Raw genomic sequence first — 144,179 nt, 5'->3', positions numbered from 1 at the left:
ACGGATCAGTTGAGTTGACGGAAGAGCCACGTCTTCAGCTCGCGACGGAAGGAAAGGAGGTCAGGGGCTGTCCTGAGCTCGGTGGGCAATCCATTCCAGAGGGTCGGGGCTCCCACAGAGAACGCTCTCCTCCTGGGGGCCATCAGCCGACATTGTTTGGCCAATGGCACCCTGAGGAGGCCCAGTCTGTGAGAGCGCACGGGAGGATGGGAGAAAGGGCACGAGATGGTCCTGCAAGTACCCCAGGCCTAAGCCATGAAGGGCTTTATAGGTAAGCACCAGCACCTTGAAACGAATCCGGAACGCCACCGGCAGCCAGTGCAGCTCATGCAGGAGCGGTGATACACGGGAATATCAAGAAGCCCCCATAATTACCCACGCGGCTGCATTCTGGACTAGCTGGAGCCTCTGGACGCATCCCAAGGGCAGCCCCATGTAGAGGGTGTTACAGTAGTCCAACCTAGAGGTAACGAGGGCGTGAGGGACCATGACGAGGGCATCCCGGTCTAGAAAAGGGTGCAACTGGCGCACAAGACGCACCTGTGCGAAGGCCCCCCTGGTTACGGCTGTCAGATGATCATCTAAGGACAGCCGAGAATCCAGGAGGACACCCAAGTTGTGGACCCTATTGGAGGGAGTAAGGGTCTCTCCCCCGATCACTAAAGATGGAACCTCCAGATCCCGGGATGCCGACATCCACAGCCACTCAGTCTTGGAAGGGTTGAGTCTGAGTCTGTTCCTCCCCATCCAAACCCGCACCGCTTCCAGGCAGTGGGACATCACGGAAATGTCTTCCAAAAAGACAAATTAGAGATAATATAAGAATAATTTTGGACACTTTAGAATACTATGAAGCACATCCTAAAAAGCAGATGGCCTTGATATTTTTAGATGCACAAAAAGCCTTTGATAACGTGAACTGTCAATTTATGACACTCCAAATGGAAGAGATGGGCTTTGGCAGGAAATTTATCCAGGCAATTGAAGCCATTTATTCTAAGCAGATGGCAAAGGTAATGATAAATGGAGAGTTGACTGACTTTTTTGAGATAGAAAAAGGCACTAGACAAGGATGTCCATTATCCCCATTGTTGTTTATATTGACATTGGAAGTTTTAAATAGAAATATTAGAGAAGAAAAAGAGATAAAAGGTTTGAAAATTAGAAAAGAAGAGTATAAATTGCAAGCTTTTGCAGATGACCTGGTCTTTATTATTGAAGAGCCATCAACATTAATAAATAAACTTATAGAAAATATTGGAGAGTTTGGGAAAGTTGCTGGCCTGAAAATTAATAAAGACAAGACAAAGATAATGACTAAAAATATGTTGAAAAAACAAAAAGAAAATGATGGAGATTTCAAAGATGCAGGTCACAAATAAGGTAAAATACTTGGGGATACATTTAACAGCAAGGTGTAGTTCATTGAAAGAAAACAATTATAATAAGCTTAAACAACAGATAGGACAAGACCTGGTGAAATGGGGAAACTTGCTGTTATCTTTGATAGGTAGGATTGCAACAATTAAGATGAATATTTTGCCTAGATTGTTATACCTGTTTCAGACAATCCCAATTAAATTAGACAAGAAATTTTTTGCAGATTTGAACAAAATGGTGCTGAAATATATTTGGCAAGGAAAGAAGGCATCTGTTACAAGATGCTAAAACAAGGGGCCGTTTTGGTTTACCCAATTTTGAACTGTATTACCAAGCAGCTAGCTTAAGGGGATTAATGAATGGATAACTCTGAGAAATGCTAGATTGTTGAATTTGGAGGGATATGATTTGTTGATGGGTTGGCATGCCTTTCTATGGTACAAAGGAACTAAAATACAGGGGTATTTTAGAAGACACCAGATTTGTGAAGCCTTATTGTTGAACTGGGAAAAGGTTAAAAAATTCCACTACTTGAACATTCCAGTCTGGGTCTCTACAATTGAAGCTTTTTCTTATTCAGTGATATTTAGAAGGGAACAAATTATTAGATATAGGGAATTGTTGGATGAAAAGGGTGAACTTAAATTAAAGCAAGAAATAGAAGATCAGGGATGTAAGATGGACTGGTTTTCATATATGCAAATATTTACCAGATATCGAGAAGATCTCAAATAAGAAGGTTTTTACAATGTTTTGACTAATTTAGATAAGATTTTAATGGGTCCTGATGACTATGTAATTAAAAAAATATATGGTTATTTGTTAGAGGCAAAATTGGAAGAAGAACAAGTTAAAGAATCAATGATAGAATGGGGGAAGAATTTTGGATATGGTATTGATTTAGAGAAATGGCAAAAATTGTGGTCACATAATTATAAAATGACAATGTCTACAGCATATAAGGAGAATTTCTATAAGATGTTTTACAGGTGGCATCTACCCCCAGCGAGGATAGCTAGAATGTTCCAGAATAAATCGGAGAAGTGTTGGAAGTGTCATCAGACTCCAGGATCTTACTACCACATGTGGCGGACATGCGCAGAAGCAAGGAGATTTTGGACCAAGGTACGCACGTGGTTGGAAAAAATGACTAAGAGACATATTGACTTTAAACCAGAGACATTTTTATTAGGGATTTTACCAGAGACATATAGTAAAGAATTGCAATATTTAATTGTGAATCTTTTAACAGCGGCTAGAATTGTATTTGCTAAAAATTGGAAAGCAGAAAAGATACCTATTGATGAAGAAATTATTAACAAAATGATTGAATGTGCTGAAATGAGTAAACTGACCTTTGAAATTAGAGAACAGGAAGATAAACAATATTATTTGATATGGGACTTATTTTATCAATGGATAGATAATAAATCTTGGAGATAACTATGTAATAAGTGGAAGTTGACATAAATTAAGTGATATAATTTCTAAAAGAAATGAGCTTGGGATGCCTAGTGATAATTACAAGAGGGGAGGAGTACAAAAGAATGTCACAGATCGATATACTGTCTGTGATTGTATAGAATGATGAATGTTTTTATGTTTTGTTGTTTGTTGTTTGTTTTAAAATAAAAAAACTTTTATACAAAAAAAAAAAAAGAAGGTGATCTTGATGGATAGCAAGGAGGTTGGTATACCAGCAGGATCCTACAGGACTTTTGACTTATGGTATGAAGATTGTCTACAGTATTTAGAAGCACCTACACTTTCAGAATTGAAGATCACAATTGAAGAACAGAGACATGTTTTAAGTGCAAATACATCTATTTTCCTTGCAATAGGCAACTACACCCAATGAAGGGAAAGTTTCCATAGCATTTCAGTGCAGTCAGCTGTTCATTAGATCCTAGGGCAGTATCTGTATTTTTACTAAAATATTTCTCAGAAGTTCAGAGGGTTTTTCATGAAACGTAAAACCTGTTTTTCTCATCTATGTGATCAAAGCTGGAGGCTGTGAATTTGTCCTTTTTGCAATCTGTTATCCAGTGGACAATAAATAACATCGCATCATACCCAAATTACTTTCCATTGAATTATCATGCCATTAAAAATACAAGAACCTCTTTGCTGACTGTTCTCAAGGGTCATTTTTGGAATGGTAGCCAAATAGATGTTTTCTGGAAAGTTTTCAGAGTACATTACTCCACGAAAGATCATTCCTGTTGGTTGCCTCCATATTGACCAATACTCAGAAGTATGCTACCTTTCTACACTTCGTTCCATATAGGCATCCAGATTATTTGTAGATAAGAAATTATTTCTACAACACTATTCAATTGCAAGACGCATTGTCTTTCACTCCTATGACTTTGAACCCACAGCACTAGGTAACTCACACTACTTTCATTGTGAAAAAGTCTTGCAGGACACTTCAAGTTCTGTAGCACCAAACCAGAATTTTGTATTTGGAAAGAAAAGAAAAAGGTTCAAACAGATATCAGTGTAAGTTTTTTAGGTTTGTCAGTCTTAGATAAATCCTAGCTAGTTATACTTAAATATTCTTAGTAACTGAAATACCAGCATTCGCCCTGCCAGGAATTTTGCATTTCAATCCTACTCTTTTAATCCACTTTGCTGAATTGTTATTTATACTTGGTATCAGGCTGATTTGCTGCCTCCTGGAGGCTGGTAGATTAATTAAGTAACTCATTAATTATTTAGCTACACTTTGAAGATATGGAGAGCTGTATCATTAGCAACAAAGATAATTTGGTAAACACAGTAGTTTATAGAACTTTAACCTAAGGAGGTTCTAAGATGGAAAAAGGAAATTTCACTAAAAAGTTCCATGCAACCCTAGCCACAGAAATGTTGATTCACCGTACAATAACACAAAGATCAGATTATTCAGATCTAGAGAGAGAGATGTACAATTGCACGAAAGATAAAGTGCTCTTTCTCACAGGCAAGTTAAAGTGTTATTCACTAGTCATCAAGTGAGCAGAAAACTATAATGGTATAAAATGTACTGTATCTATGGAATCACTCTTCTATCATAGCTAGGATGACATCAAATAGCGGTCTCCAATGCATTTCTCAAGGCTTTCAATTTAACTTTAGTTAAATTTTATTATTTAGAGCAGATTCCTGAATTTAAGCATCTGTCAAAACTAACACTCATTTTGTGCATATATGTTGTGTATTCAAAAAGAGCTTAAAAGTTTTTTTTACATTTTTTTTACCAATCCTAGAGAGTATTATTGGGCTCCTTTTAAACATGAACTTAATACTGTTCCAGAAAAGCATTAACCTCCTGTTCAAAAGCAGCCTAGACAATGGTTGACAAGGGCAGGGAATATGGGACAATGAAGCAGCAGAGATCACTTCCCTTGGCAGCTTTCTCTATCCCTATCACCAATTGTGCAGGTGCCGTTTGTGGCTCTTCAAGTCAACAAGTCCCAGAATAGTTCAATTGTTGCGTTCATCCTGGTGGGCTCCTCATGAGAGGTTCAGATTAGAGATAACACAAGGACAGGTGTTTCTCGGGATGAGAGAGCAGAGAACAAAAGTCTGCCATCTCTTTTATTAGTTATCAAAATACAGCGTCATCAGAAGGCGTTATTATGGCTACACATCTCATATTACATACAAGAAATAGAAAAGCATCCATATATTCTCCATATAGGTTTCACATTCTACCAATTACAGTAAATCACGTGAATTCTAGGAAAGCGATACTTAAGGTGCAAAACAAAACTTAACTCTGCTACTGTTATCATATTTGCTGCCAGTTGCTGCCAGCCGAGGGGCCCATCTCCCGTTATCAGATTACTTCAACCCTCAGGAATGTTCTACAAGGAGATGTCTCTGCCTTTGCAAATACAGTCTATGTTCTGAACAAAGAGAGAACGAATAGGGCCCTTCAGAGAGTATCCAGCTGAACCCACTTTTTTCACTCAGATTTCGGTGCCAAGCTCCATACATGTGTCCAACCAGCTAAACTGGTCTATACATGTACTATGGCCACCGCATTCCCACATTTCCTCTGTTTTTTGTTTTTTGCAACAGGGTTCAGCTGTGTTGTTATTATGATGTTCTCTTTATGCCTGGCAAATATGTTTGTCATCATAGCAAACAAAGCAGGAATACATTGGATACTACAACATACAGAAATAAGCAAAGCAATAATCATGAGTACAGTAGGCAATATGTTCTTCAGCCATCCAGTTTCTGCAAATGTTTGTAGCTCACCCATCCTTTTATTACGGTGAACAAAGTTAGTGGAAAAATGGCCAGGAGATGTCAAGCGAGGTAGGCCATCAAGTTTCTGAGTTGTATTCCAGTTATACATTTCCACAAATCGCTCACACAAATTGTAAATCCATCCGGTTTCAGGCACCCAAGAAAACCACATGTCAGGAGTTTGTAACCTCTGAATTATCTTGGAAGCCCTATCTTGCAAGTCCCGAGCACCTTCTCTGACCACACCTGATTTGTTCCTCCAGTTCCAGAAGGGCTTTGGTTTCACTTATCAGGACGTACTTCCTATTGGAGGGAATAAAACCTTTGCACATTTGCAGAAGGGAGGGGAGACATTGGATACAGCAACAAAGCAAAACAAGCAGTACAATTATAGATACAATGGTTGGCATAATTGATTTCAACCAAGAACCATCCGGGAGCCATGACCAAAGACCAGCCCAGATGTCAATGGCGCTAGATCCATTGGATGATAAGGGATTGTTTTTTGATCAAGTTTTCCATATTTTCTATGGTGTGAGTGATGTTATACTGATAATCAGATACATAGGTACAACAATGTGAGTGCATGAGGGCACAATTGCCTCCTTTAACTACCAGCAAGATTACCTCCCTGATTTCAACCAGTTCTTTGTTCATCAGCTTCAGCACCTTGATAGTCTCGTTGAACATATGTACTGTCCAGTTATTTAATAAATGAAGATCCCGATAGTTCTCTGGATATCTGAGTTTTTAATGAGCCACCCAGTGTCAGTGGTGGGTGTGGTTTGGGAAATAGGAGTAGTGGAGTTTGTCCGATTAGCAGCTATTTGAATGTCTTTTATTACTGTCCCATCATGATTGAATGTAGAGGCTGCTGACATGAAGGATCATGAGATGTAGGGGCAATAGATGCAAGATCGTGACTTAATTCCAGAATCTGTGATATATAGTCTCCTTTATGCAATTGTTGCAGAGGCCCATTGTCTTTATCCACTCCCTCCTCAGCTGGAAATGTCAATATGGGAACCTTAGGTGGTGGAGTAGACTTAGGTAGAAAGTAAGAACCTTGTGCATAGACAATGCGTTTGTGGCGGGAGCGTACTTGACTTGAAATGTATGTATGTGGGAATTTGATATTCCTTACATGGTCACTTGAGAGTCCCAAAGCTAACAATGTCCAAGGTCATAAACAAATCATAGTCACTTATACGTGTGAAACAAAATTACTTAGCAAAATTAGAAAAACAATTCTACTAACATTAGTATGTGTAAGAAAGTGTTAAAATGTATATGTACAATGTGAAGGTAGTTTCCTCCTGATGAATCTTCCACTGTGCGCAGGGGACTAGCTTCCGGTGTAGTCCTGCAAAGCTGATGGTCACCACCGTGCGTTAAGAGTCTGTTGCTGGGAGGACTCAGCAAGATGTTTTCTTCTTAAATCTCAGCACCAGGGGTTTCTCCTTCTTTTTGCTGTAAATGAAATGGTCTTACGTGTCTTCTGGGGATCCAAATGATGCGATCATTGTCCTAGACAGCAGCATATCCATGGCCCCAGGTAATAAGGTCAGCAGGCCCTCTCCATGCAGGATCAGGTAGTTGGTGGAAATAGAGGCTGTCCAGTCAGGTTAAGGAAGTTCAAAGTATATAAGCAAAGATTGAGTTTGTTTTGCATGGCTGGGAGGCCGAGGCATTTTTCCTCTTTCAATTTTATAAGCCAATGCTTATAAAAAAGCTAATGCTTTTTTATTTTGATGAAAATAGGCATGACTGTCCCATGGTGTGATGGAAGATATAACTATGAGCGCAGTTGCAGCTTTGTCATTTCCCTCTTCCAATCTCTGTCTCCGCCACCCACAATATCTATAACCTTCCAATAAACAAATCTCCTTATAACACTAAACATTCAAGTCCTTCTCCCACTGCCATTCTGACTTCCAGCCCAAGTCTGTGCAAACCAACTTTCTCTTAAACAATTCAACTCCTTCTCTGCACCAATATCTAATCGTCCTTCTAAATCTCCTTGTAAACTGAGCTTGATTCAAACAAAAAACAAGCATACTTCCAAAAGTCAACTTTCTGCTTTCCTTCACTAACACTCTCTTACATTCCCTGTAACACTGGGTTCTTTGCATACCAGTCTTTTTTCAAAATAGCACAATTATCTATTCACAGCCTACAATATCCAGTCAATCCTAAAAATTTCCTCATCTCTTCAGGTGTTATCTTCTGTCATTAATTAAATGTCCTACGTATTTTATCTCTCTGTCTACATATTGTAATTTCTAACTCATCTCTGTGATAATTCCTAAAAAGGCAGCAGCTTATGCTGCTGACAAACAAACAAACAAATAAACAACAGACAAACAAAGAACAAACATGCCATCTGTTAAGTATGCAAAATGCACGCAGACATAAAAACATAAAAGTAAGAAAAACAGCTTCAAAAATAAAACAAACAATCTAAATGAGGTATTTTGAGTCAATGCTCCAAAACTGCAAAGGCAGGTATCAGATATCACCCTTTCACCCCGCCTTTCTCTGGCTGGTTCTCTGAGAGAAAAAAAATGGTTAAAGTAACAAAGAAACCGTAGCCCGCCCCCCACTCTTTCGTGCCTCTCATCTCCCAGGGAAAAAAAGGAGGGGGTGAGGGAAAGAAATTTTTTTTTAAAACAGACAAGCCTCCCTCCTCCTCGGAAGGCAGAAAGAGAAAAGAAAAAAGGTGCTTATACACAAAATTACATTTCATGCAATCCAATACACACCCATTCACATCTGTACTGCAATCAGACCTTTTGTATAATAAATCCTTCATGCGAATCAGTCATTCAAATTATTTCAATGAACTAGCTTATTCCCAAAACAGTGGAAAAAACACAGGCAGGAGTCATAATCATAAAAGGTGACATTGGGCCCATAACCACTGCCCGGCTCCCTACAGTTTCAAGTTCAAGCCCAGTCAATTTTTGCTGGCCAGCCAAAAATATCATAATTAAAATTATTTCAACCACATTCAATTCCACACACTATCATTATAGATGCACATCGACAAAATATTTTAAACAGAAATCACTTCAAGTTGTTTCAGCCTGTCGAACATACTGAGAGTCAGAGATCAGATTAAAAGCTTGTTGAGAAAAAGTGTGAAAGCTAAGATAGTCGCAGACAATTAGTGTAAGATTCTTTCCAGATGTCGTCATGAGTATCCTTGTAAGCAATGGCTCCTCTGGAGGAAATCATTAAAGCAAGTAAACCTAGGATCTTTAGGCAAATGATATGAAATACAGCCTACATAGTCAGTTAGAGCACACTGAAGAGATGAATTATTCTGAAGATAAAAGTGAAAGTCAGATTTTGAGATAGAAAGAATAATATTTATTAGATCAATTCCATTTCTTCGACAGTCTGGATTACGCCCCAAGGTTATAATTTCAGCAATAGCTTAAATAAAGGGTAAAACATTTTTAGATGGTAATGAGACAAATAAAGCAATGTACTTTTTGCTGTTCTAAAACAGAATTAAATCTCCTTTAGTCAATAACTCAAATAATGGACTAAGTAAATGCATAGGTAAAGAAAAATATGAGCGGACCCAATTAATAGTACCCAGTAATTGTTGCAAATTTAACTTTGGGTAACTTTAAAAGCCGGAGCAGAAAGAGATTGCAATAATTTATGCCCTACATACAGATAAGAAGCGTACAGCTGTATTTTTTCTGGGGCAATGTGCAATTCATTTACACATAAATCATTTTGTATTTCAAAAAGCCAATTAGGTTGTATTTTTTGTGCTCCAATTAAAATGTCATCTATACGATGATAACCAGGGTTTTGAGGGCGAGATGTTACAGACATGCCGCCACTTTTTGGGTTTTTACACTTTTCCTTGAGGTTTGCTGCCTGGTGATAAAGCAGTGCTAACAAATTGATTTTATACGATGTTCCTATATCCTGACACACTTTAATCATATCTGCCAAATCAAGATTTTTTTCCCAGCCCAACAATTGCTTTTCAGAAGAAACGTGCAAAGTTGCAGCCGGTAGACAGACTGAAAGCATTTCAGGAATTTTTTTTCTATATTCCACCCCCTCCTTTTTTCTAACTGTTTCTTTAAATTCTGCTTAGTGGGGGTGTAACTGACTCCTTCAGAAGGAGCTGATGTTTAATTTCATGCCATGCATCTGCGTGGGTGATTTAACGCAAGAGCGCAACTTGCAGTCTCTCAACAAAGTCTGAAAAGGAACTATTAACAGTGTCCTGAAGGCTTTTTTTTTTTTTAATGTATCATTAAACACTCTATAACTAATCTCCAGAGTGCAAAATTTTTTCAGGGCTGGGGAGGTTCATGGAGGCATGTTCCCATCTGTCGCCACGTTTTCACTTTTAAAGAGCCCTTTTCCGGATAAGCCAGATAATCTTGCCAAAAGTATTTTAGAAGGTAAATCAAATTCTTTCACGGGCAGGACTTTCCCGTTATCTTTTTAAAACAATAATATTAGTCTTGGATATCTCACCAAGCTCTTCAGATGCTCCGTCTGTAGCTTGGAAAGACCTTCTCCTTTTCTCACGAAAGATTGTCGTCGTGTTTCAGGCGAAATCGGGTGCGCAGCCTCATTCCAGGTGGTGAGAACAGGAGTTCCAAGAGACGTATAGCCTCAAGGGTTATCATGTCGGGGTACTTGGCAATTCTGCCCCCATACTCACGATTTATGGGAGGGTGCTTCGTCTGCAGACGACCAGCCCTGGTTTGCAGAGGCTTCTTCCAGCCGAATGAGTATCAGGGTGCCAAGAGACATATAGCCATGAGGGTTATCACGTCGGGGTCACCAGATGTTGCGTTCATCCTGGCGGGCTCCTCATGAGAGGTTCAGATTAGAGATAACACAAGGACAGGTGTTTCTCGGGATGAGAGAGCAGAGAACAAAAGCCTGCCATCTCTTTTATTAGTTATCAAAATACAGCGTCATCAGAAGGCGTTATTATGGTTACACATCTCATATTACATACAAGAAATAGAAAAGCATCCATATATTCGCCATATAGGTTTCACATTCTACCAATTACAGTAAATCACGTGAATTCTAGGAAAGCGATACTTAAGGTGCAAAACAAAACTTAACTCTGCTACTGTTATCATATTTGCTGCCAGTTGCTGCCAGCCGAGGGGCCCATCTCCCGTTATCAGATTACTTCAACCCTCAGGAATGTTCTACAAGGAGATGTCTCTGCCTTTGCAAATACAGTCTATGTTCTGAACAAAGAGAGAACGAATAGGGCCCTTCAGAGAGTATCCAGCTGAACCCGCTTTTTCCACTCAGATTATTTCGGTGCCAAGCTCCATACATGTGTCCAACCAGCTAAACTGGTCTATACATGTACTATGGCCACCGCATTCCCACATTCAATGATCAGGAAAGCACAGCAGGACAAACTAACTTGAAAAAACAGACTCTCTTGCTGCCTAGAACTAAACAACACCAAGACAATTAAAGTAGTCAGTAGCACTGATGATCCCACTCTTCCAGGTCACCTGACTGTGACCATCAACTGAATGGACAGTGAAACACATTGGATTGCATCCGTGGGAAATGGATGTGATTTATGGCTGGCAATCAAATCTTTATTACAGTCAAAGACCAGCATACACTAACATCAGAAGCACTAGTCTAACAACCTTACATCTTTCAGATGAAAACAGTTTACCAAAATGTAACTAAAGAGTAGGTATTGACTATAGCTCTGGATGCTATTATTAAATCATTCTATTCTCCTCCATATTTGGGCAATGAGGAGAATAGATCACAGCCACTGACCTTTGATGTTTAGTATATTGAAAAGTTTCACCTACTGAGTTCTGATATACAAGTTTCTGTTGAAGGCATAAAAGCAGGTCAGCATCTTTAAACCCATCCATTGACAATATGTTTTCTAACTTACTGATTTTACTTACTTACAATATTTACAGCCCTCCCTTTGGTTGATAGATCTCATACATGGATGATCATAAAAGAAACTGAACAATCAATGAACTTCTGAAAGCATAAATGCACCAAAGACAAATTCCTTGTGTGTCCAATCACACTTGGCCAATAAAGAATTTTAATCTAATAAGATTTCAGCAGTGAGTAGAAAAATTCCCATGCTAAACTTTTCAGGGACATGAAGTGAATGCTTAGAAACAAATATAGCCCTTCCCTCCACTCATTTTGAGGTGAAGGAAAAGTCCTCTGACCGGGAATTTTTCTTTTCCTTGATCTCTCTGGCAGCAACAGGACAGAGAGGAGGTGATAGCGGAATGCAAATAAAATTCACCATCCACACCATAAAAGTTAGCTCTTTCCTATTTCATAATTATTCTGAAAAAAACTGGTTTGTTTTTAACCTAGTACACAATTGTCCAGGTAAAAGAGTTGGTTTTCTTTTGCAATCTTTAACAGACGTAATGTTAATATTTTGCAGCAGAAGCAAAAGCAGTGGGTGACCTTGGGCGAGTCATTCTCTTTGAGTCCTAGGAAGGAGACAATGGCAGATCACTTCTGAAAAACCTTGCCAAAAAACCTGCAGGGGCTTATCCAGGCAGTCACCAGGTGTCAACACTGACTCAGAGGGAACCCTCCTCTCTCCCTCCAAAAAAACTCAGCATTCCCAAAAGTTATTTTCGGATACATAGATCCAGCTTTCTTGAGACACTTACAATGCTGAGAATGGTAGAAAGAAAGAAAAGAAGAGGATGACGGACTTGATTACAGCAACAATGGGTGCCCCATTGGAAGATCTGAAAGGACAGGGCGGGGACGGATCATCTTAGAGAAGTCACGTTTATGTGCTCCCTAACAAGCAAAACCAACTTGATGGCACACCATCAATGAAGGTTAAAAATCCTCCTGAGATAAGTGAGCCTCTGCTGCTAGGATATGTAACAAGGACTCTCTTATGGATATACGAACATATGATGTTTAAGGCAATAATGGCTTTAAAGCAGGGGTGAAATGCTCCCAGTTCAGACCAGATCGCCCGATCTGGTAGCGATGGAGGCGGGTGGTTCAGAGAACCGGTAACAAAAATCCCTGCCCCCTCCCCATTGCCCAGCTGAGCCGCGCAATCATCAGAGGCTTTTTATTTTTAAAAGCATTTTTTCTACAACCTCTTTGGCCAAAAAATGCTTTTAAACGTTTTTTTAAAAAGCCTCTGATGATCGCACGGCTCAGCTGGGATCATCAGAGGCTTTTAAAAGCATTTTTTCTACAACCTCTTCGGCTGAAGAGGTTATAGAAAAAATGTTTTTAAAAGGAAAAAAAGCCTCTGCTGATCAGGCAAGTCAGCTGGGATCATCAGAGGCTTTAAAAGCATTTTTTTTACAACCTCTTCAACCGAAGAGGTGGTAGAAAAAATGCTTTTAAAAGTACAAAAAAAAAAAGTTGGCCATGCCCACTCAGTCATATTACCACCACCCCCACCAAGCCATGCCCACAGAAGCGGTAGTAAAAAATTTTACATTTCACCACTGCTTTAAAGGTGATAGACAGTGTTTCAATTGGGGTCTGGACGAGCCTGGAAGTTGCTAAGGCTGTTTCATAACTGTGGCATGTAATATTGTGATTATTGGCCCTAGCTTGCTTTTTCAATTTGATAAGTAAAAAAGGAATGCAGAATACAAATTCTGCAGCAGAGAGAAGGAGAGGACTCAGATAAGGCTTTTGTTGTGCAATCACTTGTCTCATTCATGAATTCTTTTCTTTTGAAACGCCTGTGCATTCTTTGGCTTCATCTATTTTTATCTTACCAGAGAAACTCCATTAAGGAAGGAAAGGCAGAATAGTTGTGCAATACCTATTGATCGATCATATTAAGAGCCCACTGTCTGGAAACAGGGGAGAGGATGCCAAGGGCAAGAGTGATCATGGATAAAAATATGATCAGATGCAGATATGTGCCTTAAATTTTGTTTCCTTCAGAGGTTTCTAATGAAATTGTTCAACACTATTCATCTTCTGTCCAACTACTATTTTTCAGGGCTTTCCTCTCCTGTAATGATTACATTCATGACCTTTTTGGCAAGAAAAGAGTACTGGATCCTGCCACAGTTTTTCTTTTTACAAGTCCTGTTCTTTTTTTATGCAATGCATAGAGAAAACTCATATTGTTACTGTGAAATGTCAGATTCGGAATAATAACTGGTGTTTTTTTAATGGGGATTTGCAGCTAAAAAAGAATTGTTGGTGTTTGATATCTCTTTAGTACATTTTGCTTGCTAAGGTGAAGCAAGGGAGAGGCAACTGTGCTCAACCAGAAGCACTTTTGCAGGGGAAACGTCATCCTTTTGAGGAACTGAATGCTGCAGACCCCAACAAGATTTTATCTGGGTGTTTGTTTTCACTCTGTACATTTATGATATCCACAACACACAGCATAATGTGAACTTTGTCTCAATAATCCAATGCAACCGTCTGGTTAAATAACATCTTCCAAAAAGGCAATGGTATCAGAATTCCTGTTGTTAGTTGTTTACCAATTTATCCATGCCACGTCTCACAAATTGGCAATGAAGATATCAAAGTGTGTGAATACGGTCTGCCTTTCAGGATCAACCATGAACAATAAAGGACAGTCAAAGACCAAGAAGTCATCGTAGTCTCGCACTTGGTCATACAGCCATGAAAGCCTTGGAAAAGATAGTCAAATGCCATGATATGTTTATGTTGTACATACAAAGATTTATTTATTTATTTATTTTGTCGCATTTCTATGCCGCCCAACTCCCAAGGGACTCTGTGCAAGCCATGGTATTCTTCATAGTACCCTACAGAAATGAAAGTTGGACTTTGAAGAAATAGGATAGGAAACTTATTCATGCCTTTGAACTCTGGTGCTGGAGACATTTGTGAATATCATGGCCAACCAAGAAAACAAATAAATGGATCATTGAATAAATCAGCCCCAAATTCTGACTTGAGACACAAATGACCAGGCTTAAATTACCCTAATTCGTGCACAATACTTGAAGACCCAGCTCTCTGGAAAAGGCTCTAATTCTGGGAAGGGTGGAAGGAAAGAGAAAAAGAGGATGTCTAGCAGCAAGGTTTGAATCCCGAGTACAGGTCTCCTGCGTGAGCAGGGGGTTGGACTAGATGACCTCCAAGGTCCCTTCCAACTCTGTTACTATTAACATAAGGTGGATGGACTTAGTTACAGTTGTAATGAGTGCACCATTGGGAATCTTGAAATAACAGGTTAGGGCAGGAGTAGGCAACTATGGGAACTTTATGATCTGTGAAATCCCAGAATTCCTGAATGAGCATGGATGACTCAGGAATTTGGAGAGTTTAAGGCCACAGGTCATAAAGTTGCCATAGTTGTCCATCCCGGGGTTAAGGACAGATCAACATGGAGAAAATATGTCTATGTGATCAATAAGGATTGAAAAGGATTTGATGGCACATAATCAAAATGAGCTTTGTGGAGTCCCATTCCACATCATCAAAAGTAGGATCAAGTCGACTGTACTCTGGGAAATTGAGGTACTAAAAAATTGGTTTACAAGGTTACAACACTGTTTAGTTGCTCTTCTAGGTGATCTAAGTGATTTAGGCAACTTTAACGGTACAAATAGGAAGCCAATCTGCAGGTGGCACAATATGGGAGAACTGGATTGCTCAAAACGCCTTTTTTAAAAGAAAAACAAAAGCAAGCAAACTCGACTCTAAAAGCAAAACCAACTTTCCAAATAGAGACGGCAGGTGCGGAAGAAGGAAGACGCTGCAGAATAACAGAGGGAGGGAAAATCCACTCAGTTCCCCTTCTTTTTCCCTAGGGGACCCATGTGCCAGTTCTCCATCATTAATCCATAAACGTAGTTAACCGAAAATGTGATCCTAGAGGGGCAAGATTAAAAGCAGCCTCAAAGACCGATTGCCCGGGCGGGCTGCTACCCGGTCACCGTCTGCACGGCTGCGTTCCTGAAAGTGGCTTTCTTTGAAAGGTAGGTAATCAAGGAGGCTGCAAAACGTTGAGGTAATGGTATATTTTTGTCCCTGCCGGCAGTCCTTCTGTCCCACTCCCCCACCCGGACCACCCCGCCCCCGCCGGCCTCGCAGACTGCAGTAGATCGTGCGATCCACACTAATCAGCCTCTGCTCTGCTTGCCTTTCTCCGGGAGACGGCGGGTTACGTCATTCCGTAACACAGGCAGCAGCTGTTAAATCAGCGGGATCTGCAGAGCTCCGGCGCTTTTTTTTCTTCCCCCGCCTCCCTCTTATTTCAGGTTTAGGCTCTGTTCCCTGGAGAAAACACGGCTGTGGATTTTGGGGAGTCTGAAATCTTATGGGACGGCCCCTTCGGAACCAGGCATCTTTTTAAAGAACTGGGTTATGGTTACAAGCTTTGGACTGCAAAACTCCATCGACGCTTGGCGGCAGTAAAGCGGCCGTTCGGATTTCTGCAGTCTTAAGATCTGGTAACATAACTACGTAGCCAGAAGGACTTGGTTAACTGGCCTCTTTCATTTGCTGCGCTCCTCGCCAGAGACATGGTTTTCCCCCAGGGGCTTTTCCGCACACGTGTTCACAATAGTGCAGTTTGTTAAGATATGTAGCCAAGGATGTTTGTTCCTGCTTACAAATCGAACTCTGAGAAATAGAACTGCAGGGGTTATAAAATTGAAAATCCCAGTCCCTGCTTGCATAAGCAACCTCAAGTGCTTCTAGAGCAGAGGTCTTCAAACTTGGCAGCTTTAAGACTTGTGGACTTCAACTCCCAGAATTCTGGGAGTTGAAGTCCACAAGTCTTAAAGATGCCAAATTTGAAGACCTCTGTTCTAGAGTAAAGGAGGTTTTCTACTTAACCCTTTAGTTATATGCAGTTCTTCCATCTTTCTCTCCTTAAGCCTGTGTTTTTATTTTTGCTTTTGTGGCAGGTGATGGTAATGGAGCTAGCAAAATATAGGAGAATAATGTATTTCAGTATGATAACATGCCCGCTTTCCCTATAAAATTCCACAAACAGGCAAGGCAAATACAGAGAAAATGTTCGTTTGGAATCCTTCCTGTCTTAGAATTTTTAATATTGCTCACATGGGGATCAGAATATGAAACCGCCTGCTGGTACTACCTTACCTTTAATATGATGAATGCATCTAAATGCAAATACCAAAGCCCTCTGAAACTTGAATATGCCAGCTATTGCAGACACTGGGCTGCTCTTGGTGTGGATGGAAACTTTTGTTTGCCAGTTTGTATATGGCTGTTTACTCAGAAGTAAGGACAACTGGGTTGTTACTCCTAGGCATACATAGGCCTGGTCTGGGGCAGGCAACAGTGTTGGGTTATACATGTTTGTTTTCCAGGCCACTGCATAGCAGTTTGAACTTTAACTATACATATCACCCATTTTATTTTTACCCTTTCCTTCAGCCAAGAAATTACTAGTCACTATGAACAATGCAAAACTGACAGAGTAGGTGTCTGTCTGAAAAAAGGATCTTGAAACTCATTGCTCCAACATATAGAAATTCCTGTAACAACCTTTGTTTCCTTGTAAAGAAAGAATATTTGAGATCCCAGGGTTTTAAAAGTGATTGTGATCTTTTTCTTTTGCCTAAGCTCTCTAGGTAGCTCTCAGCAAGCCACAATCTCTTTGCACCAAACCACTGAAGACGTCTTTGAAGATATCAGTTTCCATCCTGGCCTAATAATAGCATTGGAAGCTTGGGCATTTCAACAAGGGAAACTATATAAGAAGAAACACCAAGCTACAGCACCAAGTGAGATAAATTTCAGAAGGAATATGGAAAGGGTAATCACAGGTCACTCGTTTTCTGTAGACAGATGCTTATGGCTCACCTGCAACAAGGAAAATATATTCGTGACCTAGAGAAAATTATTGGTGTTAAGCATTATTGAGAGAATTCTGTAAAGTGCTAAATACACATTTTATAAGCTAAACACGAGATACCTTATATAGCAATAACACTTACTTATATACCGCTTCATAGTGCTTTACAACCCTCTCTAAGCGGTTTTACAGAGTCAGCATATTGCCCCCAACAATCTGAGTCGACCTTCAACCTGGTGAGATTCGATCTGCTAAACTGCTGGCAGCCAATGATCAGCAGAAGTAGCCTGCAGTATTGTACTCTAACCATTGCGCCACCGCAGCTCTATATGTATCCCAACTGAATAGCACACAACTGAATTCTCCCATTCTTGGTCCTTTTCCATTGTTTCTACTTGACCCAATCTAATGGGATATGCTCATTAATTAGTAGATACCTGCCATTGAGAATAGTTTAAGAAAGCCTCTTCTAGCTACTATGAAATACATTTCTACCTATTCTTAGAATGAGATTTCAATTAGGTGAAAGAAAGTAACTTCCTTAATTGAGCAAAACAAAATTATTTTAAAAAAACTTTCAAATTGCAGAGCTATATTTTCTTAAAATAAGGACGTTACACAGTAAGTGAAGGGGATGCATATTGTATTATATTGCATTCATTTCAAACCTACCTTTTGTTTAGCCTTCCTGTCACAATAAGCTGTGGTGGAAAAGGAGAGCAACTGACAATATGGTAGAAATCAGGAATTATATTCAGTGTTAACCCAAAAGTGCTTTTTCAAGAGGCAACTGGACTTTCTGATTTTTCTTTGAAGACATTTTGCTTCTCATCCAAGAATCTCTGAGAACTGAAGAAGCTTCTTGGATGAGAAACAAAATGTCTTCAAAGAAAAACCAGAAAGTCCAATTGCCTTTTGAAAAAGCACCTTTGGGACAACCATGACCTGGATGACTGAGAATCTCCATAGACATGTAGTGTTAACATCTGCTTGCTGAATGACACAGGTGAGCAAAACAGATTCCCCTTTCTTTGAAGTTTCTTAACACAGATATGTTCCAGAGGTCTAGTGGATTGCCTATCAAACAACACTGGCATCAGTAGCTAATACATTCTAAACTCTTGCTCCAGGTAAGTATATTTGGGTAAAAGGACTCCACATTAAATCAGATTTCTTCCCATCTTTTTGTATAGGTATTAAAGCACAAGATTTACAGGGCCCTTCTATAAAAAAGGAGTCTGGAAGTTCCTTTTTTTTGACTAACAATTTATAATAAGGAAGCAACACTTTCATGAGCTAGAGGAAACATCAAATGGATAGAGTAGCTAGGCCAATGTATGATTTAAATTGGGGTGAAGTTGGGAGGAGGGAGGGGAAGACAGGGTGGCTATGCAGATGCAGGTTACATAAGAGTCAGATTATAAGTGTTTTATCGATTAATAATTGTACAGCAGTGTATTAAAACCTATTGTTGAAACGTTCAGAGGTTAAATGAAACACTTTGATTTTAAGTGAGTTCAGCAATTTCTTGCTCAGTGGTGCTTTTTCCCAAAACACACATTTTGAAGTCTGCCAGAGAGAGTTCTGGTTAGAATGCTCTGATAATACTTCATCCTTTTTTTGAGTCCTGATGTTAAATTTGTGGTTACTAGTTTTTGTGAAAAAAAAGTTCCATTTCTAATCCAAAGGGAAATTGTTGATAGATGATCACATTAGAACAGGGATGTCAAACTCAATTTTATTGAGGGACACATCAGGGATGTGTTTGACCTCAGAGAGCTGGGGGGGTGGCCGGAGTTGGGCGTGGTCATGGTGGGCGTGGTCGGGTGGACATGGCCATGGTGGGTATTTGAGACAGGCTCAAGATGCATTTTTCCTCTTCTTTCTTTCCATAGTTCTTTACTATAAGCATTTCCCCATCTCTTCTACCAGATATTACTGGCAAACATTTATTACTTATTCTTCATATTCCACTAAACTTTTAATTTCTAAACTTATACCCGATTGTTTAATAGTAAATTGCTTTTCCAGGCAGAAAAGCTATTTATACTATTGTATTTTTATTATTCAACTAATAATAAAAATACAATACCATAAATAACATGATAATACAAGATCTAACAGCAGAGGTAAATTTCCAGGATAGTAAATGAAATGGCTGTGAATTATAGATAGCGACTTGCTGTTGATGCAAATGTGAGGGCAAAATAAACATCTGGGTTTGTTGTAGGGTCTAGTTTCCATGTGAACATTATTATCCTGTTTTGACCCCTTGAGAGAATCTGCTTCAGGTTGGGTTGCTGACTGTATGCAAATATGGATCTTCCAGCTAGTGCAATATGGATTGGAGCTTATTAATGATGCATTTGCCTGTGCATCAACTATGAGTTATACTTAACAACCAATCATGTTCTGTTTCTGTGGTACATCTTTTAATAGATCTTCCTACTAAGAGTGCTTTTTCTAAGGAATTCCTTATATCATTCCATTATTTTCTTGGAATGTAAATATTTGGATGTTTTACCGTGCTATATATAGTCCTGCAGAGACATACATACTTGGGAGACTCAATTATACATTGTAGCACTTGCTAAGGACACAGATATTTTTGAATAAAATAAAGTATATCAAGGAGAAAATGTATGTGGTTGCTGAGAATTGACAGTATCTTCATAATAATATTTTATCTTATTCTTAGAGGAGGCACAGACTGTAGATGCGTGCATGTAACTGTTGTGGTTTGGTCTGTCATTTGTCTCCAGTGCTGAAAATACTGTGCCAGAAAAACAAGAGCATTCGTATGTCAGCAATCACACATTTGTCCTTGACTTTTTCTTTTTCTTTTTTTTTTTTAACCACAAGGAAGAAGTCATCTCTGCCAGCATAACTGGCTGGCACAGTTACTGCCATCTTCTGGAGATGATCTGGTTTTACAAGCCTCAAGTCTTTGTCATTTCTGGTGAATGGAAAGGAAGTGGGTTAATCACGTTTTGTGTCCTCAACAGTGATGGTTGAGGGTGCTTGGAAAAAAGATTTTGTTAAAGTTCAGAGATTAAAGCCAAAAAATGAACACTTATGTAAAAACTCTGAAACCATAATCATATGGCCACCCTCATCAGTCAGAAATAGATTGCTCTTCAATTCTTTTGTACCACTGTAGTCCAAAGATACGAAGGCACATTATTCTCATTGCTGGAGCAATACCCTTCCTTCTGCCAGTTGAAACTGCTGGCTGAATTCTTATGCTGGTAGGAGAGTTCTAGTGCAAAACAAAAGAGAAGGGTCATTGTCACCCTTTTGGGAGGATGGCCACTTACATGCTTACCTGTTATACCTAAAGAGGGCAAGCCACAAGCTGCTGCAACCTAACTTTGGAAGAACAGAGTCTCAAGTTGCCAGTCCTTCACCCAACCCTGGTTGAAGATAGAGAGGAGGTAGATGTAGTCTTCCTTAGGAAACAAATTAAGTCCTTGCTTACTGTTTTGTTTTCCTTCCCATTTCTTTTTATCTTTCACCTTCCCCCAAGCACCCTCAAAGAATCAGAGGCACACTAGCTGTGCCTTTTAGATCCTGCCTTGCTCCCATAACACAGATAGCAAACAACACGATAAGAATGAACAGCTCCAGAAACAGATTTCTATATCAGAGGTTTCTGAGTCATAATAGCCATATGTTATTCCTCTACTGTCACTCCTATTTTCTGATGAACCCATTACTGTTGTTATTTTTGCATGCCTAACTCTACCATCCCACCTATGACTGAATAATTCAACAGTCATCACAGTGAACAGTTTTGCTGGAATATTGGCAATTGCAGCATCAAATCAGTCTCAACTGTTGGAAACTTCATGGTTGCATCCATGGAGATTTAAGATAAAATACAAAAATGATTTGCTACGGTCTTTTAATTTTTAAAAATGTCCTAGTTAGTTTAACAGCCCTGCATTTACTGCTGGTCTCCCTTCCAAGTACTAACCACACCACACCTTGAGTTTAGGAGAGTCTGACACGAACAATATGACTATTTCTTTTTTGTAAGTCAAATTCTACTATGCACATGCTTGCATTCCCATGAAATAAGGTATTCTATTCTACCTACTGTTAAGCTTTAAATTGTGTCTTAGAGGTATTTTACATGTAAGAGATTAGAACTGGTACCAATAGAAGAGAATGTATTTACCTCAGGTTTGAACTGTGGAATCCTTGGTGCTGAGACTGGTTCTTGCTTGCAGCATTTTGTTACCTGACTAGGTAACATCTTTAATGCTAGAAGCGAGTGGGGTTTGCTTTCTGTTTATATACAGAAAGTCCTGTCAGTGTTGGTGGAGATATTGTTTTCTCCTTGGTAGGTCCTTGACTAGGCTTTTGTTTACTACTTGTTAGTCTGCAAGAAAACAACCAAGCTCAGTGACACCACGGACTCCACAGATTAGAAATGTTTGTTATATTTTGCCTTTCAGTTTAAATAATAATCAATGTGCCTTACAATATTAAGATTAAAACTTTTGTATCTTTTGTATCTTATCTATTAAAACTTTTCTAACTTTTGTATCTATGTATCTATGTATTTTATTCTGTGCCTGTTCACCGCCCTGAGTCCTTCGGGAGTAGGGCAGTATATAAATTTAATTAAAAAAAAAAAAAAAGTATCTGTCTCCCACATGTGTTAGCCACAGAGACAGCAGATCACATGGCTATTGAATTTTTTTTTTTTATTTCTCCCAGTTGGGATTCTCCATCAAAGAGAATGGAGGGTAGGACAGAAAGATTTCAGGCACCTATGGCAGCTGTTAAAGGAGAGCTTGTGGGGCAGTTTAATCATTCAGAGACAAATGGAAATGTCAAGGTAATCAGCTGAGTGATCAATTACTCCTGAAACAGATCGGAAGCCAGTGAAGCTGTGACAAAAATAAGAATATGCTTCCAAATAAAAGGGGTGCATTCAGGAGAAACATGTTGCTACTACTATATTAAAGTCTTACAATAATTAAATTATAAGCCATCTGAAGCAAAACTTCTCTTTCTCTAAGGACAATGTAGCTGGTAAACCCACAAAAACATAGTTTGCTGGAACTCCTGCTGAGTAAAGCTCAGTTCAGGGTCATTCCTGATCTAAAAATTGGACAGGAAAATATAACCCATTTGACACTTGGTAAAAATCCCTATTGCCAGATCAGCAGTTCCATTAACTAGGAATCTGTTCTCTGAACGGTTGATTTTTGTCCATCAAATTTCCCTGCTTCTGTCTTTAATCACCAGTTCAGAGCCTTGATACCCTTCGACCTGCGGTAGAGATATAGATGGGTCACCAACATACCCCCAATCTTCAGACAATCATTTCAAGTATTTTGATGATGCTATGGGAACCCTGAAGGACACCCTCAATTGCCTCAGCCAATTCCCTAACGTCCTATCTAGGGTTGCCCTAAAATATTGGTTGTAGGACTATTTGGGATGGCAGCACTGTTTGGAATTGTGGCAGGATTGAAGGAAGTGGAGGGATGTGGGTTTCTCAGAGACACAGCACATACTCTGCAGTTCATGTTGGAAGAATTCCTGAAAAACCAGGTGGAGAAAAGGCCATCACTGGTCTTCTACTCACTCATGGCCCTACCTTCCTCCTGCAAAGCCTTGCAAAGCACCAGCAGCTTCCGATGCACTGAAGCCCACAGACCAGTTCTCTAGGGATGCTTCTAGTACGTATCCCACACCTTGCACCCTGTGTCATCATCAGAAAGAAAATGGCAAAAGTTAGCTGCCAGTAGTATGGGGTGGCAGGGATAGGTGGCAGAGTCAGGACAGCCAAAAGGACAGAGTTGGAGTGGGAAATAAGGATGGCATTGTCCTGGTCTAACACCTGCAACAAGGACCATTGGGACTCTATCACTAAGCAGTGCAGTTCCATGATATTTTACCTAATGACTGCATCACTTAGTGATGGAAACTCCAACCCCAATTGCCATTTTAAATTGAGGGCTACCTGTATACATATTCAACAAACAACCAATAATGTACCATAGGAAGATGAGGGTTAGGGATTCTCCTTCCATCTTCATGATAGATCTACAACTTTAGGGGGCTGGGAGTTTGAAATCTACATGCAACCCTCTGCTGGGGTTGCATACCAGCTCAAGATTCACCCTTTCAGCTCCAGCGGTGAGGAGACTGATCCCCTAACCAGCAGACCTGTTGATGCAATACAGGTAGTCCTCAACTTACAACAGTTCACTTAGTGACCATTCAAAGTTACAGTGGCACTGAAAAAAGTGACTTATGACCATTTTTGAGTCGTGGTGGCACAGTGGTTATAGTGCAATACTACAGGCTACTTCTGCTACCTGCCGGCTGCCTGCAATTTGGCACTTCAAATCTCACCAGGCTCAAGGTTGACTCTGCCTTCCATCCTTCCGAGGTGGGTAAAATGAGGACCCAGATTGTTGGGGGCAATATGCTGACTCTGTAAACCACTTAGAGAGGGCTGTAGAGCACTGTAAAGCGGTATATAATTGCTATTGCTATTTTTCATATGACTGTTGACCATGGTCATACAATTTACATTTGGATGCTTGACAACTGTTTCATATTTATGATGGTTACAGTGTCCCGGGTCATTTGACCATCTTTTATGACTTCCTGACAAGCAAAGTCAATGGGAACATCAGATTCACTTAACAACTGTGTTACTAATTTAACAACTGCAGTGATTCACTTAAGAAATGTCAGAAGAAAAGTCACAAAATGGGACAAAACTCATTTAACAAATATCTCACTCAGCAGCATAAATTCTGGGCTCTATTGTGGTCATAAGTTGAGGATTACCTGTAATGCAGTCGATACCGTAGCAGTGGGACAGGAAGTATGGACATGAATTTCCAGCTACTAAAAAACTGAAGCACGTTGTGTGGCTGGATAACATGTAGAGGGCTGTGCAGGTGCCAGGTATTTTGAGGTCAGCATCTGAGTTTTTATTGTATTGCCCTATTAAGTCTTGGAGGAACTCAAGCCCATTGCATTTTATATTGAGCTACAGCAGGGCTGTCAAACTCCTGGTCCATAGGTCAGATGTGTCACACACTGGCCACACCCAGTTTAGCGAAGGGCAAAAAAGGCCTGATACGTCACGTGACAACGCCGTGGTGCTGTGAGTTTGACACCTCTGAGCTACAGCTTTGCACAGAATCATTTCCATTCTTGTCTACCCCAGGATAGAGACAAGAGAAAGACAGTAGCTATTGCTGTGTTGTCTCTGTTTTTTAGCTACTCTTGCAGTCGTTGCTGCTGTTGTGTGGGAGCACAACCAGACAATGATGGAATCCATTTCGACAGAACCGCCTTGAAGAGTCAGTGTTCTAATAAACTGAGCAGAAAAGCAGCCTCACCACATTCTTTAGAATATCTAATGTTGAGCAATAAAACCTAAAGTAATCCATTAAATACCAGATGGAATATTAAGTTATGCAAGAGATGGAACAACTGGAGAGCATTGTTGACCTGCTCAGCGCAATCTGAAAGAGATCAGCATCTGCTTGAGCTGGGCAAGTTCGCTATTAAGCATAAAGAGCTGGCTGCCTTGGGCAGAAAATTCTGGTAGGTATGACAGAATAAAAACTGAATTTCCATCTTCTTGAGTCAATGTTTCTCTCCCCCAGATTGCCTAATGTTAATCTGAGTTACCTTTTCATCTCACCTAGAGCCCAAGCTGCCAGGCACAAAGCAGTTTAGAAAGGCTACAGACTGAGTAAACATGCTAAGCAGCCCTAACCTGAAAAACAACTTCAATCTAGATGAATGAATTTCAACTCCCAGAATTCTCATTAATGGCCATGCTAGCTAACTGGGAGGATTCTGGGACTTGTCTAGCAGATAGCATGGGCATTCTTGCACTGCAGCATTTGTCAGCAAACATGATACGCAATGTGCTGGGCTATTAAACCCAAATTTCCACAAGATGGCAGCCAAGAGATACAGTAAACCCTAGAACAGAGGCAAGGGTGCAGCAGTTACCTGAAGGAGGACTGCTTGTGCTATGGGCCCACCCACCAATTCCTAAACTGACCTCAGGCAGCAAAGGAGACTGCTTGTCCTGAGGCAGTGAGGGGTGGGGGGATCTGGCTAATTTCTGTACACAACAAGGGGTTGGAGTGGGGAGAAACTTTTCTCCCAATGGAGCAAAACGTCTTGGATGGCCCTCTCTATGCTAATAGTTGCATTTGTTATATCTGGCCCAGAGATTCATACATGGCTTTCTTTTATGTGCATGAAACTCCCTTCAGATATAAGAGCTCAGCTGCACCGCTGAAAAGTTCCTCTAGTTGGCTTTCTATAATACTGTAGGAGAAGCATAATCCAGGCCACAAATTGCTTCTGGCAGTTTCTCTCTGGAAATTAAATATGATCAATAGCAATTGATAGCCAGACGTTGTTTGCTACAAATCCATTTCATGAAGAGATGAGTTTGCAGGTATTTCAGTGCAGGAGCCAGACCAGATCTGAACATTAGATAGATTAGATAGGTGCTTAAGCCTATCTGTGGTCACACCAGAAGAAGAGACCAATTTAAGGAGTAAAGAAAGACGAATTCTTCCACTTGAGCAAGGCAAAAAGAGGAGAAAGGGCTACTGAAAAGCAGAGCCACAGAAGGAAGAAGCCCCCTCTATCAATGTGCTTCTTGGGATCCTTAAAACAAACCCCATCCCCAGAGAACATCTGAAATCATAAAACCAAATCTGCTGCTATCAAGTCTTACTTGGTCCCTAAATTCTAAGGTTTAGGTTCCTATATACACATAAGAGTCATGATCGCCATTTTTTTTTCCCTATCATGAACTGAGCTGCTTTTTCTCCCAGCTCTCTATGGTTTGGTTTAACCTTAGAATAGAATTCCACTTTCATCCTATCAACTCAAGGATGGGGCAGCAAGAGGCCCTGGTCATCCATTGTGCAGCCTCCACCCTTTGTGTGTGTGTGTGTCTTCAAATCAGTGTTGATTCTGATGAATGCTCTAGACAAATTCCTGCATTTTTTTTTTTTGTCAAAATTTCAAAAGTGGTTTGCCACTGCCTGCTTCCTAAGGTTGAGAAAGAAAGACTGACCCAAGTTTACCCAGCTGACTTTATGCTTAAGATAAGACTAGAAGTCACAATCTATCAAGTTTCTAGTCTGGTATCTGAATCACTACACCAAACTGTCTGCCTCTCCCTCACTTTTCCTAGGATTCTTGAAAAATGAAAGGCTAGTTTTCTGCCATTTTCAAGTGGGAAACAAATAAAGACTGTTGTCATCCCTCAAATAAGTATAAGATCAGTGGTGGGTTGCTCCCAGTTCGCCCCAGTTTGGGTGAACCGGTAGTGGCGGCAGTGGGAGGCTCCGCCCACCCATCATCAAAAATGCTCTGCGCATGCATTGAAGCGCCATGCGCTCGCAAAGTGCATGCCCGCGCCTGCGCACTACCAATAGCAAACTGGTAGCGCTGGGATTTGAATCCCACTACTGTATAGGATGTCATGTCTTAAAAATTAATACAAATTTAAATTTCCCTACAATCAAGCCCATTTATTGAGTGATTTGATCCCACCCACTCATTTCCCTTTCTCCCCCAATTCTGAAGTTATCTACTCCTTTGCTATTTAATAGAAGCTATGATTAATTTCAGATGGTGACTTCAGAATGAATTATGGAAGTTCCTGAAAAGAGAGGGGAATTTGCATTTGCTAAAAGGAGGAAGATAGCAGGTGAACTTACTTGAGGATATTCCCCAAAGATCGTAAGTGGGAATGATCAATACTTTTGAGACACAGATGGGCTTATACATTGTTCTGAGTAAAAATGGGATGGCCTTTGATTTAGTGGATGTGCAAACCCAGCCCATTATGGTTTGCATCACAGTACCTAGTTCAGCATTTTGTGTGAAACTTACTACAAAAAACATGGTTAAAACAATCACAGCCTAACACAGCACACAGACTTAGCCAATGTTTGTTTTTCTCTCCATGATAAGAGCTCAGGCCAGCCGAAGTCCCATCCCAAACCATGAAATTTCCCAGCATAAATTGAACCACTTTTTTTCTAGATTATTTTTTACAGTAACAGGAATTAATCTGCATGTGAATTGAAACTTCTCTCTCCCATCCACTTTGAAAAAGGGGAAATTAACAGAAAATCTTTAATGAAACCAAACACTGAGATATTGATCACCACTTCTCCTCCTCACTGAAGATTTCTATTTAGCTTCCTGCTTCTACAGGGACAGGTTGCTATTTGCAAGCTTGGAAAATGTACAGCCAAGGTCACACAAGACTTTGGGTTCTCGTGTTTCATTGTGTGGTTTAGCAATAGAAAAAACCACGGGACTTTCTCCAAAGATGGTGAACTGGTGGAATCTGGCTTCAAGGAAGCACAGACAGGATCAGACTGACGACACCCCTGCTGATTGTCTGGACTGAGACAAACTATGTTAGACAGCTTTTGCTTTCTTCACCACCATCTCATACACACGTTAAAGTAAAAAAAAAAAATACCCCAAATCCTACTCAGATTGGGCCGCCGTTCAGACATCACGAGCCTGATTTTGAGAGAGTTCAAGACATTAATTTAAAACCAGCAAAATTGCTAGTTCGGGGGAAACAGAAAACTGCCCTGGCTGTTGTAACTGGCCCCAGATTATCGCCGCGTCCCTCATCTCCTTCCTGGGGAGCAGAATCGGGAGGGGGCTCTGAGCTGCATCTCCTCGAGAGGGCACAGCCAACCAGCCCGCCCTCCCGGTGTCCCCGCGCCCCTTTCCCCTTCTCCGCCAAATCGCCCTCAGCTGAAGAGCGGCTGCCGTCTGCAGGTGGAGTCGCGGCAGCGGAAGGGGAGGAGAAAAGGACGCCGCAACCTACTTGAATAATTGATAGGCTGGGCTGCGAAGGGGAGAACTAGCAAATGCGGAGGAGCAGCCGGGCGCCGGGCTCCCTGCGTCGTTGCCGCCGTCCGCTTGCCTGCTCGCCGGCGATGAGAGAATTGCGCGCAGGTAGGGGAGCTCGGCCGCCGCGTGGCGCCTCTCCTGCCAGGCTAATTAAGGAGGCGCGGGAAAAGGGAAGGAGGCATGGAGGAGGAGGAGGAAGAGGGAGAGCCGGCTATGACTCTTAACCGTGACAGATAAGTCGAGCCTCCATCTTCAGAAGCAGTGTACCCCTTCGTGACCATTTAATGAGAAGGGCTGAGACATTCGGACTCCTCTCTAAAAAATAAATAAATAAATGAGTGACTGAATACCTGGACTGAGAGATGGGCTGGGCTGAGCACTAAGTTGAGCGCAAATCACATCCCTCCCCAGGTGGAGTTGGTAGAGGGGAAGGAAGAGGAGGAGAGAGAGGTGGTTCAGAAGAGTTACCACTTCTCCCATACCCTTTCTTCTGGGGCAGTTTAAAACATTGCAGGCAGAAAATGCTGCAAGAGTTGGTCCTTGGGACTGCAACTTGATGCCCCTCTTGAACTGCTGCCTGTCATTGCTATTGTTGAAGGGACAGTATTAGAAGAAACGGCGCAGGCATCTCTGCAATCCTTGGCTAATAAAAGATCTTGATTTCTTGCACCAATAATTATGATCTTTGTATGTGCAGGAACGCAGTAGTGTTTAGATCCAGCATATGCTTTCATTGGTAAGGCTTATCTGTGAAATATAACAAGGATTTTGTTGTTAAGAATGTTGCTGACCAGGTATAAAATAAGAGAGGAATTTATATTTAGGCAAAAACTATCCCAAAACTCATCAGCCTGACAAGAAATGCAATTCAGGATTGCTTGCTATTTGTGTCTGTGCCTACTGGTCAGCTGCATTGGTCTTTGAGGTATTTAGGAAGCAATGGTGAACCAAAAGGGGCTCTGATTCCTCCAACTGCATCTTGTCTAGGAGGCATTATTGTATGTTTGGTATGAATGAAGAGGTCTTGCTTCCATTTTCTTGTATTAAAAAGAGGTGATCATATTCATGTCTTGATTCTGCTGTTCTGCATGGAGCAGATGTTTGCATTTGTGTTTGAGACATACTGATCTGTTGCAGCAAAAGCAGAAGAGTGTGTGTGTGTGTGTTCTGTGGCATTTTAAGGACTAACAGATTCATTGTGGCATAAGTTTTTGTCAAGAGGATTCTATTTCATCAAACATCACTGTTACCTTGACTTGGAAAATGTATTCTCTGGGTGATAAAGAAAGCTTTAAGCTGGAATCTCAGTGACTATGGCTCTGTCCTGTTTTCTTCTGTTTCACATCAGGCTTGTACAGTCTTGATGTCATTTATTTTACTGATGGATGGCACATCAGTTTGTTTGATCTACTCATGCAGCCTAAATCGTGCCCTTTCATCAAAGATAGGAAAATCTACTCTGACATATTTGAAGATAGCCTGGTAAAAGATATGGAGTGTTTTCTCTTATCTTTACTGTACATACAAATTAAAAATATTGTAACAACCACCAGGAACAAAAGAGGATACTTCTTGGAACACTGACAATGAAAAAACTGTTTTCCATGAAAACCTAGACAAGTGAATTTAAGAACAACTGTGCTAAAACTTTAGGTTTATATCAAGCTGCTTTTTAAATGTTTGCTTATAAATCACTGCACCAAAAATAAAAATCTCCCAGTATGCACTTAAATTCCAATTTGGCAGCAGAATAAATTCTACTTTATTTCAACTGAATGTTGACAAGTGATTTTAAAGGGGAAACATGATTGGATTAGTAAATCTGAGTCCAGTTAGCCAATCTGAAGGAGTTTGTAATTGCTTTTGGAAAACTAACATCTGATGCCAGAGATGCTAGCATCTGACATATGCTAAACCAAAAAGTGTCATTGCTGTATTTTCCTTTCAGCTTTGAGTATTTCCATTTCCATTTTTAATGAAACTAAGGGAAATCTAAAATAGGTCTTATTCTTTTATGCTGAGAGTGTTCCAAAACAGAGTTCCACAAATTTTCCCTTGTAGTAATGTAGTCCTACTTTTTTTGCCTTTAAATGTCCTAATTATAAAGATGAATTATTGCATGTTCAGATGTGCAAGATCGAGATTTATTTTTCACTTAGCCCAATTAAGGAATAGGGACATAGTTTTTTCCCCAGCATATTCAGCATATATTTATTTGTTTTGCATAATATCACAACCTGCACACACTCCTGATGGGTGACATCAGTAAAATAGCACATAAATGCAGATGAAAGCAATACCCAGTAATCCAGACAGCACTAATCTATTATTTTTCAGATGTTCTCTGGAAGACCTATTTTCACTACCTTCCAGAAAACCTTCCTTAAAGCAGGTATAAAAGAATCTACTGTCTATGAGCTCCTGCTCTCTTAATCTCGCAAAAGTGGGGAAGTATTAATATGAGTTGTTGGAGAAGATACACTATTGGTCAATTCTATATGAAGAAGTTGGTCCTGAAGATACTTGGGAGCAAATTCATATAGGGCTGTATTGGTTAAAATTGGCACTTTGACTTGTACTCAGAATATGAACAGCCAATGCAGGCTGTTACATTTTGCATCAACAGTCATTTTTTAGTAGTCTTCAAGGGCAGTCCTAAGTAGAATGCAATGCACTAACCCCAGAATTTGGAGTTGCATACAGGCCAGAAAGAGAGTGAACATCTTCAACTTAAACATGTTCTAATGAATCAATATGGACCTGATACTTTGGCATCTTCAGAGGCATCTGAGTTGTTTTCTTACATGGACTCAATGAGAAAAGTAAAACCTATAACATATCTCCATCAGAAGCTCAATAATATTTTTAAAGTGGACATTTTTAGTATATTTTAAACATGGACTAAAGAACTAAAGTCTCAAGTAATACATCATCAATGGCTTCATGTCCCTTAAATGGTATCTACAGATTTGAGATTCAAGTTGATTCATCACAAATTGTATTCAGGGTATATTTGACACCCCAAAGGATGTATTTGAAAGGATGGATATCAGATTTTCTACATTGGTGACTTAAAACACTGAAGATTCATTAACACATATTATATGGGCAGGTAATCTGGATTTTTTTTTGGAATAGTATTTTAATGTACATAAGTGGATTCAAAGGAAAATATTTAAATTTTAGGAAGTTAACGATGTTGAATTATATACCAAAGCTTTGACTGTTTATTGGAAATTATGATTCTATCAAGCATGGGGGATGATTAAAATAATTATATTGAGAAACTGGAAATTTCATTTTTATTCCAGAGATTAAGGAAAGGCTTATTTGTTATAAAAAAAAGGAAATTTTTTTTACTAATCAAAAAATGAAAAAATATATTTTACTATAGCAGAGATTTTGTGGTATTTTGCAATATTTTACATTAATTATATTATAGTAGTGTATTAGTAAATTAGTAACTATTGCTAAGTTTAATATATAAGATATTATTGATGTAGTTTGAGTTTTTAAAAGTCTTTTTTGTTTTGTTTCATTAAGTTTGCATAGCGTCTCATTTAACTGTGTATTCTTTTTCAGTATGTTTAGGTGTTTTGCCACTTTTTTTAAAAAAAATGAATAATTAAAAGCAAAACAAAAAATCAGGAAGAAGAGAACTCTGAGGCACCTTGCAAGTGAGCTCCCACTAGACCAACCTGTCTTCCCCACCCACCCACTGTGAAATAGCACCTCCAACTCCCAACTTTTGTAGATGGTCCAGAAGGAAATTGTGATAAGTGATACCAATTAACCATGAGAAGTCTAATAAGGGAAGGGTGTGAATGGGGAAATAATTATTTTGAAATAGTTGGATCCAGGAAAGATAGTATTTTGAGGAGATGGCATACTAATGTCTATTTCAAGGACTAGCATCATCTCCATTGATTATCTCCTGGACCATCTTCTCTCTCTCTGAGAATTAATCAGTGGAACGGCTTGTCTTTAGAAGTTGTGGATGTTCCATTACTGGAAGTTTTCAAGAAAAGACTGGATAGCCAGATACACACGGAGAGAAACTTGATGGATGTGGATGGCAGATGACAGAAGTCATATCAGAGAACATTCTAGCCACTTCATTGGCATCTACAGGCAGGAAGGCATCCCAGATAATTGCATGACACTGCCCCAGGCACCACTATGATTCTGCCCACAGTCAAGAACAAAATGAACAGTAAACAGTTTAATTATTATAACTTTTTGCTACCAAGTGGCAGATTTTTACAATGTCAATAAACTCCTGAGATGATTAACCATCTGATCACAGAAGAGGAAGATCCTGTTTTTTTATTTACACAAAAGCCAGTTTGAGATATATATATATTGGGCTAAATTTGGAAGCTTAGTAGGTGACTTTGTCCTAATTACCTTCTCTTAGCTCAGCCTACTTTACAAGATTGTTTTGTGAAGATCAAATTGCAAAAGCATATATAGTGCCTGATGCCTTAAACTTCTAAAGCAGAAGAGCAGGTCATTTTGAGGACCACACAAAGTTTTGTTGAGGGCTGCACAATGGGCAAATCTGTGAACCAGTGTGGAGGTTTAGAAGTTTTAAAGGCTGATATGAATGCCTTAAGTATTTGGAAGATATACAACTGTTCCATAAGCTCCCCACTTTGCAAGATATGTGCCACCTATCCTCGGTGTGAGCTGGAAAGAACAAGAAATGCTGTAGGTATGATGTGTCCCATGGACTTCATTTTTTCTATCAGTTTGAGAAGGAAGACAGGATATAAATCTAAAAACCTAAAATGACTGTTGGAGAGGAGAGGAGAGGAGGGAGAATAGATTCATATATCTTTTGAAGAAGTAACTGAAAGATTTAATAACTTCTGAAGTTATTAACTTCAGTTATTAGCTATGAAGAACATAGTTATGTACTGTGATGGTTCTCTTATGGATATAAGATATTTAACACATTCATTTTGTTTTGGGGAACATGCAGACATATATAAATACTGGTGTTCTTTTGAATTATATAACAATGGTTTGGAAACCAACAGGAGAAGAATGAAAATGGATACTGCACGTATTTATAATAGTGAAAACTTAATATTACAAAATTGAAAAGACATCCATTTCTTTTCAGTTATATAGTGGTCTGAAAGATATACCTCTCTATTTTTAAACAAGGGTTTTATTGGTAAGAGTCTTAATTTGAAGACTGTTTAGACATTTGATCTGTACATTCTAGTTTATTATTTTGATTCCCATCTTTTTATATTACACAAAACTATTGTATCTGAACAATTGTATTGTATTGTATGATGTGATATAAGGTATTTTTGTCTCTTTCCTTTTTTGCATGTAAAATAAAATTTGGAAACGCCATTGAAGTGAAGAAGAGAAAAACTTCTTTTATCAAAATCACTTATGAACAATGAAGAATAATTTTATTATCTAAGTCAGGGTGATTCTATTTGTTAATAGCCAAAAATCATTCTCATTCTTATTAAAAGCATCACTTGAGACTTGAAACTTCTTCCATTATATTTTTGCGTGGAAGCTGCCTTACAGTCCATAAACATTGTAATACCTAATGTTTGTATACAGAAAAGTGACTTGATCTGAAACTTGCCTTCTTTTCTGAAAGGTAATATACATCTTATACATCTGTGACCTCCAATCTGGAAATATACTGCTCAAAAAAATAAAGGGAACACAAGCAGAAGACATCCGAGATCTGAATGAATGAAATAGCCTTATTAAATACTTTGTTCTTTACATACAGTAGTTTATACACTGCTCAAACAACTAAAGGGAACACAAAACTACTGTATGTAACGAACAAAGTATTTAATAAGGCTATTTCATTCATTCAGATCTCGGATGTCTTCTGCTTGTGTTCCCTTTATTTTTTTGAGCAGTGTATATATGTTGCTTATTTTGCAAGGAATCAGCCAAGCTAAATGGTTTTTACAGTCTTCTCCAGTCTGACATTCTCTAGTTTAGTTGAATTTCAATTCCCATATAGGAAATTGTAAGGATTGTTATCCACTTTGGGGGGCGGGGGGGGGGAGGAAAGGTGTGTGGGAGGGAAAATCGTCTATAATTCAACGTTATAATATAATAGCACTTCTTCTCCAAAGAATAGAGGGGAACACTATTCTTGCAGAATTAGTATACATAAAGACTTGAAACAAAATTTGGAATACAGTTCTAGCCCCTTGCTACTTTTACTACTTTTACTACTATTTATTGCTCAGAATGGAGGCTTGTCTGTTCTTCCCCCAATTCCACACCTACAACTTTTGGTCCATATGTGCTTTATAGCATTAAAATGTTCAGAATTAGAAATGGAGGGGATGGAAATCCACAGCAAAGGCAGCAAAGTTCACATTTTGGATAGAGAAGATCATTGGTTTGAGAGAGGGGTAAAAGAGGCTGTTTATGTTAATATTGAGCAGCCCTCTCTCAACAGAGGGGGAGGAAAAAGACACCACCTATCTCCTGTCTACAACATAGCCTCTTGCAGCAGTTCCAAGAAGATTTCACAACCAATTGTACTTTGATTCAGGTGACACTTAGGTCAAAGATAAACCTCCATGTGGCTCGAGCTCTCAGGGAGAGTGCTAATTTTATTTTATTTTATTTTTATTTTATTTTGAATTTGTATACCGCCCTTCTCCCTGAGGACTCAGGGCGGTGAACAGCCAAGTAAAAACATCAAGTACAAATATTAAAATACAGTTAAAATATACATATATAAATTTGGCCCCATTAATTAAAAACAATAAACAAAACACTTAAAAACACTTAAAAAAATTAGGCCAGCCCGGCTTGCTGGAAAAGGAAGGTTTTAAGGGCACGGCGCAAGGCATCGAGGTCTTGGATACTCCTTATCTCTGGAGGCAATTGATTCCAGAGGGTAGGTGCCCCCACAGAGAAGGCCCTCCCCCTGGGGGTCACCAGCCTGCACTGTTTGGCTGATGGCACCCCGAGGAGGCCCTCTCTGTGGGAGCGCACGGGTCGATGGGAGATTGTCGGTGGCAGCAGGCGGTCTCGAAGATAGCTAGGCCCTATGCCATGGAGCGCTTTAAAGGTGATAACCAACACCTTGAAGCGCACCCGGAAGACCACTGGGAGCCAGTGCAGCTCGCGCAGGAGCGGTGTTACATGGGAGCGCCAGGCTGCTCCCGTCACTACCCGCGCTGCTGCATTCTGGACCAGTTGGAGCCTCCGGGTGCTCCTCAAGGGGAGCCCCATGTAGAGAGCGTTGCAGTAGTCAAGGCGAGAGGTGACGAGGGCATGAGTGACTGTGCACAGGGAATCCCGATCAAGAAAGGGCCGCAACTGGCGGATCAGGCGAACCTGACAAAAGGTCCCCCTGGTTACAGCCGTCAGATGTTCCTCCAAGGACAGCTGCCTATCCAGGAGGACTCCCAGATTGCGAGCCCTCTCTGTGGGGGCCAACGACTCGCCCCCAATAGTCAGTGATGGAGTCAACTGACTATATCGGGATGCCGGGAGCCACAGCCACTCAGTCTTGGAAGGGTTGAGCCTGAGCCTGTTCCTCCCCATCCAGATCCGCACAGCCTCCAGGCACTGGGACATCACTTCAAGGGCATCGTTGGGGTGGCCTGGGGTGGAGATGTACAGCTGGGTGTCATCAGCGTACTGGTGGTATCTCACCCCAAAGCCACGGATGATCTCGCCCAGCGGCTTCACATAAATGTTGAACAGGAGGGGCGAGAGGACCGACCCCTGAGGCACTCCACATATAAGAGGCCTTGAGGTCGACCTCTGCCCACCTGCCAACACGAACTGCGACCGGTCGGAGAGAAAGGAGGAGAACCACCGTAATACGGTGCCCCCCATCCCCAACTCTTCCAGCCGGTGCAGCATGATACCATGGTCGATGGTATCAAAAGCCGCTGAGAGGTCTAACAGGACCAGAACAGAGGAACAACCCCTGTCCCGAGCCCTCCAGAGATCATCAACCAACGCGACCAATGCCATTTCCGTGCTGTGTCCAGGCCTGAAACCCGACTGGAACGGATCTAGATAGGATGTTTCCTCCAAGAATTGTGGAAACTGTCGCGCGACCACACTCTCAACAACCTTCGCCAGGAAGCGAAGGTTGGAGACAGGACGATAGTTGGCCAATATTGCCGGATCCAGGGACGGCTTCTTGAGGAGAGGCCTCACCACCGCTTCTTTCAAAGCGGCGGGGAAGTGACCCTCACTCAACGAAGCGTTGATAACACCCTGGAGCCAGCCTCGTGTAACCTCCCGGGAGGCCAGTACCAACCAGGAGGGACACGGGTCCAGTAAACATGTGGCCGCACTAAGTCTCCCCAAAATCCTGTCCACATCATCCGGAGTCACAGCATCAAACTCCTCCCAGGTAACATTCTCAAGACTATTCCTCGTCACCCTGCCCTGATCTACCCAGTCAGAGTCCAAATCCCCCCGGATCTGAGCGATTTTGTCATACAGGTATTGTCCGAAATCCTCCGCCCTGCCTTCCAAGGGATCCTCCCGCGCTCCCGGATGGAGCAGGGAGCGGGTTACCCTGAACAGGGCGGCCGGACGATTCCCTGATGACGCAATAGAGGCGGAAAAGTAGTTAAACTTTGCCGTCTTTATCGCCACTAGGTAGGTCTTAATATGCGACCTTACCAGTGTTCGGTCAGATTCAGCGAGACTGGCCCTCCAACCACTCTCTAGGCGTCTTTTCCGGCGTTTCATCTCCCTCAGCTCCTCGGTGAACCAAGGAGCCGCGAGGGATCGACACCGGGTCAGAGGCCGCAAAGGCAGGTGACCAGGTGACTGCAAAGAAATACAATCCTTCCTTCACACACACACACACACACACACACACACACACACACACACACACATCCAATCAGAATCTATCTTTCCATCCCCCCACTATCCAGTCTCCTGTCAGTACCTATCTTTCCATTCCCCCTCCCCACCCCTCCAATCACAACTGGTGAAGTTTCTTGGATAAGAAACAAAACATTTTGTTCTTCCTCAAAGGGAAAAAAACCAGACCAGTTGCCAATTGAAAAAGTGCCTTTGAGATAAAATGAGGATAGCAGAAACTCCTAATTTCTCATCTGTGAAATAGGGATGTTCTTGCACTGATGAAACATGTAGTTTGGGATTTGGAAGCGAGATTCTCAATTCTTCATGGCCCTCAAAGTGGTGCTGAACCTCAGAGCAATATTGTTGGAGATTCTGCGAAAAGAGTGCAATCTTTTAAACAGAGAGTCAAGATTCTATGTTCAGAAATAATGGCAAAGCCATATAGGAGGAAATTTGTCTTTCTGTTTTTTTGACAAAGCCATGGGATCAGAAAGCCAGGATTCATAAGCTAACTTCAAACCAAGCTTCAAATTAGTGCTTCTTGCCAAACAATTTGGCCAGAGATTGTTAATGGGGTGACATCAACGTTTTATTTTAAAATTATTTCCAGGCTACCTTTCAAAACTGATAATAGTATACAGTTTATTAAGTATAGATTGTTTAAAACATAGAGAACAAATTGTCCCATGGGTTTTATAGTACTCAGCAAAGTAAAATCTACCTCATGCTAAGTATAGTTTGTTTTAAGCAGAGTATTTTAAATAAACCACAATGGCTGGATTCCATAATATGCTAAGCCTTAGCCATTAACATAATATAGCTTGGTGGGATATGTGCACCCAGATACTGGAGAGAATTACATTTTTCAGATTAAATTTAACATCTGTATTTTCCTCTGCAATTTTGACCTTTTAAAGACTCTTTATATCTTGTCCTTTTAGTTTTCCTTCTAATATTAATGTTTATAATAAATATACCCCAAATAATGATTGGGTTTTTTTTTTAAGATTTTGGCATGAGAGAAGGACTTATATAAAAGGACCTTTTGCATACTTTTAGGCAATAATTTATTGCCTTTAATCTGGCAGGATGTTTTTCATCAGTGTTAAAAGTCTTAATATATTATTAAAGATTAAACTATAGAGCATTATACAGTGTGACATGCTTTGCATTAAATTCAGCTAAAAGCCAAGCAAAAGGTATTTAGAATGTCCTTCTATAACTTACTATTTTTGGATCATTCATGTCTAAATGAGGTTCCCCTGGCTATCTGGCAGAGAAAAGCCATTTTGACATACTTCTCTTGCTGTTAAATGACTGCTGCAAATTTGATTTTGGTTGCTTGTATTTTAATTATGTATTTTTGTTCCTTTTACTTTTTGCAAGGACCTAAGAATAATATCAGTAAAACAGAAAGCACAGCAGGGAGAAAAAATATGAAAACAACATAATAATTAAAGATAAGCCCCAAACCTTCCTTAAGAGAATATATGTGTGTGTGTGTGTGTGTGTGTGTGTGTGTACAGTTAATATCTCGGGTTTCTTCCCGTGTAATTGTAAACATATCCTTGGGTACCGCTTGGTACACTTGGGAAAAGGTTAGAAGAAGAGTATATTCAAAAGTTCCATGTTGGATTTCGGCGCAGGAAGCTCAGATTTACCCAACATTGTATAAAGGGGAGAAAACCTTGACATATGAAGGTTTCTTGGATGTTCAGGGTAATCCGAAGTCACGAGAATTATTAACTCTTCAAGGATATAAGATAGACTGGTGGTCTTATTCTCAAGTGCACTCCAGGTATAAAAAAGATTTATATAGTGAAGGAATCTATTGTAAAAGACAAGAATTGGATAAGATCTTATTAGAAGGAGGGAAAGGGATATTATCTAAATGTTATGCATATTTATTGTCTCTGCAGATAGGACAGGATGTAGTGAAGGATTGTATGATAGCGTGGGGGCAAAATTTTGGATATCCCCTTGACTTCCAGCAATGGGAACAGATTTGGTTGAAAAATATGAAATTAACCATGGTTTCGTCATACAAAGAAAACATACATAAAATGGTCTACCGGTGGCATCTCCCCCTGGCGAGATTAGCTAAAATGTTTCCCAGGACATCTGCCTGCTGTTGGAAGTGCGGTTACAGTAATGGAACCTATTTTCACCAATGGTGGACCTGCCCGCAGGCGGTTAAATATTGGAAAAAAATACGGCAATGGATTTTGGAAATTACACAGATTAATTTGGAATTAAGACCTGAGATTTTCCTATTGGGGGCAAAACCTTTGAATGTTAAATCAGATATATGGTTCTTGTTGATTCACATTATCACTGCAGCAAGATTAGCGTATGCGCAGGAGTGGAAAAATCAATACATCGATAGATTTGAAAATAATATATAAAATTAATGAGTGTGCGGAATCAGATAGATTAACTAGATTGATCAATGGTAAAAAAGATTCAGAATTTTATAACAGTTGGAAAGTATGGTACGATTGGGTCCAGAAAAGGTGGGATAGAATAGATATATGATGATGTATATATATGATGGCAAATATGTATGTATAAAGGAATGACTTTATACTTATGGGCAATGTAATCATATTATACCATGATGGCAGGATTGTATATTTTATTTGTGTATTGGTGTATAGAATATATTAATAAAAATTATATATTAAAAAAAAAAAAGTAAACATATCCTTAAAAGGGTAGTAGCGACGTTTCGACGAAATCACATTCGTCATCTTTTGGCTGAAGTTCTCGGTTTGGTGCTTATGGGCACCCAGACAGAAGAGAAATCAACAAGAGGAACAAAACAATGGGAAAGCCATCTTGCCCTATATAAAAGGAACAACGGATAAAATTAGCAAAATACTACATAGACACAATATCAAAACCATATTTTGCACAGATAGAAAGATATCGTCTATTCTGAGAAACCCTAAAGACAAAATAGAATTAGAAGATCAAGGCATATACAAAATCCTGTGTGCTTCCTGCCCCTCAACATATATTATATTATAATGAGTGTGCGCATCGAGGAACATAAAAATTCAGTACAAAAGAAAGAACACACATCATCATTAGTACAACACATAAATGCCACAGGACATAATATTAATTTTAATAACACAAAAACAGTTGCAAAAATAGAACATCTCAATGGCAGAATAATCAGAGAGGCCATTGAAATAGAGAAAAGACCATATTGTATGAATAATCGTGATGACACTTCCCGTCTGCCTACTATTTGGAAACCTGCTCTCATAGACAGACGAATCTTAACACAAAATATAAACCATAGATCAAAGATTCATCATAATGCCTGTGTTGCCACCATTTCCAGTATAACTTATCCATTAACCCACAACCAAGCAACAGCGCTTCCACCCAATCAAAATACAGCTACGTCATCAGCCAATCAGAATACAACAACACTGTCGACCAATCAGAATACACCTTTGCCTCTTTTCATAGAAAAACGTCAGTTTCGATCACACAGTTTGCCCATAAACACCAAACTGAGAAGATCAGCCAGAAGATGACGAATGCGATTTCGTCGAAACATCGCTACTACCCTTTTAAGAATATGTTTACAATTACACGGGAAGAAACCCGAGATATTAACTGTACACACTTATATACCCATGAAAACTTACATATATATATATATATATATATATATATATATATGTAGGTCTTTGGTTATTCGGGTCTTCTCCCACGTAAAATTGGAAGTGTCTTGGCGACGTTTCGACGAAGTCTCATTCGTCATCTTCAGGCTGGTGTTCTCGGCTTCGTGCTTCCAGGAGCAATGTGAGATCGCAGCTGTCTCTTCCTTTTAACTGCTAGTAGAGGTGTGAGCTGATTGGGTGGGAACTTGGCTGTGTTCTGATTGGGTGGAGGTGTGTTCTGATTGGTTAGGGGCTTGGCTGTGCTCTGATTGGCTGGGGTTGTGTTCTGTTTGGGTGGGGGCTTGGTTGTGCTCAGCTTAGTCTGAGTTGCAGGGGGATTTGAGCTGGTGAGCTGCGTTGTTGTTGTTTGGCTTCGTGTTTGTGGCCGTGCGAGCTCTTCATGGTGGGTGTCAGTCTGCTTCGTGTATGGGTTGGAGGGGTTTAAAGTGGCTAATGATGCAGCTGCGGTCTGGCTTCTGGTCCTTGGTCGTGGCTCATTATCAGTGTGGGTTTGAGTCTGCTTTCTGCGTGGATGTGTGGTGGTGACATCAGGTGTGGCACTCGTGAGTGTGGGTCTGGTGTCATTCGTCGTGTTAGGGACTCGTTTGTCAATAAGGGCGGGTTTCCAAATGGCTGATAGGCGGGAGGTATCGTCTCGTTTGTTCATGCTGTGTGGGCGTTTTTCTATCTCAATGGCTTCTCTGATTATTCTGTTGTTAAAGTGTTCAGTTTTGGCGATAGTTCTGGTCTTTTTAAAGTCAATATCATGTCCTGTGGCTTTAAGGTGTCGGACCAGGGAAGAAGTTGGTTCCTCTTTTCTGACTGAGTTCTTGTGTTCTTCTATGCGTGCACTTATTCGTCTGTTGGTTTGTCCGATGTATGTGGTGGGGCAGGCGGTGCATGGGATTTCATATACTCCTTGATTTTCTAACTCAATTTTGTCTTTGGGGTTCCTTAGGATGGTGGATATTTTTCGGTTTGTGCAGAATGCTGTCTTGATGTTATGTTTGTGGAGGATTTTGCTTATTCTGTCTGTGGTGCCTTTTATGTATGGGAGGAGGGCCTTGCCGTTTTCTTGTTCTCTGTCTTGGATTTTAGTGGGGGTTTCTTTTTGGATTAGGTTGGTGATCTTATTTCTTTGGAATCCATTGGATGTGAGTACGTTAGTGAGGGTGTGTAGTTCGGTTTTTAGGTGTTGTTCGTCAGCTAAGCGTTTTGTTCTGGAAATGAGTGTCTTGGCTACAGAGTTGATCTGGGCAGGGTGGTGGTGTGAGAGTGCGTGCAGATAGCGGTTTGTGTGTGTTTTCTTCTGGTATATAGTGTGTCCTAGGGAGCCATTGGATTTTCTGTAGACTAAGACATCCAGGAAGGGAAGTTGGTTGTTCACTTCTGTTTCCATGGTGAACTGTATTTTGGGGTGTAGGCTGTTGAGGTGTGTGAGGAAGTTGTCCAGTTTTTCTTTCCCATGTGGCCAGATTATGAAGGTGTCGTCCACATATCTGAGCCAGAGTTTGGGTTTGTGATCGGATTTTTCTAGAGCTTGGGTTTCAAAGTATTCCATATAGAGGTTGGCAATGACAGGTGAGAGGGGTGATCCCATGGGTGCTCCTTCTGTTTGTTTGTATTTCTGTCCATTATAGATGAAGTATGTGTTGGATAGGCAGTGGTTGGTCAGATCTAAGATGTGCTTGGGGGGGTTATATTTGTTTTGGATAACTGTCAAGGCTTCTTTGATTGGTACTTGGGTGAAGAGGGATATGACATCAAAGCTCACGAGTAGGTCACTGGGCTGTAAGTTTTGTTGCTTTATGATGTCTATGAACTGGAATGAGTTTTTTATGTATGAGGTGATGGATTCTGCATAGGGCTGTAGTTGTTTGGCGAGAAATTTGGCTAGGTTTTGTAGAGGTGAGCCTATGGAGCTGACTATGGGTCTAAGTGGGGTTCCTTCTTTGTGTATCTTGGGGAGACCATAAAGCTTAGGGCATCTGGATGATTTCTCTCTGGGTATGATTCTTTGCTGAATCTCTTCGCTGATGGGGGAGGCTTTTATTTTTGATTTGGTGGTTTTTTCCAGGTAGGTGGTGGGGTCTGTGTTTAGGGGTTTGTATATGGAGTCTTGGAGTAGGTTGGTTAATTTGGTTTGGTAGTCAGATGTGTTCATAACCACCGTGGCATTGCCCTTGTCTGCTGGTAGGATTATTATGCTGGTGTCTTCTTTCAGGTTAAGTAGTGCTGTCTGTTCCTCTTTGGGTAAGTTACTTTTGGGTGGCTTGCTGGTGCAGAGGATATTGGTGATTTCGAGTCTGATTCTGTTTGCATCGTCGGGGTTGATTTTGGTCAGGCTGGTTTCAACTCGCCAAGACACTTCCAATTTTACATGGGAGAAGACCCGAATAACCAAAGACCTACATACAAACACCCGCGAAAACCTGAGAAAACATATATATATATATATATATATATATATATGTATGTATGTATGTATGTATGTATGTATGTATATGTCTTTGGTTTTTCAGGTTTTCTCCCGCGTAAAAGAAGACGAAGTCTTCGTCGCCAAGACACTTCCAATTTTACTCAGGAGAAAACCTGAAAAACCAAAGACCTACATACAATTTCATGGTTTAGTTCCATTTATCTTTAGAGTCCTAAATACATTTAGGGCCCAAAGTTCTTGAACTGGCAAATCTACATAACACAATAAGTCAGAATTTTTAAAAAAAACAACATTAAGGCTTATTATATGATATATAACCAACTCTATCCCTCTGTCCAGCCTATTAACAAAAATTACTGTTGTGAGGATAAAGTAAAGATGATACTTTCATGTATTTTACCCTGAGCTTTCATGCAAAAAAATTGGTATAATAAATAAGTTATGGGTAATTCTGCTTGAGATTTATTACTGCATGAAGTAACTAAGAATAGAATTTCTGCTTTTTCTGCTTCTGACATCTATTTTGTATTAGTCCTTTTTATATATTTTTATCTAGTGAAATGGTTTAATTCCTGATATAGAAGAACAAGATTCAAAATATTAATATGAACAAAATATTAGCAAGAAGTCTGCTTTAGAACCCTAATCCCATCTATTTTAATGTTCTTGAAGACAGAAGCAGGCAATATTAATAAGACATTAGCAAAGAGCTCTACTTACAGAACTTCTACGATATGAGTAGATTCTCATCCTGCATAAGGAGAATTTTATATAAAGATCTTCTCTTATTTTAGTGGTTCAAGGTAGGAAAAATAGATTTGAAGACCTAATTATACCTGATGTAGGGATGGGTCAGAAGAAAAATAATTTATATTTATTTTATTCTTTTAATTTATTTAGGAGAAAAATAATCTATTAAAGATTATTGACCAGGATGTGACCTGAGACAGCTAAATGGAATTATATTGTATCTCTGCATTGTTAGCACCATTGAAACATGTGGGCTATTCCTTAAAAATTCCACATACGTTCTCAGAACGAGGATCATTTTGTCCTTCTTCAATAAAGATTGAATACATATTACACTATTACATTTCTTCCTTTATTTCTACCTTTGCTTCCTTGCAAATGTTATCCTTGTAGCATCTAAGGATCTATTTTGCATGATATACCAGAAATCTCTCTGTGTATTTTTGTGGCATGTAAACCATAAAATAATAAATATAGTAGGGATCCAGATTACAGTACTTCTATAGAGGATATGCTATGCTTTAAAATGTATTTTCACTTTCTTCCTTTATGTTTATTTCATTCAGTTCTCCTATTATCTTCTTTTACATGAAGCCCCTCCTCTCTCGTTTTCTCTGTGGTTGCTCGCTCACTCGATCACATTCCTGGTAACCTGCAGTGTCTCCCCAGGAGTTTCCTGCTCTTGCGCAGAATAGGCTCTTCTTTTTCTCATTTGAAGTGTGTCTCAGGAAAAAAAGGCAGTAGCCATTTAACTTCCAGGGAGGAAGTGATTTGGGGATAGCAGTTGTGTCCTCTGGAGACAGGCTGGCCAGTGCATACTGCACAGAAAGAACAAAGCCTACATGCAGGAGACCAACAAAGCCTCAACAGGCACAGAAGAGCCTGCAAGAAGAGAGCATGTTTTCTTGGAAGCGTAGTTTGACCTTTGGGACCTATGGAGGGTATGTACCTACATCAACCTTGGCTTTACTCTACATTCCTTCAAGTTATGTTATCTCTCTCCATGTTTATTCCAGGGAAATAAAGGCTGCCATGTGCTTTTAGCACATCTGAGAATCTGGAGCCACTTGTAAGAGAAGTATGGCTTTGTATACCTTGGTGAGGAAGAGGAGTATGCTTCATTATTTCAGGATGCTTTTACCTCAGGTTCTCTTTCTCCCTTCCCCAACATGGTCCTCTCCAGAGATGTTGGAAATGAAGCTTCCAAAATTGCTAGCTATGTTGCTTGGAGTTTTTGGAGTTGCTATCCCAGTAAGTCTGGAGGGAACCATATTATGGAGAGTTGGCCTACATAGTTCTGGAAATGTAGAAATGGCTAAATTTGATTGTTCATAAGGCATTACCTTTAAAATGTGTAGACACAGAAGAACTTTGTAGTCATCAGTTGTGAATTAGACTGGAGATGGAGGGCTAAAGCGAAGGATTTCATTCCATTTACATTATTATAAAGACCTAATGGTATGCTTAGAAGCCCAGCGTATCAATATAAATTAACCCAGAGAAGGTAACCAAATGTGTTTTCAGTTATTTAATATTAATATTAATAGGATACTTATTTTTATAAAATGTAAATTTAAGCGCCTCGTGTCAATTAGCCTAGAGAAGATGGGAGTTTTGCTTTTGTTGGCAAAGCACTGCAGGCTAAGAGCAATTAGGAGTCATTTCTGCCCACACAGTCTACCACAAGTCAGTAGAAGAAAAATATTTTATCACTTGTTTTGCCCCCCCCCCCCCCCGCCACTCCTTGGAGGGGAACATCAATAACTATGCAAGGTGGGTAGTGGAAGTACAGTATTCTACTTCTGCCATCCCTCTGCAATTGGTGCACTGTCTATGTATAGAAGGCTTTTTTGTTCCTGTAGACTCTCTGAACAACTTAGAAATCTACATTCTGAATTGGGAAGAAGTGCCCAAAAATACAAAAATCCCCTTGCAGAAGACCGTCATTCCCCCAAATATGAGGGAATGACAGTCCTCTCTTGCACTCACTTTTTTATTCTTAAAAGTCAAGAGTGCAATGGCTGACATCATTTGAAATCTTGCTTTAGCCACAAATCCAAAAGATACCTTTTGGCAAGTCCTCTTAATATTGAACTCTTCTCTTTACTTTGGATTATTATAAGGGAAGGCTCTAGCCCCATTATTTCCTTTCATTTTCTTACTAGAGAAGATTTGTGGAAGATGGAAGGGCTGCCCAATTTATTTTGACTTCTAATGCTGAGTGGACTGGAGGCTACAACATATGAAGTACAGTTGCAGGGAATGGGCATATCTAGTCTAATGAAGAGAAGGATTAGGAGTGACATGGTAGCAGTCTTCCAGTCTTCTGCCACGCAGAAGATGGAGTCAACCTATTCTGAAGGCAGAACAAGAAGCAACAAATGGAAACTCGTCAAGGAGAGATCCAACCTAGAACTAAGGAAAAACCAGTGGAACTGCTTGCCTTCAGAAGTTGTGGGTGCTCCATCACTGGAGGTTTTAAAAAAGAGATTGGATAGTCATTTGGCTGATATAGTATAGGATCTCCTGCTTGAGCAGAAAGTTGGACTAGAAGATCTCCAAGGATCCTTTCAACTTTATTATTCATTATTCTGCTAGAAACTGTTTGGAAATATAATGAATATATGAAGGTATTCGTACAGAATCCTGGGAATACTACTTGAGTGAAATATTTATTTTTATTTATTTATTTATTTGTCAAGCATATGTAAGATAACAGGTAAAAATATAAACAATTTGAATACATGAAAAGAGTAAAAAGGAATATTAGGACTGGGACGGTAGGCACGCTGGTGCACTTATGCACATGGATAACTTCTCCCAAATATTCCTGTTTTATTAAAATCTCAGTCATTCCTGCATGATTGTGTCTGGACTTTGGAGCTCCCTGCAGAAAGAGGATAATGCATTATTATGATCACTTTGAGCAGTCAAATATGCTATAGAAATATTCAGGGTCTGAATTTTGTGTCTTCCAGAGGTTTTGGATTATAAATAGTCCCTGGTCACTGTCTGAATGTAGTTGATGGAAACTGAATGCCAAAACCACTGGAGGACACCAAGCTGCCTTCTCCTGCAAATGTTCTCCTTTTTTTATTGCTATTGAAACTTGCCAGATAGCCATTATTCTGTGGTACCAATCAAATATCCCACTGTTGGAAGGTTTTAAAAGCTAATACATTTTAGTGGCCACTCAACAAGAGTTTATTATTGGCCTCTGGCTGTTGATCCTATCCTTTCTTTTTGATCAATCCATATTTAGTTCCCATTATTTCTTGTCCTCAGGAAACTAACATTTTTAGTTTGAAGTAGATTATTCTGGTAATTGTTGAGATGTTTCAGAATTAGATTTGCAATAGGCGACTTCAGGTAACTCAGCTGTTCTTATTTGATTTTCTAGCTGCTTTAAATCTACATTACAAAGCTTACAGTGAACACTTTAATTTGCATTGGACACAAATGGTTTAGTTATGTGAATGAGCCATGATGAGGTAATTTTTTCTTCTAATGCACATTTGTTCTAGAAGCACACTGTGGATCAGGCTCTTCTAGGAAAGCCTAAAAGTGGGTTTATTGGAAGCAGTAATTGTTCCTTGCTGTGCAAAGTCTGCCTTGCCCTTTTACATGATTATCTGTGAGAAACTGATGTGAAGGCAGAGCTGCTTCCTCTTTACATATAGGTAGTCCTTCAGATTCAAAGAAGAGATGTTGTTGTGTAGTTCATCTGTGGATACTGTTATGACCCAAGTGGTCAAGGCAAGGCAAGCTTCTAGGGAGTCCTTTATTGCTTTCAGTAAGTGTTCCAACAAATGGCCCTCCAACCACTGCTAAGGCTCCACCCTACACTATCCTGAAGGCAGCCACCCTCAGTCCCCCAACAACACCCCCGTATGTAACAAAGTCCATAGAGTAGGAGCACACTCACAGGGTAAGCCCCAGGGTCCCAAGTCCAGTCCACCTGGCTAAGCGAGTCCACGAGGTAAACTGTAGTTCTCAAGGCAAAGTCAAGGCATAAGACAAAAGGCAGTCCTCAGGGCAAAGACAAGGTACAAAGCAAAAAGCAATTCTCACAAAAAGGCAAAAAGCACTCCTCAAGGCAAGGGCAAGTTCCAAGACAAAAGGCAATCCTCAAGGCTAGGCAAAGCAAAAGGCAAAAGGCATGAGGGGAAGTGTAAGACAAAACAAACAATTGTTCCTGGCAAAGACTAACTCCCCATGGCTTCTCCTTAAATCAATCCACTCCAGGTGTTCCTTGTGAGGAGGGGCGGGGTGACCTTCTTTTGAGTAGCCTTGCAGCCCTTCTCTGAGTTTGTCTACTCTCAGCTCTCCATGCCCTTGGATAGAGTGGGGGAGGCAGCTGTTCCTCATCAGAGGGGATCTGCTACCTATCAGCCCCACTGCCTAATAGCAGCCCATCCTCTGTGTCTATTATGCAGGCAGCTCTCCATCCAGTCAACCACCTCTCCTAATTCCTGAGGGGCCTCGGACAGCATTGTTCTCAGCCTCTGGCCTCTCCAAACATGCCAAGGGAGGCATGCCATCCCCATCGGACAGTCCCAATTCCAACTCTTCCTCCTCCGAACCGGGCTTTGCATTCCCAGTCTGGAATGCAGAGTGTAACACAATAGGGGCACTGAAAGCCCATTGTTGCAGGAACTGTGGACAATGTTCTGTGATGCAGTTCACAGTTTTCTATCAGTTTTTATCAGCCCCTTTCTTCAAAGCTGAGAAAAGTAGGCTTCATAGCATAAAGCTGACCAACAGGGTCTGGTTCCCTTAGCTGAATGTCACAGTGGTGTTAGTTTCCTTCACAACATCTTTGTAAAAGCCTGTGTGAATGAACTCAAGGTCTCTTTCCAGCCTCCAGTACATTATACAACAATTGGAGAGATATACAGTGGTCATTCATTGGATGACATGTCCCATCCACCACATCTTGGCTCTAATAATAAGGGACTCAATGCTGGTGGACTTTGTGTGACCCAGAACCTCTAGGTTGAGACAAGGTCTTGCCATCAAATGTCAAGGATGCAGCTGAGAGCACCTATGTGAAATTTCTCCAGTTGTTTGATGTGTCATTGATACAGAATTCACATCCATATAGGAGAGAAGGGATAACTACAACTCTGTAGACTTTCAGGTTTGTGAAGGTACAAACATTGTGTAATTGAGCACTCAAGTATGCAGCTTCCCCAGCGCTTGGCTAGTCTTGCTGGTCCTGGAGTCAATTTCTTTGTTCAAAGAGCCACCACTTAAGATGATGCTTCCCAAGTATTTGAAGCTGTTTGTGTTTGTCAACTGGGTGGCATCAACAATGATTTTTGGTTTTATGGCTTTGGTATTTGGCACAGCCTGGTCTAGTATTTCAGTCTTATTCAGGTTTATAGTTAGGCCGAAGAGCGTAGCAGAATCTGAGAATTTACATAATACTACTAATAATAGAGAATTTACATAATACTGCTAATTATAGAAAATTTACATAATACTGCATAATAATACTCTTTATATAATACTGCTATTAATGCAGGTAAGCTCTCTGCATAACTAAACGACAGCTTAGTCACTGAATCCCAGACAGTGTCTATAGCAGGCTGCAACTGGAGGTAATCCAGACCGAAATGCATCTGGAGCAGCGAAACATGTATCCTGACCTTCTCTATGCAAATGGCTCATACACAAAGCAATTCTTATTATAGTACTGGATGAGTCTTTTTATTGCTTTGATAAATGATCCTTAACATTCAAGCATATTCCACCAGCTACAAGTAATGCCTGTCACTTTGGAGAGGAGAAGTAGCTTGCTGGTTGCTATCTTGTGCCTTATAGGGTAGAGGGAGTTTGTCATCTGTAAATAATTCAGCTGCTGTGTCCTGTTAAGACAGATATCTGCAAAGTACAGGTAGTCCTCAACTTACAACAGTTTGTTTAGTGACCGTTCAAAGTTACAACGGCACTGAAAAAATGACTTATGACTGTTTTTCACAGTTTATTATTTATTATTATTTATTAATTCAATTTGTATGCCGCCCCTCTCTGAAGACTCAGGGCGGCTCACAATGCATTTAAAATCATTATAAAAAACATTTAAGAATTAAAAACATTAAAAACATTAAAACTCATTCACACCATTCATAACCGGATCTTGCTGGATCATAAGAGCGAGATCAACGGCCCCAGCCTGCTGGAAAAGCCAGATCTTCACCGCATCCCTATGATCACCTTTTCAGCATCCCTATGATCATTTGATCAAAATTCAGATGTTTGGCAACTGATTCATATTTATGACCATTGTTGGGTCCCAAGATCATGTGATCACCTTTTGTGAACTTCTGCAACCAATGGGGAAACCAGATTAATTTAACAACCAGGTTACTAATTTATCAACTGCAGTGATTCACTTAACAGCTGAGGCAAGAAAGGTCATAAAATGGGGCAAAATTCACTTAACAGAAATGTTGGGCTCAATTGTGGTTATACATTGAGGACTACCTGTACCAAGAAAAGGTAGGCAGGCATTAAGAGAAAAAAAAAACTATGGAAATTTTGTTACCTGCCTTCCAAAACATACATTAAAGCATTTGGGCCTTTTAACTTAGAATGAGGGCAGATAAGAAAAGATCCAGCAGAAGCATATAAAGTAATGTTCAGCATTGATGGAAAATGTGGGAGAAATGTATTTTTCTCCCTCCCTTTTTCCTTGTGCCAGGAGCCCTGTGCAAGGAGAGTCAGGACTCTTCCAAGGAAATAAATGATTATACAGAAGCAAAATAGGGAAGATGTAATGAGGAGGGCTACTATCTTAGATGGTTGTAAAAGAAGACCACTTCATGGAGGATAGGACATTCATTGGCTACTAATCTGGTAAATTAGTCTAGAATCTAAAACAGCCTATCTTAAAATACCAGCTGTTGGAGACCAAACATAGGGCGCTGTTGCTAAGGATAGCAAGATAAATTAACACATAAATCAAAGAAAGAAGGCTATTGCTATTATGTCCTAATTCTGAACTTTGTGGATGTACGTGTCAGCTGCTGGGGTACAGAACATTGGAGTAGATGGTCTTTTGTTCTACTCTGTCAGGTATTAGAAGAACTTCTATACTGTTGCATTGTGTTTTTGTATGCATAGAAAACACATATTTCACATATACTGAATAGGAAGCCTTTCTATATCAGACTAGGATTTTTTGTGGTAAAACGTTAAATCAGGTCAAATTATTATTTGCAGAACTTCCACATCACGCATCTTTTGGGGCATCATTCCAGGTGGATACTATTTTTTATTCATAGCATTCTCCTCTGTTATTTATGAATGGCCCCGATATGATTCTTCAGGATTTCTCTTTCTAATTATACTTTCTTGTACATCCCATCCATGCAAATACTTGTGTGGAAGAAGAGAGGGAGAAGTAATTGTCACTGTAGCAAGTCAGATTCCTGGGCATCTGAAATGGAATGTGAAAAATCAGGAGTCTGGCAGCACCTTTTCTGGCACATTTTATTAAAAGGCATCGGCATTCACGAGTTGCAGCTCACTTCATCAGATGCATAGAGTGGCTAGACTGATGTAGGATTTAAATGGGGATCAGGTGGGGGGAAGAAGGGGTTATGCAGACACAGGTTACATGTGCAACAGATTTCTTATCAGTTGATTATTGTAGCATATTAAAGCCCCTTGTGCTTGTTGAGATCTTCTGAGATTGGCTGAAACTTTTTGATATATGTGAGTTCAACAATTTCTCATTCAGTGGCACTATTAAAGTCTCCCAAAAAATTGCTTTGCATGAAAGAGAAAAATGCAGCTGTAATAGAAAGCTGAAGTGGCAGACAGGATAATATATAAAAGGTCTCAGTCAGGGGTGATGACATGCTGGCCACAAGACCGTGGAAACATCTCCAGACGTCACTGGCTTAAGAAAGGCTCCAGATTTCTGGGTTAAGAAATGGAGATGAGCATAGCCCCCTTAAGTTGGTCACAACTGGTGGGGTTAAAGGTGCAGGGACACCTTTACATCACTCCAATAACAGGAGGGAAAGATAGTACTTAAGGGGTAATGCTGGCATTAGGGAGACTTAAGTCCAGCTCCATCCTTGACCATAGAAGCTTCCTGGGTGGCTTGGGTTGGGGGTGGGGGCAGTAATTCTCTCTCAGCCTAACTAAACTCACTGGGTTGTTGCTGTGTAGAGGAAATGGGAAGAGCTAGCATATACAGCTGCTTAAGCTCCTGAATGAAAGGTGATTTGTGTCTAATAAATAATAAATAAACCAGAATGCAAGGAGGGATGCAACAATGGATTGGCAAGGATGATTTGTGATTGCATGTATAGCCTGCACAAGCTCTGTTCTTGGTTTTAAAACATGTTTGACTACTCACTGACTGAGGTTTAATTGTGAATGGCTTTTGTCTCTGAAACCATATTCAGTATAGAATGCTTGTGTGAGACGCATTAATAAATGTATGCCTGTGATGACTAGGGGAATTTACCTAGGGTTTCTTTATTTTAGTGCTATGCTTTGGCTAGATATCATTTAAAAAACCTTCTCTTCCTGCCCATTAATAGTTACAATCTTTCCTTGAAAAGAATTATGTATATTTCTCTGAATGGATTTTATAAAAATACAGTCTGGGCATTGTCTGAACTATAATCAGGCCAGTTCCTAAGCTTATGAAAAAGAGTATCAGCATCTGGAAAAAGTGACAGTTCTGCAGCTGTTGTTTGTTTTTATTATGCTAACTGGCATGGTCTCCTTTTCATACAGGAGATCTGATGAAGCAGAACACTGCATCAGTGACATCTTAGACTCACCTATCCAGGATCCTCAGGCTGCCCTTAATCTAGGTGTTCAGAATAAGGTAAGGAGTGCCTTTGCTTTCTGCCTGCCTCTAATAATGCAGATGTGCTTAACTCAATCAGTTACGTCTTGTCTTTGCTTTTGGAGCTTCAGATAATCCTCGTAACCCTTAGGGACATAACTTATCTTGAGAGAGAAGCTAGTCTAAGGTCACCCAGTTTTCTGGCTGACTGAGGATCTTCTAAACTGAATGCCATTAGCATCAGCCTCCTCAGGGACAGGAACTGGGTTAGCATAGCTGGACGATTCTGAGCTTTTGCAGATGTATATGCTTAGAACATCAGTTCTTGGCACCCAAGTATGAAAGATTGGAAATGGAACTGGTATACTTAGGGATTTGGGAAAGATTTGGAGCATGCTGTTTTTCCACATAAGCTCTCTTCTCTTTAGGTCAAGTTGAGGTGTTCATGTAACAAACCTATCTTTTGTATCTCAATTTGATGCTGTTAATAATATAATTCTTTTCTGCATTTTTTTTTACCTTACTGTTTACAGTTCTTCCTCTTTCCTTCCTTGCAGTGGCATACATACTGCTAAGTCAGTAGTAATAGTAATAGTTCCTGTGTTTTGTCTATGAAAAACTATCATCTAGGTGTTTAATGAACAAAGGAGAAGGTTCCATTCAGCTTTCTCTCATGAAAATATTATGTGTAGTCTTCAATTTAGGAACAATCATTTAAGAGATGGGAGCCAGGAAAAATATTGACGAGAGATATGTCAGTTGTATTTGATAGTTTGAAAGTTTTCATGTTGAATATGCGGTAGATTAATTTATTTTGTCTCAGTGAGAAAGATATGGATTCAACCAGAGGTTAATTTTTGGCTAAAATTTAGAAGAACTTTTAATGGTAACAGACTAGTTGATGCCCCTTAAAGTGTTTAAGCAGAGCTGGGCAGCCTTATGTTCACTACCTGATCCTGGAGTCACTCAGAGTAAGATGGATGGTATCTAAATTAGATGAGAGGGAGAGAGAGAGAGAAATAGAAAAAGAGAGAGAGATGATTGATAGATAAAATATGTTAGGAGTGCTATAGTGTTGTCCTGCTTTTAGTAGGTACTTGGACTTTCCAGGGTCTCTTCCAATTATGTTTTTTTAAGGTTTAAAATTTAAAGGTTGTTTTTTAAATGGCAAAATATTTGGTTCTTTTCAGACAAAAAGGAATATCTGAGTAAGGAATACAGTAGTAATGAGCAGCTCACTAAAAGGTATAAGACATGGCACTTTTTCAAAATGGCCTGGTTTCCAGATAATTAGAGCTTATACAATATGTTTTTTCTCTTCTGAGACAACAACTATCAGGAAGCACTCTGAATTTTGTGTTTTCATAAAAAAAACTGTGCAGTATTGAAGACACAATCTAATGAAACAGTAATAATGATCTAAAGTTTGGGGTCTGCAAATTGATTTCTTATTTTATATGATTCCATACAGGTAGTCGACTTATTTGAAATGATTGAAAAAATGCAGGTATGTTTTTCATGTTTCATGATCAAATTTTGAACCTCTGATAACAAGCTGCTTCTGCTATGGAATTGTCTTGCCACCTGAACATTACCACAACCCGAATGCAATAATTACCTCAAAGGCCTCTGCCCTGTCTGTAGCTGTGTAAGCTGTTAACCCTCTCCACACAGCTGACTTCTGGTGACTCATCTTACTTTGATGCCCTTCTATTTCACACCCTGCCTGTTCCTGCTGTGATCTTTCTATTGGTTCATCTGGCTCCTGTGAGATTCTCCTTGTAATTTATGAAAATGTTTTTACCTCTCTGCTGTGTCTGTTAGTTAGAAATGGATGCTTTCTTTCTGCTGTACTTTTGGAAGTCATGTAGCTCCAAGAGCTAGGCTTTCCCTTAGTGATACCTCAGTTCTCTTCCTCTGCCTGTGGTCTACATCTCTGTTTTCATTTGGGCCTGGTAATTATCTGACTGCAGGAATACCTACATGAAGGAATAGAAATATATTGGGTGAAAATGCTTTTTGGGTCACTTCTCTTGCACATCTGTGTTCACACTTTCTTGTATACTGGAATTTAAACTGAAATCACTCTACTAATAAACTCAATTGAGATTCGTGGAATGAATTATAAACAAACCAACTTGCTTTCCAGGGCAAATTGTATAACATACAGTCTGAGCCTAACACACTGTAGATGTGTTACCTAGAGTAAGCTTTTGGTAATTTGTTGAATGAAATTTGTTTTTCCATTTGAAGCTCTCAGAAGAAAGTCGATGGGGCCAGTTAGTTTCACTGAATTACTACTCTGATGAGTGCCTAGATGGTTTAAACTGAAGCAGCCAGTGAGGGGAAAAATAACATTTGGACAGTTGCATTACAGGCAGTAGTGATTAGGTTTGGGGATAGGATAGGATAGGATTCTTTATTGGCCAAGTGTGATTGGACACACAAGGAATTTGTCTTGGTGCATATGCTCTCGGTGTACATAAAAGAAAAGATATATTCGTCAAGAATCATGGATTGATTGATTCTTTCACCTAGGTGAGCAAGAAACCATATACAAATAGTTTTTTTAGTTAAAAAAAAGCATTCCTGCTTTATCAGAGCTGATCCCTTCTATCTCTTCTTCCCAGGATTTTAGGCCAATAATATTTTTCTCAAATGTCTTAGTATTTTTGAAAATCATATTTGTTCTGTAACCTGACTGTTACCTATAAGGAAATACTTGTATATATGTATGTATGACAAAAGTCTTCTATTTTGAAAAGAGATGATTATTCTAGAGTGAATGATTAAGCATAGTAGCATAACAAAAGCACATTATCTAAATATGTTGCCTATAATGAACTTTGAGAATCTTACTCTTTGCTCCTGAAATGTGAAATGGTTTCGTAATGAGGCTCTTGATCCTGAAAAGAGCAGTGGTTTGCCTTTGTCAGCTACAGCTTCTAGAGCCCCTCAAAAAATTGCCACTAAACCTTAATATTTAATATGATAGAATGGAAGAGGTATTAAATATGTGGAAAACAATTATATTAACTGTGTTTAATATTATTATATGTAAATTAAATTGTGTTTAGTTGTTATCCTTGCCCCAGAATTTTTAGAGTATTGTCCCCACCATGTTATTCGACAGCCAAATGAACTTTCAACAGCCTTCCCTCTCTGAGGCAGAGGGAAAAATAAACCAGAGATTGATGGATTTCTTCTTTCCTCCCTCTCTTCCGGCCTTCCTTGATTCTCTATCTGTCTGTCTAGAGAAGTCGTTTGGATGAGCAAAGATGTTCACTTCCAGCCACACTGAAGGTCAGTTTCCATTGCTCATTGCATTTTTTGAATTAGGAAGGATAAACCCCATCAAAGGTCTGCACATTATTCTATGATGGGACAGGTTGCACTCTAGTATTTCAGCAGAATTTCAGTCAATAAACAATCCAGCAGGAGGCTTTGCAAATAAGATTTTGGGGAGGGTGGGCTGTTCCTAAGGACTTGAGATAGGCTTCACTCCCAACTGAGTGGAATCCTTTCTTTCTCCATCATGGAATGAATAGCAGCCTTCTGTTTCTGTACAACTGTGGAGTTAGAATTGCTGGTGCAGGGAATGGACACCCTTAGAGGAATGGGAGCAAGGCTTAGCAGTTTTGGGGAGGGCAGAAGTCACAATGGGTGGTATAGTTTGGGGACAGATTCACATATTTGGGCCTGTGCCCAATTTGGGTTTCCTCTGTCTGATTTTCTTCCTTAACTCAAATCTTATCTATGGCTTGCATTATGTTTTACTGAATTTCCCATCCCAAAATGTCAGAGAACTTACACCATGGCTTTTCAAAATTGTATCACTAAAATTTAGTGGTGCTGTCAGAGGAAGTCCAAGATCTGTGGGTATCACTGTGAGTGCTGATTAGAGGCAAATTGGAGTAGGGAAAGAGCCATAAGTCCAGGTGAGGGAAGAAGAGAAATAAAAGAAATAGAAATTATTAAAACAATAGAGGAAAATTAATATTAGACATGCTAGCTGGAAATTCTTGACCCTAAGGGGAAGGCAGAAAACCGAGCAAGGGAAAGCACCATTGTTTGTGTATATATTTCAGTGTTCTGAAAAGTAAACCATTTTGGTCTAGTAGTTAAGGCACCAGGCTAGAAACCAAAGGTCTGTGAGTTCCAGTCCCACTTTAGGCATGAGAGCTGGGTGGCTTTCATGCCTAAATCACTCTCTTAGCCCAACCCACCTGACAGGGTTGCTGTGGGAAATATAGGAGAAGGAAAGAATATTGGATTTATTCACCAATTTGAATTATTCATAAAATAATAAAGGTGGGATATTAATTAATTAAAAACAAACAAATAAATTAAGTGTTCCAAAGCAGACTAATCTTCCCAAACTGGCACTTTCTAATTGTACAGAGTATGCAGGGTCAAGAATTCCCAGTCAGTATGACTAGAATAATACAACTTCAAAGTTCACAATAAACCTATACTATCATATAAGGGGCATTAATTCAGGAATACTTCCTAATAATTCTGGAAGAGCAGGAATGGCAAGATGAAAAGGAAAAGTCACTCTTTGCACCTATTTCCTGTTCTCTTGTGATTGTAAGTGGAATGGTGTGCCAATCTAGCAATTGCACTACTTTAGTTGAATGATTCTTTATGCATGCAGTAAAATATCCCTCTGATTTTTTTTTCTTCGATTCAATCATGTCTGATTCTTCAAGATTGCCTTGACAAGTCTTCTTGGCAAGGTTTTTTTCAGAATTGATTTGCCATTGCCTCTTTCCTCAACCTGAGAGAAAGTGACTGGCTCAAGGTTACCCAGCTGGCTTTGTGCCTAAAGTGGGACTAGAAGTCACAGTCTCCCAGTTTCTAGCCTGACGCCTTAACCACTACAACAAACTGACTCTCTTCGCTATGATTTATAGTAAAGCATAAAACCAAAATAAAACAAAAAATGCAATTTTAAGAACTATTCAATTATTCAAAAAACTGCCCTGTCTAATTAAAAGCCTTTTATTAAAAAGAAATGTTCTTGAATCCAATTGGATTGTGATTATTTCATCCATGCAGTTTCCTTGGCAGTGTTATGAAAGTGGTTTTTTTGGATGCATGTTTTGACTTCCCAGTCTAGCATACAATTTACAGATTATCGTACATCAAAATACTAACCAGGACTGATCCTGTTTAGCTTCTGACATTAGCCAAGATTCTATTACCCACTAAAACATAACCTTTACAAAATCTATCAAACAGGTCAATTGCCTGAACTCTGCAAGAAGCACCTTACAGGCTTTAAAAGTGGTAATCAGCCTCTCTCATTAACTAGAAATAAACTGGCAGACACTTCAATGGTCTTCACATCTTTAAGTCTTTCAAAGACCAGTTTATCTCGAGTTCTTGTAGGGAGCCATGGAGATGACCTTGGAAAAGTTGTTAAGACAATGGGTGTTGCATGTATTAATGTTGGAAGTGGGAGAAGAGTATTAGAAAAAAACTAAGACTTATTATTTCCTCATTTACTGGAATAGGAGGAGGAGGAGGGGAGGAGGAAAAACATAGGCAGACTTGCAAGATTTTGTTACTACAGCTGATCTGCATAAAGTGTAGTGTTTAAATAGAGTCAGTTTCCTGATCTGTTCTACCATGTAGAGCTGAAAATTGCATACAAACTGGAAGTTTCTGAATTAGAGGCATAGGCAACATTGTAAAGAATGGGTCACAGTATTCATGCCTTAGCCTGATCTAGAAGCATTTGTAATATTATTACTGAGGCATTTCTGCCACAGCAGCTGGCAACATCCAGCAAACAGATCTGTTTAGTATTTAAATAGGACACCATCATGAAATCCCACTATAGACTATTCCAGGAAGTTTTTTTTTTTAAAAAAAAAAACCATCCTGGAAAAAGGCACCCAAACCATTGTTGCCAAAAAACTATATAAGTAATCTTTGATTTACGGCCATTCATTCAGCATCCATTCAAAGTTTAGACAGTGCTGAAAAAATTACCCGTTATGGCTGTTCATACAGTTGTGCTGCCTTCGGAAAGTCTTTGGAAAAACAGCACAGCTTTACAAAGGCAGAGCAGCTTTCTGAAGGCTCAGGGAGCCACAGGTAGGAAATATTCACCAGAGAAGCTGAGTCCAAAAAGGAGTGAAGCAATGGCTGAAGACAAAAGCTGAAAGATCAGTGCAGGGAACTCGGAGCCAAAGGAGCTGGGTGAATGAATTCTTGCTGGCACTTGCTGGGATGGGCTGGAGTATCCCAATATGGCAAGCGGTCTAAGCCCCATGTGGTTCTGGGGCTGCTTGCCATCCAGCAAGGCATGGTGCAGGATAGAGATTGGGGGGCGGGGGGGAATTGGCGGTTGAGGGGAGTTGGAGGCAGTCCTTTACCGGAGGCTCCGGGCTGGGTAAGATCAAACCCAGGCTGGGTAAGATCAAACCCAGGCTGGGATGAGTACTTGCTTGATGGTCTATAATTCTTGGTAAACAACTGCAATCTGTAAACAAGATTGCTGTCATAAATCAGTGCAGTCATGTGATGTTTCACTTTACAGCCACACTGATTTATGATGGCAATCCTGGTCTGAACTATCATAATTTAAGGATTAACTGTAGTATACCCATAGGAATAGAGCAATATTTGGGGGCGGGGAGGGAGATGCATCTTAACTTTTGGTTAAATGTTGAGCAAAGACAAATCTAGGGGTGGAATATACTATTTGCAATAGGGTGTTCAGTTTCTCTGGTATACTCTTATTTCGTTTCTGCCCAAAAGGAATTACCAGATACTCCCATAACTGAATTTGCTATCAGACTAGCCAGGCTGCAAAAGATACTCTCCGGAAGAAAAAGGCTCATTAAAAGCAAGTAACTGAAGGTTCTGTGATCTAATTAAAGGAGGAGATGGTAGAAGTAAAAATCAGCCCTCTCACACCTGAAGTAATTCATCAGCTCATGAGCCTGCAGAGGCAATTTGTGCAAAACAATCTTGCTTTGCTGCATGTTTTGCCTCAACATAATACACACTAATATTATAATGGCTCAGATTTATGTTGAGTCAACTTCCACTGCACTTTGATCATCAACTATGCCACTGCAGCTCCTGTTCTTCTGTGTGTGTGCATGTGTATACATAGACACACATACAGTACATATACATCCATCCATCCATCCATCCATATATACATACATACACATGCACATGCACAAACACAAAAGCTCTATTTTTGAAGTATATTGGAAAGAGCATTTAGGTGCAACTGTGCCAATTGCCTTAGTAGTTCCCAATTCCATATCCTACCCAACACAAAGACAGAATTGTTGGTGGGACCAAACACAAACTCTTTGGAGGTCTTTTGAAATCCATTTGGATCCAATTGGATTCTTCTTGGGCAAATTAAAAAGTCCAGCCACTCCTACATATGGAGGTCCATCCATAAAAAGTTATGAACATATCTTTGCTTTCTGAGTTTGGTTGTTTTCCTGAAGATGTTTCATTCCCCAAATTAGGTAACATCATCAATGCTACTTTTACTATTTAACACTACTGGCTTCAACTAAGGATGACTTAAAACTGTTTACTCATGATCTGGAGACTAAATAAATGATATCAAGTCATATCATACTCTGATAAGGTGGGGAAAGTAGTGGCTTGATGTATTTAGAATATCTATCAGCTGAATTTTATGATTCTATTACTTGATGTCTGAGGCATACCAGCTCACATACCAGCTGTGATCATTTTGCTGGTTTACAGTTGGAATGTTAGTAGGATAAAGTGGTCATTTTTAAATTTGGCATTAATGAAACATTATTTTTAGGAGATGAAAAAAATACAGATTTTTTTTGTTCCAGAAACTCTGCACAAAAAGAGAAATCATATAGTGATGCAATAAAAGGGATATATTGTTGATTTTTTAAATGTTTTCTGAGTTTGCTTTTCTTCTAGCAGTTGTTTCATGATCAGACTAAGCGATGGGGAAGAGTAGAATTTGCTGACTATTTAGATGATGATGATGATGATGATGATGATGATGATGATGATAGTATTGTTATATTAGCCAGGAGATTAAAATACTAATGCAGAATAGTATTTGGCTATTCAGAGTAATAAATTTGGCTGCCAATTTACTAGCTGTGTTGTGGCATATGCTTATGCAGTTCCCAAGGTGTGCCACTCAAGGATGAGCTAGTTTTGCAGCAGAAAGATGAGCAGCTCTTCCTGCAGTGTCCAAGGCCCCCCTCCCTTCACCAAAGCCGCCTCACAAATGGGTGTCGCAACTGGGAAGGTTCAGAGCTTGCAGGAATCTGTCTGCCTTCACGAAGCACCAGCTCATCTTCCCACTGAAGTGGTACCTATTTATCTACTCACATAAAATATGCTTTTGACTTGCTAGGTGGGCAGAAACTTAAGCAAGTGATGGGAGTTCACCCGGCCATGCAGTGCTACACCTCGAATTGCTGGAGCAGAGACCATCTACAGCATCATTAAGCCACTGAGTCACCGTGTCACTTGGATGACAATTGCTTATATTTCAGAAGATAGATTCAAGATTCAGAAGGATCTTTTTTTTTTTTTATTGAAAGAGTTTTTCGAATACAAGTTTTTCCCCCTTTTCCTCCCTTCTTCCCTAACCCCCCCTCACCACCCATCCCCCCCTGTGACTTCTTCTTCACAACAATAAACTAATTCATAATTAATTACATAATATTTTACCATACCCTTACTCACTCCTCAAAATACTGACCCTTAGCATAGTATTCTTATAACTCCGCTTTTCTCCGCTTTTCACAATCTACCCTTTTTCTCCTCCCCCAAACTTATAAAATATTATTATTATTACAACAACATAACCTTTACTTTTATATATATTAATTTAACATTTCAAAGCAGCCTTCTCCAAATTTAACATTTATTCAGTTCTATCCAATTCTTCCACTCCCCGAAATATATAACTTAAAAATCCTTTTTCTTAAACTAATCAATCACTAAACTAACCTATTTCAACCCAGTTTCCTGCAAGATTACCATGCACTACAATTCTAAATATAATCCACTGCCCACTCTGCTAAAATATACATATGTCTATATATACATTCCATTTTATAAAAAAAAGAAAAGACAATAACTTTAAATTTATAATTCATTTAGTATCTTCTTTGATGTCTTTCCACTAGATTATTAAATCCGTCATCCATAATAGGGTAACATAGCATCCTGGTGCAACAGTTTATTCAAAATCTTCAGTCATCTTCTGCCCCCATCAATAATGAATATCCTCATGTATATATAAAAGTAAAAACAACCACCCGAGTGACATTATAATTATATTCCATATAGTTGTAATTGTGGTTTTCATCAGGATTATAAATCCCCATCATCTTAGTGGGTAACAGCCAGATCTTCTGCATGCCCCAGCATGACTCTCTTGCCTTGTAACTCAAAATAGATATAATATATTTATCGGTAAAAGAAATCCAAAATAGATAGTTCAAATCCAACAGTATAAGGCTCTTTCCACATCCCAAAATCACGGCATTGCAGAGATCTGCCACTTTCCTCAAGATAGTGTTAAACAATAATTCGCCTCCAATATCTTTTCACATATTCATTTATTTTTTTTAAAATCCCTGGCTTCACTGTTGCTTGGTTTAGAAACTACTATTTCTACGAGATCTGTTTCTTTTCTTTTTCTTTTGCGGGTTGCATTTCCATCCAGATTTCCTTCCTACAAGTTGTGTATCAGCTGTTCGGTTGTCATTCTGCTTTGTAGATTGATCTTGTTGGTTTTGTTTTATTATCTCATATGTCTTTTCCATCACTTGTATATCAACTAATTGATTTGCGCACTTGTCTGTAAGTTGATAGTTCATCACATTAGAATCAAATGACACTGCTCTCAAATTTATAGACAGTCCAGCTGGGGTATCCAAAGAGTCCAAAGACAGTTTATCTACCACAGCCTCTGTAATTTGATGTTTTCCCTTTATTTCCAACTCCTTTTGCTTGTCCTGTATTATGCCTAAAGATGTTAAATTTATTTTTAAAATTTTTTGATAAAATTCTTCCGCTTTTTCGACAGTATTCAGTTGGTATCTTACTCCTTGGTATCTCAATATTAAACCAACTGGGACGTCCCACCTAAATAGAATATTCCTTTTTTTTAACTCATTCACTAGAAAACCAAATTTCTTCCTCTCCATTAACATCTTGGGCGGGAGTTCCTTAAAAATCCAAATCTTTCTTCCACGAAATTGCAAAGCAGAATCATAAGAATTCTGGACAATATTATTTCTAATTTCTTTGTCTGTAAAATAAATCACCACATCTCTAGGCAATTGCCTTTGTTTTGCCAACCAGGAGTTTATTCTATAAATTCTGTCAATCCTGCAAAACACTTCATCAGGTTGAACCTTTAAAATCCCAGCCAGAATTTCAGAGGATATCTTCCTTAAATCATCTCTGTCATCTTCCTGCAAACCTCTCAGTCTAATTGCATATTCTGTAAAATTGTATTGGATCATTAAAACTTCTCTTTCAATCCTCTGTTGTACATTTGTACATTGTACATTTTCTTCATTAACAGACTTTTGATCAGCCTCCATTTTAAGTTTGTCTTCTGAACTATTATCCTGAATGTTTACCAAATCCTTTTTAATTTTTTGGATCTTGTCATCCAAATTCTCCTCAGTTTCTTTCATTTTAGAGTTAGTATTTGCTTCCAACTGAGTCATAAAGTCTGCTAAGCCTTTAGCTACTTTTAGAATCTTTCGATCCAAAAAGCCAAACTTAGATTTCACCAATTCACCAATTTCTTTGATTTCCAACTTAAATTTTTCAAGTTGCTGATTCACAATCTCATCCCTTCTTACAATCTCCTCAAGAAGAAATTCTATTATATTAAAGTCAGGTTTCTGAGACTGGAGAGTTAAAACTTGTTGATGTAATTTATTAATGGGGGAATCCCCCCCCCACTGCCTGTTTGTCTAGTTTTATAAGTCTCAGTGCCATTTTTCCACGCAGACAAAATTTACTGGAAAAGAGAGAAAAAAAAAACTTTTTTCCAACCAAGATCAATATCAGATCCTCAAAGAGAAAAAAAAAACAGAAGTGAGAGTGAGATTTTGCCTCAGTTACAGCCAAAAATATTCATTCCGCTACTTTGTAATTGAAAACGGAAGGAGTTTCCCTTTCAGCCTCTCTTCAAGCCGCAGCAGCAATCGCCATTTTTAAAAAAAAAACTTTTTTTTCCCTTCACTTCACTTCTTAGGCAAAATAGAATAAAAAGAATACTTGCGCTTCAGGATCAGAGGTCCAACTCATATCTTCTTTAATTAATTTATTTGACAGATTTACAGGCTTGCTTTTGCCCCCTAGCTCTGCGTGTAGCAGAGATTTCCCAGAGCCCGGAGCATCGGCTGGGGATACGGGGAGTCTCTTCCGCTCCCTCCCAAAAGTAAATAAAAAACTTTTGGGATTAGGCAGAGGACTCTACCCACCCCAGCCGGCTCTATCTCCGTTTCCTAATGGAAACGGAGTTTTTTCGAGCCGCCATTCCGCTGAAAAAGGCGGCTCTTACAGGCAGTGGGTTCGACAATCCCGAAGGAGTGTCCAGCAGGGACAAGCAGCAAACCGGAAGTCCCCCTGATTCAGAAGGATCTTGATAGCTTGAGCATTGGGCCCTACCAACAAGATGCAATTCAGTGAGGTCCTGTACTTAGGTAGGAAAAACCAGATCCACAGATGCAGTATAGGGAGTATCCTCCTCATCAGTAGTGCCTATGAGAGGGATCTAGGTGTCTTGGTGAATCACCACTTAAGTATGAGTCAGCAGTGTGCTGCGCTGCTAAAAAAAGAACAACAACACAATTCTGAGCTGCGTTGGCAGAGAGATAGTATCAAGGAAAGTGATAGTACCATTCTCAGGCCACATTTGGAATACTGCATCTAGTTTTAATCACTATAAAATAAAAAAACAAAAAAAATTCCCAGGCTCTGAAAAGAATGCAGACAATAGCAACAAATACAATAAGGAGGTCTAGAAGCTAAATCCTATGAAGAACAGCTAAAGGAACTAGGCATTTTTAGTTTAATGAAGAAAAGATTGATGGGAGACATGATAGTAATCTTCCAATACTTGAAGGATACTGGGAAAGGGCACTGATTTATTCTTCATAGCACCTTAGGGTAGAACAAGAAGCAATGGGTGGAAACTCATCAGAAGGAGATCCAACCTGGAAATAAGGAAGAATTTCCAGACAGAACTATTTAGCAGTGGAACAGCTTGCCTCCCAGAGTTGTGGATGCTCCATTGCTGGAGTTTCTCAAGAAAAGATTGGATAACTATTTGTCTGAGATGGTATGAGGATTTCTGTCTTGGTCAGAGGGTTAGACTGGAAGACCTCCAAATTCTTTTCCAACCCTGTGATTCTACAAAATGCTACAGAAACTGCCCCCCAGCCCGGTGTCTAAATGCAAAAGCGCTCTCTCTTGGACTGGCTACACCTATTTTGGTGGAATTCTTAAAGGGTGTGTTTGTGCATGCTTTTAAGGAACCTTTATATAAAAGGCTCTTAGAAAAGACTCAAACTCAGCCTTTTCTGACAATTGATTCTATACATTGTGCTCTCAGAAATAAACTTTACCTCTGGTTCAAGCAACTGCCTGCATTCTTTATTCTCGGCTCGGAAACAAACCTGGTAAGATTTCTTTCCAACACTCTTATGTATTTACTAATGGCCTCTATGCGTTTTCAGAGAGAAGAGGAATACATCCCATACCCCAGCATCCATGAGGTGAGTCAGTGATGGTTTGAGTTCATATGTTTTAATTGAACAAAGCTAAGTCTGGCTTAGGCTTGTCAGCTAAAGAAGGATCAAGTATCACTTTGGGTGATTTGACATCTGAGTTCTTTGATAGGATTTTTGGTCTCCAAGTCTAGTTCCTTTTTTGAGATTAATCCATAGCTATTTCAGGAGGATGAACTCCTTGAGCTCTGAAGCAGGAGGATGCAGAGATATGCTTGATAAAAGTTGTAATCCAATTCATCTGGACAGGAGTGGGTTCTACTTACCTTTACTACCGGTTTGCATTGTGCCCACCCGCGCGCTCTTCTGCGCATTCGCAGAAACTTCTGCGCATGCACAGATCTACTTTGATGACATCCGGATCAGTGGGCGAAGCCTCCCACTGGTTTTACTACCAGTTCTTGTGAACTAGTCCGAACCGGGGGCAACCCACCACTGCATCTGGAAGAAGTGGAGTGAGGAGGGGTGATTTCAAGTGTTCCAATGTGTATAGCTATGGAATCTGATTAATTTCAAATGCAAGTGCAGATTCCCCTATCTTCTTTCTTAAAAGGTATTACAGAGGGGCTGGCCATACCCTCTAATCATTTTACCACAGTTTGGGGGTTACTGGATTGAAGGGACATCTCACAGCCTTCCCGTATCAGGCCCTGAATTTCAAGACTTGCCATCTCCTTGCAGTGGCAAAGTGAGATTGGAGTGCGATCCAACAGCAAAGCTGTACCGCAAACACTTCCTGGGAAAGGTAAAATTTTATATTATTTAACATACTCCAAACCTTTATATTTTAGGTGTTTTTTTTGTAATAATTTGCAGTATAAATCTGTGGATACAAGTTGGTTAAGAAAGCAAAACGTTAAAAATGTTACTTTTCAAGTAATTTTATTAGAGATTCAAACTTGCAATTTACTATGTCAACTCAATTTTTAATTATATTATTATTATTAGTCATATTTATTATTAGTCATATTTCTATGCCGCCCACTCTCCGAGGATTCTGGGCAGCTTACACCAAAGACAGTATACTAAATAGCATATTTCCCCCTAACAATCTGGGTCCTCATTTTACCCACCTCGGAAGGATGGAAGGCTGAGTCAACCTTGAGCCAGTGAGATTTGATCCGCTGATCTGCTGAACTAGCAGTCATCTGAAGTAGCTGCAGTACTGCACTCTAACCACTACGCCACCGCGGTGCAGTGATTAGAGTGCGCCTATACTCATTATAGTATAGTACTCTACTCTGCTAGAGAAAAAAAGATATAGAGAGAGCAATATTATCAGTATAATATAACCTCAAAATTAATAAACTTCATAATAAAAAAAAGGCTTGAGAAATTATGCAATCAATAGAATAGTTCCAAAACTTTGTTTCTATTGCTTGAAAGTCTTGCACTATGCTAGAAAAAATGAATTCAAATTCAAACAGACAACACGTACTCTGTAAATCAAGAATAGATTTTTTTTTGTTCCAGCATTTAGCTAATCCCTTGCCATGATAAGGTATGCTGATAATTAGAAGCAAGAAGAACATAAGCATCTTGAACGCTTAATATGTATCCATATTAATATATTAATATATTTATCCTGCTAATATATTAGCAAGATAAATAGCAGTTTATAGCAGTTAGACCCAAATGTTTTCAATGTGTAACCGTTGCATTGCAGTATTGAGATAAAGTCTAAAGGCATATAAAACAATCCATTTGTTTGTCAGAATTGTTGCTATGATCCAATGAGATCTAGCCTGACTTCCTCTAATTTATAGAATAACCAAGCAGGATATTGTACATGTATTAATTAGAGTATGAATACCTGTTTATGAAATACAATAAGTCCTGTCTATTTTAAACAGAGCTAGAATAAATATCAACTAAAAAAAAATGTCAATAATGCTAGAATTTTTATGGTCATGTACAAATCCAGCCGGAACTGGTTGTTCAGTAGTCAGAAGAACAAGCTATAATCTGTGGGCCAAAGCAGCCTTTAAAAACTTAACTCCCATATTTATCAAGGAAATATATCTATAATTAGAACCCAGAGGGAATCTATATTTGTCTGATTAAAAGCCAGGGATTTTTCTTTTGAAAAAGCTACAATACCTGTCTAGTAAAATAAAAGATATAAATACTCTAGCTGATATACATTTTGTATCAATCCACTGAAAAACCTGTTACAAAGAAAAATACCTAACTATATACATCTGTGTAATTAAGCTTGTATATATATATAAGTCAAAATCTGAAGTATACCACATCCCTCCCCCCTGACTCCTCCTTACTTTTCTGGCTCTGCCTACTGTATATATAAGCAGCTGTTCCTGTCAAAAACCTTGTCCTGCCTGATGATGTCCTGTGGAAAGAAACATGTAAAATAAAACAGTGTTGGATTCTCATATCTCGCATACTGATTATTGGGCCTATAATAAAAAAGAAGAATTATAAGCAACAAAACTGGTAGCAAAAGGATGGTTAAAGAAGGACCGATCTATCAAAAAGATGCAAGAAACATCTACTCCAACTGAGGTAAAAAGAAGACCCATAACAAGATTATTAAATAAAAGAATGGCAGCTCAATTAACTCCCGCAGAAAATATAATAAAAGACAGGCATTTACTTAACACAAATATCCTGTCAGAAGTAAAAAAATCACAGACTGAAACTAAAGACACTCCCTCAGTCATCCAAAAAAAAAAATAGATGACGATAAAAAGAAAATAATAGAATTAATAGAAACAGCTCCGAATAATCCTAAACTGTTTGCGAAACTCCACAATGTCATAAAAGACTACAGAGCAGCAACGGATGAAAAGGAGACTGAATACTGTCAAGATATAAAAAATACACTGGGAGAGTCAAGCAGCAAACATATGACAGCTGATGAAGCCGGCGACATTTTCCCGCTTTTTTCATGGCGGCCATTTTTGAATGAAACATCAATAAAAATGGCCGACCAACGAACAATAAAGTCTCTAGATCAAAACCCCAAAACGGAAAACAAAGATTACGATCTAATACACAACCCTAAAAATGACAGTAATAAAGAACAAATAAAAAGCTATTCACCTAAATCACCTCCAGAGCCAAAGATAAACGATGACGTACAGCTACTAACCGCAGCATTCAAAAAGAAAATTAAACTACCGAGCCCACAACCGAAGAGCCCGGAAAAACACATCAAACCAATATTTGCAAATAAAATTGCAAATGATCTAAGCTGCCTAGAAAAAGGAACCGCATTCTACGAAAGTAAACTCAGATCATTCCCAGTGGAAACCCGCCACCCAACGAACATCAGAACTTATCAAGAAGATGTAAAAAAAGAATCATACTTACCAGAAAGAAGAGAACGATCTACACAATCCATGTACACGGATGGTGACCCAGGATGGACCCTGCCTCGCGACCGAGCAACGGAGCGGAATCGCCGAGCCTTCCTGGAGGACCGCGGAGACCATCAGGACTACAGAGATGCCCCGAGGATCCAGACGACTTTCCAGACGAACGCCAAGCACCTGGAGCCGACCGAGATGAGACCAAGAAGCCAGCAAGTCGACTGGGATCTCCAAGCAAAAGCCGCAAGCATGGGAACGTTCTACAGCAACCGAGAGTCAGAAATAAGATCTGAGCATGCGCAGTCTCCATCTACAAAAAAAAGAGAGTACAGAGAGATAAGTCAGCATAGACATACACTTACTATACCAATGCCATATTGTGAGTACAATAATGACTTAGACCATGGACAGCAACAGATTGTAGATAGATTTCCACACCACTCAGGGATTTTACCAGCAGAACACATAAAATTAAAATCAGATGGAACTAAGTTGTTGGAATGGAGCCAACAGCTCCAGGTGATATACTTAAGAGAAAATATGTTGTTCCTAATTACCAATCCTCCCAATAGGCCTTGGACTATTGAAGTAGATTATATACACCATAAGGCTTATTATATTTTAATTGCCACTATATCACCTAGTATATATCCCAGTATCGAAAATCATCTGACAGTTTATGAAATATTCCAAAAATTATTTAATTTATTTCATAGCAAAAGCGTTGCATCAACAACTAGAATATCTAGGGAATTTTATTCTGCTAAGTTAAAAGGTGGGACCACCATGAGTGAGCACATCATAAATCTAAATGCAACTAGGGCTGACCTTATCCAAAGGGGAGAATACATTTCTGAAAGCAGCATGAAAAGCATAATAATTAACTCACTAGATTCAAGTTGGGATAACTATATCACCTTATTAGATAGTCTTAGTTTAGAGCACATCAGCTTAGAAACTCTAACTAGCAAACTCATAACAGAAGATAGACTAAGGAGAGAGTGATCCTTGAGTCACAGAGAAAATGGAAACACAAAGAGAGTAGAATTCCAAAGTAAAAATAGATATACACCAGAGTGTCACACATGCGGTTCCAAATACCATTATAAAAGAGACTGTCCAAAAAATAATAGAGACATGGACTACACATATCACAGGGAAAGAACTGGTAAGAAAATTAATCTATCAGATAGAAAATCACCAGATTATAGATATAAACGTAGGGAATCCCCCAATCCTAAAGATAGAAGAAAATACAGAGATGATTCTAGAGAAAATAAATACGGTTCACTATTTGGATTAGGAAACAACGAAAAATCAAAAACAGAATCTAATAATGCATGGCTTATCGATTCCGGAGCTACAAATCACACCACTCATGAAAAAAAAACACCTTAGCGACTTCACAGAAAAGAATTACTATATAGAAGTGGCCAACCAAAGTAAAGTTCTAGTGAAAGGAATAGGCACCATTTTCATCAAAGGCTTAGGAAGAATAGAGGGGGTACTTTTTATACCAGAAACCCCACACAATATATTAGCTATACATAAACTAAATGAGGAAAAAGAGATAGAAGTCACATTCAAAAGTGGGAAAGTGCATATAACCAAAGACAAAAGGAACATAGGTAAAACCATTAACAAAGGGGGATTAACATACTTCCTACCAGAAGATGATAAGTCGACATGTACAAACACAGAATTAGAAAACAAAGAAAATAAAGCTAACACACATGAAAAATTTGAGAATAACATGAACGAAAGTCATACAGATGATAAAACTACCAATAAGAAGGTGTCATGTGGTAAACCAATTCACGATGAATGTGCCCATCTACTTCACAGGAAGCTAGGGCATGCTAGTTTCCCAGTTATCCAGAAAATGTTAGAATGTACTGATGATGCTAAAGTAAAGAGTTGCAAAAATTACTTAGAGTGTTCTGTATGCAAATCTTCTAAAAATAAAAACAAACCTAGACCTAAAAAAGCCACTCGCACCACACACTCAATATTCCAATTATTACATATGGACATAGTTGGCCCCATGAAACCATCAATCAAATACAGAAAAAGATATTTTTTCACTATAGTGGATGATTTCAGCAGATTTGGATTCGTATATACACTTAATCACAAAAGTGAAGTATTTAAGAAATTCAAAGAATTCCACAAAAGAATAGAAACACAACACAACATAAAAATTAAACAAATAATGACAGATAGGGGATCAGAATTTCTGTCAAAGGAATTCTCCAATTGGTTAAAATCACAAGGAATCATACATTTCAAATCTTGTCCTTTTTCAGCTTTTCAAAATGGCGTCGTAGAGAGGAAAAATGGTTTGTTGCAAACCATGGTTAGATGTGTGCTAGAGGATGCTGGTTTAGGACAAACATTCTGGGCTGAAGCTCTAACGTATTCAAATTACACCTTAAACAGGTTATGGTCGAGTGTAATTGGTAAAACTCCATACGAGGTCATGTACAACAGAAAACCCAAAATCAGTCACCTGCATATTTTTGGAGTTACTGCAGCTGTTTACATTCCAAGGCATAAGGGTGAGAAAGTATCAAAAAGATTAAGATTTATGGGATATGAATCAGGAACCAAAGGATACCGATTCATAGACAAAAATAATAAATTCATCATTTCAAGATCAGCTGTATTTCATGAACATGCAAATTGGTCCAAAATTCATCTAAATGATTTATGCCCCATAGCAGAGAACACAACCAACACAAACAGAGAACACACACCACATACAACAAAATCCAATGCACAAAAAATAGAAAAACCCAAACATCATGAAATAACAACTAAAGAATGGAAAATGAATCATCCTGTCATTCAAGTAGACAGACTAACAGAAAAAGAAGCTAAATACATGCACGATACTGAGTTACCCCCCAATAGACTCAATTAGACACAATAGAAACAAAATACCCAAAAGATTTGAAGATTACATACTATCCATAAATGGCAACAAAATAACACCTAACTCATATGAAGAAATATTAGAATTGCCACAAGAAGAAAGGTTAAAATGGGAACAAGCAATAAAGAAAGAAATGGATAGTTTAAAGGAATTGAATGTATACACCACCACAGAACCACCAATAGATAAGACACCAGTTGGAATGAAATGGGTATTTAAAATTAAAGAGTTAGAAGATGGAAAATCATTATACAAAGCCAGATTAGTTGCCCTAGGATACGCACAGAAATTTCCAGATGATTATGTAGATACTTACTCTCCCACTATTAGGTCAGAGAGTGTCAAGAGTGCACTGATAATAGCATCAATCCTAAATCTGGATGTATATCAGTTTGACGTTCAAACAGCTTATCTGCACGCAAACCTTGACAAGAAAATCTATGTGAAAGCTCCTCCAGGTAATGGTGCACAAAAAGGAGAAATATGGCTGTTAAATAAAAGTTTATACAGGTTAAAACAATCTGGAAAGCGTTGGTACGAATGTTTGGCAAAAACACTAAATGACATAGGTTTTTCAGCTACATCAACAGATCTGTGCTTCTTTATTAGAAAAACAAACGAATCTACAGAATACATACTTGTTTATGTAGACAACATTTTATATTTTGGCCAAGACAAATACAGATGTGACGAATTCGCAGAAAAACTAAGCAAACATTTCACCTTAAAGACCTTAGGGAAAGTAAATAAATATCTAGGTGTTCAGATTGACAAAATAAGTGGAGGTTTCAAACTGTCTCAAAAAGAAAAAATATTAGAACTTTTACAAAGATGTAATATGATGGACTCTAAAACCTGCGAGACCCCTATGCAGACAGACTTTACAAAAAACATGAACAACGAAGGTGAACCATTTAAAGATAACACCCTATATAGATCTATTATTGGTTCATTATTATATATCTCCAATTGGACCAGACCGGACATCACTCTTGCTGTCAATCTCTTATCAAGACACGTTAGCAACCCAAATTATTACCATTGGGATGGAATAAAAAGAATTCTTAGGTACCTTAAGTTTAGTGCTGATGCTTGCTTATATTTAAAACCTGTTAACTCTAATAAACCAATATTGACATGTTATGCTGACGCAGATTGGGCTGGGGATACAAAAAGGAGAAAAAGCACTTCAGGGTATGTTTTCTTTATAAATGATTGCCCTGTTTATTGGTATGCTGGTAAACAGAATTTGATCGCCACCTCCAAGGCGGAAGCTGAATATATCTGTCTTTCTAAGGCTACCAACAATCTGATATGGTTTGATGACCTTTTATCCAATATCTGGACTGAACCCAACTACCCAATAACCATATATGAGGACAATAAAGCTGCTATAGACATATTAACATCAGAAGCAGTAAATCAGAGGTCACGTCATATTGATATCAAATATAAACACGTTAAACAATTATCTAATATAGGATTCGTTAAAGCCACCTATTGCGATACTCATGAACAAGTTGCTGATATATTGACAAAACCTTTACCAAATAATCAACATGCTTATTTGTCTTCTAAATTAAATGTGTATATATAAAGTTAAAAAAAAAATATTCATTTAAACGTTAGGTATTTTTAGAGGGGGTTTTGTTACAAAGAAAAACACCTAACTATATACATCTGTGTAATTAAGCTTGTATATATATAAGTCAAACTCTGAAGTATACCACATCCCTCCCCCCTGACTCCTCCTTACTTTTCTGGCTCCGCCTACTGTATATATAAGCAGCTGTTCCTGTCAAAAACCTTGTCCTGCCTGATGATGTCCTGTGGAAAGAAACATGTAAAATAAAACAGTGTTGGATTCTCATATCTCGCATACTGATTATTGGGCCTATAATAAAAAAGAAGAATTATAAGCAACAAAACCATGAAGTCTGGAGGATTTCCCCAATTTCAGGAATTTAATTATGACAATTTCATGAAGCAAAAAAAGTGAAATAAGATTAGAAACCTCGTCCTGATTTAAATGTAGCAAGGTCACTTGTATTGGTAAAGAATTGTCACTATACAATTTAGAATATTTTTTTATAAATCATTGATAGTAGTTCTAATAATTGTAATTTCTTTTTCACACAAAATTCTTTGATTATTTTTATTTATAAAATTATTTGTTTATTAAAGGCATTTGCATAATGAGTTACTTAGCTTAACCCTAACCCTAAAAAAGACTACTAAAATGATATAACATAGATTAATAAGCAAAAAATAACTAGATCAATTTAAGCAGCAAACCTGAAAGTTTCCATTCCTGTGCTTAAAAACATAGCGTCTTAGAAATATCGCTAGTAGCAAAGCAGTCTTGTTCTCCCAGTAAATGTGTATGTAGAAAACTTTTGAGCCTTTCCTGACAGAATACCCACTCTATCTTAGGGATATCCAGTCCTGAAAAAGTGGGAAACACAGAAAATTCAAAACTATTGTAAAAAATGTCAGGACTCTGTAAGTCCTTGAAAGTACCATTGATGGCCACTAGACAGAACTATATTGGCAAATCCTATAATATGCTGTCCCCTGAGAAAGTGCCTATGTTACAATAGCACAACACTTGGGCATATTACCGCAACTCTCTTGTTATTTGGGGGGGCGGGGGAGGAGGGAGTGCCTTCAAGTCAGTCTTGATTCCTGGTTACTTGCTGGACAAGTCTCTGCAGTTTTCCTGACAAGTGGTTTGTCCTTGCCTGCTTCCTACAGCTGAGAGAGTGTGACTGGCCCAAGATGGCCCAGCTAGCCTTGTGCCTAAGGCAGGACTAGAACTCCCAGTCTCCAAAGTTTGTAGCCTGATGCCTTAACCTCTACAGCAAACTGACGCTCCCTTGTTACATTATAGGTGGGTTAGTCAACATCTGTAGGAGAGACAGAGCGTGTTCATTTATTTGCTTATTTTCAAGTATCATAAGATAAGACAATAATTTTGATGTCTTTGTTTTAGGAGCATCAGAATTTTTATGCCAATGATTCAGCTTTGGGCTACTTGGTTCTTTCTGTGAAGTATGAACAGGTTGAAGGGCAAGACAATCTTCATCTGTTGCTGAGGTAAAATTGCCCTTTGATGCCACCACCCTCAATGTATCACAGATCTAGTCAGCCTTTTCAGTAAGTTCTCCTTCCGTTTGTTGGTTTCCTAAAGCTTGTTTTAAATCGGCAATTGCTGGTCCTTGTCCCGGTTTGTTTTTAAAACTTTTCTCAGTGACTTGTTTGGTTAGGTTCATTACTGCCGATATAAGAAATGTCCACAAGACTCATCTGAATCCCCTTAGTGTGACAATTAATTTACATGTAGCAGAATTTGTCTTTCTCGCCAGCAAATTAGATTGTGGTGGGAGAAAAATGGCTGTAACCCATCAGGGATGATTGCTTGGTTGCTCTTTAATTTATTCTGTTTTTTCTTGTTGCTCAGAGCTCGAGCCTCTACCAAGCATGATCTCATTCCCATATCCTGCCTGACAGAGTTTCCTAATGCTGTCCAAATGGCCAAGGTAAGTGTTCCAAGCTTTACTCTTTTTCTGTCAAAGCCTAGCTTGGGCTTTTGCTTTTTAAGTCTCTGCTTAATGTTGTTTTCCCTATGATGGTGTCAAATGTTCCATGAAAACTGTGACTCCTGCTACATTATTGCAGCAATTGTTATGACAATTCTCAAAGGTTGGATCGAGAACCTTTACCTGTTCAGAGATTACATGTGTATGTACAGGCATACATGAGGAGACATATGCTGCTCTTACACCTCTATCCTTCATATATGTACAATCTATCCACAGTGGAGAAACATCAATGTAGAGTAACATTGGAGAAGGAGAAGATGCTATAAATCTCTACAGGAATGAAGGATCTACTGAATTAGTTCAGATATAAGTCCCTGATGGATCAGGAAATTTCCTGATGGATGTACTTGAGGAATTTCCTGCCTCACCTGTCGGCAATATTGTTAAAACCCTGGCCAATTTGTGGAACACAGTTGGCAATATGATTCTTACAGCCCTCTTCTTTTAGCAGCACCTTGGATTTATCAGGAAAGCTGAGTGCATTTAAGGAAATTGGTGGAGGACTTGAGTATGGGACTAGCTTTATGACTGGAAGATGATTAATTCTTCCATGAATATATGCCTTTCCCTTTAGTTGAAGATCTCAGTTATATAAACTTTATTTTTTAAAAAAGCCCTTCCTGGACCTGGAAAATCTTTGAAATTATAGAAATGTAGAAATTATAGAAATAGAAAGTATCTACTCCTGGATCAGATGACTGAAAAGATAGGGTCAGCAAAGTTCCAGATGCTTCTTGACATAATTGTTTGGATCCATTTCCTATGATGCTAAGACTGATCTAGTTGCCTTGGATAAAGCCCTATGGCAGAACCTAGGAGGAAATGATTGTGATCCTTCTAGTTTTCCTGGAAGTCTCAAGAACTGCAATTGCCAACCACAATGGGTCCTTGTGGACTGTGTGCTGGAATTGGTCTATTTTGCAGTAATTCAAATCCTTTGGAGGCACCCCAAAGGTGATTTGTGTGAACTATTGCTCAACATCTAGATCACTGATTTATTTCAATTTCAGAGAGTTCACGCTCTTCCTCGTGTTGTTTAACATCTACATGAAACTGCTGTGGGAGGTCATTGGCAAATTTGGAATGTCATAATGTCAGCTCTACACTCATTATCTATTTCAAAGGAAGCAGTTAGTACTTAGACTGTTGGTTAAATTGAGATTGGATGGAGAAAAACAAGCTGAAATAATGTTGAGGTGCTACTGGTAAGAAGAATGTGTGACTTGAGGTTTAAAGTGGAGTCTGTTTGGAGTGGCACTGTTGTCCTCCAGAAAGAGCAAATTTCCAGTCTAGGAAAGCTCCTAGATTTGAGTTGTCATTCAGTTTTCACAACTATAAGCAATGGATTAATTGCCAGTCATTCCTACAATCCTAATCACATTCTAGATACATCCTGTCCCAACTACTGCTTTATGTGGGGCTTAGAAGATTTCTACAAATTGCAACTGATGTAAATTGCAGTGGACAAGCTACTGATTAATGAAGGAACATCAATCATAAGATGCCCGGATTGAGAGATTTTCATTGATTGCCAATTGCATATTGGAGCCATTTAAATTTTTGTTTTTCATCTTGGCATTCTTAAACAGCTTACGATATAAATATCCAATTTTCTCATTATAAAGCTTCCAATAATTTAGATCTGAGTTTCTTTGCTTTCTGGCTCCTTTTCTGTTGAATGGGCTCCTTTGCCCATTGAATCCTTTACTTTCATTCAACGCAGCAGTCTTCTCCAATCTGGCAACTCTTCATTTTGGCATCTTTGTAAAATGAATGGAAGAGAATTATTCACATTAATTATTAAGAGGTTACTCTTGGGGGACGAAGAATAATGATTTCTTTTCAGCTAACTTGCATGTAAAACTCCTAAGTATATATGCTTCATCCAGTCTTAATAGTGTGACAGTTTAACCAATTACAAGTTTAAAACCCACATTTAATTTCAAAAACCTACATTTAATTGCATTGAAAATTTATAAATGCGAGTTTAATAATTGAACAAGAGAAGGAATAAATTAAAAGACAGATCCCTTGCAAATGCAAATCTGTTGAAAATACAAAGCCTCCTGTGACTCGTATTAATCATAATGGCATTTGTCCTTTGGCTAGGAAGTCAGGTTCCTACATCAGGAATGCTAAGTCCTCCTACTTTGCCTTGCAGCTGCTCTGTGAAGATGTGAATGTTGACCGTTTCTTTCCTGTGCTGTATCCTAAGGTAACCCCTGTATGTTTCTGAATGTTCTAGATATTTTTTCTCCAGCCAGCTGCCTGCTAATTCAAGCTTTTTCTCCATCTGCTAGGCTTCCCAACTCATTGTTGCATTTGATGAACATGTCATCAGCAATAACTTCAAGTTTGGTGTCATCTACCAAAAATTTGGGCAGGTAAAAATACTTTTCACTCTCCCACCTGTTGCTCGTGTATATGTGGGGAAACTGGAGACAAATTTCCATTCCTTCCATTGCATCCTCCCTCTCTTCTGCTGCTTGTATATAGTCACTTCTTTCTTGTTAATCTTATGCCCACTGTTCTCAGTCACTTCTGCCTTATCTTCAGTAATCTAAAACAGGAGCATTGAGAAATAATAGGCAAGGTTGATGAAAAAAGATTGCTTCAAAGGTTGGAGCCATTTCAGGACACATGTTACTCTTTTTGAAGAAAAGGTCAATTGCCTTTTGTTCCTTAATCTAACTGGAAAATTATACTGTAGTATACCTATTATTAGAGATGTGGACTTTGGAGGATTTTTTTCTTCTGCAAATTAATATGATTCTACCTTAATATCCTGCACGTGTATTTGGGCTACATTATTTGATGTGAAAAAAATCAAAATCTAGTCCATTTGATGACGCATCAACTGTCCATTCAAAGAAATTAAAAGCTTTGATGTGTGGAGAAAAAAATGCTTTTAGTGTAGTGTTGAAAACAATGTTGGGCAATAGATAATCAAATTCCATATAGTTTTGAAACTGCTAAATTTGTTCCAAGTGGAAAATATTCTGCAGAACATTTTGAACTGAGAAAGCTTTCTGATTCTACAGCTTTGCAGCTTACAGCACAATAATTCTGCCAGCATCTTTAGCCTTGTGCTTTTGTTTTAAAGGGCCAAATAGAAAATGAGTACTCAAACAGCAATAAAAAAATTAAACAAAATTAACATTTTTCTAAAATGGTAAAATATAGATTAGTCGAGACTGTTTCATGCAGGAAGACACTGGATATGCCTCCTCCCTTTGCTGTAAACCTAATATTTATTTTCCCCATTGCATCTAGTTTGGCTGCATCTTTCTTAAAACCTGCACAGGGATAACAGGGTTGGGTACAGTCAGCAACTAGTAAATGTATGCTTGCCAAACAAAGAGATGAGGCACACTGAAAAGTTCTGATTTTTTCCCCACTATAAAGAAAGAGTTTTTCAGGCTAGAGTAAAGTAGACACTGAGTTTTCTGCTCCATGTTCAAGCCATACACATTCAATCTGGAAATCTTTGTTACTGTTTGAAGAGTTGATCAGATGAAAGGGGGGGGGGTCCTCCAAGAAGACTTATAACCCCACCCTTGTTAACTGTGAACAGACCAAACCGCTGTTGCTCTTCAATGTTCTGTCATGGTTCTTATGAGACATCCTGAAGGGCCCTGAGCCAAGTACTACTAGAATCGGCATCAAAATCACTTTTCTTGTGTATTTAAATATTGTGCTGTGCTATACATTAACATAAAATTTCATTTCAGTGTAGTATCATTGGAATTGCAAAACCAGAGAGTGCTTTTTCATGGGCTTCATGAGGGTTACGGGCCAGCCAAGAAAAAAGGCAGCTTGGTACTTGGTAGTGTACCATCTGGGTTCAGTTCCAAGTGGAAAGAAAGACACTGGAAACATGGAGACTGCTTGGAAAGATGGTTTAATGGTGGACAGGACCACATGGGGTTTTTGGGTCCTGGGCAAAAAAGAGCACATGGAGTGCAGAGAGGGATATATTTATACTCTTGGGCCCTGCCTTAGAGTTTCCTATTCCTGTACAAGAAATGTATCCTATTGGCTGTCAGACTCCCAGGGGATGGGGATCTTAGGTAACATTGTAGGCTGTTTGTGTCCCAGGCCTGGTTGAATCTTGTTAGGTGATGATGTAATGAAGGGGCTTTGGGCAATTCCTATTATGGCTTAATGGCTTTGTCCTGGTTTGGATCTTGAGTGAGAGCTAATCCTATCATGTCCTGAGGGCCATGTCTTTTGTGCTGTAGATAAGCTGGCCCAGCCTTTTGTCTTGTAAATAACCAAAGTATCTGCTGGGGGCAGGGAGCTGGGGCTGAGTTTTTGTCTTAAGATTTCTATTTCTCTTTTAGAGGAAATATTCTGCTTTTTAATATTTCCTAGAATATTTCATTTTTCTAGGAGAGGGGTGGGTTCTAACTTTCTACAGTACTAGGCCTTGTCTTTAGACCCAGCCTAAACCAGCACAGGATGTTCCATCATTCTGTAGGTCAGGGAAAAATGAGGAAGTATTGAACAGGAAGAGTAGTTTTATTTTTCTACTTACATTTTTTATATTCTTTTTTTTCTTGAAGAGCAAATACCGGAATGCATATTTCACCCCAAATACATTTTACTCTGGTAACAATTCTTTAAAGAGGTTGACAAGGCTGGGAAAGTGGCTTGTCCAAAATCACCCAGTGAGGTGAATATTGTACTGTGATTGAACTTGAGCACCTCAGCTATACACCATTTCAGACTTGTATCCTTTGTACAAAAGTATCCTTAGGATAATTTAAGAAAGAATGAGAAATGACTTTCTCCTCCCATTTTCTTTTCTTCTCTTTTTTACTCCCAGACCACAGAGGAAGAAGTCTTCAGTAATACAGAAGAGAGTTTAGGCTTCTTAGAGTTTTTAGATCTCCTAGGCGATAGGATCCAGCTGCAGGATTTTCGTGGGTAAGTGCTTTCCATGTTAAGCCTACTACCAAATTAGTTTTCCTATATTGCCCTTGATAACCTTATTTTTAAAATATAATTTAAAGTATAATTTTATTGAAGTTTTTAATAAACACAGTAAAAACTAATACAAACTAAACTAGAAGGAAAAAGTGCAGGAAGTACAGAAAAAAGAACAAAAGGAAAAGAAACTTTGTTACACCAAGCATAAGATAATGTAACATTTCACCTTCTTTTAAAGTTACAAATAATTCCCATAGCCTAACTATTTATTTGCTGTTCATATAATGTCATCTTTTCAGATGGTTCAGCAAAAGTCCATTAGGAGTTACCAGAAATATTAAACAAATAATTTATCCCTGATCAAACAGTCCAATTTTATATTATTTCTTTTTGCTCTTTACAATTTTGGCCTTTAAATCAGGGGTGTCAACTTGCATCATCATATCATCATGTGATGTATTGTGACTTTTTTCCTCTTCGCTAAACTGGGGATGGACGTGGCCAGAGCATGACACATCCAGCTCACGGGCCATGAGTTTGACACCCCTGCTTTAAATCATTCCAGTGGGTTTGCTTTTTCATCAGTCTTTGGCATTCAAGACATTCCAACCTACTTTATAAATCCCTTGTCCAGGATTCTTGTTGCAGCTGTTCCATGTCCAGATCTTTTTCTTGATTTGTCCTTTGTATTCCCATTTTGGTAATTTCAATTTGGTTGTCTTCCATGCCTTCAAATTTTATAATGTCAATACCTGGTAAAAGTTTTTAATTTTTTCTCATCTTTTAAAAATTTATCCATTGAAATTTGTATTTATTCTGAGATTTTAGTTAACATTTTGGTCCATTTATCCAAAAACTCTAGGATAAGAAAAAGATTATAGCCAACTTAGCCATTTTGACGTGTTTTTTTAATGTGTGTGTGTTTATTTTGTTCCCTCTAGTGTCCATTTGCAACCTTTATCAAGCCTCAGTTTCTAATATGGGTTTAGTTCCGTTTCAGTCATTTCCAACAAGTATATTATTTAACTATCTACTTGTTTTTCAGATCTTATAGCAAAAATAGCCAATATTCCTAGTCGCATAATCCATTTATTTCTAAAATATTAAATCTTAATTTTTTTTTTGCCTTTTGCTTATTGTATTTTATTTTAAATTCTTAAATCTTAAAGGGCCTTGGTAGTACAGTGGTCTAAAGCACCCTGTTATTAAGACCAGCTGCCTGCAATTACTGCAGGTTCGAATCTCGCCAGGCTCAAGGTTGACTCAGCCTTCCATCCTTTCTAAGGTAGGTAAATTGAGGACCCAATTGTGGGGGCAATAAGCTGACTTTGTATAAATATACAAAAAGGATGAAGGCTATTGCTTAGCGCATTGTAAGCCGCCCTGAGTCTCCGGAGAAGGGCGGCATATAAATTAAATTAAAAAAAAACTCTAAGTTTTGTTAAATTTATTTTATTTATTTATTTTATTGAATTTGTATACCGCCCTACTCCCGAAGGACTCAGAGCGGTGAACAGCCATAGAATAAAACATATAGATACAAAATTTAAAATAAACTAAAACGAATTAAATAATTTGGCTGAACAAATTTAAAACCCCAATAATTTAAAACCAAATTTAAAATTTCCATTTAAATTTCCATTTAATCAGGCATGACTCACAGTGGAAGCCAACAGGGAAAATTTCTCACCCGCCCTGAAAGGTACAAAATGACTCCGAATACTTGTTAGCACTTGAAAATAGATCTGCTCTCATCCTTGTGGAGCCTGGTATGGTTTGCCTATAATGATTAGACCATGCTATGACTATTTTGTTCTCAGGCTAGCACAATGGATGAGCCATCTCAAGAAACAGCATATATTTTTATTTACTTATTTAAAAAAAAATTCTATAACCCTCCATCGTCTAAAAAAATCTAGGTGGCTTACAAGTGATAAAACAGTATAAACCCAACAACACTAGAAAGTCATGGCACCACAATTATTCTGTTCTAGTGTATCCATATCCTGATCTTGCCCTATCCCAGTGCTTGGTGGAAGAGCCAGGTTTTAATCCCTCTCCAGAATGATAGACAGATAGGGGCCTGATGGATCTCAATGGGGAGGATGTTCTATATCTATAGGACAGGAGCTGCAGCAGAAAAGGCATGGTTTGGAGGAACCACAAGGCGACAATGTGTAAGGGAAAGGACCTGCAGTGTACCACATTATCCGCTTAGATGGGATGGAAAAACATATATTTACTCAGAAATAAATTCCTCTGTAGGTTCCTTATGAGTCTGTTTGCATCTGTATGTGCCGTCAAATCAGTGTTGGCTTCTGCCTGAACTAATACCTGCAGTTTTCTTGGCAAAAATTTTCAGAAGTGGTTTGCCCTTTCCTGCTGTGAGGCTAAGAGAGAGTGACTGGCCCAAAGTTACCCAGCTGGCTTGTACCCAAGGCAGGAGACTAGAACTAGAATTCACAGTTCCTTGGTTTCTAGCTTGGTGCCTTAATCACTACACCACACTGACTCACAAGTGCATTAGTTTATCTTTACTATCTTAAAATAGCCCCTCTGGTTCAAGCTCAGCTCAAATGATGAAAGGGTGCTGTAATATGCTAATAGGAGGTCAACTGATTCCTTTAAAATACTGAAAATAGAAGGGAAATGAAGCAAATAACAATCTTCACTTATGTGATCATAGGTTTCTTTAGTGGCCTTTTTTTTCCTGAGATATGTATCTGACTAAGTTTTGACCAATAGTAGTAGATGCAGTTAATTAAGTCATGAATTAGGTCCCCATCTTTGATAATAAAAAAACTCCCTAATTTTTGTCCTTCTTCTCTTGGTTCTCTTTCCCTTTGCTTTCCCTCTGTTGTTCTGTTCAGATTCCGAGGTGGACTGGATGTTACAAGAGGCCAGACAGGAACAGAATCTATCTACACAAATTTTCGGGGCAAAGAGATCATGTTTCATGTCTCTACAATGTTGCCTTTCACAGAGGGAGATGCCCAGCAGGTATATTGAGTAGAATTGGGAAGGGGACAGAGTTTGTCTTCAGATATTGTCAATTTGAGGCTAATAAAAATTCACAGAGAAGGACAGGATGGGCTGCAAAAGCTCCTTGGGAACGTTCAAATTATCTAAACTGTTTATTTTTCCCAGAATGAGCAGGCAGCATGAACTCCCTTCTCAGTGTTTGCAGGATGGATACCCTAAAACCCCATTAGTTGAGTGCACTTCCTCATATGACTGGGGAAATTGAAACAATGCAGTGTGTTCTATTATATTGTACTTACAGGGATCTCTGTGTTATACTTTGACCCTTTTATACTAATATTCTGCCAGAATAGATATGTTAAATTGCTTCCTTTTTAGACCCAAACATTCCAGCATGCTAGCCAAATACACTATAGTAGCAGTGAAAATTGGGCATTGCAAGAATGACCATGGCTTCTATTATGTTTGATATGTTTTTGTAATTTTGCTAATTGTTGATTGTAAATTTTAAAAAAATTGTACTTAAATCTAACTTTCAACTGTGCATGAGTTGGAATTTGACAATGACAAGCCAAGATTCAGGATCTAGTCTTATATTCAAACTATTACATGGGTTATTTTGAAGTCATTCATAAATTTCCCAGTTTAATTGGGTTATGATCATTTCCAGTCCTGCGTCTTTGCTTATATGCAAAAAGAGAAAATAAAATGTACATAGGTGCAAAATATTTACATATTCTGTCTTACAGAATTTGATATCCAAACCCTGGCCCAGGGCTGAACAAACTTTTAGAAAAGGCCACAGTCTCTGCAGTATACTGGTGGAACTATGACGGTTGTAATTTCTTAGATTTGGTGGGTAGGACATTGGCGAGTATTCTTTCTTTCTAAACATCACTAAGCCTATTTTAGGATTTACACTAGTTTTACATTTAGGTTTAGGTTTTCTGTTCCAAAATAATAGAATGGCACCATTGTTTTTGAGCAACAGAAATGTGAAGGGATGTCAGGATTTGCAGGAGGAAAGGTTCTAGTTGTAGATTAACAAACCTTTTATTTAACTTATTAATTTATTAAATTTTTATGTTGTCCATCTTCCACAAGGTGACTGTGGGCAAACTAGAGCTTGCTACAAACATCCCTCAATTTGGAATAGGATGGAATTGGTTTGAGGATTGCCTAAACTGTGTAGGATAGGTTACCACTTTGTGCAATCTTCTTTGTTCCCCTTTCAGCTCCAACGCAAGCGCCACATCGGGAATGATATTGTGGCCATTGTCTTCCAAGATGAAAATACTCCTTTTGTGCCCGATATGATTGCATCAAATTTTCTACATGCTTACATGGTGGTGCAACTCCATCACAACGCCAGTGGAGAGACGCTGTACAAGGTAAAGGGACAGAATCCACAATTTACCATTACTGGGGAAGCCACAGAATGTTCTGTGGCATTACAGTGCCTGCTACATTCTTAGTTCCTGTTTTATCATTCTCTAACTTTTCTATTGTCACTACTGCTGGACTATCCTTCTTTTATTCCTCAGCAACAACCATTAGTCTATGCTCATATGTAGCTATTTTATTTTGGGGAAACAGGGGTCAAGGGGAAACACTTTGTTCTCCCTTTTCTTTCTTCAGAATCTCCAATCCATTCTTGTTCTCATTTTTCAACAAAAATAAAATATATGTATTTGTTCAAGAGTAAAATAAAAATATGCATTAGCCATAAGATGGTAAGAGTAATTGTTCTTGATGATAGTTCTCGGAAGAAATACTGCAACTGCATTAAAAAGGGCCTATTACTTTAATGTCAGTACTGTACAAATATCCATGTAAAGTAGTACTGGTAGTATACAGCTTCAGTGATTGTGTGGGTCTATGTAGAAAGGGAGGTCTTCAGTCTCAATGTGATCACCACCTTGCCTGTTTTGACCCCCTGGTGGATGCTGTGCCATTACTTACTTGATATGTAGGTCAGAAATTTAAAGAGAATAAGGGAACTAAACTAAAGGATACTAATAATTCATTTAGCATTTCAGAATGACACTGCTTGAATTAACTAGAACTTTTAAAATTCAAGCATCAATAGAACATGAACTGTATCAGGATCTAAACCTAATACTAAACAATCAGTAAATTTATATAAATCTTTATAATATAATAGATGTTATATTAAACAGATTTTTTAAGAGTAGAGTAGAGTAGAGTAGAGTAGAGTAGAGTAGAGTAGAGTAGTTTATTGGCCAAGTGTGATCAGACACACAAGGAATTTATCTCCGGTGCATAAGCTCTCAGTAAACATATAACAGCAAGTAATAGGTCATAATCATAGTTACAAAAATTAATCACAAACTACAAACAACAACTGATAAATCATAAGAAACCAATAAGAGATGATAGTAGGAAAGATGAGAAGAGATAAGATGAGAAAATGAGACATTGCTGTGGGAATTAAGTGTTCATCGGAATGATGGCACATGGGAGAAAACTACCTTTGTATCTAGTTGTTTTGGCACGCAATATCCTATAGCAGTGTCCTGAGGGCTACTCAACTTCAACTGAGAAGTTGAAATAGATTATGTCCAGGATGTGAGGTGTCTGAAGATATTTTCTCAGCCCTCTTTCTGGTTCGTGCATTATACAGGTCCTCAGTGGAAGGCAGGCTGTTTGTGACTGTTTTTCTCCAGCACTATCCATTGAAGTCTGTACCTGTCCTGTTTGGTTGCTGTGCCAAACCAGACAATTATTGAGGTACAAATGACAGACTCAATAATTTCTCTGTAGAACTGTATCAGCAGATCCTTGGGCAATCTGAGATTTTTAAGTTGACGCAGGAAGAACATTCTTTGTTGTGCCTTTTTAATGATGGTTCTAATGTTAGGTGTCCATTTCAAGCCCTTGGAGATAATAAAAACTATTAGAGACTTGAAGATCTCTACTGTTGATACTATGTTGCCTAATATTGTAAGAGGTGGTAGAATAGGAAAGTATATGAAATCTAGACAAAATTCCCTCTCCATGGAATTTGGAAATGTACGATTATTATATTGGGGTATATAATTGGATAAAATATAAAAAGCAATCAAAGCAGCATAATAAATTAAAGTTAAAACTAACTGCAAAGAAGTAGAATAAAAAAATCAATAAACAATAGCTTGATCAAATGCTTTTAAGAACCAGTTTTACAATGCTTCCTTCTTCTCCTGAGTCAATCTGGCATAAAAAGAAACCTACAACTGGAGTGTTGCCAATCCTGGTTGGCAGAAATGTAACTTATTAATTCTTGTTTTAAGGCTGCAGTGATTTTTCTGCTCCCTCTTACTCTGTTAATTATGATGGTTTCAGGTTTCTGTGACTGCCCGCGATGATGTTCCCTTTTTTGGCCCCCCTCTTCCAAATCCAGCAGTATTCAAAAAGGTTGGTATGTCTGGTCCCTGGAGCAGGTTTTTCCAACACTACAGGCTGGATATTTCTGCAGATTATCCAGGATTAAGAAAATCATATATGATACCAAATACTCTTAGGGATGTAACCCTTCATATCTGCGGTGTGCAGTTTGATTGTCTGAGTAATAATCCTTCTTCCCCTTTTAACACAACAGCCAATTTGGAGACAATTATTGCAGTTCATTTCACATTATCAAACAATGAACCAGTTAACAACAAGAGCAACAGCATCATGCAGATAATCTTACAAACAAATCTTGCTTTTCTATTTTTTAGACCTGGGCAAATTGGAAGCCATTTTTTTCAGGGGAATGTTTCAGTGTATATCCAACAGTGAAGTACAGAGCAAATTCCAGCTGCAAGGCTTTAGAGTTTGCTGCAGTAAGGACTCAGCAAACAGGACCAGGGAGATTTTTATAGATTTGTCTCTGCTGTTCCTAGGTCATAAGTGTGATAGTCAGGTGCAACTGTTTGAAAGATATCTTATAGTGAACAGAGAGAGCATTGACTGAATTCATGTTCTATTAATGCTCATTCATGTCACAGTTCTCAATATATATCCTGAGGCAACAGAATCAATTGAGATTCTTCAGTGAAACCTCGGTTAGGTAAATCTCTTGGGTCTTACAGATAGTACTAGATTTATGGCTGGTCACTTAACTACTGTTCAAAGTTACGATGGATCTCCCAGGCGTATTTACAACCCAGTTCTAAAGTTCCAACAACCACTCCCCCAAGTCCTGTGACTGCATTTTTTGGCAACTGGCTCGTATTCATGACTATGACGTGACTATGTGACTGTGGGACTATGTCCCATAGTCACATGTCCCAAATCACATAGTTAAGATGTTTTACCGAAAAGTGGCATTTACTTCTGTTTTTTTGCAAAAAAAAAAAAAAAAAAAAAGCCCATAGTGAACTTATTGTTTAACAACAAACACAGAAAAGGTCATAAAATCCAGGTCAGACACTTGGGCATCCCATTTTACAAACATCCCATTTTACAAACGTTTTACAAACTGTTGTAAGTTAAGAACTACCTGTATACACATTCCTGCTGTCTGTGTTCTCCTCTGTGCAAAATGATTCCACATCGAAAGAAAAGCTCACACTCTTTTTATATAGAAGAGGATTGTTTTTCTCTATGAGAATCATGTACATTGTTATGGGAGAGAGCGATTTTATAGCTGCACAGTCCAAACAAGGTTGTATTAAAGTATATTTCAATACATTCATGAAGTATATGTTATAAATGGAATCATATTCTTAAGACATCCTTCTGGGTTCTTGTAGTTCCATAGAGCCCTGTTAATTTGGCTGGCTAAAAAGCATTCCCAAACCCTTCATTCTTTAACCAGAACGGTTGTAGCTCTCATTGGTTAAAGTGAGAGGAGACCCTACAGAATGTCCAACATGATGGAGTAGCCTTCCTTTTTTGCTCCCTACAGGGCACGGACTTCCGTGAATTTCTTCTAGCAAAGCTTATAAATGCTGAGTATAGCTGTTACCACGCTGAGAAATTTGCCAAGTTGGAAGTAAGTTTGGTTACTTAATACATTTCTATTAATAGCTTCTCAAGCAAATACCTGTATAAAACAAAATATATTAAATGAAAATGCACAATTAACCATGTATATAAATTGCTGAAATATCAGCTTTGGAAAATTTCTCTCAATGTTAAAATTACATTTAAGATTCCTGAGAGTTGGGAATGGATGAAAAGAATTTGATGCCCTTTTAAAATGAACATTTCCTCAAGAAAAGGACATAATCAAATGGCATGTAGTTTTTTCCACTTAACATCTTACAGTAACAATCATCAATAAACAAACATTTGGTACTACAGTGGTTTAAAGCACCCTGTTATTAACACAGCTGCCTGCAATTTACTGCTGGTTCGAATCTCTCCAAGGCTCAAGGTTGACTCAGCCTTCCATCCTTTCTAAGGTAGGTTAAATGAGGACCCAGTTTGTGGGGGCAATAAGCTGACTTTGTATAAATATACAAAAGTATGAAGGCTATTGCTTAACGCACTGTAAGCCGCCCTGAGTCTCCGGAGAAGGGCGGCATATAAATCAAATTAAAAAAAACAAAAACATTTGGATGAAGCTGGATTAGAGATTGGCTGTACTTGGAAGTGGAGTAGTTACAGGTTTTCCTGAAATCCTTGTACAATTCAGTCCATGCAAATGTGCTTGAATACTATCAGCAGCTGATTTGTATGAACTCTGTCCAGTAAGATAATATTTAATTTGCTAATATTTGCTAATTTAGCTGTACGGATATAGAGCTTTCAGAAATAAATAGAGGTGTTATTGATTACAGTCATTTCCATTACTTTTTTTTCCCTAAGTGCCACAGTTTAAACTACTGAATTCATAAAATCAAGAAACCACAAAAATTCAGCAAATCCAAAATGAAAAATAGATGTTCTTATTTTAATTTTAAGACATTCATCTATAATCTGGTGCCTTCTGATTTGCCCACTTTTGACCCTATTATCTATGGGCCTAAAATCCAGCTGGTTAACAATATGGTTAATTTCTTTAAGGAATGTTCAGAATAGCTTTAAAAAAAAAGGAAGTGAATGGCTGTATTTGTATGATGTTTTTGGCAGATGCATTCTGACTCTTACTTGGAATCTTGGGTGAAACCATCCAGAAAAAAAGCTTTTCAATAACATTATTTTATTTTTGTTGAATCTGTGGTATACAGAAGTGACATATGTAAAAGGAGAATAAAAACAAAACAAAATAAAATAAAGGAAAGTCTGAATTTACTGGCAACAAGAATAAATTATTTTATACCTCAAAGCTAGTAATTATCATCTTCATTATCAACTTGTCAAGATACAGATCTTCATTTTCTGGTAGATTTCAACTAGGAAACATTCTGTACCATTACCATGGAGACATTCCTTTCTCAGAAGTTCTCTTGCTTAATCTCTGAGAAGGGATCTAGATTATAAGGCTTTTGATATTAAATATTAGTTTTCATGCAGGCTTTTATGAAATAGTTCCTAAGGCAGGGCGGGCAATTTCTTTGAACTGGAATTGGAATTTTGAAAGCATACCTGGATGTTCTCTCAAAATGACTGCCCAGGTTTCTTTTTTAATGTAACTTATGTCTACCTGCCAACTTTCTATTTACTCTTTTTATTTATTTATTTATTTATTTATTTATATGCCGCCCTTCTCCGGAGACTCAGGGTGGCTTACAAGGCATTAAGCAATAGCCTTCATACTTTTGTATATTTTATACAAAGTCAGCTTATTGCCCCCACAAACCGGGCCCTCGTTTTACCTACCTTAGAAAGGATGGAAGGCTGAGTCAACCTTGAGCCTGGTGAGAATTGAACTCACAGTAATTGCAGACAGCCGGAAGCTAAATACTACCTTTAACAGTAGCATTAGTCTGCTGTGCCACTCACTTCCTTTTTAGAAATAGGGTCAGACAGACAGAAAATCATCATCCCATTGCTTATTTGCTCCTAACTTTCTAGTGTTGGCCCTTTTTAAATGAAAAGCAGAATTAATATATATTTAAGTAAATAGAAGACTTTTGAACTGAATGCAACTTCATAACACTGGAGGATGTAAGCTCAGAACTATGACTCAACATTATGTAACCCATCCAGACATGAAATGGCCTTCTGTTTTGCCTCTTCCCCTTTTGCTATTCCCCTCCCATAGTTTGACTTGAAATCTCTGACAACAATGCTTTTCTTTGTTTCTCTCTTCCTGGAGCAGGAGCGCACCCGCAGTGCACTTTTGGAGAGCCTATATGAAGAACTGCAGATTCGTAGCCGCAGTATGATGGGCCTGGCCTTGGGGGATGAGGACAAAATAGAGAATGGGGGTGGTGGCTTCTTTGAGAATTTCAAGGTGAGAGATGGTGTAAATGCTGAACTTCTCAATGTCCTTCTATATTTACTAACTTGATGCTGCTCTGGCTAGTACCAATAAAGAAACAACAGCAGCCAAGGTAAAAAAAAAAAAAAAAGCTACAACACAGGTATTGCTTGGACTGAGAACTACACGCAGATCCCCAGACCCAGTGACAGAACCATGTCTTTAAAGTCATGCAAAAGGCCAACAGAGACAGGGGCAATTTAATCTTGTGGGAAGGAGGTTCCAACCAAAAGTTGCTGGAATAGAAAAGGCTCTCTACCTAGCCCCACCAGAGAGTACTCCCTAATAAAAGAAGTCTTTATCAGCACCTTGAATTGCACTCAGAAGTACTGGCAACCAACATAAGAGACAGTGAACAGCCTCACACTCCAAGAATGGACCCAGGTGGTGCACAATATGAAATTGTGCAAAGGCACACCTGGCCACTTAAAATACTTCAATAGATAGGCCTATAACTGTATGTTCATATTATGTTGGGGGGGGGTCAAAGCTGAGAAGGAAGCCACAGAATTTCCCACCTCAGAACTCAGTCTGTTAGGTACTAGGCTAGCTATCAGTTTATTCATTTTTCTTGGAAAATAAGGCCATGGAAAATCCCCACTTCATGCTTTGAGGACAAATTGTAATTATTTGTAATATAACTCCCACCTGGCATCTTGGCTTCTACGTATATGTATCTGTACATTAGCTGGAAGGGAAAATATATTTGATCACTATATGGAAGGGCTTGTATTTGATCATTTATACTTGAAATAGAATGCTTGTAAAAAGTTGACACATTTTACATTCCAGGGGAAATTTGTTAAATTTTATTTAATTTGGAACTGCCCATCTCCCTCACAGATGGACTCTGGGTGATGTACAATAAATTATTAAAACATAGAAACAATGTATAAATTCTCGAAGATGCTTTCTTTTTGTCCAGTTTATGTAGTCTAGCATCCCCTACTCTCATTACAATACAGTGGAGAATGGGAATGAGGCATTGGAGAAATAATATTGGAAATCTGGAGGCCTAATCATGATGATGCTAATTCTAAAAATGCTGAAATGTGTGTTATGATATCACAGCATAAGAACTGCCCTTTCATACTAGCATCACTGTGTTGTATAAAAATACATGAGGGGGGAGAGCTGGTATCATGGTCCATGTTTCCTCACCTCTGCTTGCCGTTCCCTCTCCCCCTTACCTGTGTTTGAAAGGTGGTTTAATTGTATTTCACAGGGTACTCTGTTCCACAGCTATGTAGCAATAGCCAGGATCAATTATATGTTGTATATTTGAGTGAAGTAAATTGGGGCTCTACAAAAGGGAATCCAACTTTGTAGTAGCACAAAAATGCGTACTCCTTGGTATTTCATGTGTAAATCAGATCAAAGATTTGAAGGATCTCAGTCTAAAAATCACAAAAAATAATATATTGAATTTTTTTTGGCTTGGTATATGCCATCACAGAGAAAATTGTTTTGCATTTTAGACTGAGAACATATCTATACAAGTAGTCTTTGATTGAAAACCACAATTGAGTCCCAAATTTCTGTTGCTAAGTGAGACAGTTAACTGAATTTTGCCCCATTTTACAACTTTTCTTGCCACAGTTGTTAAATGAATCACTGCAGTTGCTAAGTTAGTAACACAGATGTTAAGTGAATCTCAGTTCACCATTGACTTCGCTTGTCAGAAGATCGCAAAAGGTGATCAAATGACCCCAGGACACTGCAATTGTCATAAATTTGAGTCAGTTGCCAGGTAACTGAATTTTGATATGATCTTAGAATAGTTCATAGATTGGGCATTCCCCAGGATGTGTTAGTTTGTATTGGGAAGACTTCAACTTCTAGTTGACTTCTGGAAACATTTTAAGGAAAGGTTGAACTACAATCATATAACATGGGATTTCTCATTCTTTAACTTGGTTTGTGCTTGAGCAGTACACAGATATAAAACATACCACCTGGACATGGGTTAGAGGATTGAATGCATGAGGGCGGGATAGGCTCAAAGTCGAAATAGGTCATGGTCTTAATAGAGGAGAATAGTTATAGCTCAGGGGTGAAATGAGAGGGTCCTTGGTGCTCTTTGAGCTTGGTTGTTTTCTTGCAGATGTTTCATTACCCAAACTAGGTAATAACATCAGTACTATCACTATCAATATTACAAAAATTGAAGGACAGAGGAAAGACGTTTTAACATAACCTGAAAGCAATGCTGCCTGATATGATATAACTTTTGTGGAACAGCAGTTGAATAGCTGAAAGAAATACATTTCCTACAGAAGTAAAAAGTGAAAGAGATGTGGTTATATGTAAAACTGCTCCCAACATAATGGAAGTTAGTACCGCTTTTATTCTTTTATGCCATTAAGAGAAAATCATGAGGATCTTGGTTTATAATTCAATATACCATCATTTTACTTTATTAAATTAATTTTATAATTATTTTTTCAGTAATTGTAGTGGAAGTACTACCTTAGAAAAGATAATTTAATTTTTATTGATGACATTTTCAGATAAGAACCTTCAGGATAAATATTATCTTCAGGATAATTAAATTTGACATGAAAGTTGCTAAAATGCCAGGGTGAGTGGGGGAGGAACCTCCATTCAGAGCATGAGAAGGAGTAATTGATGCTTACATTCAGGAATTCAGGATATGTGACTTGTCTGTTTTTCTTTCTGGATAATAGTTTATTATTCAGTGCTGCTTGTTCCATGGTCTGAGCTGACCAGTCTGGATAGAACTATCCATAAAAAGCTAGAAAATGAATTCATATTTCTTTTGAGGCAACATCTTAGTTTCAGTACTATAATGTAGATTTGATGTCCCAGCTTGTGTCTTCAAGGTTCATATAATAGAGGAAAGAGTTACCCTAGAGAATCATGATTGTAGCTGGTCAGTATCACTTGGAGAAAAGCAAGAAAGTTCTTAATGAAGACTGTAGCCTTGGATAGTTTGAGCAGATTCTTCCATCCAGTTGGATATTTTGGGGGGGGGGGTTTACTATCTTTGCTTGAGATCCAATAGTGAGAGGAAGTCCAGGGTTAGTTTTCTTTGCCTCCCAGTTCTTATCCACTAGCATCTCTGCTACTCTCCGTGCTTTCCTTGTGTGTGTATGTCAATGTCTCTGTGTCTGTTTCCCTGTTGCCCTTCTCTCCAGCGGGTGATCCGAGGCCGTAGCCAGAGCCTGGACACTATGGGGATAGCCATGAAGAAGCAGCAGCAGCCCCCAGCAACTCTACCCAGCCGCCCAGCTACTGCAGGCCTTGCCCTCAACCAAAGTGTCGCCGAGGGTCCCAAGGCTATTGCTGCGGTAAGGTTTTGTGGGGTAGGGACTGGGGAAGCTAATAAGCATGCCTTCAGCCCCCTTCTTCCCCTTTTTTATAACTAGACCTGCTGCTTGTCAACACTCTTTGCTGATAGCTGTAATTCCATAAAAATACCTCAGATGTCTATATGGACTTGTTTTCACGTCTCTGAGTTCATTTGTCAGTCATAGTCCTCTGTGTTTGGAAGCTGACTCCATTAACATGAAAAGTGGTATAGTGTGAGAACTTGACAATAGGGAGGTAATCTAACGTAAAAGTCAACAAAGATTGTACTGTCACAAGTACACCAGATATTTTAAAGACCAGAAAAACAAGGTTTTATCCTAACAGCAAAAGATTGTTTCCCACCAATCTCAGATGCCAGTGGCATTAGAGGAGAGCTTTGGAGAAAGATGATCAAAAAATATATTTGTTGGGAGAAATTCAACCAAGGCCCAAGATGGGCAATGCTGTGCAAGAAAAGCACTGGAGCTTTGAAATTGTATTTGTAAATGGCTTTGTACATGGTAGGTTGTCATATACATTTTCTGGAAGATTGATAGTTGTCAGGATATGGATCATCCTGGCCATTTTATCTCTGGAAAAAAATTAAAAGTGTCCCTTGAGGCTTCACTAACAAAACTTAATTAGTCAGCAACAATATGTTTAAATGAAGGAGTTTATCAGTGGCATCTTGAAAATCCCAGATGACCAAGCTAAGTGATTTCGTGCAGATAATTGTGTGAAACCAGGTGGAACTCTTGGGGATTATTTCGTGTTAATGTCCTTACTCTAAACTGTGACTTCATGGCACTTCCATGTAAAATCAATTCTATCAAAACATTATGTTTTCAATTCTCCATCCAATTCACCTAAAGACCTTTCCCTGGTGCTGAATTGAAATGTTTTCCTCCCGTTAACAAAAATCCATGCCAGCATGAAATTTACTATCCCTGATACCCATCCCAATTTTCCTTGCATGGTCCCTCTTTCCTCTCATTGCCAGCCAATTTCACTGACTGGCCATGTTGCAAGGGCATACCAGAAATTAAGGAAATTGCAGGGCATGTTTATGCCAGATTAGGTGCAGGTTAGGAAGGACCGAAGTAGACTGAATGCCATGATACTGAAATTCTTTTAAAAAATGAAAAAGAGTATTTCCCCTGTTCTCTGTTTTGGCAGTTTTCTCAATCTTTAATTTCACATGATCTTATTAAGGATAATTTGATAGGGGATATAGCAAATAAAGCCTGTTTCATGATTATCTGACAGCCTCAAATGAAGGAAATAGGAGTAGTTTTCACCAGGCATTAAGCCTGCTTATTTGCACTGAACTAGTGCATGCAAGTGAACATTTCTGGTTTAACAGGCATGGAAAGCATGCCTATAGACAGTCTGGGCAATTAGGATGGAGTTGTCACTATTGTTAGAAAATATGTGGATTAGTTAGTTTGACTTGGCCGCATATATTCTTGGGAGGTTTTGGCTGGGATCTACTCATTCAAATCATACGTTCTTCCATTCAGCCATGGCTCAGTCCACTGTTAATGAAGGACAAGCCTTTCTTTCAACACTAAACTTGCAGGTCTGGGAGCAGGGTATGCATGTGAAGTTGCTGCTTACAATGAATCCTGGGTGTTGGAGTCTATCCTCTTACGGGACTACAGTTTTAATTGTTAGCCTGAAGATGGCATTGAGATACATAGTTACAAATCAACTGTCGTGGAGGAAATAAATCAATGTACCGTAAACCTTTATCTCTATTAAGATCTACTTTTAACAAATGAGCCTCTGAAGCAGTTAACAATAAATATTTTTATTTACATAAAAATAAATATCCTGTAATCGCACTAAGCGATGATAGTTCTGGCTATTCTTTCTCAGAAGAAAGATTCTTGTAAACCATCAGAACTGCCCTTCTAACTGACTTCCAAACTGCCCACAGTTTTCTAACAGAAGAGCTGAACAGAACTCTCCAAACTGCCAACTGCCTTCTGAACTGCTTTCTGGACTGCCAATGGTTTTCTGTCAAGAATCTCCTTTTATACTGTCAACTGTGACAGTTAGGGGAGGGAACATAAAAGCCCTGGAGATTCAAACCCATCAGCTGCTTTCTGATTGGCTCACCCACTTGTCCATTCCAAAAACCATTAATAGGCACAGCAATTGAGAAATAACTTTTCTCTCACATCAACCATGTCAAGATGCTAATTACATCTTTTCTCTGACCACAGCTGTAGATTTCTAGGTCCCATACTGCTTGTTGGAAGGAAAGCCAGGAAAGGGAAGCTCCATTTGGAGAAATTATGTACAGAAAATAAATGCTAGAATGACACATAGATACTGACGTTCTGTTCAAGATGCCTGTTGCTTATTATCAGTGATATCATGAACATTTTTTTTGAAGGAGGAGGGAAGTTCTGGTAGACATTCAGGAAGGGAATGACATTAGACCATCATTTTTAATGGTAGACGTTAGTGCTTTGTTTGGCTCAAACTGTGGCTCTATTTTTCTTTTCTCCTTCAATCTATATTGTCTCTACTGTCTCCGCGCCAGTATTATATCTAAAGTATTTCTCACTGTCGTCTCTGCAATTACTAATTTATTGTTTCCTTTTCTTACTCTACATTTTCTCTGTTGAATTAGCTTAGCTAGCTTTCTAAGTTTGGCAGATTGATCTGTTAGCATTAAATGTATAGACAGGATCTGGAAATCCAGTTCTCCATCTTTTGTTCCTGTTCCAACTCGTGCTTTTCTATTTCTTTCCTCCTCCTTCCTTTTTTTTCCCCCTTTCTATCATTTCCTCTCCACTAGTCCTTTGCCCTGCCTGGGAGAAGCCCATCACGCAACCGAGGCAGCCGCTTCAATGGGAGACGTAGTAGTGCCATTGGCATTGAGAACATCCAAGAGGAGAAGAGGTATGGACCACGGGAAGAATGGCAGGACTAGAACTAGAACAGGGGGAGGAAATAGTGATTGGTGCAAGTGTTAATCCAATCTTGTACCCTTCAGGTCTAGTGGGACTGCATCTGCCAGAATTCCTAGCTATCACGGCCTTTAACCAATATGTAAGAGAGGTGCAGTCTGCATATGTCGGGAGGGCACTAATTTTGAAAGATGGGGTTAGTATGGCTATATGTATGTTGTTGGCATGAGAGGTCTTTAGTGCACTCAAAAGGCAATTTTCTTTGTCACTGAGTAGCTATTTCAGCAGTAACTTTTAATCTATTGTTGTGACTCATGGGCTCTGATTTTATTCCAAGAACCAAGAGCACTTTTGTCCAAAGCTACTTGCTAATCAAACTCAACTGGAGTGTTCCTGTTTGTTTATCATACAGCCTGTTAACCCCATTTTCTCCATCTGTGTATCAGCCGTTTTGTTTCTGATGTGTCATCCTGGAGTCTATTCTGTGATTTCTGTAATAAACACCTTTATTACTTTCATGGGACAATTTCATAGCAGTTCTGAAATTAATTTCTTGAACAATTGAAAACTCAAGTTCTGAACTGGGCATAGGACATACTTTTTTTTGTTGCAGAATCTAACTTAAATAGATTAAGAGAACACTAGGTTGAGCCTATGTGAAGAGAATCCCTATAGAGAGATGAGAAAGATTCAAGGGAAAAGAAGCAGAGTGGAAGGAATAATTATCAGGGTTGACATGAGGATTAAAAATGAGAGAAAAAGAGGCACTGTTCTTGCTTGAATTTGGGCCTAAACAAATTTCTGATCAAATTACAAGCATGCTCCAAAATTATAACAAGCTGATTTGGGACATGCTATGGCACCACAAATTAAGCAAAAAGTATCTAAAAGAAACTCATTACATTAATGCATTTGTTGACTTAGATCAAGCTAGACAACTTTTTCCGGCTAGGAGCTGCACATATCTTTAAGTCAAAGTGGTTCCTGAGAGCTAAGGAGAGCGTAATAGTTTTGTGGTGATACAACAAAAACAATTTGTTTAGAGCAGGGGTGAAATCTACTTACCTTCCTTACTGATTCGGAAGCGCACACACCCCACATGTACAAAAACATTACTTCCTGGTTAAAACCAAGAAGTAATGACAACCAGGTGGCAATCACTACCGGATCGCCAAACCACAGGGAAAAATCACTACCGGATCAGGCAATCCAGTCCAATCTGGGAGCATTTCACCATTTAGATCACTGTCATTTCTACATTTGAGTGGAGAGGATTAATCTGCCATTATTTGTCTTTTTGTCTAAGTGCAAACCTATGCCACTGAAATGATTTGTTTAAATTTGGCAGCTGGATCTCGGAGGGCAGCACACAAGATGAGGCTTTGTGACTCCATTAAATTTCTGGGGTGCCTGCTGATGGTCTAGATAGACAGATATCAAGCACATTGCTAGTGATTTTTGAAGAGTTGAACAATGATATATTCTTTGTATATTATTTCTGTTGTATAGTATATTAACAACTAACCTTGTACCTGTAAATAATTATGAACCTGATCCATACAGGATCCATACTCTTTTCTAATTAATTTACCTGCTTCTCCTTGTCTGATTACCAGATGAACATGGTCTGTAGTAGTAATTATTTTTGAACAGTATTGTTAATTACTCTGAGAAGCTCTTCACCAACATTTCAGCTTGTTGCATTACACAAATAATTTATGGAAGCAGTGCCACTGTTACATACCCTTCAGCCCTTCAGAATAAAAACGAATAAAACTCAAAATCCCTTTCTTTCTATCCTGAAAATGGAACGAAAGCACAAGAAATAAAAACTTCCTAAAAGTAATGGTATTCAATCATAAAAGCAACATAGATGTTTTTGCAAAATCATGCTAAAGTTTTGCAAATGTAATCATATTGAAAATATCATGCTACTGTAATTTGGTGTTAAAGTTTGCATACAAGTTCTACTTTAGTAGTACTGAGGAAGGATAATAATGTTTCCTATTCCTCCAAGGAAGAGACAGAGGCCAGCAGGCTATGGTTGAGCAGAGACTTTGTGGTTCACTGTCACACTTTCCTTGCCTTTGCCCTTGTCGATAGCCATTGGTAGGTACACAATGGTTTGGGGCAGGGGTCAGCAACCTGCGGCTCTGGAGCCACATGTGGCTCTTTGGGCCCTCTGCTGTGGTTCCCTGTCAGGTGATCCCACCATCAGCTGGCCCCGCCCCTCGCCCTCCCCTCCCAGTCACTCCTCGCCTGGCCTGAGAAGGTAAGGGCGACGGCAGGGGATGGCGAAGCAGCCAGGGCAGAGACAGAGAGATACAGAAAGAGTGGGGGAAAGAGGGAGGGAGGGGAGAGAGAGAGAGATGTCAAAAGAATTGTGTGGTTTTTAACAACTGGTTCTCTGCCCTAATGACCGGCTTGGTAGGCATGGCTGGGGGGGGGGGGGTCATGTGACTGGTGGAAGTAAGTGACATCGAGTTGGCCACACCCACCCAGGTTTTGTGGCTCCTGGGGTTTTCTTTTCTGTGGGAAACGGGTCCAAATGGCTCTTTGAGTATTTAAGGTTGAAGACCCCTGGTTTGGGGGAAATCAAATTAATCCAGTTTTCTGCTAGACTAATCTAGGATCAATTCCAACAACTGCTCAAGATGAATAAGGAGGAGGACCCAATGTAGAATTGGTACCTGCAGTGCTAGCAGATGTGTCAAGAATGATACTTTTTGCAAAGTGAAAGAAAGGTTTGATGGGAGATCCACACAATATTTCTGGAAAGTGTCTTCTTGCTTTAGTGCAAAATTCAGGAAACTTGTTTTCTTCTTACAAAGAAAGTTAGAAACACTGACTGAAGGGACTAGTTTCCTTTGCCATATTTGGTTTAAATTAAATTTAGCATCTGTTGTAGCTGCTTTACCTTTAATCAATATGAAAAAGCAACACTGCAGCCTATCTTCTGAGATCAGAAGACTTTGTCTGCAGTCTTTGGTCCTCTACTACAGCGGAGTAAGGAGATAATTAGCTTACCCACAAAACAACTACTGAAGAGTTCCAACAACATGGGAATAAAGACCAAAGCAAAGTCCTACTGAATCAGACCTCTAGTCCAGCAATCATTTCTCATTGCCAACTACTTGCAGAAGGAAGCCAGTCTCCAGCAGGTGACTTCCAGAGGCTGTAACATTGTCCTTAAGACTAATAGCTGTTGATCCCCATGACTTCCGTGAATGGATCCAACTTTTTTTTTCTTTTGAAGCCAGCCAAGCTGGTAGCCAGCATCACATCTCATGCTAGCAAACTTCAAATCTGAATTATGCATTGTGTAAATCAACTGATCAATTGCAGTCCAAACAAGTGCAATATGGGCAGGACCCCCATGAGTATTTTTCTTCAAGTAAAAATCGGGCTGAGACATAACTACCATGAACCCATAGCTTCTGCTCATCTGAGTCATAAAAAAAACAGTGCTGTTCTCAGCCATAAAAATATTTTTTTCAGCCCAACTGAAAAACATGATTTACAATGAACTGAGAAAGTAATTGTAATGAAGATGTTTTCAAACACTTTGGAAAAGAATAAGATAAGAGCTTTTTTGCTCTGGTGGGCACGATCAGATTTTTATCATACTAGAAGTGCTTTTGCAAAATGGTGGTTGGGAGGCTTATTCATTCGCTTGATGGTTGCCCTGGAAATTGAGCCCCTTTCAAAGGACTAATTTATCACAGCATTACTTCCCACTTGCCTTCACCACCATTACCACCATAAAGCCAGGTGCTCCCTATAAGCTCTGTTTATCTTTGTCCTTTTCCCAGACGAATGGATTCATTTCCGAACAAACACTGAATTGCAAAAGCCTTTCATTTACTTGAGAAATCATACTGTGCCCAGACACATTTGAAAATTAAAAGAGATTAATACTTTGTTTTACAACTAGCCATTTATCTCGTTGTTTAATTATTTATTTATTAGCAGTCATAAGGATTAATGAATCTGGCAAGCTCCAAGAAGGATGTTACAGAGTAGCTAGTGTTCTGTGTTTCACATTGGGAGGGGGGGTTTCCCAAGATTAGGAAAAGTAGTTGGAATTCTGGGGAAGGACCAACCTTTACTCTGGAGATTAGAACTTCTGGTGCATCCATAAAATGAGTCATGGATCTTACAGACCTCATAGAAGGGCTTTTTTCTCTGTAATAAAGTTATTCTTTTCTTTCTAGCAAAGATGTGGCTGAAAGGATACAGAAGGTATTGGAGAGTCCTGGACCCTTCTTTGATCTCAAGTCAGATGGTTCCTCCAGTCCTAGTTCACCAGAATTCCCTAACAGGAAGAGCAAGTAAGTTGAATGTGAAAGATCATATGGGCAGGAGGGATGACTTGAGATTATTTCAACGGAATAAAGAAATATAGCACCTGCCAGTGTCATTAGGGAAGACCCTTTCTTTAATCTAGTAGAGGATTTAGGAAGCAGCAATTCAGATTGCTATGCTACATCGGCTGACTTCTGTCAGAAGGGAAGATTAATCTTTCGGATGGGCGAATAGCTCTTGAGGATTGTGACAGTGATTCTTTGGAGCTTGTGTTCCTTCAGCAGAGGTCTCTCCAATCAGACATCAGGATATTGTGTGATGCAGCCCCTGTCCCGTTCTTCATCTAATGTGAGCAGCTGTTGTAGTGGAGTCAGAGAGAATGAAACATCAGAGGAGGAGGAGAATGAAGCGGTCAGTGTGGGATCTTTTATTACTCCCTTTCATAGAAGCAATCTTCCAGATACAGACTAAGTGACCTCTAAAGCTGTTTCCCATTTTTCTTGTGCAGGAGTTAATGTGTTCTCTTGAAGGTCCCCAGAAGCAGGATTCCCTGGTTCAGAATGCATGGTTAGATGACAGTGTCTGTACACCCAGTAGTACCAGCTCACCAGGTAAACACTGAAATTAGTTTATTTCTAGGGCAGATCTGCTAGGCAGAGTAGATTCCTTTTATATCATTGGTGTTGTTACAAAACTATAACTGGCCTATGCTGTCCCTTACAGCAGTGATAGGTAATGAATCATCTGGATTAGGAGTTTTCTGTGTTCATGATCCTCAAGGAGAGAAATGTAATCAAAATCCACACATAAGAAGAAAGCATAGATGTTTAGGGGAGCATAACATTTATTTAGAAAAGGACTACTCCCCCCATCCTAAAAACAGCGCCATGAAGGACTGAAGGTCCACAGAAGGTTGATCAACCAGGAGGAGAGGCAAGCATTGTAAATAACTAATGCATTATTGGAAGCATGTACAGTGGTACCTCGGTACTCACCATTAATTGGTATCAAAAATGAGTACCCCCAAAAAAATTCCCATAAGGAATAATGTAGTGAGTCACAAGGCAGCTGACACCAACAAGTTCTAGCTTGTGTGTTAAGTACCAAACAATAGTACTGGGACAAATTTTTTGTATCAAAATGCGTTGAGTACCAAATTTGATGAATTTCAAAGCTACCAAGGTACCACTATAATTGAAGTATTACAATTTCTGAACCTACTGTCAATTAGCTACATGTTTACCAGTAGAGTTTTCAGTATAATTTCATATATATTTTACCACCTTCTAGAATGGATACAGTGGTGGTACTAACAGGTAAAATTTAATGGAGATTTTTTTTTTTACTTGTTCAGCCGACAGGCTGCTTAGAGAACAGAAATGGTGTGTGGGTGTGTACGCACGCACCTGCCCTTAACCTGGTCAGTCCAAGATGTCAGAGAAATCTATCTAGATGGATCTTAAAGGTAGTTAACAAAAGATGGTGCAGTCCTTACCCAATTGAAATACAATCAGCATTTACGAAATAATTTCGGAATATAGTAACATCTTGGATGAAACCATTTATTTAAATATGTTCCAGCCTAATTTTTGACCTAATTTGTGGGCTGAAACTCCCTTGTCTGATAGGTGTCTATTCCAGCAGATGAATGTAGAAACACTGATTCTAAACTCTTAATGAGTTTCTGAAGCCAGGGTAAAACTAGGCTGAGTTCACATTTAGTTTGACCAAATTTTCAGAATTTCAAGACAGAAATTGCATTATTATTAATTATGTAGCTCAGAATTCCCTCCCTCCTCCCCTCCCTCCAAAATGAGCTATACAAATGTTTAGGCAACAAAGTCAGTGTATCTTTAAAAAAAAAGATGACTTCCCCATTGGATGATTCTCTAATATTCCCCTTGTGTTTTTTGATCTCCTTGGATCTTCTAGATTTAATCAGGGGCTTTCTATTGCTCCATTTATGTTCTTTCTCTATGAATAGAAAATCTCTTTGTCATAGGTCACTTTTTAGGTTTCCTTTATAGATCTTTCCACTGAGATTGAATAGTGACCAGCTGGCATTAATCTTCTTCCAAAGTTCCAGCTTGTTTCTCTTTTCCCTCATCAAATATCATGGATTCTTTTTTCTACAGTGAGGTCAGCTAGTATATCTACATACCATAAACCAATGTCAAGATAGCCAGAAGCCCTGTGACTATATAGAATCCAATTACATGCAGGCTTGATTTCTGCCATAGATTGCTAAAAGTATCATTGTTCTTCCCACTTATTTGGGTTAAACTGAATAAACTGGCTACTTCTTCTAATTTTGTAACCTAGGTAGGTAGTTGTTTGGGGATAATCAAATGAATTGAGGATCTTGCAGAAGTACTAACAGCTATATCTATACTCTTGCCAAGAATATTTCTTTGGGTGTATCCCCCCCAATGATTACACATTAACTAAGTAAAAGTTTGAGTAAGTTTGATTTTTGATGAGTACATGAATACATTCCATGCTGTTTTCTACAAATAGCATGTAAGTAATTTGTCACTACTTTCAGGAAGTTTTCTCTACAGCCCTAGGAATCTCTGGTGTTCTTTAGCCCAAGTAGTCCCAAAAGTGCTTTTTCAAGAGGCAACTGGACTTTCTGGTTTTTCTTCAAAGACGTTTCACTTCTCATCCAGGAAGCTTCTTCAGCTCTGACTGGATGGTGGGGAATGGAAGGATTTATACTCCTGTTGGAAGAAACATCCCTCTAGGTTCTGCTCCAAGTGGGGAAAACAGACACTGGAAACATGGAGACTGCTTGGAAAGATGGTTTAATGGTGGACAGGATCACATGGCTTGAGTTCCTGAACAGAAAAGGGGCAGATACAGCAAATCCTTGGGTTTTTATGCTCTCTCTGGCTCTGCATTTCTTGGGGCCCCAAAAGAGTATCCTGATTGGTTGTCAGACTCCCAGGGGGTGGGGGCCTTGCTGGCTGATGGTCACATGTGCTTCCCAGGTCACATGTGATGAGTTTCTGCTGCTATTGTGTAGAGGGCTAATCCCATCTTTGGCAATTCCTACTATGGCTCTGCCTGAAGGAGGCAGATCTTTGTTATGTAGAATAGACTGGCCCAGGCCTTAATGGCCCATTGACAAAGGGTGGGAGGCAGGAAGGTGGGAGCTGCTTTGTCTGTAAAATATGCTTCTCCCAGGGAAATATAATATTCTGCCTTTTTCATATTTCCTAAAATATTTCACTCTTCCAGGAAAGGGGTGGGTGCTAACTTCCTACAATCCCTACTCTTTTTTTTTTTTCAAAACGTGAGTTTTGAAACAAGTTCTTGGCAAAAGATTAAAATTGATCACATCAGGGAGGCTTAATGGGTGCTTTTAATTTTCTAATGCAAAGGGGAGGCATTGATAGAGGCAACAGAAAAGGATTCCTTCAGTGGCTTCCAAAAGCTTTCAACCATGAAGGTCTAGCAGCCAGGGAAAAATTTCTGGTAAGAATTTTACAGTATCCAATTTTCCATGCCAATTAATTTCAGACTTCAGATATTACTTTCTGTGAGCTTCCAGTCAGGTTTCAAGCAAACACATGTCCCAAAATTTTTCACAGCCATAGTTTTCCTTTAAATTACAGGCTGCCCATTTCCAAGGGTTGGTTACTGAACCTGCCCTAGCTCTTACTGTGGTGCATCCAGGATTTGTGAGTCCAAATTGAGGTTAGCCAGTGTACAATATCCATTCTTTTTTTTTTTTTTTTTGGTGTTACACATAATGAGCCCTGGGATTTCTACTCATGAGACCACCAGTGCAATATATCTTCCTTTACTGGGCAACTGGGCAGCATCATTTGTAAGTCACAGTCAGGGCTTGGGTTTTGGAGATCACTTTTCTGCTATCTCTTCAAGTGAGGGAATTGCCTGAGGGGGTTGTCACCTCCCCATGGAATTAGCAGGGAGATATGACTCCTTGGGCTTTTAGTGCCACAGAGGAAAAATCAACCTAGGAGAAGCTTTGTGTGGAGGTAAGTGAAGGAAATAGTTTCAATCTAATTCTGAATAGTGTGTGTCTCTCTGTGTGTGCATGTGTATGCAGCTACTTTTACAATACAGGCAATACAAACATTTTGGACATATTTCTCCTCTCCACCAGACAGAAATCTAGAGTGTACATAACTTGCTGTGGCAATCACTCCCAAATACAATTCTTACAATAAACTGATTACAATATAAATGAGACAAGAAAGAAAACTTTACAATGAATTTCCACCCTCCACCCATAGTCTTTCCAGCTGTCTTCTGAGGATTGAAAAGAGTCTTTTGGTCTTTACTTGTACATCTCAGGGTCTTTTCTTTCATATCTGCTGGTAAAATGCTTGGTGGTAAGGCTGGTCAGTCAGGCTTGGAAAGGTCTGCTCCACTCTGGTTGCTGTGCTGACTTTCAGTGGAGACTGGATTCAAACCCAATTCCTGGTTCAATCAGATGGAAGGTCTCCTTTGGAGGCAGCATCTGGATCCATGTGCTCTGCTTCCACAGTTTGCAGAGTCCTTTGTGCAGGGCTGAAAGACATGAGAACAGGGTCCCCTCCCCCCTTTGTGGGTAATCTTGTCAGGAAAGGCATTGTAACAGGATTACAGATGCGGGGGGTAGATAGCTTGCAGAGTTTGAAAAGAAACAACACAACAGTATTGCAGTTACTAAACAGATAATGCAGTTTCAACAAAATGGAGACACAACAGATAAGAAAAAACTGGATTCACATGCTTCAGGAAAGAGATGAACAGGTAAACCCATTTAAACACATACAGTAAATGCAAGACTGATTTTTTTACTTGTAAACAAACTTAAAACGTTTCCTCATAAACTTGAGTTGTTACTTTAAGATACAGAGAGAGGAGGAGAAAAAAAACAGAAATGAAATGAAATGCTCTCTTTAATCTGTGTTTGTTGGCCAGACAAACACAGGGCAAAGGCTCTTTCTTTCTTTTTTTCTCTCTCTCCCCCATTTTCATTGCTTCAACCTTTTTTTTTTCCCTTTTCTAACAATTTAAAATTCTTGTCTCTAGAGATCAGATACATTTTACAGTTACAATTACCTCGAGGGTGCACAAAGACTTAAACACACACACATAAAGAGAAGAAGGACAAAGAGAAGAAAACAGAACTCTGAGATTTCACACACACTGATCATTCCCGCCATAAATCTCAGTTAAATTAGGGAAGGCACAAATCTTAAACATACCACGTGGTTGCATAGAAGACAGAAAGACAAACAAACAAACAAAAACCCCAACATTCCTATTTATATATTTCCCTTTTCTTTTAAGTACCTTTATTTAGCCAAATTTGTCTTCCCGGTGTTATCTCTTAGCAAAGCCCATTTTTGACACAATTTTCCTAATTTCCTTTTATCCATGCCCCTCAATATGGGCACCCGCCTGGCGTCCCAGGCCGCGAGCACTTCTTCCACAGGGGTCCCCGCCACCAGCGAACTATCGCTACCCATGACCCTTTCCTTTTCTCCAGAAGGATCACTTCGACTTAGCCGGGTGGCACGCCATCAGTTTTCAGAGAAAAAGCTCTGGGAAGGACTTCGATTCCCTTACGAAGTATGGGCCCCTTCCTCTTAGGGAATCGCCGTAGTTTTTCGGATCCAAAAAGGGGATCCGGGAGGACCTGCTGACCCCAGCAGGTGGTACTGGCACCTCCTCTCACACACACACGCTCGCCCCGTGTCTGGGCTGGACAAAACCGGGTTTCCCTTTCACAATTTATTTCCCCCCTTCACACGCTTGGCTTTCGCTCGGCTTCCATTCCTTTTAAACACAAAGTTCCACATTTGGCAACCCCCCCTTGCTTTCTCTATCCTACCGGTCATGGCTCGGTGGAGCTAGCAGTAGGCAGAGGTGCGGCTAGAGGTCACTCAAAGAGGTGAAATCAGACTGTTTTCCAGGTGGAATCCCACACACACACTTCCTCCTTCCCTAACAGAAGGTCCTGTGCTCTGGCAAAACCCCCATGCTCTCCAGACTGTTAGTCTTTCTGCGGTTAGGAAATGCACAGAGGAAGCAAGATCCAGCTGTGGTTGGGAGAAGGGCCTTCACTCACACACATGCAGGCATACACAAATTTCCCATGCTTTTCCATACTTTAAAATTAAAATTTAGAGGTACTCACCTTCTTTCCAAGCAGCCTTTGAGCTCAAACTCAAAACCCCTTTAAAACCTAGTTCCAAATGGCCAAGGTCCAGGAAAACATACCCACAGACTCAATGGGTCTGCTGCTAGCAAGGGAGGCTTACCTGGGCCTGGTCCATTGGTTAGGTTAGCTTGGAGTCCCACTGGCTCGCCAATTGTTGGAAGAAACATCCCTCTAGGTTCTGCTCCAAGTGGGGAAAACAGACACTGGAAACATGGAGACTGCTTGGAAAGATGGTTTAATGGTGGACAGGATCACATGGCTTGAGTTCCTGAACAGAAAAGGGGCAGATACAGCAAATCCTTGGGTTTTTATGCTCTCTCTGGCTCTGCATTTCTTGGGGCCCCAAAAGAGTATCCTGATTGGTTGTCAGACTCCCAGGGGGTGGGGGCCTTGCTGGCTGATGGTCACATGTGCTTCCCAGGTCACATGTGGTGAGTTTCTGCTGCTATTGTGTAGAGGGCTAATCCCATCTTTGGCAATTCCTACTATGGCTCTGCCTGAAGGAGGCAGATCTTTGTTATGTAGAATAGACTGGCCCAGGCCTTAATGGCCCATTGACAAAGGGTGGGAGGCAGGAAGGTGGGAGCTGCTTTGTCTGTAAAATATGCTTCTCCCAGGGAAATATAATATTCTGCCTTTTTCATATTTCCTAAAATATTTCACTCTTCCAGGAAAGGGGTGGGTGCTAACTTCCTACACTCCTTTCAGACAGCTGGACATTTGCATTCTTTTAGCAAGTCGTTAAGTCCACCTGGAGGTTTATGGGGTTACCTGAGTTGTGCAAATGGGTGTGGAGCCTTCTTCTTTTCAAAAGACTGTGTTATAGACTGGAGATAGATGATGTTATATCCCTCCCCCTCTGTTAAGAGAGGCCTATTCAATTTTGACATAGATGGCCTCTTTGACCACTCTTTCAAACCAGTGGTCCTCTCTGTCCAAAATGTGGACTTTGCTGCCTTCAAAATGAGAAACAAAACGTCTTCAAAGAAAAACCAGAAAGTCCACTTGCCTCTTGAAAAAACACCTTTGGGACAACCATAACCTGGATGACTGAGAATCTCCATAGACATCTAGCCCAAGTACTAAGCAGCTATAATTCAATGTAAGAAAAGACTGGTCAGGCACTGCCACCACCTGACATTATATGTTATGTAAAAGTAGGAGCAAATTTATTTTGTTTTAAACCCAAAGCAAATATATTATGCCTCAAGATTTCGACCAAATTGATGGGCTACGATTTGACAGAACCAAAACATGGAATATTTTGGTTGTTCTGGTTTTCAATGAAGACAAATTCTGGAGGATCTTACTTTATGAACAGGACAATTGAGGAATGTGTTTCTTTCCTCAATTTAGGATACGTTTGAACAATTCTATCCATTTTTCTGAAGGCTGATAGCATGCATTTTTAATGGACTTTTTCTGACCATGTTTATTAGTAATTTTTTCTAATATGCATTATTATACATTTACAGTTTCTCTAATGTGTTCATTTTTAGCAGTGAACTATGTCACAATATTCAGCCAAGAGTAGCTCTCAGAATACACATTCAGTGCAAATTCAATAACTTCACCTTAAAAAGTTAATCAAATTAATTTCTTTCTCATTCTTAGATATCCCAGGGAAGATATGTTCTTCTCCCCCCCCCCCAGATTTAAATTCTAAATCCTAGAATTCCAAATCAAATCATCAAAGTATCTTCCAAATAGTAGACACAAAAATAGAATTTTATTAAGGAGCATTACCAAATGAGAAATATCCCAGATAAACATGCCGTTTGTATATCATAGGTTGCTGATAACTGATTGATCCCATTCCCAGACTTTTTCCATCACAGCCGAATCTCCCCCAGAATATGTTTTGATATAATTTACTGTTATTTTGTGCTTGGTTCCTTTCAGTAACTCAGCTGCTCCCTTCTAGCAATGCTGCAGGCTCCATGGAAAAGGGGAAAAGCAGTAAAGTGGATGCTCAACGTTACAGCCCAGTATGTTTTATACTTTTTTTTTTAATGCATGTAGGAAATTCAGGTAGGGAGGTGATTTGTGGGTTCTTCATATACAGGGAATCAGGGCAAGGAGAAGAAGGTTAAAGAAACTGCCACTTCCTTGTTCCACAGGCCTCCATTTTATGCTGTGTGTGATGCCATCGCTGGAGGGGTATCTCAGTGCATGCTGGGTAATTCACAGGTAATCTGCTTCCTAGGGGTCTCAATACCCTAGGACACAGGGGGATAAGGGCACATAGGGAAAAAGTGACAGGAGAATTGATTATCTTTGCTACTCTCTACATATCCCACCTATTTAAAAAACAGCCAGATGCTGTCAAAAGTAAAGCCTGTTGGTTTTTTATATTTTTATAGTCCTATAATATCTTCCAATTCTCTATTTTCTCAGGCCCTCAACAATTTGGAACATTTTTTTGAGGCAGCCACTCAGTCCTTGCCCAACATGGTTTGTCAACCCACATCCATGTATCTATCAAGGCTAACTTCACAACTTGGCTAACTCCTTAATACTGTATCCTCTTGATCCCCATAGTGCCCTTTTCCAGCCCATCTCCTCTCATTGCTGTGACTTATTATTTGCTGAATCATCACTTAGCTCACTAGCTAGTTTTGTATGTTTCTGTCTACTTCTGCTTTTTCACTGTCATTGGGAGGTGTGCATTCTTTGTGAATTATTGCAAATGGTCAAGGTTAGGAGAGAGGAGAAAGTCCCCAAGGGGTGAGGGGATTTTTTTTTTAAAATGCAAATATTGTATGTAGCCTCTTTCTTAGTCTTGATAATGTCTTTTTAACACATTTCTCTGTTGGAACATTACTTCTCCCCTGAGCATTGCAGAAAGACAAGTTTAAAGCTCCGCGAGTGCTGAATGGATATCAAGTTGTCAAGCTATTCTGACAACTTTATAAAGCTATTACCACGATTAACAGGAAACCCTCTGAATCCAGCTCTGGTTGATCATTGCCTTCTGCCTACTTATTCCCCACAGCATTATCCTTATCAAATACAAGGTTACAGCTTCTTGTAGCTTCCCTAGCCTTGCTCTGTAGAATACGGTTATCTTCTGCAACAGAATAAGTATTCTGATGAAGCTTTTGAGCAATCTACGTAGCTGTTTCCTTGTATTTCCTGTAAGATTGATTAGGGCAAGAGTTTGTTACCAAGCCCATCGACCGCCTTGGTTTAGTAGCAGTTTTAAATCAGATTTCTCCAGTTGCATAGTAATTTGAACATTATCGTTACCCCATTACAGACTTCTTCAACTTGGTCAATTACTGGACTGTTTCCCAGGACTGTTATTTTCAAAGCTGCAATTATAAAATTGGCCACCTTATAGGAAGCTTTACTCATCCAATTGTGCACCTATTCACAAGTGGTCATTCTTTATGAAGTTGCTGAAAATGATGTTTTGTCTTCCCAGTTGCTATGATGAATGGTATAAGGCTTTATGTTTTATTCATGGCTGAGATTGTCTCTCTTCATTAAGCTTATCCATCTCAGCTGAAGTATAGGAGGAAAATGTCCCTGCAGTATCCAGTGATCACATCTATCCATTAGTTGATTCTTGGAGTTATCTTCATCTTTTCTCTGTACGTAGGATCTGCTGCTGAAATGAGAACTCACAGCAGTTCACTTTGGAATTCAGAGGAAACAATGGTGGATTCCCAGAAACGCCTCACCTGGCCCTTCTGCTTCATTGACAGCTGCACCACAGGCAGTCAGGAATCAGAGTCCAAATGTGGCATTTTACTCATCCATATGTATCATTCCAATTCAGCAACTTCAGGAGAGCAGAACCAATCTAAATCTTTAAAAAAAAGAGGGAGGGCTCTCCCATATGCCATAGCTTTAGAAGCAAACAAAAGAGGAGTGCTTTTTTCTCTGTTATTACAGCTAAAATTTAGATATCCAAGATCCCACTTAGAAGGATTTGGGTGCCCTACAGGGCCCTTTCAAGAAGGCTGTATTTGTGTTCATTCTTCAGCATGAAGGCCTCAAAAGAGGAATATATCTTAGTGCTCCCAGGATTATACCTGGTTCATAAGCAAAACATCAGAACTGCGTTATGCAGCATAGGCAGGACACATAGTGCCAAAGAGCATGTGTGTGTGTGTGTGTGTGTGTGTGACAAAGAGCATTTGTTTCATTCTTCATCAGATTCCTCAGATCTGTTAAATATTTCACTGTACCACTGCCACCTTCTTCCCTGAGTCTTTGTGCCATCAAGAACCAAAACCTGTAAATGTGAATCTATGACTCCTTGTCCAATGCTTGTTATGTCTGTGGTGTGTCTTGGGCTTGCAATAAAAGACTACTGTGACCAATTCACCTTTGTGTTTTTTTCTGTTTAAAGCTAACAAACATCTAAGGTTTTATTGTATTGAAAGAGGGAGACCTGGAATCATAATGATCTGTAGCTTAGTTAACACTTCAACATTTCACCTAAAAAGTTTAATTATGGGAGTTCATAAGCCCTAGTAGAAATGTATTCCATCAAATAATGCTTTAGTAAAAACTCTTAAAATACAATGACAACAGTGTGGTTTGCAATGTTTGTATAGAACCTGTAAGAACCATTCTCAATGTCTGTATCACAACATAACAACTGTCCTATCCTCTGCTCTTAATAACTGTTGTGTATTTAAGAATGTTAGAAGCTATTTTAATATCACTATTGTATTTATAGTCCTAGAGCTCGTTTTACATGCTCTTCATTAAAAAACCCTCCAAACCAGGGGTGAAATCCAGCAGGTTCTGACAGATTCCGGTAACAGAAATTTTGAGCAATTCGGAGAACCAGCAAATACCACCTGTCACTCTCCCAAGAGTGGGGTGGGAATGGAGATTTTGCAATATCCTTCCCCCAGGAGTGGGGAGGGAATGGGGATTTTGCAATATCCTTCCCCCAGGAGTGGGGAGGGAATGGGGATTTTGCAATATCCTTCCCCCAGGAGTGGGGAGGGAATGGAGATTTTCAGTATCCTTCCCCTGCCACGCCCACCAAGCCATGCACATAGAACCAGTAATAAAAAAATTTGGATTTCACCACTGCTCCAAACATAATAGTTAACTATTCAGAAATGAGAACAGACCTGTGACAGATTACCAACTGACATTAAATTAAAAGCATTTGCCACCAATTTCCCTATCTTCTGTCTATATAAATTAGGGTTCTTAAACTACGAAAGGGTCAATGCACCTGAGCTCTATACAGACCATGGTTGGCAACTTGAAGACCATAGGATATCTTTGACATCTTGTCTACTTTTTTTGCAAATCTTACTTTTTTCATTGGAATGTTTTAGAGGCAAAATGGTTTAAGATACTCACTTTATACTTTAACTCTCCTTATTCTAGTGACATAATGACATCACTTAAGGGTGTTTCTTGTGGGCTCCCAGGCAGGATACAAAATTAAAAACAAATCCTTGACAACAAATTACATAAATTGCTTCAATTTGCCTTGTTTCCTAGAAGGATACCTGGTAACTATTAGTGGAAATGGCTCCTTTCCATCTCCCTTTCTCATGTAGTTACAATAATTATTCTTTACTGCTCCATTACTGTGTATGAATGGCAAAAAGCAGTGAAGCATGAACACTCATTTAGAGCAATGTGATCAATAGGCAGACTTTTACAAGAGAGGAAAGGGGCTTATGGATAGTTCTTGTTTAGAGACCACAATTGGGACCCGCAATCTGAAAACAAAGCAGTTGCTAAATAAAACTGATTGTGCTAATTTATGATCATACTTTAGCTTTCCTTTGCTTTACAGATATGTGAAGGTTGTAAATGCAAGGATTATTTGTAAAGCTACTTTTTCATCACTGCTGTCATTTTAAAATGGTGAGAAACTATACTTTAAACTACAATAATAATAAAGGTAGTATATGCAAAATAACACCACTGAGCTTCAAATGCCTGAGAAAACACATTTACTTAAACAGACCTTGAAGTTAAAGCAACCACAAAAAGTTAGAAGAATGTTTTATTATTTTAGTAGGTTTTTTCCTGCTTTATTTTATTCAATTATCTCAATTTGTTCAGACATTTTAACAAATCCCTTTCATGCCACTCTTCACCAACTTTAATATTTCAAGTATTTTACAAATCATGTTCAAATTCAAACAAATCATATTTAGTTCTTCCCAAGGAAGTGTTTCTTAAACTGTCTTTGATAAATGGGCTGCACACACTGCTGTTTAAACACACAAGGACCCTTACAGGCCTATAGGCTTACGTGCTGCCAATCTTCCCCTCTGCTTTCATGGCACAGCAATTTGCAGAGAGCTTTGTAAGATATAAAAAAGATAAAGGAGTCCCTGTGGGTTTTACTCTGCTATCGTAGCCAACTTTAGGGGGCAGCACTCATCTGTTTCTAGACCACTGAGCCAATATTGTCCAAAGATGTTTCCACGGTCATGACCAGGGCTGGGTTCTAAATTTTTTTACTACCGGTTCTATGGGCGCGGTTTATTTTGTGGGCGTGGCTTGGGGGTAATGTGACTGGGTGGGCATGGCCAATTTTTTTTTTTTAACTTTTAAAAGCATTTTTTTCTATAACCTTAAGAAGTTGCAGAAAAAAATGCTTTTAGAAGCCTCTGACAATCAGGCAACTCAGCTGGGATTGCCAGAGACTTTTAAAGGCATTTTCTTTCCTACAGCCTCTTCGGCCGAAGAGGTTGCAGAAAAAAATGCTTTTAAAAGTAAAAAAAAAAAAGCCTCTGATGAGGTGGGCAGGGTACGCGAGTGGCGACCGAGCCGGGGACGTGGCCAGCCAATGTTATTACCGGTTCTCCGAACTACTAGAAATGTTTACTACTGGTTCTTGCGAACTGGGAGCAACCCACCACTGGACATGACATCACGCACAGAGCATGCAGCAAAACAAGGGACGCTGTTACCTTTGCACTGAAGTGGTACCTATTTATCTACTTGCATTTACATGCTTTCAAACTGCTAGATTGGCGGAAACTGAGATAAGTGATAGGAGCTCACTTGGGGGGAGGGGGTTGGGTTCAAACTGCTGGAGTATAGACCTTCTCCAGAGTCTTTTAAGCCACTGAGCCACCACACCTGTTTTGTATGATGTAGGAGTCCTGCAATTTGAGACTAGGGGGAAAAAAAGCTAAGGGAGCCTTCCTTTAGCAATAAATATAAGCAACATAATTACCAGGGGCAGAAGGAGGATCTTACACACAAGATGTCTCATCCTGTGTATTCTGGTAAAGCATTCCAACACTTTTGGAATGGCCCAATTGCCCCAAAGCAACTCATAATGTACAATTCATCTGCAGCTTTGAAGATCTGTCAGGTATGCCTCCTTGCAGTACTCAAGAAAGAAAAACCCCGACTCCATTTTCATAGAGAAAGGTACTTTTACTGAGTATGAACTGAATGCAACCAAAGAAAAGCAAGGTCTTAGGCAATAGACGTGAAAATCACATATAGAAAGCATCCTTAAAACCCTCCCCACAATGGTCCAGTCAGGATTATCCAATCCACATCCCCCCAAGGGATCATGTGGGGTGCAGCTTCTGATGGCTCCATCCTTCTGGTATGCCAGGACGGTTGACCTTGACTGGTGATCAGCGCACCTCCCAGCTGCAGAGAAACGCTGAGGAAAACTTTCTCCAATTCACTCCACCAGCTCACTTCCCCCCTCCCAACTATCCAGACAGCTCCCCCCTCCCCCCCTTTCAATGGCAGCCGTAGCAAGCAAGCAATAGAAAAGCGGAGGCTGACAATCTCTAACTTTAGAGAAGTAATAAACAAGAGTTTGCATTGTATTTTAAAGGCTGAACTGGCATGTTAATCCTACTTAGCTTGTGTGTGATATAGAACTCCAGCCAATTCTATTAGTTTATTATGATTGAATTGTCTTGACTCAGAAAATGAGTTTATTCAGTAGCCAGTTGAAACATGTTTATAAGCTAAAGGTTTACAATATCTAAGAGGATCCTAGCCAAGATTCCTAGCTCTGACTTCCCCACAATCTAAGATTCAAACTGAATGTTTAATTTGGAGGAAAAAGCACTTTCTTTAAAACATTCCTAACAGTCAAAAAAGAAGACAACAGCTATTACAAGAAAATCTGAGTAAAGTAAGCGTGAATAGAAGGCACAAAGATCTTAGCAACCTTTTGTTTTTGTGAAACGTCTAATTTAAAATTCTCCTGTATTCAATCAAAGATTATTCTCAATTGTATTTGAATCAGAAAATCTCTTAACTTCCTTGAATGGTGCAGTGAGCCAAGATGTTTTCATAAACCCTCCTCATGAGCAAGTGGGAATTCATTCAGCCCATCCCTCAAACTATCTCTTGCCCCTTTCACATAAATGATATAAATCAGTATGAGTGCTGGAATTTGTGCTATAATGGACATTCCCTCCCTCACAACTTGTCTTTCCAATCAAGTTATCATATAATGACTATATTAGTACCCATAAACATGTATAACACAACACTGACATACATCTTAACACATTCAAATAAATGCCTGTTTCTAGGGCAGTATTTCTATTCCAGTTTGATGACAACCTATGATTTCTTCACTGAAACATAGAAAACAGGTAGGGAACATCATGAGTCAATCAGTGCTCATAGATAAAAGATAGGATATACAATCACTACTCAGTTAGCAATTACCTTGGTTAGTGACCATTTGCATATACAACAGTAATAACTGGTAACAAAAATTCATTTTCTGACCAAATGCACACATATATGATCAAATTTCTTGTGCCTAAGAACAATGCACACTGGAGTGAAAGTAACACTACCCTAATTGCATAAAACTTCATCTGAATAAGAAGGCAGCAACCAGTAATTTTCACAGCATCTCTCTCTCTCTCCGTCTAATGCAGACCTATTTAGAAACTATTTCCCTTAATGACAAAGTTTCTGGAACAATGTTGTTGCTAAAGGAGAGGAGGTAAAATGCAGTATTATATAAATGATGGTGAATGATGGTAATGATGGTGAAAAGTAACCTACTAATAATTTTACAGACAGGTGCTTTTCTCAACTAGACTTATTATAGCTCATTGCTGTGGTGGCTGAGGTAAAGGGTGAAAGACAGAGAAAATAATTCTTGCAGACAAGCAACCTGAATACTGGAGACTCCTAACGCATGGGAATTGTCAGTTACCTTGACCACCAGGTGACCTGTTTCATCTTTTTGGGAAATCATCAATCGCAGGTAACCAGATGTTATTCTACCAGGAACTGATCTCCTGGATCTTTCCATGACAATTCATTACCTTTAGAAGCCATCTAGATCAGTGGTTCTCAACCTTCCTAATGCCGCGACCCTTTAATACAGTTCCTCATGTTGTGGTGACCCCCAACCAGGGGTGGGTTCTAAATTTTTTTTACTACTGGTTCTGTGGGCGTGGCTTATTTTGTGGGCGTGGCTTGGAGGTCATGTGACTCGGTGGGCATGGCTAGCTGGTAATGTGACCAGATGGCCATGGCTATGTGTATAGGGACTACTCAGAGGGCTGAAAAAAGTCATTTCTGACAGATCCTCGCACTTTTGACTGGTCCTCACACTTATGACCATCCTCACATTTATGCCTGTGCAGCATTCTTAACAACCATGTCACTCATTTCACAACTGCTTCTCTTCAACATGATATAAGATAGGGCAAAAACGTAAAATGTGAGGACAGTCGTAAATTCGAGGACTGGTCAAAAATGCGAGGACCAGTCAAAAATAACTTTTTCATCCCTCTGAGTAGTCCCTGTGCACAAAAGGACTACCCAGAGGGCTGAAAAATGTGATTTCTGACAGGTCCTCGCACTTTTGACCGGTCTTCGCAGTTATGACTGGTCATCATTTATGCCCATTGTACCATTCTTAACAACTGTGTCACTCATTTCACAATTGCTTCTCTTCACCATGGTGACAAGATAGGGCAAAAACGTAAAATGTGAGGACAGTCGTAAGTTCGAGAACTGGTCAAAAGTGCGAGGACCAGTCAAAAATAACTTTTTCAGCCCTCTGAGTAGTCCATATGCATAAAAGGATACAGCAATAGAGAGGGATGAAGGAAGGGAAGGGAAATTAGAGGAGGAGTGAAGGTAAGAGAGGGAGGAAGAGAGGAGGAGAAGGAGAAAGGAAGAGGAAGTAGGGAGGAGAAGAAGAGGGGGGGGAAGAGAAAGTAAGAAGGAAAGAAAAGAGAGGGTGGTAGGTTTGAGGAGAAAGATTGCTGTACAATAAAAAAGATGAAAGGGAAGAAAGCCAACCCCAAACAAATATTAAGATATTAAGATAAAGAATGAATTGTTAAACTTTAAAGAATAAAAGAGAACAAATAGGAATAAATAGCAATAATTAGAAACACACATACAAACATACAACGTATTTTCTTTGAACAGAGTATTTGGCCGGTTCACAAATTTAAACAGTTGTAGGAGGTTAGCACCCACCCCTTTCCTAGAAGAATGAAATATTTTGGGAAATATTAAAAAGGCAGAATATTATATTTCCCTGGATGAGAAATGGAGAAGCATATTTTACAGACAAAGCAGCTCCCACCTTCCTGCCCCCCCCCTTTGTTAATGGGCCAGAGGCAGAAAGTCAATCCTTTGTCAAAGAACATTTGCAACACAATAGCAACAGAAACTAACACAATGGGCCCCATCAAGCCATGTGATCCTGTCCACCATTAAACCATCTTTCCAAGCAGTCTCCATGTTTCCAGTGTCTTTTTCCCCCCTTGGAGCAGAACCCAGAAGGATATTTCTTCCAACACAGTATTTAGTCATTTCAATTAAATTTACAATTTCTATATTTCCTTTTTACCATATTTATTCCTCATCTATTTTTTTAAAAAACCAATATTACCCTTCATCCTCATCTCTAATCTTAATCAAATTCAATTTTTCCCTTCTATTCTATATTATACCCCTTCGCATTGTCATCTATTTTTATATCCATCCTCACATTGGTTAATTATGTAATACAGTTGTTTAATACAAATTCAACATTTTAATATAAATCAATTAGTTATATAACTATCTTTTTTGTATATTAATCAATATGAACATGAATATTCCAATTATTTCCATGCAATCCAATTTCTTACAAATCAATTAATTATATTTACCAATAATAAACCAAATAATTTCCCCCATATATTCCTCCAAACCACAACCATTTCTGCTTTCAACACAATATACAATTAATAGTATCTCAATTATTACAATTCCCTAGTTAAATAGAGCTTTTTTTCTTTTGTGTTTTAAAATCTTGAACCTCCTCTTGCCCTAAATTTCCCATTGTTTGCAGTTTTGCACTTACCTTTTTTGGTGAGAAAAAGAAAAAGAAATCTCTCTGCCTCATTTTGTCATGTTGCAACAAAGACCCTTCTTTAGTTTCAATTTCGCTTTTCAGCATAGCTAGGGGGAAAAATATTTGGTCCAGGAATTTACCTCTTTGCAGCTAGCTCTTTGAAGCCCCGCAGCAAGAATTTAAAGTTTTTTTCCCTCTAGCCACCAGCTGGGACTCCGGAGGCAGCAATAGATTGGGAGTGGGCGGGGTAAGTGAATGGCGACCGGGCGATCCAGCAGAGGCAGAGGGTGAGGGTGAGTGAAGGCGTGGGGGGGGCGAGAGAGGGCTTTGGCGACCCCTGTGAAATGGCCGTTCGACCCCCAAAGGGGTCGCGATCCCCAGGTTGAGAACCGCTGATCTAGATCCTGGTACTCAGTGACTGCAAGAAGGGGTATATAACAGCTCTCTGCTCTGAGACCTTCAATCTTGGCAGCCACATGGTATTTGAAGACAATTATTATGATCTTTTATATTAAGCCAGTTCCAATGCCAGTCATCTAGTAAAAGTAGGAAGGATATGATGTTTATAATTTTACTAGGTTGCTTACTTTTCTCATTGCTCCTGAGAACTAGAGCTTAGATGATGTGGGAACTGGCCCCAGCCACTTTTCTCCTGTGAAGAAAATCAATACCAAACAAAAAAATCAAATTCAGAAAACAGGTTCAAACCACAAATGAGGATAAATTTAATTACATCTCCTCCTACACTTGAAACTTTCAGATCTGAAACATTCCGAGCACAGAACAATTGCCCTCATCTGACTAAAGTATTCTAACCCTGTCCCAAGGGCCATTTAGCAAACACTTCTGGCAATACTGAAATGTATTTAAAATGTTTTGAGCTTGAAATATTTCACACACCTCTAATTATTAGTACAAAAACATTGCGTTTGCTTTATTACCTCAAAAGATCCAGTTTGACTCAATACTCCAGGCTGTCCAACTGTATTCAAGACTTGAGTCCAAAGTATGATTTGTACCTACTCTACTCTAACCCTAAAATACAGTATGAAGAAACAAAGATAGATGATCCTCTAATTATCTGAGAAATATTTATTGTGCAGCCCAAAATACCACACTGTATACCAGACCCCAGAATTTTTATCAAGGGTCCTGAAAACTCTTCCAGAATTGAAAGAAATAGTTTGCAGCACATTTTACTACTTCTGTTATCCTCTCATATTTGATTTGTGGCATGACAGAAAGACATCCAAATGTAAAAGTGTAAAACATATACAAATCCCATTTATGCAGATCAACGTCTGGAATACTCCGGTGTGCTGGTTATATAAAAAGGTTATGATTCAGTTCAATTCAGAACACAATTGCAGGGATTCTTCCCATCTTATAAAGACCCAAAGAGCCTGTTTTGAGTTCAGAAGTCAGTCTAATCCAGTCCACATCGCCAGGTATTACATTTATTCAATGCATAACTGCCTACAAGCCACTGTTTGAGGAATCTCAGTCCAGAGTAGTGCTTGCTCACTTACTGAGTGCTTCTGTTTCAGTAATAAATCAATGAGGCTTAGATCCATATTAATGGTTATACTGAGTCTGTTTGATATTCTCAGCTGGAAAATTTTGTGATGAAATTGAAATGCATTGGCCAGAGGATGTTTCTAGCCACTATGTTACAGCAGCTTTCTTCTAGTATCTCCAAAGCATTACTTGCTGACTAGTTGAAACTCTGGGTGATCTCACCCACTTTTAGACTGCTTTTGACAACTCAAAACTCTTCTGTTTCAAACAGTACTTCTAGATTAAAATGCACAGGAGGACAACCTTAACATTTTCACTTTAAAAAACCCTACTAGGTCAATCAAATTATAAAAACACCAAAAAAATTGTTTCCCCTCTAAAGGAAGTTGGCAGTTTAGCAAAGAAATTGCTCTGTGCTGTATCTGTTCCAGGTTTTTCCCAATGAGTTTCATTCAGACTCCTTTGCTCTCTTACTTCTGCTATCTAAAGTAATTCCCAAAACATAAAAGGAACTTGGATAAAAGCATCAATAGTCAGGAAAAAACTTCTTTCTTCCTCTTTCATGAGCTTTAGAACAAGAGTAGAATTATACAAAGGGTAAGTTACATCCTACTTACACAATGTTTAAATTATGAGGATATTTGACATCTCTTTATAAATTCTTAAGACATATTTCTCTCCTTTTTCTTTCTAGTACTCAGTAAACACAACACTTATATAGGCCTCCTAAGGCAGCAGTTCCCAACCTTTCCATCTTGGTGGCCTGGCCCAGCATGGGGTGGGCGTGAGTGGCAGGCGCATGTGCACGCAGAGTTCCGTTGATGTGAGCGCCAGGTGCACACACTTCACTTGCACAAATGTAAAGCGTGTAAAGCTCCACTTGCAAAAGCGGAAAGTGCTTGTGCACAAAGCTTCATTTGCATGAATGGAGCTTCACATGCAAGCACCCTCCACTTGTGCAAGTGGAGCTTCGCACACAAGTACAAGCGTCCTCTACTCAAGTGCCCATTGCTCATGTGAGTGGAGCTTCGCACACGTGAATGCTAGCCCATTGCTTGTGTGGCCCAGTTTAAAACAGGCCATGACCCGGGGATTTGGGGACCCCTGTTTAAGGTCCTCAGAGATAGAGTAGGGTAATAGCAAGCTGTTTGAAGCAACAGGGAACCCAGCTGGATGATGTCAACTTGAGTGTTTTGAGAAAGCTAAATGGATTTTGGGGGCAACACTGTAACATAAAACAAAAACAAAAGCCAGAAGATAAAGGCAAACAACTTCCATATTATATATGGAAGCTAATAGCACCAAAATATTTCCCCCCAAACCCAAGACATTCAAGATTTTCCTTTTTTTCATTTTTTATGGAAGTTACAAGCAAACAAAATCATCTTTTGTAATGTTTGGTCCATGATGGAACCTAAAGAAAATAATTCACAACAAAAATATTCATAACACTCACCCAAAACATTTCCTAGTAGTTCTACACGATCTGAACCAAAGAAAAGCTGGGGTTGTCCGTCAGTTTGGATAACAAAACATGGCACTCCAAATGCCTATTTGGGAAAACCCAGCATAAGATATAAGTAGAAAATTCTGCTTCATCTAACTAGTTCAGGGTAACAGATGGAAACCAGAAGAGTTGCAATGTGTCAATTAGTTTCTGTATTAGGTGGCTACATGTTTAACCTCCATTTCCCAAGGACAGTTTTTAAAGTTAAAAAAATGCACATTATTGCTTCCCCCCGCCCCCCCATCCAAGAACTGGGAAATGGGTCCAATTCACCTGTGCCACCACACCAATGCTATTTTGTAGGGAAATATGTTCAAATACCATCAAAATTCACCTGCTTGCCTGGATAAGTAGAAAACAGATCAAAAGCCATAAAAGGAAAGATAGATCAATTGCCACACTTGCAAAATCTCCCAACTTTAGGAAGTCTTTGCCTTTTTTGTCAACTTTTTGAGTGTTCTGAGTATCACTGTTTTTCACAGTTTTGCAAGCCATCCAACTATCTATACTTTTATAGGTGCTGATGCATTTTAGCTTAAACTATAAACCTTAAGTGAGATTAAGAAGCACATGTATGGTTGCTCCTAAGCAAACCCTACTTATCTTCCATTGGCTATAATGTGGATTATTCTCACTGCTTTTCACTGCAGCAATTTTTGCACACAAGTATGCATCAGTCCTCACAGATCTTACGCATTATTACACATCAATTCAAACTGATCTGCATGTGGAATAGTTTTATAAAATAGCTCACTAGATGGAAGTAATAGGCAGTTACCTTGCTGCTCTGCTATATTATATTATTATAAGGCTGCCCATCTGCCCTGCTCTTCATGAATTTGACAGCAATATTTCAAGGCTAGCTATGGATAATAATTACAAATATGCAGGAAAAACAAACCAGAAGGTTCTGAAGGGATACAGGTCTTCTAAGGTGACTTCATTAGCCAACAAAGTTGCTCATCAGAGCATTAAAGAATTCAGCTTCCCAAGACCCTACATCTTTTTGAAAGCAGACTGTGACTGGAAGATATATTTCATAAAATATTGGCCCCTTACCCCAAACTTCAGGACTTTGTCCGTTGTCTCTTTCAGGCGATTCTTCACCTCAGATGAGGTGCTCATTTTCAGAAGCTCCTGGCTTTTGTCTGAGGACAACCCTGCTTTCTCTGCAGCCTGAGGGGGTGGGAAAACCAAATATCCTAGAAGATGCAGCCAAGTTTATTTATTTATTTATTTATTTATTTATTTATTTATTTATTTATTTATTATTTATTTATTTATTATTTATTATTTATTTATTTATTTATTTATTTATTTATTTATTTATTTATTTATTTATTTATTTATTTATTTATACTACATATTTCTTAACTGCCAATCTCCCAGGGGCTCTGGGCAGTGTAAAGTTGACTGGATAAAACCTCAGGCAGCTTTTCATGTTGAGAGACACATATACCACCTGAGATACCGTGACCCTGTCTTATATTTTTTTGAACCCTGAAATAAGTGCTTGGCCTTATTGCCATGCGCTCAAAAGCCCGATTGGACTTATTATCAGGGGATGTCTTATTTTGGGGGAAACAGGATATTATAAAGAAAAGAAACCATTTGCAAAAATACCTAATACTGATACTTAACTGAACTGGAAACAAAATGGCCAGGAGCATACTAAATTGTGGCTCAACTCCAATTGTTCAACACCTTCTTTTTTGTTTGCTGGTACTGATTTAACTTCTGTTCTTAACTACTAAAATACTTAAATTCTCTTTAGACAATGGATTCTCTTTTTTCACATAAGACTTCTTTTTTTACTCCAACAGTAAGACGATAATCTACAGCAGTCCACAATCACAAGGAGTCTGGTAGCACCTTCTCTGAGCAGCAAATGTTATGAAAGGGTCTCAGCTTTTGTGAGCTGCAATTCATGATGAATATGATGAAATAACCTGGAAGCTTATGCCCTTTCTTAAAATTTATTAGTCATAAAATTACTACCAGATTTCTTCTGGATTATTATTATTATTCGTCTCTCTGGTAAAATTTTCCTGCCTAAAGATTCTAGGAATGAATGAATCAACCTGCGGAGTATTTACTGACTTTGAGGTAATATTTCATATAAATTAAGTAGCATACAATTCTTTTAAAAACTAAACTACAGATTATATGGGCTTTAATAGTCTAAATCCTAGGAAAACTGCATTTCCATGCATTACACCCAGTGATCACACACAAATCCCCTTCTGCATGGACAGTGCTACAAGAGTTCCACACTTAGGACAGCAGGCATCTAAACACTCTCCAATTTAAACTTATTTCAGAATTATCCAGCCTGAAGCACAAACCAGCCCTTTTGCATCTAAACACCCTGAAGGAGAAGAGCAAGAGAAGAACATGAAGAGAAGCAGAAACTTACTGCCAATATACTTTCTGGTTGAACTATGTCTTCATCCTGGAAAAACAAAAAATATGGCAACTGATTAATAAAGCTTGTGGATAAGATGGGCCAGGGAAATAGTGAGGGTAAGAAAACGAAACTAAACAAAAACTATGAAGGACAACAATGGCCTTTGTCTAAATCAAACTGGACAAATAGGTCCAATTTCCCTAATTTAATGTACCTGGGGAATAGGGAGAGAATGAAGAGGAAAATGAGATACAGCTGAAATTCCAGGCTACCCTATTCATTTAATTCGGTCTTAAAGAATATTTAAATTTCTGTAGGCCCCCATGTAGTTCTGTATTTCGCTTAGTTGACTGACATGCATGCAAGTCTCATTAAGATGATTTCAACTTTCTTGCCTAAGCGATCATCTGAAAGGATAGAGAAATGCCAAGAAAGATGCATATGTGTGCAGGACCTCAATACTTACCCTGGACCAAATGCGCATCCAGAGTTCTCTAGAAACAGGCTCCAGAAACTGAGGTTCTGCTATATCCACAGCAGTGATGAAACGCATGGCAGGCAGACTTCCTGTGGACAATAGAGACATACACAAAGGTGCACTAGAAAAGCTGTATAAATGCTAAAGGGGGGACAAACACACCCTTAATTTTAAAAGGACATATTTGACTTTCTACTTCCTGATGTCCTCCACATGGGCAGAAACCATCATTTCCAAAATGCCTAACTGGCACCAATTTGGAGAAAACAATCTCTTTCATTACCTTTCACTATCACAGAGTTTACGAAATCCTTCGGGAAATTCACTGGCACTTGGCAATACTTTGCCATTCGACTGACATCCTTTAGCATATACTCTCCTCTCTTGGGAAGCATTGCTGGAGGCTGGTTCCCTGTTGCAAAAGATTGCAATTCACAAAATATAATTTCAATAGTAAACCTTTAATTTTGTGTTTGTGTTTTATTTCTGTATTTATTACCATGGAGAGAAGAAATTATTTATTTTGTTTGGGGTTTTTTACTTTAAGAAATTCAACCAAAATTAGTTGTTACAGAACAGCCAAGTAAACAGTTAACTGCGAACAAATCATACTAGACAGTGGCAATTCCCAACAGGACTGAGCATCAGCTGAGATCTTGCTCTCAACCCAGCAAAGCCTTTAAATAGGAAAATAATCCAGCAGCACTCATTTCTAATTACCTTTGGAAATGATCAATTTAATGATCTCATGGACAACAGAGAAGTTCAAAAATGACAAGTTTAATTTGACACCTGGTGTTCTACTTTTTTTTCTCTTTGATATAAGGATTTTTAAATAGAGATTTTAAGACTTTAAAAGCAATATATTGACAAAAAGGAAAAAGGATTAGGAAAGTTAGAAACAGAATAGGAAACCAGCGGAATCAATCAATAAATTTTCCAAATAAATAAATAAATTTGAAACATTTGCACAATTTGGAAAAACGTATACAATTAAATAATACACCAGTGAGAACAGAATTAAATCTATATTAGGAACGGAGATTCTTTGAATGTTGCAAATGAACACTAGAGGGGACTAAAGAACCACACATAAAGAAAAAAAACGGAAAGTGCATTTATCAATGTTTAAATGGTTTAAAATGGACAATCCAGTATAAATTTTGAATTACTTGAAGAGTTCTTTAAAAATGGACCAAAATATTAATAAGGGAATTTTTTAAAAGAAACTTATGCCCAACCGCATATATAGAACACAGAATAATAGAGTTGGAAGGGATCTTTGGAAGTCTTCTAGTCCAGCCTCCTGCTCAATCAGGAGACCCTATACCATTTCAGACAAGTGACTGTCCAATCTCTTCTTAAAAGCCCCCTTCTTAAAAGTGGGACTGAAAGTCAGCAAACGGGCCGTTTTCCAGCCTCTGGGGGGCTTCGAGGGGTGGGGAAGGCCATTTTTGCCCTCCCCAGGCTCCTAGAAAGGCTCTGGAGCCTGGGGAGAGCAAAAAACAGGCCTTCCAGTCTCACCAGAAGTCAGCAAACAGGTCGTTTCCGGCCTCCGGAGGGCCTCGGGGGTGGGGTGGGGAAAGCCCTTTTCGCCCTCCCCAAGCTCCTAGAAAGCTTCTGGAACCTGGGGAGGCCTTCCCAACCCCCCTAGAGGCCCTGTTTCCTGACTTCCGGTGGGCCCAGAAGGCCAGAAAATCAGCTGGCGCACCGGAGCTGAACTCGTGTGCCCACCAATATGGCTCTGCATGCCATACGTTCGCCACATTTGTAACTAGTTGCTACAGGCGTGTGTCTAATCTTCATCTAAGCTCAGTTGAACAATCAAATACTTACTTACCAGTTGCTTTCATTATCCCTGCAAGGAAAACTGGCCGCAAATGCAGATCTAGATTCCAGATGGTACGGTACCTGCAAATAATCTACAGAGATTACAGGGATTATTAATATTATTACAGGTGGTCTTCAATTTATGATCAATTGAACCCTAAAAGTGAGACATTTTGAGTTTTGCTGTATTTATGACCTTTCTTGCCACAGTTCTTAAATTAATCACTGCAGTTGTTAACATAGCAACAGGATTATTAAGTGAACCTTGACTTTTGCTTGTCAGAAGGTCGCAAAAAGTGATCACGACACCAGAACATTGCAACCATCATAAATATGAGCCAATGGCCAAGTGTCTGCATTTTGATCATGCAACCATGGGTATGATCGTAATTGAGAAAAACTTTCATAAGTCACTATTTTCAGTGCCATTGTATAATTTCGAGCAATCACTAAATGAATGGATGTAAATCGAGGATTACCTGTATTGAGAACTAGAAATCAGAAAATGTAAAGCAACATCTGTAAGATTAGACGGTAAAAGAATCGGTGTGCTCCCACAATAGGAAAAGGGAGCTATCACAAATATATCCATTTTTCCTTCAGGAGCATAGAGTGGCATACACGGCATTCTTTCCTCCTATTTTTCCCCACAATATTTCTGTGAAGTAGGCTGATCTGAGAGGAAGCGACTAGCCTAAGGTCACCCAGTATTTCCATAGCGTGGGGGGAGTAGAAGCTGGGCTTCCCTGCCCCTAATCCAATACTATAACCACTACACCACAATGGTTCCACATGCATCTATTTAAAGACAAGATGTCATAAGCAAACAAGTTTATCATTTGGCATGAACCTTCATAGGCTACACTATCGTAGAAGATCATAATATGTTCACTGAAAATCAGGTGTAAGTTTATTAGGATATAAATCCAGGAAAAGTAAAGTATCACAGGAACTAAACACAAACCGTGGCTATTTTTTTTTTAAAGCCCATCTTTATTATTTTAGTAACTGGAGGGGGGTGTCTGTCATAACTTTGATTGGTCACTAAGCAATCGGTCTTAAGTCGAGGACTATCTTTAACTGTAATTTGAAATGGGAATAAAGTACTTTGATAATTTAAGTAATACTATGCACATAACCCACTGACATCAAACCATCCAAAATATTAAACATTCTTTGCAGGAAAAAAAAGAATGAAAAAAATCTATATTAGCAAAATAAAGAAATCAAAACATCACAGTAAACATAGCTTTCTTTTCCTAATAAACTAAGTTACCCATTTGGTTTACGTGCAAACCAGTTCTTTCACAGCAGGAATTAATATATTTCCCAGGTAAAATTGATAAAGTTTGGAAATAATGCTTTAAGATACCCCGGTAGTGGAAGCCATATTGTGTAATCATTCAAGATTGGAATACTTATACACAGCATATAGGGAGTGCAAAAATAGGGATCACCACTAGATGGCAACAAAAAGATTCTGAAACCCCTAAACATCTAAACTTGGATTCTTACAGACCAAATATATATACCATAACTGTATATAATGAATCCATATGTGATATGATCCATTTCCCACTTGACAAGAGTATTTTGAAATATTCATATATATCAGGATTTGCTCTCATCCAACTCAAGGTAACATACTCCATATTTACAAATAGTTCCAAAATCCAATAATTCAAACTGAAGTCAGGCTTATCTGACTTATTGCTACACAGCTTAGTTTAATATTTCACTCGGATTCCCAACATGCTACAATCCATATACATAGCGCAGACAGGACAACTGTTGCAATATTTTCAGCAATCACAGAAAAGTGGGTCAAAGTTGAAACTAAGAAAGTCCTAGAAGCTTTGTTATAATTGCTGACAATTGGGGGGGGGGAGTTTCCTTCTACCCCTTTCCCTTTTTTTTCTAGGCTGGAGTTATTTCCAGATGAGGATTTTTTAGTATACTGAACATTATCCAGAAGTTGCAAACTTTTGTCAAGGTCAACAGAGGCTTTTCCTACGGCTGGGGGAATCCCACAAAATTTCAGGAGTACAAACTAAATAGCTAAATGGTGAAACGAAGAATACTAAAATCTTAATCATAAGTTTATTTTGTCAAGCATATATAAGATAACGGGTAAAAGTATAAACATAATTTGAATACATGAAAAGAGTTAGTAAAAAGGAATATTAGGAGAGGGACGGTAGGCACGCTGGTGCACTTATGCGCACCCCTTCCAGACCTCTTAGGAATGGGGTGAGGTCAACAACAGACAGTATCTTGGAGGCTGGCCCAGCTGACAGAAGGAGGAAGGAGGTGCACTCCTTATTGCAAGATGCAGGTAGTGTAAAGAGGTCCCGTTTGCAAAATGTCATCACCCTGCGTCTATGGAGCTTCTCAATCATCCAGGTCATGGTTGTCCCAAAAGGCAACTGGACTTCAAGAAAGGGCCGTTGCTCTCGTGCATCTCCACATTAGCAAACCGCATGACTTTACGGGACTTTAAACCAAGAAAGTTCTGGTCACCTAAAGGTGCAATTCACTGTACAGGAATCAAAGCTGATTTCTTTTTGTACTGCAGATTTCCTCTTCTAAGTCTTACTGCGCTTATTAAAAGCATATTTTTAAATAAACTACCACTGCTACTGTTATCCTACTCCAAATCGCACCTAATACGGCAGGAAATCGGACTGAAGCCCGACGGGTAAGGCTCCCGAGCAAGGTAAGCTCTGCTTGATTTGGAAGACCCAAGGTAAGAGGAGGCGGCTCTGCTTTCACACGGCTTTTTCCAGCGCTCTTACCTCAAAGCCAAGCCAGGAGTAGGGGGATACGACATCGTAGAAACACTCCACCTTCTTCTTGCTGACCCCCGAACTCCCAGGCGCTGTAGCCATGCTCCGTCGGAAGCACATACTTCCAAAGCGAAGGGACGAAGGCAACATCCCCTCTTCCAAGACGCGCTTTACGTCGTCACGTGCAGCTTTCGGAGCCCAACCCACTCCAGGGTTCCTTCTCGGCAAGCGGAGGAAGGCGGGGAAATGTCACTTGGGCGGCCCCAGCAGCCGCAACCACAATAACAACGGCAACTGGCTTTGCTCGGGAGGAAGTCATCAGTTCCTTCCACGCTTACGGGGGGGGCCTGCGTGCAACAGTCGAAAAGTATCTGCACACACACACACGCACGCGCGCAACCTTCGGGTAACAGTAACAGAGTTGGAAGGGACCTTGGAGGTCATCTAGTCCAGGGGTGGGCAAATGTGGCTCTTTTACAACCTGTGGACTTCAACTCCCAGAATTCCTGAGCCAGCTTGGCTGTCTCAGGAATTCTGGGAGTTGAAGTCCACAGGTTGCAAAAAAGCTACATTTGCCCACCCCTGATCTAGTCCAACCCCCTACTCACGCAGGAGACCTGTACTAGAGATTCGAACTGCCGACCTTTCTGATCAACAAGCTCAGGGTCTTCGTCCTTTTCCAATTTTTTTTAGATTTGAGAATTGCGTAGTATGTATCTTTTAGATTGTACCAGGTTGAGGACAGTTTATTTCCCGGTCATCAGGTATCCAGGATTGTTAGTATCCCACAATCATAAATGAAATGTCATTAAGAAATGAATTCTCTTTTTTTCCCTGTTGTTTCATTTTAACAATCGAAAGTGAACAACTGGTGGTTGGTGAGCAATTTCTAAAAACACCATAACACCAGTACTTTCTGTAATGTTTGCACCTCTGTTTCCTAGGCACGGAATGGCAAAAGTACTTACAAGACCTCTTACAACTAGCCCATCTGAAAATACAGCAAAGTAAAGTAACCTATGAGAATTTATGAGGAAGGCCATGTTTTGTTGATTTTGTTGTCTATTAGATTATTTAGTCTGGACTGTGTTTGATTTAACGTTTTTGCCTATTCTTATGCTTTCTGTAGTTTTGTATCCCACCTAGAATCAATTGGAATTGGGAACCAGTAAATGTAAATAAATAACAATGACTATTGAAAATATTAGGAAGCATGTTAGACATAAGCAGCAACAGATGGATGAGCAAAAGAAAAGGATTTAAGCATTCAAAAAAAACTCTACTTACAGATCAGAATTTCAGGCACCAATGACAATTTCCAAGATTTTGTGTTTTGTTTCATTAAAACGTCTTATTTTTTGCAATAATTTTATTAAAAATTACATTACACAAATAAAACTGATACAGTCTACATAGAGTAAAAATATATAAAAAGAAAAAAGGCAGAAGGAAGGAAGAAAAAAATAACCATGTCTTCCTCCTCAGCAAGAACAATCAACACCAACAACTTGCCACCATTTTCTCAAATGAAAAAAAAAACCCCAATCACTTCTTCATCCTATATCTCAAACACACTTTCCACAATCAAATCTTTAAGGCTTTACCACTCCATCTTAAATCAACAAAAATACATTAAGAGCTATCAGAAATAATAACATAACATACAAATTATATTAATAAACATTTTGCATCTCTCCTTTTCCATTTATCCTTTTCATTTTCTATTTAAACAAATCTCCCTAGCCCATTTTCAAATAATTTTTTTTAAACATCACATAATAGTCCTAATAAAAAATCCATTAAACATTATCAATAATAGTGCAGCCCATTTATATTAACCTTTATTTTTTCCTCACACTTTTTAGTTCCCTCCAGCGAAGTCTAAACTTCTGCTTTCTCGTACTCTCTTTACCTCTTCTCTCGTTATTGGCATCTTTATCAAGTCTCTTTTGTAATTCCAGCACTGAAAAATTATCCATGTCACTGTTCATATTCTCACTGTCACTTCTTATGAAATCTTTGACAATTTCAACAAATCCTTTTTTAAAATCCACTGAGGAGAAATTATGCACACTCTTCTGGTTTAATATTTGTAATTATTAAAGCATCTTCCAGTTTCATTTGTAAATCTATTTCTCATAGGCTATTATTTTTAAATTCATATTCCAATTAATTTCAGTTTTATTCAGTGGAACTTGGATCATTTTCCAAGTTTTATAGTAGCGGACACCTTTAGCCTATTCCCCACCCCCCACCCCCCCACCTCCCAAATTCCCCACCCCCCACCCCCCAAATTTCCTTTAATGCAGCCATCATTTATTTCCTTCTACTGCCCTCTGGTGTCCAACCTTTAAGTCATTTTATTAATTGTTTAGATATAAACATACATTTCCCATGAAAAAAGGATTATTTTTCAAAATCTGGTAGTAAAAAAAATTGAATTCCACAGAATTCTGCACAGACTCCCATCAAGGCACATTTCAAGCAAAAGATTGTACTTCTTCTTTCAAACATACTGTGTCTGAGGTAGAAATAAATCAACTCAGTAGCTAAACCCAGATTACAATGATAAAGATCAAACAGATGCAAAAGTGATCTTGGAGTGGTGCAAAGATCCTGTGAGGGCATGCCCTGAGAAACCAGAACAAAGTAGTACCATTATATAGTTATCTGAGAAAATATCCAATTTGTTTAAGTAACATCTGTACATGTCAACTCCTGTTGCTACTGCACTACAATATTTTTCTACAACAATCTTTGATTTAATGAAAGTAATAACTAAAATGTTAATTTCAAAATTTTAAAATACATTCTCACTTAATCCTAGAAAGAAAAATCTGAATAGGATATTTCCTAGAAGATTCCAGATCACATCTTTATCATCAGTAATATAAATAAATAAAAACAGGAACAATCAAAGATAGCAGAAAGATCCTGCCTGAAACCATAAACTGTTGTTGGCCTAAAGAAGAAATAGCCCAGAGTTTATAAACCACTACAAGACATCTTATTTGTTTGTTTGGCACTCCACAAAGCCTTCAGAACTGCAGGATTTTAGCCAAGGCTGTTTTCATATCCGTATTCTTCAAACTGTAAATAATGGGATTGCATAAGGGAATGACAATACTGTAAAACAGGGAAATCATTTTATCCTGGTCTGAAGAATGACTGGATTCAGGTCTCATGTACATAAATATGGCGCTGCCATAGAAAAGTACCACAACTGCCATGTGGGAACCACATGTGGAGAAAGCTTTGTGCTGCCCTTTTGCAGATTGAATTTTCAAGATGGCTGCTAGAATGCGGATATAAGTCATTGTGATAAAAGTGATAGGAATAAGCAAGGTGAAAATGCACCCTGCCGAAGTAATCTTTTCAATAACTCTGGTATCAGCACATGCCAGCTTCAGCAAAGCTGGCATTTCACAAAAGTAGTGATCTATCAAGTTAGGGCCACAGAATGGCAATTGCCAAGTGAGAACGGTATGGACCACTGGGAGGACGAGGCCACTAGTCCAGCATGTCATGGCCATAAAGATGCATATTTTTTTGTTCATGAGGACTGTGTAGTGCAGTGGATGGCATATTGCCACATATCTATCATAGGCCATCACTGCCAGGAGAAAACACTCTGCTGTGGCCAAGGCCAGAAAGATATACATCTGCATGGCACACCCAACCACTGAGATGGTTTGTCCTGGGCTTTGAAGGTTGATCAGCATCTGGGGGACGGTGCTGGAAGTATAGCAGATGTCCACACAAGCCAGATGGCTCAGGAAGAAATACATGGGGGTATGGAGCCGGGCATCTAACCATATGAGCATTAAGATGATTGTGTTGCCCATCAGAGTGAGAGCATAGACAATTGAAAAAAGTCCAAGCAATAAAAGACGGATCTTCAGGCTTCTGGAAAGACCAAGGAAATGGAATTCAACCACATAGGTTTCATTTGCCATTTTAGCTTCCAAGTCTCATTTTACATGCACAAGAGAGAAATTCTGTCAACTACAGTATGTCTGGAGCAATGACTATCAGTCACTTCCACTTCTGTAAAAAAAGAAATTGACTTAATATCTGAAATAGCAATAGCACTTAGACTTACAGTATATACTGCTTCACAGTGCTTTACAGCCCTTTCTAAGCAGTATACAGAGTCAGCATATTGCCCCCAACAATCTGGGTCCTCATTTTACTGACCTCCGAAGGATGGAAGGCTGAGTCAACCTTGAGCTGATGAGAATTGAATTGCCAAACTGCTGGTAGCCAGCAGTCAACAGAAGAAGCCTGCAGTACTGTGTTCTAACCACTGCGCCACCACGGCTCAAATGCCATGTGCCCTATAAAAGTAGGATTAAATACATGTATCAAATATTCTTGATCTACATACATTTCTTTTTTTCTTTATTTATCACTAAGTAACACCATTTTTTTCCTGCAGTGTTGTTTGTCCATTTTATATGAATAAATTATGTAATTATTTATGTATTTGTTATATTGATATGGCTGCCCTTCTTACAATAGAGTGACTCTGGGTGGCATAAACTAATAAGCAAGTAGAAAATCAAATGTTTCTTCATAATCGGCAGAAATGTTAGTCATCCAAAGCAAAGTCAAGTGAAAGAATTAGAAACAAATTGTTACAATGAAACAAAATAAAGATAATAAAATGTGGGAGGAGCATATTCAATGCAAACATAACGTAGCCTCATTTATTTCATCAAAACTTTAAGTCTGCTAATAAAATAAAGCAATGCATCAAGGGACCATGAAAAATAGTGTACATGAGAGGTTTGCTGTTCTTTAGGAATCATGGGAATTTACTAAAATACATACATACGTATATTTGGTTATTGCTTAAATCTGAAACAAATTGTAACGGCTTAAACATTTTCTGAGCATTTTAGTACAAAAAAGCAAATTTCTGGACCAGTTTACTTTCATTACTGACTTTTTTTGTTCTGTAAATTCCTCTCCTTTTGCTTTTTCTACTGTCAAGAAAAGGCTTTGCAAAAAATAATAATTGCAGAATAAATCAACTGTAATTCTGTAAGAATTGTAAGATTTTGCCTATATTGATATTTTATGTTGACTCATTGAGAGAATAGAAACCCAATTACTATTTTTTGCAGAAGAAATGAAAATGATGGCTTTACTATATAGTAATCTGTCTCTTCTTTTTCTTTAATTTCTTTTGCTTCCCATGATCCAGACCCGTCTAATCTCCATGGTGGTCTTTTTAGATTACCCAAAGCTGCACAAGACTTTATACCTTGTCCACCTTTATTTTCTGACGTAATTCAGAAACCGTGGAATCAGCCTGATTCCCTTGCACATTCTCAGCACATTCGAAAACCTTTTCTATCACTTCTTCACTTATTCATGGTATGAATGGCTTGAGTCCAGAAATAAAGAACAATAACTACAGTGAAGAAGTTAAAAATATAAAATATGTATATAACAATTACATAGAAATGTATAAAATTAAGCCTATAAATAAAAAGTACAAAATTTGTATTTAACAAGTGTATAGAAATGTATAAAATTAAGATTATCTGAGTTGGAAAATACAATGTAACCAAAGGAAAAAAGACAATGGGGGGGGGGGGGGGAATGAAACAGTAAGAGAGAGATGGGAAGAATATAAAATGGAAAGAAGACCACGAAGAAACACTGTTTAAAAAAGAGGAGATATCTATATGTTGTATGTTATGTGATTCTCATATTGTGTAATAATAAAACATTATTTTTTTAAAAAAGGAAAATGATGGCTTTAAACATTCTTTTAGGTTGCCTGCTTGCTATGCAGTTTTTCATAGATGTTCCCTCCTGTCAGCATACTAAATTTTCTAGCTGCCTAAATTCAGTTAGAATATTTGACATTCATGTACAAAATGGGGAAGACAAGAAGCATATAAGTATTTTTACTCTGTATTCTTAAATCATTCTTCTTCACTATGGAATAAAATGTTAGACTTTTATGTCAGTACATAATATATAAATATAAATAAATAGTATGTATATATTCCCAATTTAAATTCATGACACATAAATTTTGACTATTTGCTAAAATTATTTTTAAGAAAAGACACAGGTTTCTAAAATCTCTTTCATTAGAGGATAATTAAAAACTTTTTGTGATCAGTAAATTTTGCATGCAAAGTTTTGTTCAAATATTGTTTGATCATTTTCCAGTTCAGATGTCTGTTTATTTTATAAAGGAAAATAATATTTAACAAACTGCTTTCTCATTTTCTTTGTTGTAAAAACTTTTCTAATAACCATCCCAAATAGAGGTAACAATTCTTTTACTGTATCTTATTTCTTATGCAGTTGATAAGCCTGGATTTATCTGCTTGTTTGAAAAGGATCACACATAAGATTTTTTCCTGTTGGAATACCAAGAAATTTAAGAATTGATCCTGTCCAACTAGAATCAGTTTGGTTTCAGATTATTATACACATTAGAATAATTTTGAGGTGAAATAAAGTGAAGGATCCTAATATAATCTCAAACTGTATTGCTAAAGCATGGAATCTCTCATCTTATGAAGAGTTTTGACTCTATTGAAATTACAGCTTGGCAAAGAAGATATTTTTACCTTCATGTAAAGAAATTTGCCTTCGTAATTTTAAAGAATGGATCCAGGATTGAGTCTGTTATCTATTTTTGAAAAGTCTCAGTGCTCCAGAGATGAGACGTGAAGCAATAACTTTCTCTATAGCATAGGTTTAATTATAAACATAAGGACTGTATTAATGTTATATTTTTATTAATGGCTATAATAATATGGATCTTAAAAATCTTTTTTTTCTTAATTTATTTTCTCTTTTTTGTTATGTTTATTTTATTTTAATCACCATGTGATATATCTACCGTAGGTATATGTTTTTTCCTGTATATTCACTATTTATCTTTTTTTCTGTTGGTACTGTATTCTATTTCATACTTAAAATATATACTGTATATCTGTTAAAACTTTGCCAAACCATTGTACTGATTTTCAATTAAAAAATACAAAGGCTGTAGTGAAATGTACCCACCTGTTAGTTGTAATGTTGTGGAAAGGTTTATTCTGTTTTTTGCCTGTATTGCATGCAGTATTTCTTCCCGCTTTTATTTATGGGCAGAGAGATTTCTTCAGTTCAGTTTTAAATGTCTGTTGCTCTGGGAGGAACTAGCGCTCCAGTGTCAAAACACACGCTTCTTCTGAAGGAGACCTCAAGTTCAGTGCAGCTTTCATAACAAAAATTGCTGTGTGGTGCCCTGGAGAATTCCACTTGGATCTAGACCAGTGTTTCTCAGTTTTAGCAACTTTGAGTGTACTTCAACTCCCAGAATTCCTCAACCAGCCATGCTGGCTAGGAAATTCTGGGAATTGAAATCCACTCATCTTAAAGTTGCTAAAGCTGAGAAACACTAGTGTGGACCATCATATATACAGCAGAGAACTACTGAAGTCAAAGGATCCTCTCAAAATATGACTACTGTGAGTGCTCTTCATATAATCAACCTTTCCATCTGCCAAACCATTGAATCCAGTTTAAACACACCTACAATTTGTTGGCTGTTTTTAAATCTACTGGGAGCCAAAGATACTAATGTTCCCTAACATATTTCATATTTCCAATATTTCTGTCTAGTATTTAAAGAAATACTGGCTAATCAGTACTTGTCCTTTAGGAGGAAAAACTGTAGTTGAACACAAAAAACTTAAACCAGATTGGTTGCTCTTGTGGATGACCTGTAGCAAAACTTTCAGGGGTACAGCACACCTTTTCTTTTTATTTGAGATTTTTCTGTAGTATTTAATACAATTAATCATGGTATTCATTTGGGCCACATGTGAGGGTTGCAGATTGGAGAAACTGTTCTGCAGGAGTTCTGATCCTTCCTGGTAGATCTATATGATTTAGCTGCAGGAGGAGCAGTTGAGAAACCCAGTTGGGTTTCCAGAAATTGACCCTCTCACGTTTAACATCTGCATAAAGACTTTGGAATAATGACCTGTCAGGGATTTGGTATCCACATGTTGATGATATCTAGTTTAACATTTCTATCCCAGGCTGAGTAGACACTACAGCAGAGAATTGCTAGAGTCTATGTGGTACTGGATGGGGTGAAACTAGCTGAGACTGAATCGTAGCAAGACAAAGTTACTGTCAGTACAGAAGACATGGATATTCCAGCTATGGCTCTAGATGGGCTTACACTTTCCCTGAAATCTACTCTGAAGGTTTATGGCTTCTGCTGGAAGAGTAGGTGGAAGCTGAACCGAAAAGTGTTTTTGACCATTTTAATGGATATGCTGTTCCTGGACAAAGGAGTGATCCATGCTTTGGCATCATTCAGTTGAACTACTGCATGTGGTTTCACTTGGGGCAGCTCTTTGCAATGGCAGCTCTTTGCATGGGCAGTTTCTTGATTGGAGTAATATTTACTTGATTGTTGATCTGATGTTAACTTTGGAGTTAGTATATGCTGATTGTTGATGGAGAGGTGCTTGGGTCTTTTTGTTCCCTTTTGGGCTGGGTGGTAGTCTCATTTGCATAGTCTATAGATGTTGTTAATGTCTATATGGATGGCTGATTTGTCATAGTGCCAGGCTTCTAGACATTCGCTGGTGTTTTTGGACTTCAACCCTGAGCTACAAATATTGTCCTTTATTGATAAATTGATTTGTCTGGAATCCAAACCAGGGAGAACACATAAATTGTACTTTGTGGAAATATTACTGATTACTCAGTTAATTAAAAGTTTTCTTCTTGATCAGAGAACAGTAAATTAGTGCATTTAAAGAAATACTTCCTCTAAGAAGTTACCTAATGTAACATCTATATTTATCACTTAAAAACAAAGGAATTATTTTTTGCAATAGTGTCTCATTGTGAGCAGGCTGTTACTTGCACAGTGGACTTAACCTGACTTGGTCGCTCTCCTCCACCTGGTACAGAGGCATCCTGTGTGTTTCCAAAATGTTTTTCAGAAGACATCCCAATGCTTTAAAACTAGTGAGGATAGTCACGTTGGTCTGCAGGGAAAGGGAAATTTTGCTCCATATGCAGATGCTATTCAAGGGAGAAATGGGCTCAATCAAAAATCACCCATAATTTCTCTAATGTGGACATTTATGAAGAATTACTTAATCAATCAATCTGTAAAAACTCATATAGATTATTTTTAATCAGTTCTGATCAATAGTAATAATAATGCGGACCATTGTTTATTATAACTTATATTTGTTCCATTGCCAGAGTGAGACTGCTATTAGAGTAATGGTATTAAAGCTCAAAAAGTATCTAATCATTTTTATCTAATCACTTTTTATCTAATCATCATTCAAAAGTTACATCATTGCAGCATTTTTAGAAACCCATCTTTCATTGTCTTGCTGTTTAGACAGTATATCATGGGATTGAATATGGGGGTGACAATGCTATAGAAAAGAGAGACTATTTTGTCCTGGCCTGGGGAATGGCTGGACTCTGGTCTCATGTACATAAATATAGCACTGCCATAGAAAAGCACTACAACTGTCATATGGGAACCACATGTAGAGAAAGCTTTGCGCTGTCCTTGTTCAGTTTGGATTTTCAAGATGGCTGCTAAAATGCGGATATAAGTCATCAAGATAAAGGAGATGGGAATAAGTAAGGTGAAAATGCACCCCACTGAAGTAACCATTTGAACCATTTGGGTATCGGCACATGCTAGCTTCAGCAAAGCCGGCATTTCACAAAAGAAATGATCAATCAAATTAGAACCACAGAATGGCAATTGCCAGGTAAGAACAGTATGGACCACTGGCAATAAAAAACCAGTAGTCCAGCAGATCAAGGCTAATTTCATGCACACTGTCTTGTTCATGAGTATGACATAATGCAGTGGATGGCATATTGCTACATACCTATCATATGCCATTACTGCAAGTAAAATGCACTCAGTAATAGCCAATGCCAGGAAAATATGCATCTGTATGGCACAGGCAGCCAATGAGATGGTTTGCCTTGGGTTTTGAAGGTTAGCCAACATCTGGGGGACTGTGCTGGAAGTATAGCAGATGTCCACACAGGCAAGTTGGCCCAGGAAGAAATACATGGGGGTATGGAGTCGCACATCCAGCCAAATGAGCATCAGGATGATCGTGTTGCACACTAGGGTCAGAACATAGACAACTGAAAAAAGACCAAGCAAAAAAAGACGGATCTTCAAGCCTTTGGAAAGACCAAGCAGAAGGAATTCAGTCACAGATGTTTGGTTCATCGTGATGCTTTTTTGTTTGTCTGTTTGTTTCATCGGATATATTCATTGGACAAGGACCTGTATATATATACATGAGGAACAAAAAAAAAATTATTGTGCTTATAAATCTTACACAAACATCTTGAGACAATTTTGCCAATGCATCCCATTATGTGGGGAAAAAAACTCTCGCTTTCTTATATTCTCAGCATTCATTTCAATATTTGAAAAGAGAAAGAAGCCTACAATATATGACACCTGCATGATAGAGATTATGGGAGAATATGCACACCTGCAAAGTTTTCCCTTTGCAAAAACTTCAGTGATCACAGAGTATTGGGCAGTACCATACTTCTTCCACCCAAAGATACATATGGGGGTGACCATTAGAAAAAGCAACCGTGTCTGTGAGATACAGTATGTGAGATACAGTATGTGATGCTGGTCACAATTTTTTAAATTTTCACAGGTATATGATACTCTAAAAGTTATAATATTCAGGTAGATAATTGTTTAATACAACTATAAATGCTTGGGAAATGGTGATAAATCTGGTTAATTAAAATCCCTTGCAGTGAAATAAATTCAGTAATCATGAATTATCACCAGTTCATATAAAAATTAAGACCATTTATCAGTATATGTAATTTTAATGCATACAGTAACCGCATTTTTTCCTCCAGCAGACAACAATATTGGCTTTAAATACTGTACCCCAATTTCACATATATATGAATGGAATGAGTGTACAGTTATTGTAAAAAAATATTTAATAAGAACAGATCTGAAAGGCAAACTGTCAATATAATAATGCCCTTTCGTAAATCTATGTTAAGTCCATGCTTGATATGCTATAAACACATCTGGTCTCTACCAGCAAAAAAAATATGGTAGAACTAGAAAAGATATCTGCCCCCAAACCCCAAATGGTTAGGGGACAGAACAGTGATTGGGTCTCTTAATCTCAGACTAAAGTTGAGGAAGGACAAACATGACCAAACATGACCATATCCTGTTATAGAAATGGGATAATGAAATTTCTACGCTTCTTCTACAATGTTAAAACTCTGTGAAACCAAATGTGAGGGGATTGTAAGCACACCCAGACTTAAAGTATAGATTTTGGTGCCATGAGAGATAGACAATTATTATGAACAAGTGCTCTTTCTCTGCTTAATAATTCCAACATAACAGCCAATCCTTTTGTCTAAAGATATATCAGCGCAGCATCATTGTTTAAACATGAAACAAAAACTTGAATTAGTCTCCTCTAAATATTATAGGTAACATTTTGATAGTCTATAAGGGTTCAGGCACTGATTTATTGCTATGGAATGTTCCAACTCTTTATTCTAGAATTCTTGCAAATAACTAATACCTAACTTAGCAGAACTTTTTGATAATTTATGCCCATCTTCCCTTTGTGGTTCTTCTCCTCTCAATTTAGTCTTCCACCCTTACCTGCCCATTCTACGCTCCCTATACCTCTCCCTATGCTGTCTCCAAACTTCATCCAACTACCAAAATTGCATGTCATGTGTAGCTCAGCCCTTTCTGAAGACTTCTTCCTAGATGTGCCTGAAAGAACCATCATCAGAAAACTACTCTTACTGCAACTTGAAACTATCCCTTCACTGGTAGCCCTGCTATGATCCACAAAGTGTTCCTTAAAAGAGACCAGCAGAAGCCTGGAAAAGCCCAAATCTTTTCCAACTCGTTTATCTGAAGCACAAATATTCCCTCAGAGATCTTGTCTCCTGCTCCCTTGCTATAACGAGCGGGGCTGAAAAATAAATCCCACTTCACTTAGTAGTGATAGTGATGTCTAATGTTTATGAGGTGATAAGAGATACGTAACATACGTTCCTGGGAGAATGGAGGAATCAATGGATTGGGACCCAACCGTATCATTATGTAAATCCAAAGATGAAAAGACTGTTGACAAATATGTGCTGGTCCCTTTAGATTCTTGCCTCTCAAAATTATTAGACTCATATTTTCAATACTTTACTTTCTAAGAAATAACTAAGAATTTGTGCTCAATATAAGTATCTATATTTGAAATCTTTTTTTTTAATTTTTTTTTATTATTAAAATATAAACACAGATATAAAGACAATACAATACAATACAATACAAAGACAAACAAAAAACCCACCACCTACAAACTCACCTAACATTTTACATTTACGTTTTTGTCATCAACAGAGTATATGTCATTGAGCTTATATAGTTTAATAAAGAGTAATTATTAAATGTCTAATTCCAATGTTATAACTTTTCACTACAAATTTACATTTCTTATGTGTTCATCTCCTTGTGCAAGTCTTTACCCTAATTTCTGTCCTCTACATTTTTGCTGATTTTCCTTTCCAGCCATTGATACCATTGGTGCCATACAAGATAGTATTCGCTTTCTTCCTTTTCCTGGAGTTCCAGCGTCAATCTGTCCATTTCAGCACACTCTGTTATCTTTGCAACGATTTTGTCTTTGGATGGGAGTTGGTCTGATTTCCAGTTTTGCGCGAACAGTACTCTTGCTGCAGTCAAGATATGTATGATAAGATATTTCGTTTCCTTAAGATGTTGTGCCGTTATCATGCCAAATAGAAAGAATTCTGGACTGTTTTCTATTTGAATGTTCGTTATTTCTTCAATAATATTTTTTATATCTTGCCAATAGTGTTGGGCTTTCCTACATTTCCACCAAGTGTGATAATATGTTCCCTTTTTTGATTTACATTTCCAACACAACGCCGAAGTGTTTGGGTGTATTTTGGCAAGTCGGGCTGGTGGTAAGTGCCATCTATAAAACATTTTAATGAGATTCTCCTTGTAAGATGTGGCTCTTGTCATTTTAATGTTCTGCTTCCATAATTTCTCCCTGTCTGCCAATTGAATATTATGTCCTATGTCCCTGGCCCACATTGTCATATTATGTTTAACTGTTTCTTCTATTAATTTGTCTCTCAAAAGGTAGTTATATGTTTTAGTAATCATTTTCTGGTCTGCTCCTAATAAAATTCTGTCCAGTTCGTTCAGATCTTTTGCAATTCCATATTTGATTTTATCCGCCTTGTATCTTGAGTATATTTGAGTGTAGTGCCACCAATCAATATTTATATCGCCATTTTGGAGTTGATGTCTTGGAGTAAGTTCTCCTTCATGATTCAGTAAATCTTGGTATCTCATCATCTTTCCGATTTCAAGGGTGTTTGGAAATATCAATGCCTCCATCGGGGACCACCATTTTGGTATTTTAGTATAATAACTTTTCTTAATTCCCTGCCAAATCTTGAAGAGTGAGGCCCGAATTATGTGTCTTTGGAAGTACATATGTTGTTTGTCTGGTCCATCCCATAGGAACGCGTGCCATCCTCGTATGAGATCAAAGCCTTCTAGATATAACGTTCTTTTGTCATCTAATCTCATCCATTCTTTGATCCAGGTCAATCCGGCTGCTTTATAATATAGCTCCCAGTCTGGTACTGCGAGGCCTCCTCTGTCTCGTGTGTCTTGTAGCGCTTTAATCTTAATTCTAGCCTTTTTTCCCTGCCATATATAGGTCATTGTAATTTTGTTGAGATTTTTGAAGAAGTCCCTTCCTGGATGTAATGGTATTACCTGGTATAGATATAGTACCCTCGGTAATATATTCATTTTAATTGAACTGATTCTGCCCATCAATGATAATTGTAGCCTGTTCCAGATTTCCAGGTCTTTTTTAATTTCTTTTAGTAATTTCGTGTAATTGTCTTCTTTGATCGTGGTTGCTTTCGCCGTCAGCCAAATACCTAAATATTTTATCTTCTTTACTAATTGGATTCCTAATTCTTCTTCTAATTCCGATCTTTGAATCTGGGTCATATTTTTTGTCATTATTTTTGTTTTTTGTTTGTTTATTTTGAGGCCCGCGACTTCCCCATATTGTTCTATCATCGACATCAGTCTGGGTCCAGATCGTTTCGGGTTTTCCAAGTTGAAAATTACGTCGTCTGCAAAGGCGAGCAATTTGTACTCCTCTCCCTGGATCTTGAGTCCTTTGATTTCTTCCTCGTTCCTTATTTCGTTTAATAATAATACCTCCAATGCTATTATAAATATTAGCGGTGACATGGGACATCCTTGTCGTACTCCTTTCTGAATATCAAAAATTTGTGTCATGTCACCGTTTATTGAGATTTTTGCTGTTTGTTGGGAATAAATTTTTTTAATCAGGTTATGAAATTTCTCTCCACAGTTCATTAGTTCAAGTTGTTTTATGAAAAAAGACCAATTCAAATTGCCGAAGGCCTTCTGGGCATCAAGGGAGATTATGGCCATTTCTCTGTCTATCTTCTGATCATAATATTCCAGAATATTTATAATCATTCTCAAATTATTCTTTATTTGTCTTTTAGGTATGAAACCGTTTTGGTCTGGATGTATATAGTTATGTATTATTGCTTTGAGTCTCTGAGCTAGTATTGACATGAATAGCTTATAGTCCACGTTAAGTAATGAAATTGGTCTGTAATTTTTAATTTGCGTCGGATCTGAGTCTTCTTTGTGTATTAA

General features: G+C 38.8%; 4 protein-coding genes across 12 annotated transcripts; 1 reads left to right on the top strand and 3 right to left on the bottom strand.

The window, feature by feature from the left end:
* The first annotated feature begins 52,876 nt into the window (after positions 1-52,876).
* LOC139313079 (rap1 GTPase-activating protein 1-like) lies at positions 52,877-111,874 on the top strand. 7 transcript variants are annotated; one of them, XM_070938445.1, is made up of 23 exons: positions 52,877-52,928; positions 54,361-54,396; positions 56,145-56,192; positions 65,642-65,680; positions 66,246-66,437; positions 74,952-75,055; positions 75,420-75,498; positions 77,723-77,776; positions 77,862-77,945; positions 80,390-80,490; positions 83,364-83,493; positions 84,711-84,866; positions 86,821-86,892; positions 88,370-88,456; positions 90,671-90,805; positions 93,991-94,143; positions 96,954-97,057; positions 101,280-101,396; positions 101,652-101,781; positions 101,879-101,981; positions 109,454-109,539; positions 109,672-109,741; positions 111,156-111,874. In XM_070938445.1, the coding sequence occupies exons 2-22, from the start codon at positions 54,379-54,381 to the stop codon at positions 109,693-109,695; spliced, it is 2,016 nt and encodes a 671-aa protein (XP_070794546.1). In that variant the 5' UTR covers positions 52,877-52,928; positions 54,361-54,378; the 3' UTR covers positions 109,696-109,741; positions 111,156-111,874. The 7 variants fall into 7 exon arrangements, with proteins under 7 accessions (XP_070794546.1, XP_070794547.1, XP_070794545.1 ...); XM_070938446.1 differs by lacking the exon at positions 111,156-111,874 and adding an exon at positions 110,811-110,884; XM_070938444.1 differs by having other exon boundaries at positions 109,672-111,874.
* Positions 111,875-115,252: 3,378 nt separating this feature from the next.
* LOC139313080 (glutathione S-transferase kappa 1-like) lies at positions 115,253-129,531 on the bottom strand. Of its 3 annotated transcripts, none has more exons than XM_070938453.1 (9): positions 129,392-129,531; positions 126,607-126,688; positions 125,050-125,178; positions 124,755-124,855; positions 124,298-124,333; positions 122,941-123,057; positions 121,831-121,924; positions 119,444-119,508; positions 115,253-116,112 (listed from the first exon to the last, which is right to left on the bottom strand). In XM_070938453.1, the coding sequence occupies exons 1-8, from the start codon at positions 129,500-129,502 to the stop codon at positions 119,465-119,467; spliced, it is 714 nt and encodes a 237-aa protein (XP_070794554.1). In that variant the 5' UTR covers positions 129,503-129,531; the 3' UTR covers positions 115,253-116,112; positions 119,444-119,464. The 3 variants fall into 3 exon arrangements, with proteins under 3 accessions (XP_070794554.1, XP_070794551.1, XP_070794550.1); XM_070938450.1 differs by lacking the exon at positions 115,253-116,112 and adding an exon at positions 118,701-118,963; XM_070938449.1 differs by lacking the exon at positions 115,253-116,112 and having other exon boundaries at positions 118,972-119,508.
* Positions 129,532-132,420: 2,889 nt separating this feature from the next.
* On the bottom strand, positions 132,421-133,338 carry LOC139311046 (olfactory receptor 2A5-like). The gene has a single exon (XM_070935373.1). It carries the CDS (start codon positions 133,336-133,338, stop codon positions 132,421-132,423), a length of 918 nt encoding a protein of 305 aa, XP_070791474.1.
* A 5,393-nt stretch (positions 133,339-138,731) lies between these two features.
* LOC139311045 (olfactory receptor 2A12-like) lies at positions 138,732-139,694 on the bottom strand. The gene has a single exon (XM_070935372.1). It carries the CDS (start codon positions 139,674-139,676, stop codon positions 138,732-138,734), a length of 945 nt encoding a protein of 314 aa, XP_070791473.1. The 5' UTR covers positions 139,677-139,694.
* Positions 139,695-144,179: the final 4,485 nt, after the last annotated feature.

This window comes from Pituophis catenifer, unplaced genomic scaffold (assembly GCF_029215685.1).
Source record: "Pituophis catenifer annectens isolate HBS135680 unplaced genomic scaffold, rPitCat1.0.hap2 SCAF_2, whole genome shotgun sequence".
NCBI lineage: Eukaryota > Metazoa > Chordata > Lepidosauria > Squamata > Colubridae > Pituophis > Pituophis catenifer.
Note: the sequence above shows the minus strand (reverse complement) of the source record. Positions and strands in the feature narration are given on the sequence as shown.

What these genes read in the sequence shown, in the direction of transcription:
- LOC139313079 (XM_070938442.1), top strand. An exon ending in CAGCTGCAGGATTTTCGTGG is followed by an intron (nt 80,491 to 83,363) that starts GTAAGTGCTTTC and finishes TGTTCTGTTCAG; the next exon opens with ATTCCGAGGTGGACTGGATG. An exon ending in GCTTCTTTGAGAATTTCAAG is followed by an intron (nt 90,806 to 93,990) that starts GTGAGAGATGGT and finishes CCTTCTCTCCAG; the next exon opens with CGGGTGATCCGAGGCCGTAG.
- LOC139313080 (XM_070938453.1), bottom strand. Translation starts at nt 129,502, where the DNA reads ATGTGCTTCCGACGGAGCATGGCTACAGCGCCTGGGAGTTCGGGGGTC. An exon ending in ACTCCTGGCTTGGCTTTGAG is followed by an intron (nt 126,689 to 129,391) that starts GTAAGAGCGCTG and finishes TAATCTCTGTAG; the next exon opens with ATTATTTGCAGGTACCGTAC. An exon ending in ACTACTAGGAAATGTTTTGG is followed by an intron (nt 119,509 to 121,830) that starts GTGAGTGTTATG and finishes TTTTCTTCACAG; the next exon opens with GAGAAAAGTGGCTGGGGCCA.
- LOC139311046 (XM_070935373.1), bottom strand. Translation starts at nt 133,338, where the DNA reads ATGGCAAATGAAACCTATGTGGTTGAATTCCATTTCCTTGGTCTTTCC.
- LOC139311045 (XM_070935372.1), bottom strand. Translation starts at nt 139,676, where the DNA reads ATGAAACAAACAGACAAACAAAAAAGCATCACGATGAACCAAACATCT.